The 144,179-nt window shown below is 33.7% G+C and overlaps 3 protein-coding genes across 5 annotated transcripts; 2 read left to right on the forward strand and 1 right to left on the reverse strand.

Annotated features, from left to right (window-relative positions):
* The first annotated feature begins 15,806 nt into the window (after positions 1–15,806).
* On the forward strand, positions 15,807–118,325 carry LOC132937050 (homeobox protein homothorax). Of its 3 annotated transcripts, none has more exons than XM_061003878.1 (13): positions 15,807–17,179; positions 22,698–23,206; positions 24,676–24,817; positions 33,145–33,195; positions 36,817–36,867; positions 37,483–37,737; positions 50,995–51,124; positions 61,222–61,281; positions 70,864–70,995; positions 76,787–76,938; positions 92,048–92,124; positions 114,037–114,095; positions 117,861–118,325. In XM_061003878.1, the coding sequence occupies exons 1-13, from the start codon at positions 17,153–17,155 to the stop codon at positions 118,034–118,036; spliced, it is 1,821 nt and encodes a 606-aa protein (XP_060859861.1). In that variant the 5' UTR covers positions 15,807–17,152; the 3' UTR covers positions 118,037–118,325. The 3 variants fall into 3 exon arrangements, with proteins under 3 accessions (XP_060859861.1, XP_060859862.1, XP_060859863.1); XM_061003879.1 differs by having other exon boundaries at positions 15,807–17,167; XM_061003880.1 differs by lacking the exon at positions 61,222–61,281 and having other exon boundaries at positions 15,808–17,179.
* Positions 83,189–86,317, forward strand: LOC132936926 (uncharacterized). The gene is made up of 2 exons (XM_061003736.1): positions 83,189–83,667; positions 85,284–86,317. The coding sequence occupies exons 1-2, from the start codon at positions 83,332–83,334 to the stop codon at positions 85,977–85,979; spliced, it is 1,032 nt and encodes a 343-aa protein (XP_060859719.1). The 5' UTR covers positions 83,189–83,331; the 3' UTR covers positions 85,980–86,317.
* Positions 83,675–87,126, reverse strand: LOC132936925 (uncharacterized). The gene is made up of 2 exons (XM_061003735.1): positions 86,385–87,126; positions 83,675–84,924 (listed from the first exon to the last, which is right to left on the reverse strand). Exons 1-2 carry the CDS (start codon positions 86,829–86,831, stop codon positions 84,112–84,114), a joined length of 1,260 nt encoding a protein of 419 aa, XP_060859718.1. The 5' UTR covers positions 86,832–87,126; the 3' UTR covers positions 83,675–84,111.
* Positions 118,326–144,179: the final 25,854 nt, after the last annotated feature.

Below are 144,179 nucleotides of genomic sequence, written 5' to 3' on the forward strand. Positions count from 1 at the left end.
TAATTATAACCTTAATTTAGAATTGTTGCAGACTTAGACTATGCGTAATATACTAATATGTCCTTATGTTTAAGTAGAATGTAAATATGTAATGTTAAAAATGCCATTTCAAAGTGGTTTTCGTAAGTTCAAAATTCAAATAATATATAAAACACGATGGAAGGTCGAAAATCTTACTAGTAAAAGCTTATACCAGCCTATTTTATCCTTATTTGAAAATATTATACTTAATCAAATTCAAACCACCCACAACTTATTCAGTAAAATAAAAAATATAGTACAACTGCAGATTTGAAAGAAAATACCATTAGTTTGTTACTTGAATAGTCAGTACCTATAGGTACATATTTTTTGTTTGATGATTAATGACCTTAAGGGCAACAACACATTTGATCACAATGATATACCTCTTTATAGGAAGCTTATCAAACAATTGCGAACATTACTGGAAATGTATCTCTTATTCTTCTTTAACTATATTGTTGGCAAAAAATAGATCATGCGGTAGGTAGAAATTACGATAACATGTTATAAATGTACAATATTTGTATGAATCCCGATGGGGGTTTTTATATTAAATGACCGAAACATGAATATCGGGAACTCTACAGGTAGTCTTGAGATTGTCAGAAATAATATATTATTCGCTTCCGTTTACAATCGACGACGACTAGCAAATGCCATTTACCTGCCTGAAAAGGTCGTTATTGTGTTGTTAGGGACATTCAACAGGGATTAAATCATAAGAATATCGTATATGGTGTGTTGGGTTAGGTTGTTTGAAAAATTGTATTCTGAATCTGTAAGTATTGTTATTATATATTGTCATATTGAGTCAATCTGGAGTCTGAAACCAGCTGTTTAATCCTGCAGTTGATTTTCCACTTATACCAACGCTTATTTAATGGCAATAATGCAATATATAGTACCTATTCATACAAACATGTCCTTTTCCAACACAAAGTAATTTAATTGTATTTTATTGAATTAAGTCCCCAGAACGTTTTAAACCATCCCCGGAAACTTCAAGTCTTTCTAGTACACTTGTGTAACATACGATTGTAGAAAATAATAGAAAAAAATTGTGAAAACATTATTTAGTAAGAATTTATTTTTATCAACATCTTATAAATGTACGTTTTTTTATCTATGATTAAGTTGGTATATAAGCCCGAGTTTAAGGCAGTGATATTTTTATGATACCATAAAACGTTCAAGTGCAGTCTAACTTGGTTAACTCGAACTTTGAGTTAATCAAGTCCAACTGTATTTATTATATACTGTTGTCCGTTGATGGCAATGCAAACCATTATTATTTCTATGTACAAAAAATAGGTTTATAGCAATGTAACATTCAAATAAAAAATTTAGTAGGTATCAATAATTTATTTATTTGTTTATTTTATTTTTGTTCTTATTATCTATATAATATAAATTTGATGCCTCAGCTAGAATAAAGTAGGAGTAGCCACTAAAACCACTCGCCACTAGCTAGTACTTAGTCGGTTGAAGGCGTTGAAGCGTCTGAAAATATATGTTCATGCTAATGGATAAGGTAAAAATATCAAGCACCCCTCCACAGATGTGACCAAATAGTGAGACATCATTATGATATTTGTCCTATGGACTTCAATCTACATATAGGTATTTCATAAATCGGTATTATAGGTACCTACCATTAAATAATATATTTTATTTATGTTATCATTATATTTTATTACAAATCTGAATGAAAAGTTTAATATAGAAATTATAGGTACATGTATATACGAGGTGGAAAAGCTTAAACTTTGAGCATTTTGGATAATTAATATTACTTTTGCACGTACAAGTAATAAAATTATATAATTAATTTTTGTTCTACTTCTAATTGTATAACGTTAATAATAAATATACATGTTTAGGTAAGCTGCAGCAATAGTAATATCGGTAGTTTTCGTTCATGCTCATGTTCTTAAAAATATTAACACGATCAATTAACTTATTATTTTATAAATATTTAAATGAAATGCTGATTAAAATTTAAATAATTTTTAAAAATAGTTGTTTTTAATGTGCTAATAATGTAATAAATTAAAGATTATTTAATAATAATAAATAAATAATAAGTAATAATAACATATTATATAACTAGATTATCTATAACACAATAAAATTAATTATAAAATGACAAACCCTTATGTAAACATCCAATATATTCACTGCAGCAGTACCCGGAGTACCTGCAACGTTTATTGAAATCAAAGCCAAATTAAGACATTCAATTAATATGAAATAAAATATAATGAATTTCCAATATAAATTATACAACATATATAAGTCTTAATATGTGCATAAAATAAACAATATATCTGCATTGAACACACAACGTATTTTGAAAATTGTGTAAACATTTAAAAAAATTCTTAAATATTGTTTGTAAAAAAGTGGGTACAATAACATGATGAAATTAAAAAAATTTTAAAGAGGAATTCCATTTGAACAATCTAAAAACTGTCAAAATATGAATTTTATTCACGTTTAAGTTCTAGGTATATTAGATATTATATGGTGAGTGACGTTCACTTGTCGTTTATAAAATATGCACTTAAACGCGTTCTTTTCAAACACAGAATTCATCGGTTTGTAGTCGCCAGTCTTGCACTATTGACTACTATTTGTGACTTTTGACTTTTTAGAAAAAAAGAAAACAGTTTTTAACACTAACTTGGTCCGCAAAATAAAAATAAAAAATTTTAAATATTAAAAATATAGTAGGAACCTGTGGTATTTTATTTTTTAACATAAAAAAAGTTCTTTCATAACTTATTATGGCTTAATATACAGGTTTATCTCATATTGGCTTATAATCAGGGCATGCGTTTGAAAAATTCCGTTTTATGTTATTTACTATTAAAACGTTACACAATTTTTGCGTTTATCGTTATTTAGAATTAAAACGTTATTCAACTTTAGCGTTTATCGTTATTCAGAATTAAAACGTTATCCAAGTTTTGCGTTTATCATTATACAGAATTAAAACGTTATACAAGTTTTGCGTTTATCGTTACAAAATAGTGTTAATACATATTCAATTTCAAAGTAATAACTAATGCGGGTAAGTAATGGCACGGATATGGAATATAATATAATAAATCTTAAATTGTTTGCATGAAATAAATGTTTCTAAGAAACCAATAATAGACCTTTTAAATAAATAGATTTTAAAATATTTTGTTTTGTGTTATTTTTCGTTCAATGATATTCTATAAATTACGTTTTGCGTTATGTTTTGTTTAATGATATATTATAATACATTTTGTTAATTGTTATGTTTTGTTTTGCAGTATTTAATTATTTTTTATTATCGCTTTCCGTTATAATTACGTTTACAAATTTCTATCTTTTTTGTGTCAAATATAACGTTATAATCATAACTTTATTATACATTTTGCAAGCTCTGCAGCTTATAATTTATATGAATCGGAGAATGAAAAGCAGTAAATACCTACTTAACTTTTTTGTTACAAAATAACCTATACTTACGTGAGACCTTGTTTTAAATTTTTATTTCTTAGCTTTATAGTTGAACATTTTACAAATGTTTAACTACAAAATCATTTTTTAAATTTGATCAATTTTGTCAAAATTCGAATTTAAATGCTTATAAAAAAAATTGTGGTATGAATTTTAAATATTTTTAACTGCTGTTGTAACAATATATCAGCCTTATATTCAATGTTCAGGCGTTTCGACCCAACAAATAAAAGTTTAATGACATTTATAGAAAAAAAAAAAACTAAAAAAATTGGAAACTAAAAATGTTCGTAAACAGTTCAAAACCGGTCAAAATATTTTATGGTGTATGAAAAATTCTAATATAAACATTCAGTGAAAATGTCATGTATCTACGGTCATTTTTTTTCGAGTTACACCCAATATCAAAATCAATTTAGTCATCAAAAACCAATTTTGTGTAAAATTTCGCATTTTCCTTTTTTTTTTTGTTTTACTTTAATGACTTAATGAATTTATGTAAATACCGTCTTCTTAGTTATTTTCAAATCTATACCTATTTTATATTAATATGGATTATAAATGAGAAAAAAATTAATTTTACTACGGAAATCGATAGGGAAATGAATCGGTAGAGACTGATAAATAAGTCGACACCAAACCTCGATTTTGACAAAAATGGAATTACGGTACCAATATAGTGAATTATGGCGGCAATATAATTAGGTGCTGTACCTATGTGTCGCTATATGTATCGATCGAAATCAAGTTTACAAAACTATTTCTATACCTGCTATAGCTTAAGTAAGTATAACTTATCGTAAATTAGTTATCAACGGTCTGGTTTAGGGAATGCGTTGTTTTCAATTTTCATCCTTCAATACATTTCAATAAAAACTTTTGTTTTTAAATCTCACTACCTTAAGGCGTGACGTTTATATGTGGCATTTCCCCGAGGACACATTTGCAATCTTTGCAACTATATAATACTAAATTATGTATGTAATATGTATACATAATACATATCACATATTATATCTGAAAGTAATTATTATAAAAAGTATTTTAAATATAAAAAAAAAAGCCCGTAGGTACTCATGTGTGCAATTTAAAATATTGTAATCAAAATAGTTCCAAATAATTTAAATTGATACATTGCAAAAATATCAATGAATAATCATTGCCCATCGGAAATTATTTTGATTGTTTATATTATAGTATAATAAAAACCCGTTTAAACATTACTTTTCACAGCATATTGTTGTATAGTACTTATATATACCTAATTAATTCCGTTAATGTTTCGTACAACTTCGGTTTTTTTAATCGTTATTTATTTATTCATTCGTGATTTCACTATACATATTTTGATCATTAATGTTTTACTTATAAAGTTATAACTCATTGCAGATCAGTTATCATAACACTAAAATATATATCAGTTATCAGCTGCCACATCACGCCAATAAATGCAAACGATATTATAAGGTTAAAATTGGCAGGTCATATTTTTATTAAACTGGGTCCAGTAGTGGTCCACGTAGTATAATAATATGTCACGTACTATACGTACATTAGTGATGCCAATATTTTTTTTCTCGTTTTGATTTATTATACCTAATGGCTAATCTGTACCTATGTCAGTTGTCATGGTGGCGTGACAACTATATAATATAATATTATGTAGCTACATACTTCATACCTAATAATATGCAGTACTTGTACCAGGTACCTATATATACCAATATTGCAAACCTTCAGATAAAGATATATGTAGAAAACGTATTTTAATGTAGGTTATACTACTAATGTCATGTGTGTGTGTTTGTATTTAATACAATTCAATTATAATTATTTTCGATTTAATTAAACAAAATTACATTGCTTGAAAAAAATTGTGTCGTTGACCGTTGTATATAATATTATTATCACATATAGGTACACTGTTAGACTTTTAATAATAACTAGGGCAGAGGATACTTGAAGCATTTACATATTTATTTTACACATTTACAAAAATATTTGAGTAAGAAACAAATACGTTTTATGTTAAGGCAAAGCTAGGTAGTTTTGTAATTTTATTTTGTATGGTATAAATGCATAATAAGAGGTAATAATAATAATAATAATATTTTTGATTTTAGGGCACTTTTCTTTCATTTTATACTTTTTGATACATATTTTAATTAATTAGGTATAATTAGGTAATAGTACAACCAAATCATACAAATAATAATAATCAATGTTTTTAATTTATTTTTCTTGGAGTTAAATTTATTTTAAATTGCCATAATTTTATGGTTGTTGACTGTTCGCGGAAATACAGGTTTCCTAGAAGCGTTAGAGGTTATGCACAAGGTTGGGCTTTCATAGTTACATGTAACTAAGTTATGTAAATTGGTTACTTTTGTAACTTGTAACAAGTTACTCATATACAATTTAACTTGTAACTTGTAACAAGTTACTCATTTACAATTTAACTTGTAACTTTTAACTTACAAATTTTCTTGCAACTAAATTTAAAAATTGATTTATTATTATTATTTATAAAATTACAATAAAATAACTAAAATCATTATAAATTTTTTTTAGTGCTTTTTACACCTATTGAGTTTTTAAGTGCATATAAGTGCTTTTAGTGATTTTTTAGAGCTACAATAAACCATCTTCTTTAAAAATAACCTATATTTAAAGTGTAAATATAGATAAGAAAAATGGCACTGTTCTTCAATGATAAAAGACGATGCCGTTGGAGGGGATTGCAATAGCCCAGATAGTTACACAATATATTATATTATGTCGTAGGCGGTAGGCATATAGCCAAATCAGGCATTTTACTAAATGCCTAGGCAAATATAGTCAAAGATTTTAATTTATATGCGATTTTTCTATTTACACTGACGTAAACTAAATGTCTATATTTCAAGTCATATGCAAATAATATAAATAAAACGTTTTTGTGATATTTAAAAAATGAATCTAATTTTCTTATTAAATATTAATTGGCTATTGATATTTGCTATTCTATATAAACATTATGTAATATTTTTTAATTCATGTCCTTCGGTATTATATTGTTTTAAAACTTAAATTATAAACAAATATAGGTAACTACTAATTATTAGGTACGGTAATACATTAGTACTAGTATAAAAAATGAATAAAAGAACTAAGAATAGTTATATTATAGATTCATTTTTAAAATAATACAAAAACGTTTTATTTTTATTACTAGCCTGACTTGAAATAGTCATTTATAATTGAACATCTGGGCATTTAACTAAATGTCTAGGCAGATGTAAAATTGCATACCAATTTAGTTCTTTGGCTATTTGGCTATAGACTTTTAGTAAAATAAGTAGGTAGGTACCTGTTTTGAATATATGCCTACGACATATACAGCTAAATTCAATAATAATTGCAGTAAGTGTCAACATTGGTCATCAAAATTACCTCATTTACATTTTATACAAATTTGCATAATATATTAATATGAAATAAATATACTATAAATAATAAACATCGTGTAGGGTGTAGCAGTATAGCCTGCGTATCTATATATTTATGTGTGATACCTGATTACACCTATATAAGTATATACATTTCCTCGATTGTTTATTCAATGGTAATAATAAAAATGCGTATTTTGTACCGTGGACTTATGAAATTATAAATAATGCATGTTTCATTTTCGTTTAACTATATCATATAACATAGACCTGCTGTGGACTGTTTATACATCATAACTCATTACTCAAAAAAAACAACAACAAAACATGATTTAAAATTGTAATTTGTATTTAACGTCTTAGCCCGTCTTTCGTGTTGCCATTGTTTAACTACGACCCTGTGCCTTCGAATGACTAATGAGCTATGTTTAGTTTTGGAGTGCACTTATAGTGTTACAGAAATATTAAGTAGTTAATATTCTAATTTTTGATTCTTAGAAGTTGTTCACTCTTCAATAAACGTATTTATTAATAGTTAATATACCTAACCTACGTTTAATAATATTATCTATATAGTTCAATAAGATACTCGTTAAAAAAGACCCGTGGTATCATACTGAAACGTCATTGTACAATAATAATTGTCAAGATTCAATTGATAGGTAATACGATCGTTTATATATTTTCTTGCATTGATTTTCGTAATGTCGAAACCATAATTAAAGCTGACAAATCTTATACGTACCACCCATATATATTATAATGTATGTAGCCGATACCTATAGGTTTGTTCAATTTTCAACCTGTTCAATGGCACATAGAGTACATATTATATACTATATATAGCGTACCTATATAAATATTGAATTATTATTTTTCAGATTTTTTAACACCAGACAGTATAAAAATCACATACATATTGCAGTATAAACCAATCAATTTCACGTTTCACTTTCGATTTAAAATAAAACAATTAAAAAAAATTTTAAGGAGGTTTTAATTAATTAAGTTGGTCGGACTTTGGTCTTAGATGAAATAGTGAATATGTACCTATATATAATATATAAAGTTATTAGTTATGTTTCGTATACATTTTCATCATGTGAACTGGGAACGGGAAGTTAAATATTTCTAATCCAAACGTATATGCCGTGGTACCTATTATATACCAAATACGAATACCTCTAATATATCGTATTAATTTCCATTATATTATGCTGTTTTACCAATTTCCCTGCTGGTAGCCACGAGGTTTCGATTTTTGTAACCGTAACGATATGACGTATATTGTACAATAGGCAATTTCTATTTTAACCATATTTTTTTGTGACAAAAGCTTATATAGGTATTAATGGCCACCCTTTTCTTCGGGTTGTCCCTGCATTAATATTTAATACCTGCATCAATTAACAAAACCTTCTCGCGGGACGTCGGTGGTCAGGGGGGGGGGGTGTTATAATGAACATTTTCTTTTATAGATTTTCATATTATCAAAGTTAGTCACACTTCTAAATCTTAACTTTATTATCAATTTCGTAAATAGTAGGTATATTATGATATTATGTAATGTGTAGATACGTTTTTCTTTCTTCTGAAAACTAAAATACAAACCAATACCGTATAGTTGGAAAAAAAAAGTTTTTTTGGATAAGCATATAGGTAGATATATATTTTATATATTATAATACCTATGTAAAGGTGCTGGCCTCCCGCGCGTTTAAAACCTCTATATTACATTATTATATAATATACCGAACGATGTTCTAACATTTTATTCTCAGGTATGCGCGTGTATCTGTAATATGTATATATTATATTAACATAATATATTATATTTATGTATTAAAATACGTTACTATTATTATTATTATTATTATTTAAAATATGTTCCGTGTAATGTATTACTACAGCAGTTATTATAATATGTATATATATTATACACACGAGGAGAAATATGAAAGAGAAGACAGTGATGAAAAAAAGAATAAATCTACGTATTGAAGACAAACGTATATATATAAAAAATATATAATATTATATATTAGAAAGGAACCGAGTCGGCGGCGGTGGCGGCGCGACGGTGGTAATAATATAATACGCGCGTCGTGTACACACACGTACGCGAGCGAGTATTTAATGTTTATATATATGATGGAAAAAAATATTTAAATGAGAGGATTTAAAAAAAAAACATACATATATATATGTATAATACCGTCGTGTATGCAAGTATATAGGAATATTATACATTCATATACATGCATATTACACACATACATTATACATACACACACACATATATATATATACACTATACTGTATATAGCGGCACTCAGCAGGATGTCTGTGCTGCCACGCAGTGACTCGCCGTGTGTGTAGGTATATATATATATATATATATATAAAAAACCTATCCCGTTCGGCTATCTCTCATAGAGCTGGAATCCTACTGCAGCCGCAGCCGCCGCCGCCGACCAGTAACACGACTGCGGCGGCTATATATACGAGCTATACCAGCCATACGAGCGGCGGCGGCGGTGGCGGAGGCGGTCGAACGGGGATTCCCGCTGTGAGCGCGCTGCAAAAGTCTGCCGGCACACCGCCGCGATACCGGCGGCGTCGGCGTCGCCGTCGTCCCGCGCGCTGATTTATCACACTAAACCGAAGCTGACGACTGTTGTTGTTGTTGTTGTTGTTGTTTCACTTATCCCCTTATTATATTATATATACGTAATATCATATTGTATAGGTGTAGGTACCCATATTATTGCCATCTCTGCGTGCGACCTTCTCCGCGCCTCACCGCATCGTCGACGCTCCGCATCAGCACCTCTTGACGAACGACGGACCGTGCGCGATGGATATCTGTACGAAATATCTCTTTAAAATACTATATCGTACATGTGGGGTATCTGTATACCTACATATATGAGATTTAATATTTATCGCAAAAGCGTTTTTAACTCCGTATTGCCGCCGCTGCAGTACCATCTATATATATATATACTGCATGCATATAATATATATGGTCGGTCAATCTATCGTCGGTTATCAGACGTACATATATATATATATATAAGCATTAAATTTAGTTGGGGCTGACAGTTCGGTTTTAGTGGTGTTTCTGTGTGTTCAGTGCCCGTTTATACTTCTCTCAAACAGTCAAACGGATCCCACGATATATAATATATTATACCTACATATACATATAGGTAGGTATAATGCTGCACATGTCTGAAAACCATTGTGCATTGGTGTACGCGTTAGGTTAGGTTGGTATATATATATATATGTATATGACATCAATGCTTATATAGCTGCAGGTATAAATGTATTATATATACTGCACGTTTTGTCCACTTCTACAGGTCATAATATTTCACAAAATTGTAACCTCAACGATATATATATAATACTGAATACATAGGTATACTGTGCGCATTATACACGGATACCTCAAAATATGTTTGTACGCAGTGCCTACCAATATAGAATATATGCTGCAGCTGATATTATTATATATTATATTCATAATATAATAGATTATATCTGTAGATTGTACCTACGATAGGTATTTGGAGCCCGGGAGTAATATAAAATTAGTGAAATGAAAAAACACCGCCCCTCCAAATCGAAATCATGTTTATCGTTTATGGGTAGTATTATAATACATATTAAGTATGATATATTCGTTCGAGATACAGACGTAAAGTAATGACTGCATTATAAAATAATATATAGGTAATAACGTTGAAAATTACGTATTATAATATGTATAACGTATATATTATTATTAAGTACGTAATTATGTATATTTTATTCATTTGAATTGTAATCTGTATATTATGTATACATATTATATATATATATATATATTATATATCGTAGGGGATTTTGAATGTTATGTTTTATATGTCTTTGGCTATCTTAATTATTCACTAGATCATCCGGTACACCGGATGGTATATAGGCTCTGTCATCGTGATGTGCTAAGCGAACGGCGCCCAGGGCAAGAGTCACCATTTGGCATTTGCCCCACAACGTATCCGGTGCTGCATGTCTTCGTGCATATAAATATTATGTGTATAAAATAAACTATAAAGCATGTATGTTGTATAATATAGAAGGGATGTACCGGATAAACTATTTTTAAATCGCTGAAAATTGTTTGACGTAAAGAAGTTTAGAACGTTTGAATGACTTTTGTTTTATACAGAGAATATATACAGAACAAAACTTTTATATAGGTACACTTTATACATTTTTTAGTGAATACGATAAGCTTTCCACAATTTAACTAATTTTAATAGTAATGCGGGTTAATACATCACCTGCTCATAATATGATAATATATATTTCCGTACATAGGTATGTAAACAATATTTATTATAAATTATTAATTATTAATAATAATTAATACAAAAGAGTAAACAAATAAATACTATAGTATAAATTACCTATGTGTTCAAGAAAATTACCTATATTTAAAATGTTAAATAACACCTATATAGATTATAGATATTATTAATTTAAAGTATAATAATATGTTTGCACATTTCTCGCATGCCTACATTTTAGATAAGGCTTCTATCTATAGATAATTTATTCATAGCTACCATAGCTTCATAGCTTTCGTATGATCCATAATACATTTTTTATACTTACCTAATTTAAAATAATTGTAATTAAACACTTATACTTGTGGTTATTATTTCACAATTATGACATGTAAATGAAATAGACAAATAACTTGCATGTAACTGGAATAATTTTTGTAATGTTTAATATAACATGACATCGACATTCGACGCATTGTCATTTAGAAATAGTGATATTGCATATATCATAGGTATACCTATATGAATAGGTACTATCTGTACATAATACTTTATAATAATTAATAACTATATTATATATAGTACTTGTTATAGTATTTTCGTAATAGTCTGAAGAATTCGTTATTACTAAGGCTTGGATTTTATAATATTTTTTGTCTGGGAGTATAGCAAAAGTATTATTCATTTATGTAATATAAATTAATTTCGTAATATACTGATTGTGATGAAGTAGGTATACTTTATTTAATTTATTTTACCTTTTCCATCTAAAGGTGATTTTTTTGTATATTTCCGTATTCTAAATGTACATTTTTTGAATAATTGTCACGTAAATATCATATTATATTAATCAGATTACCTGCCATATTATTATCGCCATAAACAGGTGACATTTTCATATATTGTCGTCGAAATTATTTCGTTTATCGAGATAATATTCAGGTTTATAGGTACTATAGTTAAATTTTTTTATTTGTATAAGATTACGCCAAACCGCTTTTGACACAGTTATAGACAATATATATACATAGTTATAACAGTAATAATAGCAAGGGTTAATGAAGTAAGAGAGACAAAACAAAAAACAATTTTACTAAGGCCAAAGATCAACATTATTATTATTAAAAGAACGCATGGATCTGACTATTTGCGGTCATTCATTAAAAAGTTGGACTTAGAAATGGAAAGGAAGAATATGGCTCTGAGGTATGTAATTTCATCAAAATTACCGTTTGGACTTTAGGCAAGGGAGCAATTAATTTAATTATTTTGTAAATACCTATCTAAGTTATTACTTAGGTACTATAATTAGTACTAATAACGCGCGAATAGGTACTTCAAACCAGGTACTGGAACCTTTTGAATGTATCGGTATCGGTTTATTGGTTCTCCAAAAATAAAATAACTGTTCCGTTTCAGTTCGTGTTTTGATAAAAAAAAAAAAATAAGGGTATTGGTTCCAAATAATTTCGGTACCGGTTCTAGATAATTTAGGTACCGAAAAGTATAGTAATTTCAAATACTTATCCGGAATGCGGGTTTTATATACCTATTAATAGTATGAGAAATATTAGAAAACTCATATGATCATATATATAGTTTAAACACAAAATAGTAATACCGTTAAATTATGATAAATAAACTTATTTTATTTTTGAACCTAAAAGAACCTATTTCATTTAAAAATTCCGGTTTGGTTCTGGTACTTTATTTATTAAAATAAAGGTTCCGGTTCTGGTTCTTAATATTTTAAAGGTTCCGGTTCCAGAACCGGTTCTTTTAGGTTCGGTTCCAGTCCCTACTAACTGAATAATTTTCTTTTTAGTTCCCAACCGTTAAGTTGGTTTGATAACAGTAAGTTCTTCGCAGTATTATAGGTACTTATCTATTTATACAGCTGTGCTGTAGTGCTGTGAACTACATATAACCATATAACTGTATGCATATTTTGTGCAGTAGTTTCCCGTTGCCTTCTGCTACATTCAATATAAATTTATATATCATATAGTAATTATGTTACATGTTATATATATATGTATAGTTTTATTGAGTATATATATTATTTGTTTCTATATTCATATAGATACAAATAATATTACCTACACCCTCAACTATATGGTATTGCATTTATTGTTAATATATGCGACTATTTATACCTATAATATACGATATATTATATTATATATTATATATACATATAGCCATATATCGTAAATATTAAATGGTATACCTATAGTGAGAAAAAAAAATCGTATCTAAATGGATATCGTACCTATATACCTGTAGGTGTAGAGATAAAGAGCAAAGATAGATCGGGCTGGAGGTCTTCACGAGTGAGCCAACCGGCAGCTACGGGTTGCACACGTATATAGTTCATGAGAGCAAGAGAGAGAGAACGAGAGAGTGATAGAGAAAGAGAGAGATAGAGAGAGAGAGAAAGAGTGAGAGGGAGTAATAGAGAGAGAGTGATAGAGAGAGAGGGTGAGTGAATGAAAGGGAGGCGATAACCAAAGGACGACAACGACGACGGTGGTGGTTTTAGAAGAGTAGAGAGTAGCGGCGGTGGCGAAAATCGATTGCCGCCGACGGGGTAGCCAGGTGTTTAGCAGTGGTGTGAACGCGCGCGCGTGTGTGTGCATGTGGCGTCGTCGTCATTGGCGTTAACGTCGGAGGTGGGATTAATATATTATTTCAATATATATATATATATTATATAATATGTGTGCGTATATGATGTGTATGTATATAAGTACTGCTTATAATAATCTATATATATATATATACTATACAGTATATACATAGCTAGGGCATTTATTATACTTGTATATTACGAACTGGTCTATATATTATATAGGTGTAAAAAATATCGCGTAAAACAGTACAAACATTCGAGGGGCTTGTCCCCGATCGTATACATAAATACGAATAGCTGAATAAGTGTACAAATATATTTATGGTATATACCTACCTACCTTCCTATATATCTACACATTAAGTACTTATTTCTAAATCAATTCTATGTATAATATGCTTTATAATACCTACCTATATAGGTTCCAATAAAAACACGCATAGACGACTGCTATATAGCAATATTATAGATACCTATATATAATATAATAATAATAATATGAATGTCACAGGTTTCATCAGACGAAATATAATACCTATAAATGATAAATCGAAGTCTATGTATAATATCTATATGCGAATTAAATTTAACGCGTGTGTATAAGTGTACCTATATGGTAATATATTAATATGTCGAACCATGTTCTGTTCGACCAGAATATGTCAACGTGTTAAAAAAATACAATAGTGACGGATAGATCTTTATCGATGCGCTTCGCTTCTTCGTCTCATTGTATATATTATACATTATGTGGTGTGCAGTAAAGTGTATATATTCGCAGAAATAAATAGATACCTACAACAATGTGTACCTATATTATATTATTATAACAGCATTTGAGACGGGGTTTTCGAGTGGTTCTTTCGAATAAACACGCTGAATAATATAATGGTCGGGTCGTTCTCGGGTACCTAAAATACATATTATAATAATATTATAATATCTGCGCGTAAGGTACAACGCTCGCATTATAAAACTACTGTGTACACAAATATAAATATAAAATCATATAAAATATGTATTTGCTGAGTAATCAGTATTAGATTAAATACAAAATAATATATAATTATTAATTATATTTATACAGATATGGTAGGTGCTAAGTCAATATCTGTTAAACATTGACGAGGATAATATTATACTATAATACACTATATACATCACGACGACGGCGTAATAGTATACTATATAATGTACGCGTAGGTAGTCGATTGATTTATAACAATTAAAACATAACGTGTTGTGCGGCAGTTTATTTTCGTTCGGTAAGTTTAGCGGCAGAACGGAAAAAAGCGCCGCCACCACGGTGGGTATTGACAAAAGAGCGTGTCGTGTTGATTTCCGCGGGCGGAGATAATAGACGGGTCCGGTTTGCGCTCGCGGCATGTACGTATAGCACACGACCGAAATCGAACTTTTCAACCGCCGCACAACAAAGCTCGGCGGCGGAAAGGTACGGTGTGTTGTCTGTCGGATGGGTCGTGAGGGGATGGTGAGTGGGGAAATAGGGGTGGGGCATGTCAGTTGTGCGTAGTTCGGGTGGCAGGCCATCGGGCGCGGGGCTCGGGCGGCGGCCACCGCTGCCGTCGCCGCGGCCGGTTAGGCCGTGCGGACGGACGGACGAACTGTGCGCGCGTAACGGACGGACGGACGGATGGACGGACGGTCGACGACGGGTGACGGCACGGGCGGCGGTGAGGCTCCATTTTTGTCACGTGACTGCCGCACGTTGGGCGGTCTTAAGCGGCGTCCGTCACGCCCACTCGGTGATGCCGAGCACATGCGTGCAAGGCCCCGTCCCGCCACCCCGACCTGTCCCACAGCGTCATCATCAGCACCGCCGCGCCGCAGCCGCATCCACCGCCACACCGAAAACCGTTCGCGCGCGCACTCTGTACGCCCGCCGCCGTCGTGAACACGGGCCCGCCGCCACTACGCGACACAGCCGGTCCGTCGTCCAGTTTAGTATTCGACTCGTCGTGTGTTGCGCGCGCTCGTTCGTTGCGATCTTCGCCCGTGTGGAAAAAATAATAATAATAATAACGCGCGCGCGTTTACGTGACTGTGTGTTTTCCGCGTGTGAGTACTACGTGTGTGTATGTGTGTGTTTTTTTTTCGGTCCCACCGCATTTAATATTATTGTATACGGTAGACGGAGCAGTCGTTTTACCTGCGGTCCGTCCGTCTTTCGTGTAAGACGCGCACGTCACACCGCGTACGTACGTGTGTGTGTGTGTGTTTGAGTGTGTGCGCGCGTGTGGTGTTTGCGCGTGCTGGTTAAAGTTTTTTCTCCCGGCCTGAGATCCAACGGGAAGACGAGATACATCAACCACCTACGATCGACACCGCAGCCACAACCGTCACTGGGGTACGACTAGCAACATAGTCATACCCGTATACACGAAGCCCACCACTGTACCGTAACTTCTGTACTGCTGCTGCGACGACCACGACAAGATACGCCGCATCGGACGGGGCACGTCGTACACTGCACGTTTTTGCGCGCCGAAATGCGACGTCCCGATCAGCTGACGTGCAGCAGCAGCAGCAGCACTATCAGCCGCAGCAGCAGCAACGTATCGAGCACAAGCAGTAGTGGCCACCGCCGTTATCGTACCGTCGTCGCCGCCGCCTCCACCGCCGCCGCCGTCGCCGTAGTAGTTAATACGCCGCTTTGCGAAAGATAATAACCGCCGCGCCGCCGCCGTCGCCACCGCCGCCGCTGTCGTCGTCGTCGTCGTCGATCATACTATTAATATTATCATTTTTCAATAAAAATATAGATTACCTCTATTACACCTATTTACGAGTGTGCCGCCGCTCGTTTTAAATGAATATTTTTTACAAAAAGTATATTTCTTTTTCCTGTTGAAATCCGTTTACGACAGCTGCAACTTCCTGTAAACGCATTGACAATTATACATCTGTATATTATACGGTATTAACGTTCACATACTGTACCTACTTGCAATGATTTTTGTATTTCTGTCGTTCTCGCCGTTTTGTTGTTGATACTGCAACGTATATACCTACCGAGCTAAAATTCATATATTTTCGAATAAGCTTAATTTTTATAAAATATTTTCAACATCGTGTTAACTGGTTGCAGTGGTTTACATACAGAGTAATAGTTTTAAACGGTCTACTGTTAGTATACAAAAGCAGCCACAACGGCGATAAACAACTACATCAATAACAGCAGCAGCAGCAGCAACAGCAGCAGCGACTCCTCCAGCAACATGGCTCAACCCAGGGTGAGTGTTTATGTATGTATTATTGTGCGTTTTTATATCTACTTAAGATTAAAATATTATATAGAAATATAATTATACCTATCTATAATAATTGTGTACGATATTATTAATATTAATATAGACTAAAAAATTATAATGATGAAGAAAACATAATACGTACCGGTCCGCGGTCTCAGTCCGGTATATTATATTTGTATACACGAATGGGTTATATGTTATTTTTATTCGTACTGAACAATATTATTTTGCAATAATAATAATCTAATTAAAAAGTCGCGTGTTCGGCATTGAGACTCGCGACGGCGGCGGCGTTAGTTTCATTTTCGTCTATGCGACATTCTTAGTTAATATGACGGCGATTATAATGTATTAAGCCCGCATAGTATGCGAAACGTTCGATCGACTATTAATAACGCGGTTGTGGTATAGGTACTTACTCCGTTGGGACGTTATCATCAATAACCTCGTCAATAAAACGTACCCATACCTCTATATTATTATTACAATAATAATAGGTATGTATTGGTCGTTTAATGATACTGTAAATCATAATAACTAATATAATATTATTATACGTCTCGGCGACAACTATATCGTGAACAATGTGTTTAGTGTTTTTTGTATATTGTGTACTCCGCGTACGTATAAAACGGTCTATACCACGACTATGTATTACATAACGCCACTATATAATACCACCCTTTGAAGTGCTAGCGTGTACGAACCGAGGCCATGTGGCTTTTGTTATTTTTATTCCTTCGTTTTGTCACTTTTGTCTTAACGCTGCCGCCGCCACCGCCCACCGCCGTCGTCACTTATACGTTAGGTATACTTGCGGGTTTTTTTTATAATACTCTGAATAATAGGTTTACCGTGTATGGTGCGTATTATGTTTTGCTCAGAATAATGTGTGTGTACAATTATTGTGGTTATTGTTATTAATATTGTTATTGTTATTACAATTTGTTCGCGTTTCATCTTAAACAATATATATTATTATAATTTATTATAAGAAATATAGTTACTGTGGTTAATTAAACATTTAAACTTAACAATATAATATGATAAGTCTGTACACATGTACCTAATTATATTATATTTGTATGAATATTACGGTTAATGTATAAATTTAAGAATTTAAATAAAAAAAAACATTGCTTGTTGTAAAATGTAATAAACTAATAATATTATGTATTAAAAAAACAACGACAACGTTTTGTGTTAAAAGAATTATTTGCTGTCATGGATCTTTTAACGCAACAACAATACGCACAACATATTATTTTCGACACTGATGTAATTTTGTTGTCACGTATTGTGTATACATATTAGTAATTATTATTAAGCCACCTATAAATAATAGGTATGATACGTTAATTTCTAATCCGTAATTTAGATATATAACTTTAGTTTATGTTTAGTTTTTACTACCTATAATAATACGTGCGCGCAATACTTGTTTTTCGAAGTTCGAAAACGACACCTCTTAAAATACATTTCGACATAAGATTTTACATCAGAAAATAGGTGTATAGAGTGAATAGCGATGCGTTAAATTATTTCAATAGCCGTTTAATACTTTTAATACTAAATAATAGGCGTTTTATTGTTTTTTAACATTCTAGATTTTAACTTTACCTACATTATTTCATAGAAGGTATATTTATTTTATATTATAATCGCGTATAAGCTATATAACGCATATATTTTGTAGTTTTATAGGAATTTATTGTTAATTTACACACACATTATTTCGATATAAAATATTTATTATGCTTAGTGTTAAGAATTAATAATAGAAGTTAAGAATAAGTTGGTAGGTGGGTAAGTAAGTTAAGGCATTCACATTATCGTCTTACATACAATTGTATGTTTGATAATAGTTTAAAATGTATGATTGTATGACGAGTGAATCATTAATATGATAAATTAAATTGATAATAATTCATTGCAAGTAGATTTTGAACCTATAACTTAAAAATATGCTTACTTCTAGATTTACAAAATGAGAAAATATAAATCCTTATCGGATCATAATTTATTGATATTCTAGTAACGTGTTAAAATAATTGATTTTATTATTGACGTCGGTGAATATTAAAGTGACATTTTCTGGATAGTAAATTTGTTTATTTGAAATATTCGTATGGACTAGTTTCTAGTTGAATACATATTGGTTATTGACTCTACTATTTTATAAAATAGTAAAATATTCCTCGGATTATAAGACATCAAAATGTGATATTATATTGACTTCAGATTTTTACATTAGATAAGAAGTTAGAACATTCCAATTTTTATCGATATCTTTTTTTAACAACCCATAATATCCTTATAACTTGATTATCAATAGGTCATTGACTTATAATTTTATACATACACAACAAAAATAACATCAATATTCAATAAAATTAATCAGGATTTTATATTTATCACGGTAAATAAATATTATTTACATATAAATTAATGTAGCTATTCATTAAATCTATACATATACCTATGTGGCAATGTACATTTTAATATCAAATTATAAAATAATAGGTACCTATATATTTATTATTTCGTGTAAAAAGCTTAAAAATACAATTCAAATTCTGTAAAATAAGTTTTGACGTGTTTTATAATAAAACATAATACTTGATCAGTTTTCTTTTTTAATTATGTATATTATATATAATTTTACATCATGTTTCAAATATTTATTAGGTACCATACAGTAAACAATTTTAATTCAAAACAACTAAAACGGTTATTGTGAGCGTAACAAATTGATATAAAATATAATCAAGCTTTTAACTATTGAAACTTAAAAATATTTATATTCTACCTACTAATAAATTATTCAAAAGTCCATCTATTCAAAACATATTTAATTTTTATCTAGGTTTCATGAAATCAATATTTTTTTATTGATGATTAATGATTAGATTAGATTAGATATTTACCTGAAACTGATATGAAGCATAATATTTTTCTTCTAATGTTATAACCTATTTGAATGTTATCAAACAATTTTCCAAATTAACTTATACTCTGATTTGTATTAGTAATAATCATTGGTCATTAATATTTAGAATATTTTTATTTATAGCAATAAAATGTTGTAAAATTGGTGATTCAAAGTAGGTATATATCAACATTTATATCTATATAATAGATATCAGTTGACCCATATAAAACGTTGATGAGCACACTTAAAATTAAATACAAATACATACTCATAAAACCAATAAAACCTTCACTTACCTACTAAATATAAATATTGGTTATTATAATTATTGTATTAATTATTATTATAATAACTATGGTTATCTCTTTAAAAAATTATATTTAGGTTTAGGTACCTATATCAGATATATTACCAAATAATTAATAATGATTACTCTGCATAATAGATCGATTATACTTAAGCGTGAAATAGTTTAGGTTACTCGGGTCATATACTAGGAAATTATTATTGTTATTAATTATAATTCATAATTAATAGCAACCGCGATGGCTAAAGCGAATAAAACCTTTGATGTAGTGAGCACGCCCGCTGCTGGCGCAATTACAACTTTTATACTATCGCCACGGCAGCCGCCTTTGGTATTCTTTTAATTCGTCGTCATCTAATTACTCATTATATTTATATAATATTACCTAATCATAATTTTACCGCTCTGATTCTACGAAATCGTTTAAATAATAATAAATCATTATAAATGTGGCCCCGGGTTATCATCAATCGATCAAAAATTTCGACGTTTTAATTGTAGGTAGGTATAATGTATTTCATGCAAATTTTTATTTCCATATAGATCATAAAAAAAAGTTCATACTTCAAACAGTTATTAAAATAATTATAAAACTCATTTTTTGCATTTAAATTATATTATAAAATGTAGTTAATTGGATTTCAATAACACTAATATTGAGGAAAATAATGTTATATTTCATATTGAACACTGATGTAATAATATTATGTACCTATGTGTAGAATTATTACTAAACAAAATAATAATAATCAATTGAATCTTGAAAAATGATAGGTATTACTTCTTTTATTTACTTGTTTTTATAAGCCATATGCTATCAGCTATGAAATTATAATATACAAATAAATCAGATTTATTTTATACTAATTTAGTGTAAACTTATACTATAATCCATATTCAAAGATTAAAGTTATTATTTTATATTTTGTAACATATTTTTTTATAAACAATCATTATGCAATATTCATTACAACATTTTACAACAAGTATTTTTATTTTAAAAAGTAATATTCTTATATAGGTATATTAAAATATTTATCTAAAACAAACATATTTTTTTATTTAGTAATACACATCACACATAATTAGCAAGTACCTAATTATTTGATCTGTGTGTAGATGTATGTACCAGATATACATGTTATTGCAGTATTTTTTTTATAATACAATTAGACAAATTGATTCTCATAATAAAGCATGAATAATATTTAAATGTATAATGTATCTACGACGATAAATTATAAAAACTTAACAAAATAACAAGATCCATAACAATATAAAGTTGCCATTATTATATTTATAGGTATATGTTTGTAAATTTTATAAATAATTTTGAGTGTCATACTTCAGTATTTTATAACGAACTCGAATATGATAGAAATCTGAAATATAATATCACATGTCTTGTAATTACTTTTATCTTTATTGTAATGCATACTTTTATTGTCAAATCATTATTAAAAAAGTGATTGTCATAATACCACTATGACATGATATTAAACATTTCCATGTATTATATCATAATATATTATATCGGGTGAGGCGTATACTTACAAGACATATGGTGTTTTGAAATATACAACTGTTATGTGATTTTTTCCTTCAAAACGTGTGAATATTTTATGAATTGTTACTTTACAATTATGCATGAACTCCTTGGGTTCACATAAAATAATAAATTAATTGCACCTACCTATAAATTAGAAAAAATTGAAATCAAAAATCACTAAACATGTTTTATTTTTAAAATCCACAAACTACTTTGCCATTTACATTAATTTGGTTTGGTACTTTTAATTATACGCCCCCTTGTATACACAATAATATATTATTTAATGTAATATTATAATTAATTAGTGTAATGAGTTTAGATTTTAAAGTAGCGTATAGGTGCCTTTCTGTGCATAAGTATATAAGGTAGCTTAAAACATTTGTTTATTCATTACGGGTATATCGATCATTGTTATTTTTTTTTAAGAGCTGACATTACAAAAATTATTTTTATATATTAAATCCAACGATTACATTTAAATTTATGTTGCAATGAATAATACTTAACAAACAATAAAAACAACAACAACTACAATAATAATAATAATGATTATCTATTGTAGCTCTGTACAATGTTATACACATTATTATTATTACTGCCCGTCGTTATACCTATAATACCTACCTACCTACCTATAATTATTATTATTATACCATCATTACCGTACCTTATTAAAACGTTTGTGTTGTTTGTGTGTGCGCGTTCCTTTTCGGTTTTGCAGTACGACGAACCGGGCATACACCAACAGCAACAACAGCAACAGTACATGGATGCGGTAGTCGGTGCGGCCGCCGCGGCCGCAGCCGGTAACGGCGTCGTGCCACCCGGCGTAGTGCCTGGTGGCGGAGTGCCTGGTGGACTTGGGCTCGCCGGCTCCGGCGGCATGTACGACCAACACCAACAGCAACAGCATCTCGCCCATCGGGGCCTCCAAAACATGGCCGCAGCGGCAGCAGCGGCTGCCGCGGCCGCAGCCGCACAGCACCACCACCACCATCAGCAACAGCAAGCAGCGCACCTCCAGCAACAGCAGCAGCAACAACAGCAGCAACAGCAACACCCTGTGTCGGCCATGTTCCATTCGGCGGCCGCGGCCGCAGCGGCCGCCACACCGCCGAACCATGTATCGCCGGCCGCCGGCGGTGGTACGCCCGCCAACAATCACACATCCGGTGGTGCGTCCGTGGTGGTGCCCGAAGCACAGAAACGTGACAAGGATTCGATTTACGGGTAAGTCACTGGTATAATGTGGTGGTAGCCATGTGTTGTGTGTGAAAAAGTTTTTCAGAAGTCCATAAAAGACGGAAGTCTGTAGAGTACTGCGTCGCGTAAATCACCGCGATACCGCCGTTAAGGTGCTATACCTGCTAACCATCGTGGTCCGTGCGTGTTACCATAATATAATATAGGTACCTACCTAACAGTTGAAAAAATTCAACTACTTCACCGCGTGATTATAGGCGGTTATTAATAATTACTCGCGAAATCGTTTTTATAATTTACAATTCTTGTCGAGTGAATAAAAAGAAAATTCTGTCGGACCACACGCGGCAGTTGTGGTATATAATAATATCACGTCTTGTACGAGTGATGGCATGTTTCCGTTTGGTTTTCGAAACGTTTGGAATCTCCTTGCGCAAACCACTCTTCTACCACGACCATGAGCATTTGATCATTTTCCCTCCAACACGCAGTCCAGTTCTTTTGTGAACACGATCGGGTTTTTCACTGGGTCTCGACGACTCGATAGTGCGCCGTAAATATATACTCGGAATAATAATGATAGTCTGTTTTTATTTTCCGTCTATCGTTTTTGATTACTGACTAATAAGTAATAACTCTTGTTCGCGTGTTTACGGATCGCGTACCTTATACATCGTAATAATAATATAATATTTTAATATTTCATAAGGTGTTTGAAAAACATCAACTCACCGCGCTGCGAGAATATATCCCGCTGGCCTGCTGCAGTTGTCTTCATAATAATATTGTTTTATTCCGTTTAAGTATTCTTTATATTTCACGACGCTTGTACGGTATAATAATAATCATTGTTATCGTCGTCGTACGGCAACCGACTGATTATGAATTATAATTATTATTATTATGATTTATTTTTCCAACGAATCCGCGCATAACATACTTTTTATTATTTCTTTGACGAGACAACGTGAAAAAAATTGGGACGTATATTAGGTAACAAATTAATAATAATAATATGATATACGCGCAATCTAAAATTGTTTTCTATATCCATTCGGTGTAAGTATATCGAATTCCGTTTCGTCGCTTCTACTATATTACTATTATGTATATATAGGTATTATTATACATGCTTTCTGGCTCGTAAGTCGTCGAAACGGTTTCCTTTTTTTACTTTTATATTTTTACATTGTCGTGATATTCGCGTGTTCAACGTTAATTTAAATCAAATATTTCGTGTTCGTTATATTATACGCACACACCGGGTACACCTTTATTGTTATTCTTGACCGCCTCCGTTTGTATATAAAATATATAGTGCGGCGATAATGCGACCGCGTAGGTACATTAAAGTGTACCTGCTGTATATTATTGGTATAATAATTAATATAACAACACACAATACCACCGCACTCACATTAATATTTTCTTATTTACCAAACATTAGCCATTGTGTATTAATTGTCGTGTGTTCTTTTTTACCGTCCCCTTTTTAGGCACCCGCTGTTCCCGCTCCTGGCATTAATATTTGAAAAATGCGAACTTGCCACGTGCACGCCCCGGGATCCAGGCGTAGCGGGCGGTGACGTGTGCTCGTCCGAGTCCTTCAACGAAGACATCGCCGTGTTTTCCAAACAGGTAATATTTTAATTCTATAATATTATTAGTGCGCGTGTAACATTTTAAGACTTTAAGCGCTCCTTGCGAGCCGCGTACACTGCAGCCGCAGGTGGTGTACACACCGCACCGCGGCCGTTTGTAAATAAAAGCCTAGCTGCAGTGTCTGCGGCATCGTTTTGTTTTCAAAATTATTTATTTCTATATTGGTAATAATACATAGAATCGGATACGCCGTGCTCGTCGGCCGTCGTTTTTCGAATAACGCTTCGCCTGCCTAGTATACCACAACAGTATTATATTTTTAAAATATTATATTGATTGATTGATTTCTCCCTATATATCCTCCCTTTTAGGTATACCTACCTACACCGCCTACGTGGCACACGATTTCGATTAACGCGGGGTCGTCCGAGTTCACGTGTCCCACACACCGCGCGATGCACTCTATTTACTATTAAACTATAATATATAGACCTAGGTATAGGTATATAGTATATTTGCGTCGTTCCAAAAAAAAAAAAAAAAACAAACAATTTACCGATACGTAGTCCATACGCGTTATCGGAACCCACCACCGCCGTTGTGTACTTATTATTTACAACCCTCGAAAAATAATTTGTATTGTATTTTTGAGGTGACGGAGGTGTTGTGTTATAGGAGGAGGTGATTAGAGGGAAGAACGTCTGGCCAAAATATAAATTGTGTGTGTTTGTGTGTGTAGCATGTATATAGTGCAGGACCCTTGGGCTATTTTGGCGTATATAGTAAATTGCACACGTTTTACGAGGCGCGCGCGTACCATTTAGTGAGAAGACTATGTTCTGACAAAAAAAAAAATGGGCCGGCCGCGTCGTTTAGCGGTAGTGATTGCCGTGTTACGTGATTGCGTATGACCATGTGTGTAATTTTATAGTAGGCCTATGTTCTATCGTACTATAGGCCGTATAATTATAGATATTACAAAAACACGACGACACACTCGCGTCGTTTAGGGCGGATACCCAGGAGTTAACGGTAGTGGGTATATATAGTGGCACGTGACGATATACCGCGAAAGTGGTGCGATGGAAGACAACCCCTAAATACAATATTATATTATACTTAACGTGGATAGGTGCGTTTGATTAATTTAATTTAATATTATTATTATGATTTCTACTTGATTAAAATAATGTTCGTAATATTTGTTTTAAAAGCGGATTTAAATACTGTTGTTTGTCTTTTGCGCATGCATGTTTTTACTTTTTTGTAATGATCGTAAAAGAAAACTGATTTAAAATTATTTCATTATGAATTAAAATTTGAACAATTTCTAATTTTTATAGTGTACCGTGTACAGTAAAAAAAATTAGACAAATAAAATAATAACAATATTAATAAAAATAATTTATATATAATAAAAAAAAAAACATATAGAGGTCCGACTGACGTTGTTGCTTGGAATGTTGTTTATATATTATACTTATATATTTTTTTATAATAATAACGATAATAATAATGTCGTTGGTGATTTTAAAAAGGAGATGACGTATAAACTTGTCTTAGCTGCTATTATTATTATTATTATTACTATTATTATTATCATTACTTACATAAATGTTTTTTTTTAAAAAATATTTTTATACGAGTACTTTAAACTGAGTATTACATTTATTCCCAAGAGCTGTCTATTTATTTACCGCGTCATAAACTTGAACTCAATACTTATACGTTCTAACAATCTCAGATTATGTGTTCTCTATAATACCCTGAAACAAATATCAAAATCTTCTCATAGCCCATATTATGTATAAAATACACTTTGATGGGAGAGGTATTAACAATGTTGTTTCTTCAAAATAGTTATTGGTGTTTAATCTATATTATTTAGTACCTTTATATATAGTACCTAAATATTACAGTTTTATAAATTATATTTACTCGGCTTCTCCAAAAAACCAATTGTGTTAAAAACGAATTTATAAATTGTTATACCTAATATACTAATATACATTATACGTATAAACAAATTCTAGTTGGTACTTATCAAAGTTATGCAACCTTTCATCAATGTTTATAAGACACATTATATAAGTGTATACATATATATACATATAAATACAATTATTTTTAGAACAACTCACGCAAGCGTATTTTAGTTTTAGTGGATGCATTCCAAAAATCAAAAGTTGATAATCAACTATACTATCTAACTGAATATGAGTATTTAGAATTAAAAATATTCGATTTTCTTTTAAACAACTGTTATAAAAACCTTTTGTTAGCGCAGTGTTCTTTTAGGTTTTTGATGGGTAATTTTAATCATCTTTATCATAATTATTATAATATGTTTATTATGCCAATAAAAATAAAAATTTATGACGCTTCAAAAAACGCAATCTTTTGAAATATTCGTTTTAAATACAGTAATATAATCTTAGTTTAAACATTCTTCTATATATCATTAGATAACCGTCAGCATGGTTGTAGAAGATACCTTGTTTAGTCTACCTCTACCCAGCCACTTACTTTGTAGAACGATTAACGATGTTATTTATTGCCGCCATATTCACCACTATCCACTGTTGTTTCTGTATGTAGTTTTCATTCATCTAACAAATTGTTTATGAAAATAACTTTTTTTCTTAATTGTATATAAAATATATCTTAACTTAATAGTGTGTATATAAAGTTTATTATAATAATATAATAGTATTTCGTTTATATTTGATTAATAGATAATCTGTATGATCGGTAGGTATTCAAATAAATAATAAAAATTCGTTTATTTTCTAAACAAATGTATTCCTTTAAAAATTTAAATAATTTTTTTTGTTTTCTAGTATTATAAATGAATAACTATTTAACTACTTGACAAATATTCTAAACTGCTGTTATTTATCTTTCATTTTTATTTAAAAAAAATATATATATTTTAACCTAAAATGTTGAATATTATTGTACTACCTATACAATAGTATTTCGATTCTTCTTCACGTTTTTCTGAGTATTCAGGTATGTTAAGGTGGCATACAAATTCTCGTTTTCTCTTTCCCTTTTTATGTATATATATATAATATAATGTTCTTTTTACCTTGTGGCTGGCTGATTGTTGTTGCCCGCTGTGCAGATGCATTCATGGTCTTTTCTTTTCACTACCCGGGTTTTAGGGTTGGGTCCATGAATTCTCTCCCTATGTTTAGTTCTTTTTTTTTTTTTTGCTTCTATCGTCTTTTTGGGAGGTCGACGTCGTTGTCGTACTCACACGAATGCTGAGTTAATCGGATTAGGTATACTGTGCGTGTCGAATATATATTATATATATTCAATATGTGACTTATTGTATACATTAAAAACACGTAGGGATGCGTCAGATTCTTTGACCTAAAAATAATAATGTACAGCACATTAGGTTTGGGGTTGTGTTGAAAAGAAAAAAAATGACTTCAGTTTAAATCGACTATACCGCTGTTTCCCACTTGCATAGGCTCATTTGTTTACAGAAATTATATCACACCAGTATTCTGTCTGTCTTCGGCGTGTACATAATATATATAAACATATTATTATCGAGTTTTAAATACAGTCGCGTGCGTATATTATAATTTATAACACAACGATCTCCTCTCCAAATCGTTTCTGTATAATATATATCGTACACATTGGTTTCAGTTATAGTCGAGTTTACCGCTTTAACCTTAACCTACATTTTTACGCAGTCGGTGCAGTGCGGCGGTGGTATAACTTATTCGTGTGATAGAGGTACTCTTCTCGTTTTAAAAACCAATTATTGGGATCTTCTTCGACTTATAGAATGTGTAAGCAATCGATCACGGTCAAATTTGGTGTATTAATATAATAATATCCTGCAATTTTGTATTTAGTTGTATACTTATACATATATTTCGCATCGTTTTAAACGGGAACCCATCGCACCAGTGTCCCGTAAAGCCGAATGGTCGGCTGCTGCAACAAATACACACACACACACACACATATATACATTAAATCATATGATAATTAAAGCGAGGCCACCACACTCATAGCTTGGCCGCCGCCGCTGCTACTCACTCGCTTATTTAGTACTTTTTTACGTGCTGCTACAGTCACGCGCGCGCACGCGTGCGTGTGTATTAGTGCGAGTGAAAATAGTTGTATGCGTTCACACCATAGTAGTAGTAGTAGTAGTAGTAGTAGTAGTAGTAGTAGTAGTAGTAATAGTAGTAGTAGTTGTAGTGGTAGGCAGTAATAGTCTGATCTGTGGCGGAGGCTGTTTTGTATGTAGGTATATACAGAAAACAGGACGTCACATTTAGTATAACATATAATAATGTAATAATATATTATGTTATCTAAAAAAATAATTTTTTTTTCTATTTCTGCTATTTCTATTGATCGACGGTTTTTTGTTTAAAAATCACGATGGCACGTTTGTCCGAATTATAATAGGGCGTTCACCGTTATCGTTGCTGCAGACAAAGCAGATATTAGAAATATATTAAAACTATCATATCACAAATGGGCGTTAATGTATGGGAAATTGTATTAATTATCTCATAACATTGTACAGCACATAAGATGAAATTAACATACAATTTTAACAAATTCGCGTAATAATAACGAATTACAACATAATATATTAGATGGGTATGCGACGTTACATTATTTAAAACGTGACAAAATAACACACCTATATAAAATACGATCGACTAAGTGATGTCGGTGAACTCAGCTTGCCACAATAAAATATAAAAATGTAATATTTTTATAGATATTACGTACGTAACGATATTATCATATATAATATTCCATTATTGTGTATTAATTTTTATTTATAATTAATTGCATAGAATGAACATCTACGATATTAATTAATACATTTATTTTGTATTTTTAACTCGTTCCTATTATAATCATTTTTTAAAAGCCATTAATGTAGTATAATATGTTTATATTAAACGTTCATTAATACCTGGGTTTATTGACCACTTAGTAAAAAATAATGAAACAGTTCGCGGATATTTTGTTCTATAAAACCCATTAATACGATTTTTTATAACTACTTAAATATCTTACACCAGGCAACAAAACCTTAATTCATTTTCTGTACATACCTATCTAATTATTTTTCGAAGAGTTATTACCTACCGAGTTCAAATAATCGTTCAGCATTTTCTACAATAAATTACATAGTCCAAATAATAATTTTAATATAGGTAACAATTCCGTAGTGGTAAAATTAAAGTTTTATAGGTAGTAAAAGTTAGTAATTACTAATTATTCGAATAGAGTACAGCGTACAAAACACTAAGTATAATAAAATAATATAACACTTATATAAGTTTCAAAACGATTAGGGTTTGTGATACTTTTCATAAAAAAACTAAAAAGTGCATTTGTGTAAAATGTGGTTTTAGTTGTACTTGTACATTAGAAACTGGTTATTACTAATAAAAAAATCAATATAACCCGTGTATTGCAGCTCTTCAGTAACTATATATTCTCAGTTATGAATTCGAGCCAAAGAACGATGAAAAAAAAAATCATACATCTCAACTAAATTATATTCGCATACGATGACGATTGTAAATACACGTATAAATACTATATATATATATAATAACGATATCGATAATCGTTATAATAAATTATATATTATATACTTTTTTTTTTTTTAGTATTAGTGATCATTGTTCATCGTCTATCCATATTTGTAGTATTCTGTTTTTGTTTTTTAATAAACATATTAAGGCGGCTTTAGACGTTTTGAATTTTTATTTACTGCCATACGTTTTTATAAACTGTTGTAAAATGAGCGGTGTTTAATATCTACTTTTATATTATGATATATTATTTAAAATATACATTTTATTTAAATTGTGAATGCAATTAGAATTGAATTAATTAGAATTTTTTTAGATTTTATAACTTTAATAGTTTTATTGTTATTAATATTAATATTTAAATTGAGCTTATCATGAAAAAAATTATATTTTTATAATATTGACTGTTATAATAATATGTATGCACATATTTCTATTGTGTATTTTAGTTTTCATCGTTTTCGCCAATAATACTATGTGTTTTTTTTTTATTACTTTACGTTGTTAATGCCGTATAGTTGTCGTATATCTTTGAGTTTTTTTAAGCTGTAGTAATATAATAAGATCCTGGGGATAAAAAAAAACCAAAGGTACATTGTGTGTACCGTATCAGAGAAAAAATCCATTAGACCACCTTAACATATTTCTTCACAACGTCCCACGGTCGTTGCGGGACAACAACAGTCGGTATTGAGAAAGAGTGTAATATAATATAATATATAATGTATTTATTGTACAATGTATTAAAATGTATTTAAAGGTTGGTTATATTATACAACGTTATAAAAATGATAATAATAATAACAACAACAAATTCTGTAAAAGTACTTGTAAGGTATTTTTTTATTCATATTTCTCAACATTTTCAGTTTTTACTTTTTAAAATTAAATTAGTCCGTGTACCGCGGTGTTATAGTATATGCTTTGACGCTTACAGGCGTAGGGCATACAACAATGAATTATTGTTTAAAAAAAGTAATTAAACGCAGCTTCAAGCGGTTAAAATTAAGTTATTTTTGTGTAAAAATAAATTTTGTATAGCGTTATTAGAATATTATTTGCAATTCATTGGCGTTATTAAAGAAACTATAGTAATTATATAATGATGGAAATAGCCCCAACTAAAGTGTCATAGATTTATTTTGTATTCGCGTCCTTCAAATTTACAGTGCTATTACGATATAATTTAAATATACATATTGTTAATCTTATTCAGTGTTAAACAACTTATTACTTTGTTTACTTGAGAGTTGAGGATGCTTGTTATAATTATAATTCATGTATATAATCTTCATATATTTAATAAAGCTTTTCAGATATTTTACTAGCATTGCTGAATGTAATAATAATTTATGAAGCAAAATAAAATATATATTTCAAATATAATTAAAAATCTATAGCATAATGTGATGCACCTGATCAATACATAAAAAAAGAAACTAATGTACATATTTTGTAGGCTAGAACGTTAGGTTATGCATTATAATTTAACAATTTACTAAATTTTCCAGATATTTTTGTATAACATTAATGAAATTGAATTCGTTTTATATACTTTAAAGAACATATTATTTTTATGGTAGATATTCGTCAAAAATTATCACATTAAATTATTATTCTAAAATTAATCTGTTGAAAAAAACATCGTTAATAAAAAAAAAGGACGTCTCACAGGTTCATTGCTATTGCGGTAGCCACGGCATTTAAATGTAAACGGCTCGTAAACGCGGCAGTCGCATGGTGCTATTTCTACCCCCATAGTGTTATTTTATTATTTTTATTGTTATTGCTACTTAAACACCCCGGTTTATACTTATACTTATTTCATTATTATTATTATTATAAGATTTATAGATCCATTTCATTAGCCTAATCACCATGCAGCAGTATATTATATGTAGTAATATAGTTTAGATCATTATATAGTAATATTACTACTGGTATATACCTATACAAATATATAATTCATAAACCGTAATTATTTTTAATATATTATTATGTTAATTAATTATTCAAGTTCATCCGCTGTCTGATTGAAATATGCAGTTAAAGAATTCTAAATACTCGCTTTTTATTATAATATAAAACAATAAAAAATATGACAAACATAATAAAATAAAATAAAAAACGAAGATTACGCATGTAAGCACTAAGCTGTCTATACGCACATCGGCGCGCGCACTCACACACGTAAATATTTTATATATTTTGTGGATGTGTGTGTGTACATATACGTATATACATATATATATATATATATATATATATATATATATATATGTATATTTATAGACAGACGCGAAAAATATGCGCGCGCGCCCCAACAACGGCCGCGGCCACGACGGGTTTAATTGCATCGTAAAACCACTGCCACCACGTCCCGCGCGCGCCCGCCGACCAACCGACCGGCTGGAAGGCTGACTACAAAATCGTATCCGCGCAGTTACATTGTTGTTGCTTATTGCTACGGCTAAATCGAAAAATGCGAGAAAAAAAAAATCATGAAATAAATTTGAAAAACGACTTACGGTCGAGCCTTATATTACCTGCTGTTCTTTTTAACAACCAATCCATAAAATAACCAATGTGTGACAGCGGCGGCACCGTTAACAATATATTACAATATAATATATTATATTCGAATACCACTTACTTATAGAAAAATTACTGCAAAAAAAAACGAATCATAATCTTAATATTATACGAATATATAAATTTTTTAATATGTGAAAATTAATCACATTTTATGGTATTGTGTTTTAGATACGTCAAGAGAAACCGTTCTATATGGCTGATGCTGAAGTTGACTCATTGGTAAGGACATAATAATATTATTATTTTTACGATTTTTTACGATTCAACTACATACATCGTTTTTAAAATGTATATTACCTGGACGCAGCTATAGGCATAGCACAGTTGTAAAAGGCCCCATACACAATCAATTTTATTGTATCAATTATCAACCGTCAGTAAATATCAAAATGATTATGACATTTTCAAATATTGAACACGCATTCAATACAATCAATACATAGGCATAGTATTTTATTGATACAATACAATTTACTGCGTATTGGCCCTTAAGATTTTTTAGAACATTTTATATTGGTTTGAGATCTGGTATACTTGTACCTAAAACCTACACATATAAGTGTGATTATTGGAATTATTAGTATATATATATATATATATTTATAGTTATGTACTTAAACCTATACTGGGCACTTCCACTATAATATTATTGTGTTTGTCCCTGCCGTCTCGTTTGCACGGTCAAGTGAACAATATATTAGAGTTAGTACAATGCATGTATATATATATATAACAAATACAGCTCGTTAGTGTTCGTCATCTCTGTCGGCTTACTGCGATTCAAGCAAGAGGGAAAACGCGTGTCGCGTTCACCACTATAATATAATATACAGACGTATAGTCTTATTACTATTATTTAATTTCACAAAAACCCCGTAGTGATCAATTTGGTGATGAAAAAATAAAGATCAATTGCAATGAGGCGTAACTATAAACTAGAAGGAAATTGAGTATTACCTGCACCGTCGACGCTGCCGTCAATGATTATAATATTACATAGCACATAAAAATAATGACGTTAAGGCGAGATGGAAGACATTATGGATGGTGTACCTATCCTATACGATGGTGCTAAAAATTAGGAAATTGTAGCGGCGTACACGGTATGTGTCTAAAACCGGCACAAAAACAGAAACCTAACTGACCAGAAACTATAACAATTACTGAAGGTGCCAATATATATAGAGAGTGGCACATCTATATAATTCATACTACGGGCCAGAGAACTGTTGGACCGTGATTATTGTGACATCGTGATCCGTGAAAATACTACTTAAACAGGATGTTGCGGCGGTATCGTTTACTCGTATCTCTGCAGTTACATAAAAAAAAGAACGGACAACGGCGATATTTCTCATACGACACAAAATTAAAAAAAAAAATAACGACGACGGCCAAAGACAACGTAACAAATAACGCGATATTAATATAATATAATATAATAATATATAAATATTTCTCCCGTGTGTAAACTTATATTATATATATATAATTATAATTAAATATATATATACACTAAATATCTTATACACATATATTATGTTTCTCTGCGGGGGACAACTACTTATATAAAAGCAGCACACAACATATGCGCCATCATCATCATCGCTATAGCACAACGCAGAAGAGTGGAAAATGGAATCCTGTTGACCTTATGTGTTGTTGGCCTCTCTGAGTTAGTGTGTGTGTCGCGCGCTCGTGTGTGTGTGTTTTTTTCTTCCACATTTTTACACATTCCAACACCATACGTCGTCCGCGTCGTCCGCGCCGTTGTCGTCGTCGTTGTCGTCGTCGTCGTCGCCGCCGACGAGGGTACGTATATTGTAACAGCTATAGTCGACGGACCGACCTGTAGTAGAGGGTGTGTCGAATTCGTGGAAGGTGTTCGCCGTCTCTCTTTCCGAGAAGCGAAAAAAAATGAAACGAAACGAAATAATATTATGTATATCCCTCCGGTGCACGATGCTCATAATATAAAATCACACACACACACACGCTACGGTTAGTAGTTGTATAGTGTATAGTTGTTGGCTACGGTTCGTTATTATAAATGTACCATCATCATTTTGTTGGCATTCGATCAATTAAACGTATTATTAATAGAGTTTTTAATTTTAGACCAACAGCGTCGTGTTGTACTTAATATACTTACTATATAATACTCATATATAATATCGTATAAGTACGTTATTATAGTTTTTCCGTCAATTTCTTTTTCCACTGCATTATTATGATTGCCCGCCGCCATTTTCACGTTTTTTAATACACTGTATAATATTAATAAATATAAAAATAAAATAAAATATGGTCTCCAACTCATGAGAGTCCCAAAGGGCAAAGCGGCGGCGGTGCTCACAAATAGCTTATAATTAAAAAATATGTGGCAGCGATTGTAAACCGGTTTACCTGGACAATGGGAGTCTGGTGAACATATATATATATATTAACTTATATACATACATATACATGTAATATATATATATGGGTTTCTTCTCTTGATTTTTCTCGCATTTGAATCGAAATGAGAATGACATAGGTACACGTTTTAATTATGATTATATTATTATTTATTATATTTTTTTCAATGAATAAATCATCTCGCATTAATAATTTAAATTCATTAACCATTGTTTGTATAATGTTGGTATAACCACACTAATGTTTGTTTTTGTTGTTCATTTGTTTATTATTGTAATAGTACTAATAGATCTGTATCGTTAAAGCTTGTTGGATCATTATATTTTTTAATTCCTCACAAATAGCGATTAACTACATTTTATTATCTAGTATTCTAAATTCTAGTAGTTGTTACAAATTCTAGTATAGCATATTTATACTATTTATATTATACAGGTGTATAGTATAATATATATTTCTATAGCATAACAAATAATAATACCCAATCAAAACTGTTTAATGCAGAAATGTTTTAATTGTTTGACCTCGTTCCCACTACTATATAGAGCTAAACTCTTATGTATCGTATAATTTTTATTATTTTCATAAAAAACTGTATAAATGGGTATATAATTTAATTACTGACAATACGCACACAAGCATCAGTCAACAGCGTTAAAAATCTTCAACACACGAGAATCGACGATCACGTTAATTAATTATAACTACCGACCGCCAAACCACGCGTCGATATAATCGCGGATTAAATAAAAAACGACCAACATGACGTACACTACATATAAATCAAAAATAACGTTTCAATTTGTAACAAGAGTAGTTAGGAGGAGGACGGCAACAGCGACGGCAATATGAATTATAGTCTCTTGGTGGTAGTGTGTGTGTGTGTATTACACCATACGGCAGGTCTTATATACCTATGAAGCCATGCTCGTCATCACTACCTATATACAGATAGTGATGGTTTAATATTTACAAAAAAATAAATAAAAAATTGTTAATTAATATTTAGTACCTATCGAATGAATATTATATATATATATATCCGTACAAATTAGTTGTATTATAATTTGTTATAATTTAGTAAAAACTAGTTATTCTTGTTATCGTGTTAAAATAGTTAAATAAGTTATAAAAATTAAGAAATTAATTTAAAATCGTCATCAAATTTTAAAACTATTTATTACACACTTATGTATTATTACTATGTTACTACAACTACTACTAGCTACTTACATTACCTCTATGTTATATATCTATATTCTACAGTCTACAACTTCTACTATTACGACTATTATAGGTACTATATTACTACTACTAACTACTACTATTACGTAACTAGTGTTACAACTGGGCGTGATTTATTATAAGTGTAAAAAAAAATGTTTAACGACTAATAAATCATTAAATATGTCTTTTTTACAGATGGTGCAAGCAATTCAGGTGTTACGGTTTCATCTATTGGAGTTAGAAAAAGTAAGTATTTAATTAGAATAAATATGAACATATAACGTACAATAAATTAGAGTAGGCGCAAGTATAATTTATGAGTGTTTAAAAAAATCTACTAGTTGGTACATCGTACATATGATTTCAGTTAAAAAAAAAAAAAAAAACGACAATGAATTCTATGATAAATATTTTTAAGGTTTTTGCACCGATAATGACGATAGTCAACTATTTTATTTTTTTTTGTACATACATGTAACGTATTCACTATACCTATTTATATATATTATTATAACATAATAATGTTACCCGTCTTGTATATGACGGTGTGGTCTAACCATGAAATGTGACCGATCTGCAACGGCCGTGGTAACACTACACCATCACACACATGTGTTTCTTATTTTATTTTTTTTTGGAAAATTCTTCATAATCCTCCGTAACTAACGGCCCTTCGTCACGTATACATATGTGTGCGTGTGTGTGCCTGGCCGCTGTCGCAATATCGTGCGAAATAATATTACGATAACGGTACACGTACTAGTGAATAATAATAATAATAATAAAAGATGTACGTATTTATATATTATACGAGTAGGTACCTATATATACGTTTAAAAATATAATTTTTTTTCCTTACAGGTTCATGAACTGTGTGACAACTTTTGTCATCGTTACATCAGTTGTTTGAAGGGAAAAATGCCAATTGATCTCGTAATCGACGAACGGGATTCGTCGTCGTCAGCGTCCGCAGCAGCAGCTGGTGGAGGTGGTGGAAAGTCCATGTCTGAACTTGGAGGCTTAGGTGGTCTAGGAGGCGCTACAAACGGCAACAACGACGGCCGTAGTAACGCAGATTCAACATCACACACAGACGGGGCGAGTACGCCAGACGTGGTGAGTACATAAATGGATAATTATTAGTTAATGATATCGTGTAATAGGTATGATATACGGTACTAATGTACCCGTTTTGAGAGAAAAAAGTATATCACTAATTTCGAAACCGCCATCATTGCATCAATTACTACGGGCCGCAATCGAATCTATAGAGATCCGTTTTTAGGATTTTTAGGACCTTGTTTATTAATGATTAGAAATATGAACACTTAACACGTATCACCTCGTTAGAATCGCTCAGAACGTTACTGTTTGCAAGAATATGCACTCGAATGCGGCATATACGTATATAAATAGTAAGACTGATTCGCCGCTTGTTTTCTTGTCGGTATTGGCTACAATGTTTAACGCGTATTAACACGTATACATAATATATGTAATAATATTATATGCAGCCGTCGCCTCTGCGTTCTCCTCGTGTCACTGCACGGTATATGTAGAACCGCCACATTTTCGTTGTTGGGAGGACCGATGTGTTACTATTACTATATATATATATATTCACGTATGTATAGGGGGACCACCGCGCTCACACATGCACACACACACATATACACGTATAGTCACTGGGTTATAACAAATACAATAATAGGCATATACACTTACACATGCACGCCAGAGGGTGGGTTAGGAGGGTGCAGGGTTGCGCGTGAAACGAAATAATAATAATAATATAAAAAAAAGTTGAGAATTTGCGCGCGTTTGAGAGCATTGTAACACCACCGGTGTATATGTATAATGTATATATACACACACCGGGTGCGGCCGTGGCTTCTGTATTATATACGCACTACGTGTATTATACCGGCCGAGGCCCCCGTCCCTGTCCCCCTTCCACTCGGGTGTATACGTTTATTTTTTTTTTTTGGGGTGCGAGCGAAAAACTCCTCGTCGTCAGTGGTGGCGCAGGAGATGGGTTTTTACTGCCGCTGCTGGTAATTGGTGTCAATTCGACGGGCGACCATCATTCACACCACCACCGCCGCCGTCACACCGTACATACGCGTATATATCTATCCCCTTCGCGCCCCTTCGCTCTTCGTCAAACCGACGAGGGTATACTACTGCTGCACTACTACAATAATAGTAATAATGACGACGTCGACAGGGGGAAATCGGTTTTTTTTTATTATTATTATTCGGCTTACACACGTGGTACATCATTGTGTTTTCTCTCTGCCGCCTCTCTGGTTCGCAATCGTCAGACTAGTTTACACGGGCATACAAAAACGCCGGCGTCGTGGGTAGGATCTCAATGTCGTAGGTATTATATTATTGTATATGGTGGGCTAACGAAATTGTTATTGAAAAGGGCTAGAGTTTTACCGTGACTGATCGACAGAGGTCTTTTGCAGTATTGACATGAAATCCGAGGATATTTTCGAATAGACAACAAATAATATTCGCTGCACCGAGTTTTAAATGTGCATTAATGTTAAACAGAAAATAACGTAAATTATAATAATAATATATAATACATATTATATCAGCTTATTAGAGATATTACCTATATTATAATTCATAAATCCCATTCTGTCGTAACTGGTTATATGAACTAGTGAACTGTTGTTTTTACGTGCTCAAGCATAATGTATAAAACCATTTTTTTTTTTCGAAAACATATTTTTACCATATTATTGTGTATATTTATTATGCATAGATATTATACTTTTTCTCATGGATATTAATTTTTTTTTCGAAAAATTATTCCGGATACTCGTACTAGTATAATATAGTATATATTTTTATAATTATATCACCAGCTGCATGATATTATATCATAGTGATGTGTGTACGAGTATATACACATTATTTTGCGCGCCTTGAGTATGAACCTACTCGCGTATGACTATAGTTAGTTTTTAGACAAAGACACACGGGACGCTATTTATATATTCATCCGTCGTACATGTGCGCGGGGTGGCGGCGGCGGCGGGACATGGCTATTTGGGTTTTTGAACCGCCAAATGAACGAACACAACCCATAGACACTACGGACTAGAGAGGAGATATTTCCGTGAAACCGAATGCCAACGAACGCTCCATACTAACACTGCGCGTGCTCGTGTGTTCCGAGATGAGCCACAATGTGACATCGTATATTTTCATCTCGCATTAATGTACAGATAAATCAGCGGCCCACCGCTGTATATATTATATAATATTATCTTATAATGCACATAAAATGTATAAGTGTGTGTGAGCAAGTGTGTGTGTGTGTACACGATGATAAACACGTACGCGGGTTATCGCGATCATCACGGTTTATTCAAGTAGTGTCTGTTACGGCACTTGACTGGGAGGCGGTTTGTTGACGAAATACGTCCGTTCAAGTATCGACGACGATGATACTATAACGTAGTAATGAATTCGACTGTATAAGTTTATTTTTTTACTTGTTATAAATATCGTCGACGAACGACGTCGTCCAGGCGCATGAACGTTGGAACTTTTAGAAGTTTTAACTGATTGCTCAAACCCGGTGTAGTGTCATAACGTGCAGAAGGTTTCAGTGGAACGTCGAGGAGAGTCTCGTAATCGAATCTGATTTTTGCTATAATGTAATATTATATTGCAGCGCGTACGGTAATTTTAGATTTGATTTAATAAAATCGTGTGGGGCATCCAGTTATTGATGGTTGCTGTACGTTTCATACTACTGCGGCGAAGACGAGCCGCGTGTTAACCAATGCGTTTTTAAGTATTTATAACTTAAAGGTAATGGCATGGAATTGTGTAATATGATAATCTCCGTGCCCCAACTTTGGACAATCTCTCGTAGGGTGGTTGTTATATTGGTGTAATTTCGTTATATGTGCGCCCTACTCGACGTGTGTCATTTTTTTTTCGTTTGAGTGACTGCGCGCTTTTGGCGCTTTTATTCGTCGTTGTCAGTGAATTATTTCATTATATCGCCATCACCACTAAATATAATTTTATTAATTTCAATTACTTTGACATCGCTGTCCCGCAAATTAAATTTTTAAGAAAAGCAGTCGAAGTGGTAAAAATATTGTAATGTCGTTATGTACTTATATAATATTATGTACTTGTACCTATTAAATACTCTACCCAAAGTTACAAATTAAATTAATTATAACACAACTAAATTAATATCATTAAAGTTCTACTGAATGTTCTTTTTTTTTGCTTCCCACTATCAAATAATATAGCTATCCAATTACCAGTCAAAAAAAATGATATAGAATTATTTTTTTGGTAAAAATATTAAACAAACAATTTTGTGTATATTTAAAAAAATAACTCAAAAATCTACTATTTACCAACTTTTGTGCTGCAGCACTTTTCATGAGTATAAATTAATATTTAAAAAATAACCAAATATTTAACTCGTTATACCTATAATTATTATACAGCGTAATATCCGGAGGTCGGTGTACACTGTACACTCGTTAATAAAACGTGCATACATTCGTGCTGAAATATTAATTACACTACGCGTATTTTTGGACCGATAAAACGTTCTCATTTCTTGGTGATAATAATACATATAACAATAATATTAAAATACCTACTATATAATATAGTACTACTATATATTATTACTATGATAATAATAATATACAGTTTCAAAAAGCTCTAGTGTAATATAATGCGGCGACGAACGTTGCACGGTCTGCAGTGTTACTATACCTAATTAGATAATGTACAACAATTCACAACGGGTCATGGGACGGGGAGGTATAGTGAAATAATAATAATAAATGCACACGTCTATCCACCCCGATACACACACACACACACACACACACACACACACATAATAGGATTTGTTGCCAGACGGTGGTGTTTTTCACTTTGCTCAATTGCTCGTCGTGCCGCCGCCGTTGCTGTAGATGTTGTCAATAGTTAATGATAAAAGGGAGCGCGACGCTTAGCGTATATTTTCCCCCGCGCGTAATTAGACGTGTATATCGCGTATATATCGTTGTGTTTCTCCCCGGTCACCATCGAATCCAACCCTGCCCGCACGCCCCGGCATGATGGACTGCAGGAGGCATACAAGCTGCAGCACGGCCGCCGTCCGGCCAGCCAGCCAGCCAGCTAGCCCGCCAGCCAGCACACCGACATGACACACGCACACTACATACCGCATGCACTGTCGCCGCCGCTGTAATCCGATTAGGTTAATCGCCATTGCCGGTCGATTAACTTAAAGTCAACCGAATGTGTTCGACGCGGACAACTAGGGTTTCGCTGTCGTGTTTTTATTATTATATTCCTTAATACGTCAACATTTTTTAACGACATATATTTTTTTATCACTACCTGTATACCAGCAGTGGCGCCGAGTCTTTTCAAAAAGATGATTTTATTCTAACTATAGTTAATATCTACTAATCTCATAAGACCAACCATATAATAATGAAATATTAATACATTTCATTTTTCTTTTCAATAAACTCTAGTTCAGTATCAATACTTAAATGCAGTACCAGTACCTACATAATATATTATTCCACATACCGATATTCGAATAACCAATTAAAATTGTTACTAGAAATTAATTAGTGTTATAAAGTTTGTTTTTAATATCATGCATTATTTATGAAATGTACTAATAGCAATATAAAATAAAATGTATACTAAAAGCATTCATTTTAATAGATAATATATTTCTATCCACACACAATCTATAAAAGACGTGTATGTATGTAGTTGAAATGCATCACTATAAAGTATGTACCTACTCGAACTACACTTTAATTTATCAGTTAAATTGTAGTTTTCTTGAAAACCACGTCGTCACTATTCATTTTACTATTTTACTATTTTAGTTATATAGTAATAATGGGAAATAAATTATCCGGATCCGTATCGTGTTTTCGTTTCATAATTTCATATATACATAGTGCAATGACACTATGTCGCCCGAATTCTAATTTTAATTCAGATAATAAGTTATGGGTATTATTTTTTTCTACTTTAGTTTGAACATGCATACACTTTGTGAGTTCAATCTTAGGAATGGAAAACATCAGTAAGTAATATGTAGGAAACATATGTGGTTAACAGCAGCCCTTGAGACGTACACTGATGCAATCGTCGTCGTGTGAAAATATATTATGTGAAAAATATATATAACACACATACGGTTTTAGGCCCCCAATAGTTAGTGAAAAGGGTGTGATGATGCCAAAAAAAGAACACCAAGTGAAGGCGAGACTTTGTATATACACTCTCTATACGCACACCGTATATAACGTATAGGACTGACATACACGCTATCTGGCCACAGTGATGTATATATTTTTAAAAATTCAACAGCTGCTAAATATGTCAACACTATGTATATGTGTACGCATATACACACGCGTTCATGCACTCACACACAATATAATAATTATAAAAAAATATTTAATCAAGGGTTGCGGTGAGATATTTCTATAGTGACGTTAAATTCAAATTCCGAAACGTTAATTGCAGCAGTATGACATTAAATATTATATTATGTGTGTGGATATTATAACTTACAAGACACTTGTATTGATTTTAGAAATGTAAGTCTGTTTTTTTTAACTATAATTTATTATTTTATTATATTGTATTATAGTTTTGGTATGATACAACCCGGTATATTCAGAGAGAGATAATAAGCTATAAAGTATATAAACGTAATGTAGCCTCATATTTTTTATCGTGTGCGTTCCAAATGTAAAATATACAATTTTCTCTCGATTATTTAATTAAGTACATAACCCGGTGCAAAATAGATAGTAATAAAGCGATAAACTGAGGTCGTCACGATATAATACCATCAACATAATAATATGTAGGAACATCGGCAGTAAAAAAACGTTTAAAGAGTCTACGCGCGCGCGTGTAATGTCTTTTTAACAGCAGCCAGGGCAGTCATCGTATACAAATAGTACACGAACACACTGTAATCTGCATTAAATTGTATACGTTCGGTTAAACGAATATAATCAATGCGCAGGCGGTAACGTGATAAATATGAAATTATATACTCATCATAATAATACCTGGTACCTTAACCTATACAGGCGTATAATATATTGTATATATTTTTTGAAAACAACAGTTCGGCCATTCTATTTTTGTTCTATATTATTATTCTTTAAAATATAGTAATAATATTTTCAGTTAACACTTTTCGTGACAATGCAAAGTTTTTAATTCAATTCACCGAAAGTTAGTTGTATATGTATAATATATATACGTAGGTACCTGCAGAGGTTTAAATATTTTATTACTCGGTATAGTGTATATATATGGTGTGTCCTGCCCCTCAAAACGATGACGATGGCGTGTCGGTCGTGCGGGGTTTACCCTAAATTATGCACCGCGTTCATACGGTTATTTCTTTTTTATTTTCGGTTTTTATTTATATTTTTTTTGGTGCCGCTGGTATATTGAAATCGGTCGTAGCGCCTATTTCTCTCCCCTAGCATGCACACGTATCAAACACACATATACACATACTAGAGTTTATTTATTATTTATCATTGTTGTTGGTTGTTGTTTTCGTTATTTTTGGACCAACAACAGCAGCGGAAAATCAAACATGCCATTGTTTAGTTTTTAAAAAACTTAAGTGTGTTAAATATAAGTAAGTGCCTCTACAGATTACAGGCGTATGATACATTTTTAAGCTAGTTTCTAAATCGTTATAATATTATAGTGCTTCTGTCGTCGGCGTCTTAGTCGTTAATCGATTTGGTAAGCGCGTATATTGTTAAAACCGTAATAATTGCAGTGTTAGGTAACGGATAGCGGCTACCACCAATCACCAGTACCCATATTATTATATTCGTGTGTAAAGTAGCGACGGTACGAGAGGAAAAAAATCCAATGTCACATCAATAAAATGAAGACGTGTAGTTGAGAATTGTTTCAGTTGTTTCGCCGGCAGTCGCACTTCTGCAAAATGTGGTACCATACCAAGTGAAAAAAATTTGTATGAAAAAAAATTCAACAGTTCGCGGACACCACTTACAAAAGAGAACAGTGTGTATAATAGTATGTGTATGTGCAGGTAGTAGACTGGGTCGTTGAAAAAATGCACAACGCATCGGCAGCAATTAAAAACAATGATGATTCGAAAAACGACGGCGCGCTATATAAGCATACAGCTGATGTATTTATATATATCGGTCCTGGTGATAGCTGGTCGCAATGCCGGCGGTGTGATCTATACAACAATGAAGAATGTACAGGAATGCGTTGCTGGCACTGCAGATGTTTGTATATACGGTCGAGATCAATCTCTTATTTGGCGTTTCCCATTATATCGCTCAACTGGTCGATATATATTTTATATGTGTGTGTATACTAATTGAACGATTAAAGAAAAAAATTAATGTATATATAACGCAACCGTGACGTGGCGCGGGTCAGGTGGTTGTGCGGTTTTAATCGATCTTGGATTTCGAACGATTCGAATGTACCTCGCGTACACGACCAACACGTGATTATGGCGTCTGTGCGCACATTATATAACGTAGAATACGACTGTATATACGAATCGACGATAAATAATATGCGTTGACAAACGAAAAGAGAAAAATACAAAGAACGATAATTATTATTGCTCGAATAGACAAATTTCAAAATTAATAACATAGTACACCCCGGTAAACAAACAACGATTCGTTATTTCAGATTTTTTTCACGTGTCACACCACTCACCAACCACGACTGTGTTAATATTATTTACGAGCGTTTAACACAACACTTGCGTGAGCGGCTGCGGTGGCGGAGGCAATGCCGTCGAAATATTAATCAACCGCCAGAACGACGCGCGTTATTTGTTCGCGCGCGCGCTCGCTTGCTCGGTCTGTATCTCCGTGTCAATATAGATTCCATCGCCGCAGCAGCTGTGCTAATAATAATACGATATTTGCCGTTGTCGCATCGCGCGCATGTAAACTGGTGCAACGAATACATTTAACGCGATGATATAATTCCTCTCTACCGCGACGCCGCTAATCCGTTAATATGGTGATTTTATTTTCATTTTTTGGAATTTTGAAAAACAATGCGAGTAGTTACCAATACGTTTAAGACCACTTGGCCGAGATCCCGATATTATTAGGTACTACACAGCTCTACGCCTCATTCTTATGTTGTATATTTCGTAGTCGGATGATGTAGATTTAGGGTTTATTCTTCAAATACACCACTATATTGAAATTGGGTCTTTATTCTTTTTCTTTCATCGTTCCCGTCGTCTCGAGTCTCGACTGCGGACAACGGCGTTGTATGTTGGTATTATTGTAACGTGGACATTTTCGCGGCCATTGACGAAGGGAGAAACCTGAGGTCACCGCCGCGGTATAGGACACGGCGGCGGTATTGCATTATGTTTAGGTACAACATTATTCTGGTGTCAGTCTTAGGGGTTTGTGTATGCGTTGGCACACACGCGGACACGTGGTGGTGAAACAAAACAATATACAGGGGAAAAAAACGAGAGAAAGCCCGCCCCACGCGTTTTGGACCACCGAAACAGACGCGTTTTGTTTTGTGCATATATATAATACGATATACATATATATTGGCCGTTTCGGCATTACACCGCGGCGGCACTATTATATATTTGTATATACGTGGTGCTTTTTTCACTCCGCACACGATATGCGTATATTTGTGTGTGTTTGTGCGAGTGAGCGAACGCGCGCGCGCGTGTGTGTGTGGGAAAACATTGCTCTTGCGGGGAGGCAGGAAGTAAGCATGTACGTGGCACGCGCGCGCGTGTAGCCAAAGAATTATTTGTATTATTATTTATTTCTGCCGTGGCTGCTGCGCGTCTGCAACGGACGTGTCTGCCTGTGCTCTGCGACTGACAGCGGTGACGGTGGACACGCGCCGGTCGGCCGGCCAACCCTCCGCCCATATACCGACTATAACTTTTGTTTATATATATATATATATATATTTATACTAGCGCTTGTCGAGGATTTTTATTTATTATTATTATTATTTTTCCCTGTTGTTTATGACACCGCGTGATATTATATTTCACTTGGTAATATTTAGGTTAATCGTGATTATTATTATTATTATAATTATTATTCATCCCCTGCAAACTATACAGAAATTATACTTATACCAAAATTTAATTTACTCGCATTTTCAATCATATTATTTATGTAATATATTTATGTATTCAGAGTGTTGGTTCTCCTGAAGTATATTATGTATAATATATTATATATGACGGTAAAAACTGCTTTGTCGCCGTCGAGAACGTATTGTGTTGTTTATTCAACGATATTAAAAGAAGAGAACGCGTGTAGATGATATTATAATTTATTTAGTTAAATCCCGGTGCACGAAGAATAAACAGTGAAAGACGGCAGGGTTGGGAACAGGAAAAGAAAAAAACAACAACATAGAGTTACGTGGCGAGTACATGACGTGTTTATCAAACTATTAGGCAGCACCCCTTCGGTTCTCTGTTTCGATTACGCATCACGGACTGAGTGAATTTTACAACTGCGGGCATTAAATAATTCATATACGTGGCACGGGAGATAGATATTGAAAAGCACTAGCTGCAAAAGAAACCGGAAAAAAGAAAAGAAGAAACGATAGCGGGTTGTACATACCTACTATATTATACGTACACACAACGCGCCGAGTGTCAATCATTAATTTGGCAAGAGCAAACGCCCGCCTTGGTGTAAAAAACAGAATACCGAACGACCATGAAAAATGTATACTGCAACTACGCGACCACGATGGATATATGTCTAGTTAGAAGCAAACGGCGCACAGCAGACCACCGAACTCATAAAATTTTCATAAGTAGCAGTTGCAATACCCGTGAGACCTGCGTATGTGTACGGCAGAATTGAGTTGTCAAAGTGTACAGATACGAAGGATAAAACAGGGTATAAGACGAGTGAAACATGATTGTGTTCTATAACACTGCCGTTTTTATTATTTTTTCATCTCGGTAATTTTGATAAGACGTGTCTGTGTACAAGAAAATACCATGGATTTTTTTGTTGACTCTGTACATCGTAATAATTGATGCTTGTATTCTTATAAAAAATATATTGGTAGGTTATTGTATATTTGAAATGAAATAGAAGATGAAATTCAATAAAAGTGGTAAAACAAATAATAAATGTTCTGTGCGCTCGAGTAAGGATAACCTCGACAAAATACTTGGCTGTTCCGAAGCTGTAGGTCTGTGGGTGGATAGGAGCTGAGTGACAATTTAGGGTCTAATATAGTAATACGGCAGATAAAAATAACCGATAATTGTCTCTTTCCAGCAAAATATGAGTGGCTAATATAATAGTGGTTTATGACTGCAGGAGTATGGCGCTATTCAATTATACTAGGTATTACAATTTTTTTGTGTTATTATCGTTTAATGAAAAGTATTGCAATTGTCACTAGACTCGTTTCGTCCATGCAATAAGAATTGGAACAATAATGCCTTCAATGGCACCGAACAATTCAGTACATTTGTGGGTCAATATTTTTGTATAATTTATGCTTTAACGTAATTTTCTTAGAGCTCTCTGTAAATACTAATTATTGACTTTTATGGAAATAAGAGCAATGGCAAAAAAACTTATATAAGTTGGTATATAGTATAATTTTTATGCAAACACAACATAACCGTAAAATGTGTTAAAAAATTAAAACACCATCAGTAATTTGCATATTCACATTAGCTTTGAAAGTACCTACTATAATAAAGTAAAGGAAATTTAATTTAAACATTTAAATGCTGTTTATTGGTTTGGGCCGTTGCTTATTTTAAACCGGTTGTCTCCTTATAAAGTACGAATTTCATACATTATAATAAAATTGCTGTGGTAGTTAGTCTAGCTCGGACAAAAGTGGTTTATGGAATAAAAAAAAAATATGGATACGAAAAAAACTAACAATGGTCTCAGTGAACCGACAACTCGCACAAAGACAATAGCATAGTATATAAAATGAAATATGTTTTTACAGTTCCTGTCGTCAATCGAAAATAAAATAATCCTGTGGTTTTTTCTTTTTAATATATCATATTATTTGCCTAAAGCGCGCATGTGTGGGAGGGTTTATGAAAAGACCGGAAGCAGAGTCTACACTGTTGGTACGGGATAGACCCTTTCGTTTTTCACAATCCTCTGCCGCCGTCATTCTATATGAAATGAAAAAATATAAACAATTCTCGTCGTTGGTACGCTGGTGGCAGTTATGGCAAATTCATTATTTCTACATAATAATACTTAAAATATGCCGGAAGTAAATACACACCTGGGAATTCGTTTAGTTTAACCCTTAAAAATGTCCGGTAAACTACTTGTGTGCGCGTGTGTGTGTGTGTGAGAGAGAGAATTTAGCAAGAAAAATGTATGTATGGTTCTCGTTATTTCTGAAAAAAATAAAACATGTATATATTTGGCAGAATGTAACGGAAACACATAGTCGGCGTTACAAGAAATTACTACGGTTCGTGGGTGTGCTGAACACCCCGCGTGTTAAAAATCTATCGACATGTGTGCACATTGCCGTTTCCGCCTTTACGGTATATCCTCATCCCTCCTCCTCTCTCCCCCATTCACAGTTTTTACTTCACGTCACACCACAAAGTGCCAAGAAGGACGCACGCAACCGTCGTAATTTCTATAATATACCGCTAGTATTGCCATCATGATATAACTACATAATTATATATACATGCGCTTATACTGATGGTGTTTAACTTCACTAACTGCAGACTAAAAAAAATCACTTGTAGTATTGTTGTGTATGTGCAAGTAATATTATTATTTATTATAAAGAGTGTATAAATGGACACGCTTATACGCCTTGGAGGCGACAATATGGTTTCAGCAAGCAAGCATAAAACAAACGTGTGGGTTATATTATGGTTTTATTATTGGTGTTTAGGTGTATAGACATTAAAATATTAATAATTATTATCATTAATGTAATGGGTTATTGATAAATAATATTCAAATCGTATTCTCTACGCATAATATATTATACATTATATTTAATGGCTATATAAATGAAATAATTGACTCAGCTCATGTAAAAGTGACAGCATTGTTTAGTTTTATAATAATCGTTGAAGCTAGCTGTTATTTTATTTTCATTCGCACCCACGTAACCTGGTACACCTAATATAACGACGCAGATCACGAGTACATGCAAAATCCATTATATGTTACTTAAAAACACTAACCGAAGAAAACCGGATTTCGTATAATTTTCCTAGATATACGTAGCTGAATCTACATACCGCTTATATTACCGGTATAATCCTTATAGAAAAATAAAATAAAATAAATATGTTGTCGTCATACCGAGTTATCAAAAAATAACATCATGACAGAAAAAAATGTAAAAAGTAAAAAAGGATATCCCTACAACATCAGTAGCAAGGTAAATGGATGGATTTTTGTTTTATCTGTGTACTCAGTAAATAATAATAAAAAAAAAAAAAAATCATTATTTATTTTATGACGATTGCTTTGGGTGTTATAATACCTTTTCCCCAACGTTCATTTATATAGTAGTCAGTCGTTAGTAAACAATAAACACTCATACATATTATAACAAATATTTGACTGCGATAAGATAATAAATTATGTTACAATGTGTACAGTAAAAAATATTATTTATTATAATTTAAATGCAATTACTATATTATATATTTTTTAATTTTTTTGGTTAAGAGGGGGAGAGAGGAAGTTAGTTCTAATTTAGTTCATTTTATAATTTGATATAGTCTTATATTATAATGACAGTAACGGTTATTAATATTTAATCAAATAATAATAATAATAATAATAAAAAATATGAAAAATTATTGACATTTTAGGGTCACTAGGACATCGTGCGTATGTAAGAGAGGGTAGGAGAATATTATCCCTTAGAGGATGGTATTCCCTACAACGATGAGGAAACATTACGAAATGTAGTAAGGGAAGCAGAAAAAGGTTACATTTGGGGCGGCAGTTGCAGCAGTAGTAGTACTATCATACGATTAAGTAGTAAAAGTATAGGAAGAAGGAAAGATCGTCGTATTTGATCCCATGGGAAACCGTGAAACTAAATATTATATTGCAACGGTGGCGGTTTTTGTATACATTTGTTAGTGGTTTTCTTCCACGAAAAACATATTACTCCATTACACGGTTAAAATTTATCTCGTATATACCTATTGATTATTTATATTTTTAAGAGAACTCACACATAGCACTACAATGACATGTTCTTTAATGCACACATTTAATTGTTTTATTTCAGAGACCACCTTCATCTTCATTATCGTACGGTGGACACGGGAACGATGACCGATCTCCCGGTTCGGGAGGCACGCCTGGGCCGATGTCACAGCAACCAGGCTCGCAGCAAAGTCTAGACCACGGCGATCCTGGTAAGTGACGAATGCTTAATTTGTATTATTATTTTTTTTTTTTCTATGGTTAGAAATATCACTTAACAGAAATACAAATAACATTTGAGGCGCCACTACAGCGTTGTTCTCGTCCCGTATCTAGGGAGTTTTTGAACCCCTACGAAACGTTATTGTATAGTAACATGTTTACCTACGCGTGTATGTCACTTGAGCCTGGACACATACGTTGTTCAAGTGCCATCATCTTGAGTGTTTGTCCTGCGTGTGTCCTTGTTGTTATTATATGGATGGGGACAATCCCTATAACCAGAATATTATCATACCATTATAACCGTTTATTTCGATAATCGTCTACGATATACAGTTTACACATATATGTTATTTTTCATGTCAGCCATCATCATGCATGTTGTTTCTGTGATATATATGAGGAGATTAACTAGAATAGATACGTTATCAATAAAGTGTCATAATTATGTTTTGAAATGTAGAATTTGTAGGACTGAATATTTTAAGTATAATTTTACTCAAATAAAACATTATTTTTTAATTAATTTAACTTCAGTTATATGACCAAGTAAATAATTAAATTTATAAACATTATATATTTATATGGGCACTATGCGGTTACACTGAATACAATTTAAAATATTTTCGTTCAATTTTTAAACCCCATTCTGTAAATAATGAAAACAAAATTATGAATAACTTATTTTAATCATTTAATTTAAAAATACTATTACCTAATAATTATTAATTAAAAATACTTAAACCAACCTACAACAATTTTTGTGATTAGATATACCTAGCTCTAAATAATATTTTTGATTTCTCATAATTTTAATTTAGGAAGTCAGATGTATAACAGAGAAAACAGATTGTCTTTATTACATAATGTATAAAAATAAATAATGTATTATACATTTGTGTTTTTAATTTAACAACATTTTTGTTCTTTGGACATCGAGTTCTTGGAAAAAAAAACAATAAATTAAAATAGCGATCGTATGATATTGTTTGATATTTAAATAAATTTCGTTTTATGTTAAGAAGTTGAGCATTCAGCCGTTTAATACGTTCCGACACATCACCGTTGAAATATCAACAATTCTAGTACTACTGTCTACCTAAAAGCAGAAAAGCGTAAAATAATTTCGATGTAATATTAAAGGTTTAACTTAAACTCATCTTAGTAGCTGTTTTCAACAGGGACAAGGGGTGGTTTTGAGAGTATTTCACATGTTGCTGCTTGATATTGGTATAAAAGGAGGAAGGTGGTGGAAACTTTTAGACGCCGCAGTGGGAAAACAAACTTTCCCATCTTCTTAAAAGGTTTTCTCTCTGCTCGCTTTGCAGTTCGGTTGCTGTCTTAATACTAGTACTGCTGCCAGTTTATGGCGACGATGGAAGCGGCAAGAGTGACGCCTTCATAATTTCAAGTTTTGTCTTCGTTGCGCATAAATATAGTACTTGGTGTAATACTGAAAAATCATTTTATCGCGACAAACTTTAATATTACAATTTTTTCTTCGTTTTTTCGATTTAAAATGTTATGTACTTGTATGCATATATAGTGGTATTCTAACAATGGAAATTGTCACTATATCTCTGCAGTTCTCGAACGTGGTTAAGTGCTTGGTAGTCGGTGTATAACATTAGTTATTTCTTTACATTAGTTGCGTCAATAAAATACATATATTATATTTTATTTTAACCCGGGTTCAAATATTTTTTTTTTTTTGACGGGTTGGTTTGTTAAAGTTTTATATATTTAATACTTATTAGTTATTACTGCTTTTTTTTTGCACAAAAAAAATATAGTAATAACAAAAAAAATAATGATATTCGTAGCAGCAGTAGGATGATGTTGGCCTTTTTTTTTCTTTATTTACTGATAAGTATTTTTAGTACGCAGCCACCCCTGTCACTTGTCTCCCGCGGGATTAAATGAGAATACTATGCAGAGGGAGTGGTGGTGGTGGTGGCTTGGCCACGTGAGATCAAGGATGGTGGGTGGGTGGAAAATAACCACCACGTTTTTCTTGAAATTTGTGATCTAATTACTTTCACCTCCCCCTGAAGTCACTAAGTCTTATCACACATTTTTTGCTTTCTAAAGGGGAAAAATAATGTTTCGCTTGAGCTTATTTCGTCGGTTTTTTTTTTCGTTTTATTATTGTCGTTTTATTCCTCCTCTATCAACATCTTTCCTTGCCGTCAAATGTTCCCCTTGGGATGCGATTTCAGAATGAAAAACAGCGGGGATATGACACCTTTTATTCTTTATACTGATTATAATATATTATAAGATGAAAACCTTCATAACACAACATTAAAACAAATATTAAACGATAATATGAATGAGTAGGTAGATCGATGTTCCTAAAATATAATATTTTTATAAATATTATAATATATAAATATTGTATATTGTATACAATTTAAAAGATATTCTACGTTGAAAAGTATAAAAACTACGTTTCTCTAAATGGAACTATATATTATATTGTACCTACCGGTTTGAATATTATATTATATTATTCTTAATGATATATAAGGCTATCTGACAATGCAATGGCTCCACTATTATATTATATTGTATGAAAAGAACATTTTTACCTAGTGGAGGAGACCCTATTGTTATGACGTGTATTCATTAGAAAGAGAAGCACATAACACACGCAGTACTCACTCACTCTCACACACACACACACACACACACACACTCGAATACTGCAGCACATACGACATAATATACAAGCATACACGAACATAAGGCGAAGGTATAGAGGTAGAGCTGCTTACTTACCTTTCGACAAAAATGTCTTGCCTTTTGTTATTATTTTGTATACCTGCCTCTGCACATTTTTAATACAATATATTATTTAATGCTATTATATACGACTATAATACTATTCCGGCGTTTTTCCCTATTTTTTTGAAGGTTTATATTAAAATCACTATAATACCTACCTAGTAAAATATTCTTGAATGTATGGGTTCTTGTTATAGTAACGTGATAGTAACTCATTTAATCATATCGAAATTCGTTAATAAATTAATTATTCACCAGTTTGTACTAAACAAGTTCTTATTTTATTTTTCTTATATACTTATACCTATTATAATAACGAAAACAAAAGGATTCAGTTGGTGCTTTTTATTTTATGCACTTAAAGTTTTACCCCTTTTTCTTTTCATTGTTCTTCATTTTATCACCGTTGTTTTTGTCAAACCAAAATAATGCATGTAAACAAAACATTAATCTAAAAACAAAGATAATCATCGTCATTATTTTTTTTATGGATGATTCTGTTAAAAGACGACCGTAAATAAGGCAAATACCTACCTATTATGTTATTTTTTAATAAGAAAAATATTTAATCATTATTTTTTATTCCAGCATTTGAATTTGCTATTAAATTGTTATCATTTTATTATGTGTAACAAATCTTAATTTAAAAAATAAAAAAAAAACCTAGTGTTTTTGTTTAGTTTATTTATTATAAGACCTACCTATAGGTACATATAATATATATACATTGATTGTACACCGTAAGCTTTACTATGGAATTTCAATCTTCTCATGCAGAATATTATTCAACAATAATAACTGCTCTGTGGTTAATGTTATACGTATATATATATTATATCCTTAAACACAATCGTGATGATGATGATGGGCGCTTAAATGATGATGCAGCAGCTACGACTATCTTGTGTGTGTGTTTGTGGAATGACCCCGAGGCGACGCGGCCATTTTTGTTATGTGGCTGGCTTGTGCGTGCGTATGTGTGTGTATGTGTGTGTGTATAAGCTTGTCGTGAGCACAGCTGGCTGGCTGTGAGATAATCTACCGCCTATTGTTTCTGATTATTATTAGTTTAATAAAATTAATAATTTTATTTCTCCGCTGTTTCTTGGTTTATTTTGGCTTGGACAAAAAAAAATAAACGGGAATGAATCGGTAATAATAATGATATAATGATAAATAATATTTGAATCTCGTGAAATTCATCCCTTGTATTGTAAATGTAATTTTTAGACGTATCAAATGTCGAGGGGGGAAAATAAACGATAAAATAAAAAAAAGGTAGTACCGTTGTTTGGCCAAAGAATTTATTTTTTGGTCGAATTACTTTTCAAACGGTCTTGCACCGAAAGAGAACTGCACGCCGAACAACGACTATATAGGGGACAAAAAGGTTTTTGTATGCGAGCGCGATGCTCACAACTCACACGCACGCACACGCACATGCAAACAACGAACGTTCCTCTATAGTTCTTTTTGTACAAGCGTCTCCAATACAACAAACGCGACCGTTTGGGACGATGCGAAGAAGAAATTCCAAAAAAAAATTGTTCCTACCACAACAATTACATTATATAGAAATAACCAGCAGTCATCTTCGTTGTGTGTCCGATACAAAGTATTTAGTGACGTATAAAAATGCACGGGTCGTGCGCCACAGAGTATTATAATAATAATAATAGTAATAATAATAATAAATGCGGCACTGCTGGTCTCTCTCTCTGCATGATGGCATATAGATACATGACGCGGTGCACGCCGGTGCTGGGGCCGGTGGTGTTCGTTGCCAAACTCAATGGGGGGCTCCAATAACATGAAACAGCGGGACGCACATGGGCACATAGCCGACCGATTAAACCGTTGGTTCGGGGAAAATATATATTATATTATATCTATCATCCATATATGTAGAGGTATATATGTTAAAAAAAAGTGTAAATAAACCACCCAGGTAGGCATGGCAGGCAGGCAGGTAGGAATAAGCGACGGTGGTTGTGGCTGATGCTGATCCTGGTGCAGCATCAGTGGGATACTTTAACAAAAGTCACGTCGTCTTCTTCTCCTTCTAAAATATAATAATAATAACAATAATGGTAATAATATTTATGCGACTACTATATATATATATATATATACATACGGCAGGGTCTTCGTCGGAAAAACGTCGTAAAAACGATTCACTTATAAATTTGATCGTCGCAGTGGTGTGTCTCGCGGGGCGAAGGGTGGCCACATTCACCACCGCCTTTTTAGAATTCAGCGTGCGCGCGACAAACTGTAATCTTACGGGTGTGCTCTTCGGGGATTATATTCGTTAACCCCGCCGGTGAACGTTGAAATTATTATACATAAATTGAAACGCTATTTAATAATTGTATACGCTCAAAGCCGCGTCGCTGCCATCGCCTCTGACTACATTGTTTTAAAGTTTCCGACACAGATTTTATACACAACATTTGCATGCGGAATTATACGCTAAAATGTATACTATTATAACATGTTCAATTTTATCTCGAACACTCGACTTATTAGTTGGTAATCAAAAATCATTATATTTTTTTCTTTGGACTGTATTATACAAAATTTGTATACGCTTAAATATATAATATTAAAATAATATGTATATGAATCTTTATTACGCGGAATCGGACGATATCAATTTTTTCGCTCTCCCTTTATATTATATTATAATATTATTATGTACGCGTTGTGCGCGCTGCCTGCGTAGTACATTACAGCTGTATTATTTCCTTTCATTCTTTTCGAGTATAGAATTTGCATAATCGTGGTCGCCATCAACAACACGAATTTCGGGACTATATAATATACACAATAGTAAACGGTTGTAATGCCATCTTCCCCTTCACCGCGGTGTTTATTTTTATTAAAACTACCATTGCATTGCATTACATGTTAAATGCTGTCGCCGCGCGTCGTCGTTAAATGAAGTTAGGGTAAACCGATAAATATTATTCGTTTTGCAGGCGATTGTCGTTGTACAATATATCCATCAAAGTAGTTAACATTGAATGCAATTATCTACATGATTATATTTTTAATATTCGGTATGATATTAATTGTTATATTATCACAATTGCTAAATTATTTTGGTATTTTATTAGACTATATACTCGTAATTAATGAATTATATATTAAATAAATCTGTTTCGAACCGCTGTAGTTCTAATTCTTATACTTTTTAAGAGTACTCTGTGGATTATAACGACCTATTGTAATGAAATTTCAATTTTCCAATCCATCAGTTGGACAAAACTGTAGTATGAGATAGAAATGTATTATAATATGGATAGTATCTATATAATATAGTATGCTCTACTGTATGAAAATTAAACGGAGAAAATAAAAATATGTATATTGTCGATTTAAATATATAATATTCGTCGTTTATAAAAAACGGGAAATATTTTTGCAAAAATAATAAAATTGATAACAACGTGTTATACGCGTTTATGATATAGAAACTATTATAATATGTACATGTGAATATTGAATATATAGTATATACATATATATATTTAAAGTATAATAATAATTCGTTACGCGACAGGTTTGGTTCGTAGTCCACATAAAAACGCAATCGCGCCAGTTTCGTCTTTAGATATCCTCACGCGTTCGGGCGCGCACGCACACATATGAGGGAAAGCAATGAGCAAAAAATAATAATAAAAAATAAATAAAAAAAATAGCTGTTAAATTTCTATAAAAAAAAACAGGAATCATAATAATAAGAATGAAAAAAGTCCTAGATAATAGAAAAAAATCGTGTACATGATGATGATGTGTATACGTGTATATATATATGTATAGAGGTACAGAATATTATATTATATTGTAGGTATATATATATTATAACGTGTGGTACGTATACAATGTTACACACATGATGGTCATTTCATGCATTCTTCGGAGGAAAACCGCGTTAAACCGTAGAATATTAAAAATCTTGCGTATTATTATATTTATATCAATAATAATGACGATAAAAATAATAAAAAATTATATGTGGAAAAAAAATATTATATTATAAATATGATTAGAAAATAAAAAGACATTTTACTTTTTATATACGCACTATAGCTGTTTGTAATATATTATGATTACTATAGACGACGATTTTCATTATTTTTATTATCATTAAATACGGACGGCAATGATCTATAATACATTTAAATTAAAAATCAAGCCTCGTGCCGGGTATTATGAGATGCTGAAATATGATATAGCGGCTTATATATTATTATCTTATATTTCTATACGCGAAAGGGAAGAGTATAACATTTCAAGAATAATAATTAACCAACAACGTGTTACTAGACCGTATATATATAATATAATCAATATAAATGAGTAAAAAACTAAAAAATACTTAAAGTTATATACGTTTGATTCGTCGGTGTTCTGTAAGTCATAATAATTTTACACTGTTGCCGCGACCTTGACTTTTATTTATTTTACCATAAACCCGGGGTCATTATGTTGTAAGAACTAATAAATTGACCACGTGTGTTTGTAAGTAGGACATGGTAAATACTTATATTACCGCATCTCATAATAATAATAATAATAACACTATTTTTTTATTGATGCGTATTCGTATTTTTAGTTATATCGGTAGTAGGTACATTTATACACCTATCTCAGATGAATATTTTTAGTTTGAAAAGATTTATAATTATTAACATGGAATGTAAATTAAATCATTTTTTTGACATTGTCGTCGTCGCAGTGTGATTGTGAGTTTATACTTAATATAAGTCATATAATATCGAGTTTAGTAAATAATACTTTTAATTTTGAGTTTAAATAAAAATATCCTATGGGAACCAACGGGCGTTCATTTGACATTCTTGAACAACAGCAAATCCAGGAATATATTAAAATCCGATTTATCATTGGACACACATTAACATAACTACTATACGCGAGACCCATTGTGTCTGTTGACGTGTGTTGTATGTATGTATATATGTATATACGTATGTATGTACGTATACATGTGTGTGTGTGCGAGAGTGTGTTTGGGTGTGTGAGTGAGTGAGTGAGCGTGTCTGTGTGTGCGCGTATGTGTGTGTGTGTGTGTGTGTGTGTATTAGGAGGGAACACCTGTCGTTTCGTAGACGTCTGGGGAACGACGTTTTAAAAACATAATATCAAATGGAATGAACAGGGAAAAAATATATATACATGGGTAAGAAGTATAAAAAAACGAAACGAATTAATTTTTTGAAATAAATTATATCGCATAACCGGTTGTACAGTGGAGGGATAGCCCGCGCCGAATAATCGCGTTCGCTGTACAATGTTTTTAGTTTTCCGTGTCCTCTCCCATAATTTTATTTATTTATATATATATAACTATACATAAATAAATACATGATAATATGTAGAGTATGTGTGTGTAAGAGGGGGTGGAGTGAGAAAGAAAGTAATATAATTTGTATAGTGGATGTAACGGTTGTTAGCATTTTTTTTGTACGCTCCTATATTGAACATTTTGTATATTGCAATGTTATTAGATTTAGGAATTTGGCATATTTTCTGCATAACACCAATGACTATCATAATACATACGCACATGACAGGTGGCATTTTCCAAAAACTCGCAAACAGAAGACAATATGTTTGAGACTGTACTATCATAATATAATATAGTATAACATACAATATGTGCACCGTAAAATAAAATATACCTATATATACACATTACACACGCACGTTTATCTGCTTAAAAAACGGCGGAGAAGTAGAGAGAAAAAACCGCAACTATATACATTTATACGCACACTCACATACATATATATAATATATAATATGCAAACAGTTGAATGTAAATGTGAGCGTATATATAAGAGACGACGACGACGACGACGACGACAACGAACATGAGACTTGTAAACTGGTTTTACAAATATTATACACACACACATACATTAGCTTTATTATAAGGTGTCGGACGAGTATGCAGAACTTGGTTTTCTATATATAGGAGAACGATTTTTATTGAGAGGTCCCGTTGTCTTTGTTATTCCACAATTTCTTCATTCCGTGTAAGAGACAAAACATATATTTTCGTTTAGTTTATTATTTTACTTGGTTTGTTTTGTAAAATGTGGGAGAAATTCTTTTTGAACTGACTCGAACGTTGTTGCATTCCTCTTATGTATATTAAATATATACGTTATACGATATATATATATTTATGCGTGAGTGTGTGTATATAGTCGTACAACAGTCGATGGGATGATGATAATAATTGTTAAACCAAACGTTATCTACATGACCCATCAACTCATCGCTAGAAAGAGAATACAAGAAGAAGAGAAGAGGAAACATACAACATCGAGAAAACGAAAGTATAACCTATGGGATTTAGAAAACGCGGCGGGATACTATAGCAGCACGGCTCAGCACAGTACTCTGTACGTTAACTGAAATAACATCTGGATCTGACAACATTCCTTTAGTCGTCGACTGTATGTTATTGAGTCGCCACGTATACATTTTTCCATCGGTTTTTTTGACCTTTTCGACTGAGAGTCTCCTCCTAATACGCCGCGCTGCGGCGAAACGGTCAATGGAAACGGTTGGGGCGGCGGTGCTGGCATGTCGATATTCCGACGTTGACAGGCGCTCTTCTCGCAGCACGATATAACCGTCCAACGCGGTGCAAGGGTCAAATTGTTGTTACATTTCTTCCGAAATACACACGCACACTTATATACGTGGATCTCAAGTTTTTAATTATATATACGCACGCGTTTTAGCCTGATTAGGTACTTCATAGGATTCAAGTTTCGATTGTGGTTGTTGTCGTTGTGTGCTTGTGCCCATGGGCCGTATTGCCGTACGCGATGACGATTTGCGTATAGAGCGACCGGCAACACAAACGCATTCGAATATCGGCTATATATACAATAATATAACGGTAATAATTATGTTATACCTATAGCGTTAAACAACAACGCCCATCATTATATAGACATAGAACAAAACGCGGTGGTCCTATGGTGGAAACAAGTGCGATTGTTATCTTACGTCATGGCCATAACCACGCCTACATTTCAACTACTTACGCTGTACATATAGTGTTGTAGACCTCATAATAATAATAAATATACCTACTGCTGGTGCTACTTTAGAGAAAAAAAAACCGAAAATGATTACCAATTTTTATTTTTTTTTTAAATTAAAATTGATTACTTTCGAATAATTTATTAATGATTATGAACCACGTAGCTATATCCAAAACAAATGTATTAATGAGATTTTTTTTCTTTTTCAGAATTGGGTAAGTGTACAAGTAAAGTCGGCAAACTCTTTTACAGTGATAATGCATTCCGCGGTAAGTAAACGACGTACTTTTTATTCTCCGTATGTCCGACACTTCAAAAAATAGCTGACCGTGTTTTTATTACACCATCTACATTATAATAATATAATACGACACCTGGGATTTTTTTTTCGATCGAAAATGAATATTTGCTCCTTGAGTCTTCCGTTGCACGCGCGCACCATCATCATCATCATATATATATATATATATATTGTACCAATAATATAGCCAGGGGTTTTATCGTCGACGGCGCAATGGAAAAGTTCCATTAAATCCGTCTTGACTGTTCAAGTCACGTTTCCTCCTCCTCTCGTAAACAGTACGGTTTTGCATTTTTTTTCTTTACCTCGCCTGCTGAATAAAATACTAAAAAAATCCACATGCATTCATTTTGTATACCTTCGCGTGTACTATCCGTAAAGGTATATATACACGTAATGTGTGGTTTTCCGCGTTGTGTGACTACACGCTGTGTGTTCCGTGGTTAAAAGAACAAAGCTGCGTTTAAGTCAATCAACTTGTGCGGCAGTCCCCCTTTTTGGTTTATTTCATTTTATTTTTTTCTGCAGCGGGATTGCTCGCACGCCCTTAAATTGATTGCAATACTCGTCATATACGCGTGCAACTTTCTTTCTGTATAGTATATTTTGTTGTTTATCGTTATTGACCAATCTGTTTTTATAGCTTATTTATCTCGACGAATTGACGTTTTTAAATCGTTTGTAATTTTTTTTTATGACTTACTTGATTCGATGCGCCTAAACGTATTACGACGTACCTACCCACACTTTAAATATATTCTCGACCTTATACATTATATTAAAAATAATATACATAAGTATTATTATTATATATGTATATAACATATTATGTATAAAATAGTATATTATAATTTAATATTTCTATTTTTTCGCGTAAAATCGACTTATTGTTTAAAGTCGACATCATTCATTTTTTAAGTTATGTTTGTTTTAAATCATTAATACTATCATTCATAAGACAAATTCAACTTCGTGTCTTAGATTTTACTTATAACGTTATATTTATGTATATAATATATTTATAGAGAATACAATAATATTAATGGATCCAAACGAATTACGCCCAAAACGACGTTGTATAGGCTTTTAGAAGTATAAAAAAAACACCGTCAGCGCCCTTTAATTTATTAAGCGAATGGATTGGATTATGTTTTTTCATTGTTCTTTTTCTAAGTGCTTTTGCCGGGGCAGCGGTGTCAGTAGTGGTAGTAGAGCAGGGGCCAGTCGATATTTTCACTTATCGAATTATATGTTTTCGTGACCGCCGTTGCGCCGTAGTCTTATATATATATATATATATATTATATTATATTATGTATATAGTGTATAGTGTTTTATATGTATATTGTTTATGTGTATATATATATATACATATAATATATATATGTATGCATGCGATGTACAATCATATTGTGTTTGTGTGTGTGAAGACGTTAGAGAAGGGATGATGGAAAGAAAAAAAGACCCATTTACGTGGTAGTAGTCTATATTATGTATACCATTATATTTCCCCGGGGCAAGGGGATTGTCGTGAGCTGAAATTAAAGTCTACACGCGGCAAATAATAAAAAGTAAAAAAAAAAACTTATTGAGGTGAAATATTTCTACGTCCTCGTTGTCTGAACGAATGTGGGCCGCGAGCTTGTTATTCGTTTCTTGCTTCTTTTCTATTTTGTCTTATAAAAAATGCGCGTTTGAGTAAGCGTAAGGTAATGCAACGAAAAATTCTTCATTATTATTCAGTATACTAAAAATAATAACGATTACGTTCCTGTTTTTTCTTCATACTTCCAATCGGTTACGTTATATTTTAATAATAATCTTATATATGCTATCCGAATATTTTTTTAAAAGAAAAGCCCATATTCTTTTGAATATTTAATTTAAAACATTGATTATTTTAATTCGTATTATTTTCATATATTATGTGGTATATATACGACGAATCAATTATAAAACGTAACATTAAAAAAGCGGACGCATCCTAGCAGTTCTTTTCACCAACAATATTAAAAACCACGCTGGTAAAAACATTATCGAGAGAACACGCCCACTATAACCGGAAAAATAACGCATCGTCGCTGCTTAATCATCATATTTTTACATGATACTCACTGTCGATAATTAAATTTTAATTAATTTTGAAATGAATATATTATAATCATAATTATTAGGCGTTGATACCATCTTATTCCGTATATTTTTTTTCTCGTAACACCAACAGTAGCGGCATAATATAATATAGTCTCTCACCAATATACTGCGGCTAGTTAACTCAATAAAAATATTGTACAACACCTATAAAAATATAAAATATATGGGTACGCACACGCGATGTATTGAACCAATATAATAATAAGTTCGTCGTCGTGAGCAAAAGGTTTGTTCAAAAGGAACAAAGGTAATGTAATATAACATTATTCGGGATTTCTGAAAATAGTATCGACTTTTTTTTCGTGTGACCAAGTCGCGTGACAAAAACCATTGGGTAACAACATAATAATATCACGACGTCTACACGGTATTGTTTACAAGTGGAAAAACTCGTGAGATCGCTTGTCGACGATGTGCTTCGCATATTATTATTATACAGCACAATATTATTACTAATAATAAATAATGATTATTATTTATATGAGCGGGGGGGGGGGGGGGGGGAGGGGGGCCCTTGATGGACAGAAACGACGACACGTCCCGAGTCACTGTGTTAACATTAGCAAACGGCTATTTCAATTACTATCACGATCGGTTTCGGTTTTATTGACAATGATTTTTTTCTTAATTAATATTTGATTATAAAACGATTGGTCTTAATTGCGATATACGCACGCTGCTCGCACAGCGGTGCGGCGACGTAGCACAATCACGAATTAATTTTACTTCCGTTATTATAATAATACATTATGTAAACGAACTGGTGGAGAATCCTTGTATTTTCTCTCTTCTGTTTTACTTCGATAATCCCCGATATATAATGCAAAAAACCTCATCATAATTTTATATTTATAGATTCGTTTTCAGTTTTCAATAATCAAAATGCATTGTACAATAAATTAAATGTACTGAACTTCTTCTACAATATTGTGGCAATTTGTCCAGCTCGGGGAGAGGGGGGGGGGGTATGGTATAATGTAAATTCAATATACATCTAACGTGGTTATAGAGGGCGTAGACGCAAGCTTACCAGCGAGTCTTTTTTTCGACGACACATTTCATTGTACCCTAAAATTACGATTGTAAAATAAACAATTACAGTTATTATGCCATTACTATATACCTATTATCACCGCATGTAATGGTAATTGGTGGTTTCACAATCACCGCCTACGTAATAAATGGCGTGACGTATTTTTGTCGAATCGCTGCCGTCAACAGGGAGTTGGTCGCTTTGCTCTGTGTTTCCGTCTATCCAGGCAGTCGTCATGTCAAAAGATTAATGTCATTACGGCATTATGATGAGGAGACGCACGTAATTACAGGATACGATACAACTGACCGAGCAATTGTACACCTCGCGATCACGCAACGATCATCATCGCTTTGTTAACCATTCCAATTATCATAATATAATTTTTCTTATTACTGTTTTTGTTGTTGTTATTTTTTTTTTTTTTTTTTTTTTTTTTTTTTTTATTGGGTAACCCGCGGCAACATAGGCCATTGGGTGTGGGGAGGGCACTGTAGGTTTTTATATTGGGTAGGTTTGGTAGGTTTTATATTGGGTAGGTTGGTACACGTGTGTGTTGTGTTTGGCAGAATTTCTAATGGGGCACCCGTAGGTTTCTGCCGTGCCCCGGGGTGGGGGGATGGCGACACTTGTTCTCCGGACACCGTGACTTGCACGGAGAAAAATGCCGCCCAGTGGTCGAGGATCGAACTCGGACCGGCTGTGCCGAATCCGTCGCGTTAGACCACTCGGCCACCTCGTCCCCCCTGTTGTTGTTATTATTATTATTATTTTTATTATTATTATTAATATTAATATCATTATTGTCAATTTTGGTGGTTAACCTTTCGTAAATTAATTTAGATGATTTCTTCATAATTGGAAAATCGTTGAGTTTTATGAAATACTTCATAATATATTACGATATCACGGAAATGTAACAATAAATGTTCTATAGAATCACCTAGTGATATACATATATTTTCTAGTTCGAATAATAGTTTCTTCAACTATTGTCTTATATAGTTGCGGTATATAGGTACCTAATTGATTCATTTCTTGTCTATTGTTTTCAAATACATTTACTTTTAGTTGGGGGTTATATTTTTCTATTAATAATATATATATACACGTTCTACAACAAAAATCCATCAACTGTAATTGAATTTGCGAGATCGTGTTAGTGGATTCTCAGCTGCGGCAAAAACAAGAAACATTAATATCCCTTATTAACGTCAGTATAGGCCAAACAAAGTACTTCAGTTTCAGTTTTATACAGGGACTACATTTTGAGATTAAACCTTCATTTTCTTATCTTTCTTGACAGTTTATTAAAAATATTTTTATTTATAGCATGAAATTATATCTTTTTCCATAAAGTTTTATGAATTAATAAAATAAAAACACAAGTATATATATTATATATATATACAACAAAATGAAAGAATTAAAAACATCATTTAATTTTTATATAATATAGTCTCGGAGATAACCGTAAAAAAATTAAGATTCAAAACATTGGCTGTTCTTACGTTTTTTTAGATAAGTAATAACTTTCCTCTAAACAGATTACGTATGTTACGTTTGTTTAAACCATGAGAGTAACGGTCAAATTTAATGAAAAACTTCATAAAAATCGCGTTATTGCAGTAACATGAAACTCTTTATAACATAAGGTTTCCTCGACAGTTTATATGCATATTAATATTGTAGGTACCCGAGAAAAATTATGCTTGTTAAATTTGTGCAAATTCCACCACCGTCCAACGTCAATATTGATATTTTTCTACGAGGACTGACTGCTGAAGTACAAGCCGTTTTTATCATAAATTTATTTTTGCGTCGCGCGTCGTCTTCGACGTGATATATACACGCATTGCTATGTAACCCCACCTCGACCGCGACCATAACAGAAAGAAAAAAATTGTATTAAAAACGCCGGAAGCTGTTAAAGTGTGTGTATACCCGCGATTATTCTACCACGACAATACAGGACACGACACGATGAGAAAAACTATAGAGAAAATCATCGTCGTCGTCGTGGCTGTATAGTGTATAGTAAATAGGTGGGTGTCTTCCGCCAACGGACACAATAAAAATGACACACACACACACATAATTCCCATGATTACCACCACGGACGAATTATTTTTATTTCTTTATAGAATTAAAGAAAACTCGTATATAAATGTATAAAGACTGCTGTGATGGCTCATTTAACTCGGCAGCGACGGTGGTTATCCGCGGTGTTGGTGCCGTAGTAACGCTTTGGCCGAATCTCGTATATAATACGAGTATACATGATATATAATATATAGAAGGGTATATATACCACGACCTATGTATTAAATGTAGATACTAATCGAACAAAGATATATTTGTAAGTAATAATATAAGTTTACAAACCGGATATATTATGATTATTGTCGGTAGGCCGTAGTAAGAATTAGGAAGAAATTGTGTGGAACGAAAACGATGAATGATGATAATATTATATATATAATAATAATATTTTCACATTGATACTACTGTGAACAAAAAGACATAAAATATTAATATAATAACGTGTCACGTCTTTATTTATATATTACCGGCGTGATGCAGTAGAGACGGTGCATTTCCGGATATAAAATATTATAATTGACAAATTTATTCTCGCGGTCGAACTTAATATTGATTATTCTATAAAATATGCTAACCAAACAAAAGTTAAAATTATCGCGGTACGCTGTTACGAATTAAAAATACACACATATGTAGTATATTAACGAGTCGCCGATGCGTATACATAATATATTTGCATATAATACGTAAAAAGAAAACGCGGTGCGTCTATACAACGTTTGTAAGGCTTCTATATACCTAACATTTTTATATTATTAATAATTATACGTAAAAACATCATACACACGATAGCCGCGTATAGTGTGTCACTCGTGCGAACAATATAATAGGTATATATTATATAGGTACGTCCTATAATAATATAGCGTTGTAATTATCGCCGTGTGTGAGATAATGTTATTCGTTAAAGTCTGTTTACGACGACAACGACAGCGACGGCGATTATTGTATGGTAATTTTTATAGGAGTCTATACTCTGCAGCTATACATATTATATGTACGCAAAAGAGAATGGAGACGGTTTTTCTTACCATATATAATATGCCGCGGTCGTGTTTTTCTTGCCTTCCATCTTTTATTTTTATTTTATCTTACATCTTATCTCTTTTGTTAGTTGCACAAGAAAAGAAAAATCGAAAAATCGCCTTTCGTCTCGTAATTGGCGACTTGTATACCGCGCGCGCGCGCTCGCGCTAGTTTTGTTTCATTGCGTCATCATATTATTATACTAGATATTGTGAATAACAATTTATTGTGTATACCTTAAGCGTTTTGTACGGAGAATATATTATGAATGCAGACAAACAAAAAAATAAAAATAAATATGTATTATGAGGATCGTACCTACGAAGAGACGACGACGATAGCCAAGTACAGTTTTCAAATGTCCAAAATTCGTGACCAGTCGCGTTCTCTATTCTTCTTAATGAAAACATTAAAATATATTATTCATGTACTGTTTTTTAAACGTATATTATATTGTACACACATATTATATTACATTTACGATTTACATTATACAGTGTGTCTGATAAGTTTGTGAACTTTGTTAACGTTGCTTAGTCTTGTCGAGGTCTCCGCACTCTTCGAACACACACTGTTGACATGTAGGATTATCATCGTGTACGCATACTGCAGGGCCATATATACTTTGTACGTATTATATACACTACGACCATACTATAATATATGTAATGCGTCGCGTGTAGAAATAATAGAACTCGTTTTAGAAAATGAATTTTAGTTCGTATTATTATTATTATTATTTTCGTTTCTTCTTCTTCTTCTTATATTATTATTATTATCATTATTATTTTTATTACCACCGCGCGCCGGCTACGGCCCCGTAACTTTACTACACCGTCATCTTTATAATGATCAACATCATCATCACCGCGTATAGTCGTCTCCGTCGTCGTGATCATGGTCGTCACGAGGGCGTCTATTTCGCGTGTGCACGTTGTCAGAACTTATTCCACTCCTCATCGCCTCCTCGAGCCGGTAGTATGAGTCTGACCTCTTGACTCCGTACTCTGTGCCTGGATTGGCGTGTGAGAGACGCATGGACGTATCGCCGTACGTCTTTCTCTTCGTTTCTCTCTCGGAAAAATAAAACACCTGTCAATCATTGTAACGTGCGCGCATTACAGTACCATTGGGATATAATAATAATATAATAATGATAATAATAATAACGATAATGATAACAATAATATTATTATTATTAAAATTATTTTAATACTTCTATCATCCGACTATACTATACACATAATATACTGTACACACACGCACACACATACACACTTTCTTTAGTCGACTGACGGCTTGGAGCGTTTTTGTTATTATTATTATTTTACTCGTTTCAAATCGACGGAGCCCCGCTGTAAAAATTTAACCGCACATAATGCGTATGTATACATATATTTTTGTATCCAAAAAATACTAAATTGATTTATGGGAATATATTTTTTAAAATATATAGAAGGTCGACACCGCGCAGTAGGATTACCTGCATGCAGTCTGAGAGGAGATCTAAGTGCGGTTGACTCGGCGGAGGTTGTTGTAACTGCCTAGAGGGAATTTTGACGTATATTATTTTGAAAAATGTTAATCCTAAAACGTTCAAAAAGTAATAATAATAATAACAATGATAAATATTAAATTACATCGTTATTTATAATGATTTAAATATTTCTTCGTTGAATTATTTTTCTCAATCAATATTACTTAGAACGTTTTTTCCGAACGTGAATTATTCCACGTGGAATGTTGTACGTTTCCATTCGATTCTTATAACAGCTATGATATATGTAGTATACTGTAGTACTACATATATACTACATATGCTACCTATATGGTTTATATACAAGTTTCTTCTTTCGTTGTGTGAACACAAATCCAATATGTTATTATTTTAATTTTAGGTAGGTAGTTGAGAACGAAACACTACATACAATGTTAAAAATATGTGGAGGTCAATTGTTTTTTGTTCTTATTGTGGATTTGAAATATTGCACGTACCGGCGTATCTCTTCGGACATCGTCGTACACAAAATATATAGGTATAGTCGTGTTCTATACGCTATCTATGATAAAATATTACAAAATAAACACATTCGGCCTTATTTGTTGTAGAATAATAAACGGCGTGTTGTTCACGCACGTGCATATAAAATTTGATGACGGGTGATGGCACATTTTGTATTCAGTGTACAACGAAATACACGACATCTGGCAATACAAAGTCATGACGTGACCGGATTTTTTTTTCTTTCTGAAAAGCATTTGCCGATCGTTCCGATTTAAATATTTTTCAATTAAAATGACGTGGAAACCGATCGTTTTTAGGTCTTATATCATGCTAATATATAATTATCGATTTTCGATACGCGTTTTATCGATGATACCCCTATATAATATATAATATTTTATGCAGAGATGACTTAAACCACTCGCCTCTCAGTAATCTATTACTATAATAATGTATATAAAATACGAATAGTATCAAATAGTATTATGTATATTGTTGTAGATGTGTATATATGTAATTATAATTGATGGTATTGATTCGGAACAAATAAATAATTATAGAAATTTCATATGTATATACATATATATTTTATGGCCCCGAAACATATACACATATACGGTACACACACACACACTAGTGCGAGCGCGCAATATATATATATATGTATATAAGTATATAAAAAATGGTATTTTCTTTATTATCACCGTAAGTATAAAATAATGTATACGATTGCAGTGGTTTTAATAGATTTTTTTCCAAACTCGTAATTATCGCTTTCGAAATCTCCTCCCATAAATACAAATAAATACCCCTTCGGACGACAGCTCGTAACAGTCGAAATGGACATGACAGATATTATTTTTTTTCAACGTTTTACGCGTTTAAAAATACCAGTTTTAAAATTATAGGTTGTCTTGTCCGACTTAATTCTTTCTTCACACAGGCACAAGCACATCTATATACTTATACATACCTATACGAATATATGTTACACACACATAAAGGTTATTAAAAATATTATTTAGTCAGATTAAGTGATATATTTTGTATTATTATTACAAATTTAGTTTTTTTTTAAATTATCATGTACCTATTAACCTATTAATTCAACGTTATTATTAGGTATATTCGATGCATATCTACATATATTTAGTTATTATATACAATGTTGCTTGTACTATATATCGTAAAATCAATGTTAACGTAATATTATTGTTCGTATTTTTCAGGTAAATGGTGTCAAAGGCGAGATTGGCCTCCACCACTAGACGCCCGAGCGGCATCAGCTGCGGAAGCGGCGAAACGCGGTCTTCTGTATCAATCTGTGTTCCTCGGCGGTAGCCCAAATGATTACAACTCGTGTAAGTACATATAAAATAAATATAATTTATATTTATCTCAAATTTAATAGGCAACTGTTTTTTATATACAACAGCGTTATAATATAGGTTAATTTATTCAAAGTCACGAAAAAATGTGTCCCTTGTTTTTCTCTATTAATGACGGTTTTTTTAATATATATATGGCCATGAGTTAAGGTATTTACTGACCGTCAATAAGGGTTTGCTGCAGGATCGCCACTAAAATGAGCATTTGACGTGTACGTTTAGGTTTGTTGTGCCCTTTATTAAATAAAAAAAAAATGGAAAACCCCTGTCAAAGAGTATCAGGGGTAATAGAGGATGTAAAGGAGAGAAGGAAGGGGTGAGCGGGTATGAGTGTGGAAACATTTCCCGGTTTGCCAATGTTCGTAGTCGTTGCCATGGAAAACCTGGACCGCGCGAGCGCCGTGCGCCGCGATGCAGTCAACCAGGCAGCCATCCATCTCTCTCTCTTGCGTATATATATTATATATATTTTTTTTTTATTTGGTTGTCGGCGGCGATATAATGTTCGTCTTGCCATTTTTACTCCGCATACATTTTGTAGAAAATATTTGCTAACTGTGGCACGTGTATATACGTGATATCAATTAAAATATCTTCTGATGTCTACATTTGATTCGGAATGAAATATGAAACCTATTATATAATATTATATATTTTGATACGATTAACTAGGTAATAAATAAACAATGAACTGTTATAATACGATACGTCAGATAAATGTATACTTAGGTATGTATAGGCACATCAAGTTCCTATATATTTAATGTTTATTATTTAACAATAAATATATTGGACTCGATGGAGTTACATTATTTTTGTAACTTTTGTTTTCTTACAGGGAGTATTGATAAAATATAAATCTAGTATGTTTTAGTTTGTATATTGCGATTGTCATACGTTGTTACTTAAGTAGTATTTCATGAAATATTTTATTTTTGTATAAATAGGTTTACCTATCACATTTAAAAGTTTATTTAAAATACGTGTGGGTTACATTATTATTTTTTATTTAAAACTGGATAAGATATCGCAATAATGGTGTAAAGATGGTTGTGGTGGTGGTGCCTATAAGAGATACACAGAATAACGATGATAATAATCCCCCTAAGGGATAACTATTTGCGGTAGTGGGGTCCAGCTGGTCTCGAAGGAGCCAATTACTGTTGTTGCATCATATATCCCGAAAGAGATTGATTGACCAATCAACATATAAGTAGAAACTTTGAACATGAACTTAGAGAAACATGAAACACTCATCTAAAAAAACACCATTATATAATATAGAGTTTGAAAATTCAGTGAAAATTATGATCGTTATTGAACCCGAGAATTTGTTGCTTTTTTAATAGAATAATTTTATTTTTACGGTTTGTTGTATAATATTATATAGTAATTTAAAATATCTAATATCTATGTATCGATAATAACTATAAGACAAACGTGATACCTATAATAATAATAAATAAAACATTTTCGAATGCGTGAAATGCCGTCGGAAAAACAAAAATGACCATTGTCGAATGTACCGTAGCTCATATAAATGTATATAGAAATATCCATTTGTTGAGATGTATGTATCATGTATATAATATGTAAAGGGCTAGAAAGAAGTGAAAATACGATTAGCGGTACTTGTAACCGCAACCGACGGAACTTTTTTTCATTTGTACTTATTTTCTCTTTATACTTGCTGCATGTGACAGCTACTACGTGGGTTGGAGCGCGCGTACCGTTTTCAGGCTGACAACGGCAACGACGACGATGATATCAAAAACAGCCCATAAAGTGAGGAGGTCTCAATTATAGTATACGTATAAATATATATATATATATATATATATTATACCATTCAATAAGGGTAGGAATAGGGTGATTGTGTGTGCGGAATGGAGGTGTAGTACGCGCACCGGACCACTGGTAAAATGGAGGTGTGTTGGTGACAGCCAGGAAATGAACGAACGCTGGTCACCCCCTTATTCTCGTTTCGGTTTGCGTTAACTATAATACTATATCAAATAATATTGTAGTTATCTTAAGTTGGAGAAAAAATATAAAATAAATTCAGCCATGGCTTATATTAAATTTATTTTCGAAAAAGGGGACATTTTTTCACACGGTTAGAGTTGTATAGAGTTAGGCCAATGTTTTGGGTTTACCCCTATAATATAGAGAGGATTTGTTATCATATTTAATTAAAAAACAGATGTAATTTTATTCGAAGTGTGGTTGTTCTCATGGGTTTTCTTAATTAATATTTTAGAAGTAATAGCATATTGCAACCATTATTTATTTATATGTATATAGGCTATATAACACTACGCTCAAATAAGATAATTATCATTTTTAATAAAATTTCTCTTAAATTTATTTTTAATTAGGATGCAAACATTGTAAATTATGACTATGATAATTTACAACTATATTCACCGTACATCCTTGATTTTTTTCTCTGAAAATGTAATAAATATTGTTCATTATTCTGATATTGAGTATTATTTACGATCAATTTAAAATCGAAAACATATTCATAGGTACCTTAAATTACGCATTTGGGGCATTTTTATTATCCGATATAGAACATTCAGAAGAAAAAAGTTCATTATAAATCAAACGTTTCCTCGTTCTATAATTTGCAGAACGGAAAAGTATAAAACAGTCGTACCTACATTTTAAACGATTGGCATTTTTGTTCCCGTCTAAACGGGCTTAACGGTAAAATTATTATCTATATTGTGCAATTGCAGTTGTTCAACAGATGTATTATTTTATTTTTTCAAATAGAAGTACTAGTATAACGTTGTCATAGACCATAGTTTGTTTTAGAGTAATATTCGTCAGTGTATTCATGTTTTTTTATTACTAGCTGTTGTATGATATATTTACATTTTAATAAACAATCGTTGCAAAGATCAAAGTTGAAAACATATTTTTTTCTGAAAATGTTACGCGATCATCGCCAATTCCGTTATTAAAAATGTATTGATTCATTTTATATCCATATATGATGTAGCGTACCTATATATAATACATTCTTTAATCTTTATTATAGCCATAGATGGTTTACATTAAATTATTAAACTCGCTGGTCGCACGTTTATAATATATTCCATTATAGTCGGGGTCGTTGTCGGTCTGCAGGCATTTTTTGACCTTAATCATATTATATAGTGTTGGTGGCCAGATTCTCTCTCTCTCTCTCTCTCTCATTCTGTTATTTTCGTTGTTGTTGTTTTTTTAACTTGTTTCATCTCGAAGGCACCGCCACCATCATCATCATCATCATCATCATCATCATCATCATCATTATCATCATATTTTTGTGGTTAATTCTCTCTCGACATTAACGTTGATGTATTACAATAATATTCCGTTTATAAGACTTTCGAGTAATTTTTAACGCTATTATTTTATTTTTTAGTATGGACCTCAGGGGTTGAGATTTTTTTCTTATGTTTCTTGTCGCTAAACCCCTTAGTAAATTCTTTTAAACCACGATTAAGATTATTATGATTATTATTATTTTACTATATTACATATATTATATTATAGCGTTTATATAATAAAATATCTTTATAACTTACAATCGTTATTATTCAACAATGTGTTTACGGATTCAGTGAGGATAACTATCTAGCTTATAATATTTTAAATTACATCTAACTATAGTACTATACCTTACCCATTAGTCATTGTGCGCAGCATTGATTGCACTGCCTACCTATACCTATTTACAAGTTAAACTCATTATAGTCAATCATTCTCATAAAGGTCGTAATGTAATATTTATATTAATATTTTATACGTTTACATGTATGTAATCTCAAGTTGTGCACTGAGTTCGATTTCATTACTTGTTATTTTCTTTTTTAGTTTTAATGGCTGCCTTGTTCAAAGTCGTTGTCCATAAACTCGTTTTCTCTTGTCTGTTTAATATGCCGCCGCCCATTTTCTTTGACCAATCCTCATAACATATAACATCAACATGTATAGGTTATGTATTCGTAAAAGAAATATTCCTATTTGATTATTTATTAATTTTTTTAATATCAGATGACTGATGATCTAATCGATATTTAATGAATGATGATTATTAACGTATTCGATTCAGAACAATTAAAAATATCTAATAACTACCTACCTATATAGATTATTATATATGGGAAGGTTGCAATCTTATAAATAAATTCGTTTTACTACAATCTTAATTTTATTGAAGTAGGTATATAATTTTAAGTTGGAATTCGGCAATAGAATACTTATAAAGAAAAAATTCGTTATGACCAAAATCCCGTGTTTAATTGACGTGCAACAAAAACACATTAGGAAGGGGACACGCATGGTACTGCAGCTTAACTTATAATAAATTACGAATTCAAAAGTTGAACTCTGACAATGATACGGGACGACGGGTCCGCCACAACGACGCGCGGTCGAGAGAGATAACCCTTCCTTCCTAATGTGTTTAGGGGGTCAGTCCCTCGGATATAATATTGTAATCCAATCAAATACAAACAAACACCTAAACCCATTAGATAAACAGTTTTTACTCCTCACCGCCACTATACCACTACTGTTGTTTATTTAGTGTGTATGAGTCATTACACACTCTATGCTATATTATATGCAGCCGTATAATATGTTTATGTCCCCAACCACTAACTATTTCTTATCTGGCGCAGTGTGCAGCGTGGCTGTTTTATCTACAGTCAACATTAAAACAACGCACTGAATGCGCATTCTGTTGTTGTTGTTGTTGTTTTTTTTGTTTATATATTTACGTATTTGAATAGTATTATATACGTTGGTGAATTTAAATAAAATTATTATCGTCGTGCAATAAAATGTCGCAAGTCTCGTCGTCATCATTGTTAAAATCGATTTAGATTTGTTTTTCTACGCAGCTTAATTATTAGAAGTTAGCTGGTTTTATTTGTTAGGTACTGTAAGAATATAATATACGTCCCAGCTGAAAAAATGTTCAGCTTTTTGTTGAAAAACGGTATTCGAATAAAATGGTCTCTTGGAAACGCGCTGCAGCATCCAGCTACGTATACACGTGGTGGTGGGGATAGTGGAGGTCCCTTATCGGTCGTGTATATAGTGTTATCCGCCGTCACCACGACGTGTGTGGAACGGTAAAAGGTATATATATACTATAAGGGAGAGCAGAGTATGGGCAGAGATATTGTTTTGATTGTGCGCGTGTGTGTTGGTATGTGTATAAGTATACGTATATATGTATATTGTATATATTTATACGATGTGTTCGTGTGCGTGTGTATTCTGGCTGGCAAAGTGGGTAGAAGGAGAAATGCAGAGGGATTGATGAAGGGGTGGGTAGCAGTGATTGATCACCTTCTGTAGTGAATCTGATAGCGACGGTGCACATTTACCCACCACCAGTGCCGCCGGCGTGGGTGAACGGCGGCGGCTACAAGCTCTACGACCCCTAACTTCCGTAAAATTACCAATTGCACGCGCAGACAGACGAATTTATAACCGTAGGCTCTTTTCATTTTTTTTTTAATTAAAAAAAAAAAATCAAAAAGTATGGTACTTTTGGTATTTTATATTCGATTATTTTTTTTAAATATATGCATTTTAAGTATGTCTTTTCTACGATGCTGATAAATATCATTTTCTATTAAAAAATGAAAGGGTAAATCCAGTAGGATAAAAAATTGCATTTTTGACGTTGATCACTTACGTATAATAGTAATTAAAATAAAATGAATCGTTATGTTATGTTTTGTTTTATACATAGGTGATGCGAGTAATGCCAGTGTCGGCAGTGGCGATGGTACGGGAGAGGATGACGATGATCCCAGCGGTGGAAAAAAGAACCAAAAGAAAAGAGGTATATTCCCAAAAGTGGCCACTAATATACTCCGAGCGTGGTTATTTCAGCATCTAACGGTAAGCCAATATATATTTCAATCGTTAAACTTATAATGAAATCCCATGATTTTCTCGAATATGTTTCAAATAAATATTAAACATACTACACGACTTACTAAAAGTGCTTGGTTGTTTACTTTTCATAATAATTATTATTTAATACATGGATTTTAATGCCCAGGCTCTAAATTATAGCTACATCGTACTTATAACTAACTAAGTATTGTTATTATTATTATTGTTTTTATTATTATTTATAAGTAAATATTTTCCACGGGTTTGGTTGTGTTTGCATGCACAGTGATTTATGACGTATATAAAGAAACGAATAAACTGTATTATAACGCGCTACCTATAAAATAGTAATTATTTTCAACGCACGTTTTCGAAATTATGTCAGTTCATAACGTTTAATTGGCAAATGTACAAACTAATGCGTAAAAACATATTATATATTATAGATATTACATGGAGTATAAATATATGTAACCGTATCATGCATATTGTTTTGCGTCCGATTTAAATTTATGTACGTTGGAAAACATCGTTGGATAACAAAATGTTGATTTTAAACGCAAGGAGCATTTACTGTGTTGTTAAAATTCCAGTATTAACTTCCATGGGACACGTGTTCTTCCAGTAGAATTGTCATTGTTTGGAATTCTTTGTTTTATTATGGCACGCGAGAGAATTTCTGAAATTTAATTTTGTTCGCCAAGGGAGAATAAACTAGCAGTGTAATTTATCCATTTGGATACGGATGTTTGTCGCAGAAAAGTTTCCTCCAGTGAAACATTTCACAGTCGGTACCAAGACCTAATTAAAAACGCCCGAGTTGTGTATAACTGGTGGCAGTGACGTACCTACCCTCCTTCGTGCACCAGCCGCGTTCAGTATACTTGTCGTAAAAAGGGGTAATTAAAGGGCCCTCTTGTGCAAAAGGTAAATTTTCGTTTGAAATTAAATTTTGCATAACAATTAGCCGTTCCTACCACCACCGCCGTCGCCGCCATGGCGCTTTCGTGGAGTACCAGGTGCTTGGAATGTATTCACGTCCTTCATCTTGTCCTGAGGGGTGGAGCGAAAACTCTGTCGAGCTTTTCTCTGGGTATTAAAATTCATTTTATACGAACTCAAGGGAAATTATTAAACCTTTATGCTTTTTTACATTTCTTCCATTTCGGTTGGTAAATGATAATTATAAGCGATGGAGTGAGATCAACTAGAGAGTGGAAGAGAGTCAACGTGAAACTAAAAACCGAGAGTTCTGTTGCAATTACGTAACAATAATTTTAGGTATACTTATTCTTATTTTAGTACAAAACTTTTTGTCGTTTAAGATTAATTCATATTTTTAAATTAACGGAATAGGTACCTACACTTGTAGGTTTGTGGTTTTTTTTATCATGTTTACATTTAGTATGTCTCGCTTTAAACTAGTTAACTTATATCTGACTTAACGTGATATTTTTCTATATAAAATAAACTTACTTTACTTTAAACGGCTCTCTTTCTCTCTCATAAACAAAAAAAATTGAATTAATTTTAATATATTACTTTTGTTAAAATAACCGATGTAATTTCAGTAAATATGTAAATGTAATTTTATCGAGTTCACGCGTAATGGATAACCATATTTTATTAGACCGTTGCTGTGTTGAATTCGTTGTTTTTTATTATTATATTTGAATTGCAATTTTGTATACGAGACCAAAAAGTAACATTTTATTATTTGATACATTTATTTTTTTGCAATTTTGATACTCGACTGCGTTTTCTTTTCGCTCTATATACACACTATAAAAACTTCGCTTAATTTATGCGTGGATATTACATATACACGTTTATATATTTATATATATATGTATGTATATATATGCGGAAGAACGGGATATAGAGAGATAGAGAGAGAAAGAGAGCTAGCGAGCGAGGATGTGGTTGTGGGGTTCAAATGGACATTTGGAATTAGTTATATTTTTATCCTTCTCTCATCATATATATATATACCCACCCCTTTTTTCCCGTACCGGTCGGCACCATTCCCCGTTGCTGTTGGTAACACTGTGGGTATGGGTCGCACCAGCGACGCTTGCCCCCTTAAGCCTGATCGTAATAATTAAAATTCCTCGTTGTCCCGGCAACCAACTAACCTCTCTCACTCTCTCTCTCACTATGTTTCTCTCTTTCCAACACCACCACCATTCCACCTCACTCGTAAATATATATTTATATATACATACACATATGTAGTTATTATTCGTATATATGATTTACCGCCATTACTTTTGTGTGTAGTCTAGTCGCTTTTATGTCTAGTGAAACCGCTTCATGTCGCGATCGTCGTCAAACGCGCATGCCGCGTGTAAAATAATATGAATTACATATTCGGTATTAACGTCGGCTGGTGTGTATGTGTGTGTGTGTGTGTGTGTGTGTGTGTGTGTGTGTGTGTGTGTGTGTGTGTGTGTGTGTGTGTGTGTGTGTGTGTGTGTATATGGTGGACATGTCGAAAAACACGTCGACAACATATTTTTTGATGGGAACGACATGAATGAACGCGGTTAATAGAATCGTCTGGACTTGTCTAATGAGTTCTCCTCCTTCCACGGTACGCGGCGAACTGCAGTCTGAAGTATCGGAGACTGATTGAATAACCGACAGAGTTAAGTGGTCTATATTGAAGATCGACAGTTATAACAAAATAAAATACGATATTATTCCGGATTTTTTTTTTCTTCTACTTATTCTTCTTCTTCGACTTCTTCTTCGTGTTTCTTGCCTCTCCGGCGAGATAAGAACTTTTTTTAATACGGTTTTTTAAAACCGTTGTTGCCATTATTGTTTGTCCGTACCGATACATAATATTATACTATACAGGTAACCGAGTTCGTTATTTATTATCGTTTCATGTTTCGTTGCTATACAGTACATAATTTGTTCGATGCGTTTATATTATATACGAATATACAAACCAGCAATGATTCCATTTCGGAATTCGTGCAACGCGTATACAACATATTATGATAAATAATATTTAATAAGTACGATAAACGATTTGTGACGTTCAACAAATGCAATTTTTTATCGTTCCTGCGGGAGATGCGTCTTCGGCGAGTGGCGGCTATTATATTATATATGTATTGGAAGGTGCATCCCAATATTACGTACCTATACGACCGTATAATTACGACAATTAAATACGCGTCAATCGTGATGCATTCGTAGTGTATCATCACTGCATTGTTTTAACGCGTGTTCAAGTGCATATGTCCATCAACCATTGTTAGCGTCTTTCATTTTTATAAATTAAATGAAATTGGACCCCCCAGACGGATATTATTGTCATTACTCCAATTCACGTCTCTCCGTATCAACTGCGTTAGCCGGCCCCGAGCGAGATGCGAGACGGTATAATATGTAAACATTATTTATTAATGGTAGGTGGTCCTTTAGTGGCAATTAAATCTATTGAAACCGTACGTTTCGTTTATTATTGACATTACACATTAGAGGCATACGATATAATATTATGTATAATATGTGTGTATGTGTATTTAAATATTATGTTGTAGGAATATAATGTGACGATTAAAAACTTTTCGCGTGGTTTTTTAGTTACGCATACGCATTAAACATTAATTCGTTATTGAAATATTCATTTTTTATTTTAATATTCTACAAAAATTTGTTAAGTTTCTCTGTTTATATTTTATTTTCAACGGGTTTTTAACCACTTTTCACGGAATTTATTATATTTTATTTTCATATCCCATTTATACACCTACTCTTTTACGAGCAATGAGCATGTTCTGATGGGGGACGTATTATCTTTTATGAGCGAAGATTTACCCAACAACATAAAATAAATAAACGAATAAAATAATCATAATTCGTGTATAATGATGACTAATTTCATAAAATTCGTACTTACTGCTTTCTATCGATTTCTTCTTCCAAACAATAATAAAAAATAATATATATTTACGCGTATACTATTTACCATACATAATTATGTTAACGATGATATAATAATATTAAGGATACCATAATAATAATAATAATAATAATAAATAATAACAATAATTTATTATTATTATAATCATTAAACACATCCATAATATATTTCGTATTAATTCATTACGTGTGTGTAGTATATATAATATACGTGTGTGGTGATTGGTAATTCAGTTTTTTTATGTGTCGTAAAATATTACGGGTTACATCAATGTTGGTTCCGATGCTTAATTTTATAACTAACCAGCCGTGTTATGCAAATTTGATCTAATGATAAATTACGGTTTGTCGATGTAATACGTGTGACCAGCGGTGGAGTTGTGATCAAAAACAGATAATTTCCGACATCATTGCTAATTGGTTAAAAGCGTGTTTGCGCATACTAATGTACGCGTATATACGCGTATATACAGACAAGTGTAGGTTTATGGTACACATTCACGATGTACTTTTTACGGTTAAAGTCTTACAATTTTCTGTGTTTCATTACCGCCGTATTGTAGTTCTGTGCATTTTTGTAAACCCAGTATGTGATGATAGGAAATTACATTTTGCTTAGGTATTGCGTAGTGGAATCATTTAATATTTCAGTTTAGGTTTTGAATTTTTTCTGCCCCAACGCATAATCGAATTATATTTTTAAGTTATCAATTTATTTTTCGAACTACCGTTTTGAATACCCACTTGGGATGTATATTCGTTTCGTTAAGCGAACAAAATTCACATTTAAATATGCTCTGGGTGTGTATATATTTATATTCTATGTATAATGCATATATATATATATCTGTATATATTCGGATAAATATATATATCTCCGTTGTGTGTATATATATACACGCTTTTATCCACGCGCATTCAATCTCGCTATCGAGGGTAGAGATAAAGAGAGGGGGTAACTTTAAAAAGAGCAGGGTAGTGATAGAGTGAAAGGGGAAAGAGGAAAGTAATTTATGGGTTTACATCAGTTGTTGGCTGCCAAGATTAATGGCTCACAGTTTCTCCACTCCTGGTCTTAAAGTTTTTCCTTTTTTTCCAGGGCTTTTTTTTTTTTATTCTTTTTCCGAACCATTTTCGCTGCTGCCCCCGACGAATCGTCGGCGTCCAATGCACTCGGGTTGAATTGAAATTCCTATCGAACCTTTCAATCCCCTTTTTGCCGGACAAATTTAACGGCTATACGCCTATGCTCTCCGTATACTCATTCCAATTTTCAATATACTCTGTTTCTTTCTTTAGTGGCGTTCTCATTGCCCTGCTATTTTCCCTTCCCGTCCACTGTAGTTGCTTGAAAACTGTTTTAACCGCGGTTATAGCGGCGTCGTCGTTCAACCGCTTCAGTGTTTCGCGTTTTGGCTAAAATCGTTTTATTTATACTGTAATAATTTATTTCCAGTACTAAGCAGCGATACAGTTTTATTTTTCATTCAATCGTTCGTAAAATCTGAAATAAAATCACTTTCCTGATGTAAATTTTGTTTCAAAATTTAATTTATCTACCAAAGACGAATTTTAATTCATGTATATTCTATGTAAGTAAGATACAACTATAAACAAAATATTAAAACTGAATATTTTTTGAACGAAATCGATAGTGAAATAAATACGTCAAAGTAATAGTTTATTCATCAGCGTTATATTATTATTAGTAGTTTCATAAAGGTGTGTAGTATCATGAAATTCAGATTTATTACCGATGTTCATCAAAAGTAATTGTATCCATTACATTATTATTCATATTTATATATCATGGTCATCTGTTTAGGGTTTTACAATGCATAATGCATTAGGTACCGACTGTGACATCATCAGATTGGTTAATAGTATTATAAGATTTTTTATTCGATGTGTAAAACTATTCTTCGCCGATAAATTTTTATTACATTGCATATTATTCAGGTATGCGCTGATTTTCTACCTGAAATAAAATCAAAGATGACCATTGTTTAAGCTTTGTTTCCAGTTTGCTGTTGACGCTATTCTAATTGGCTATTGTAGGACGTTTTCCGTTGTGATTGTTTTTAACAATGGCGCGGTAACCGCATTTCATTGTGATTACTCGTTATAACGTGTATGTTTAAAGGTGCGTTTACATTAGGCCGCGAACGCGAACGAACGCAAGCGAATGCTACCGAACGAACCAATGTAAACAGTTTGCCGAACACGAGCGAATGAGCGCCGAACGATTTGTTCGCGTTCGGGGACGCTCGCTTGGATGGCGGTACGATCAAAGAAAACGCTCGTTCAGTTCGAACGATATTCGGCCGTCATTTCTAATTCGGTCGTGCTCGAGACGGTTACCACGCGCACCGCCGTTTTTTTTAATTAATAATTATAATATTAAATTAGTTTTATTTTATTATTTTTTTATATTTATAATATTATATTATTAAAATAATGGATTGGACGGATGAAGAGTGTCTACTTCTTATTGATTTATTTAAAGCCAGACCAATTTTATGGGATCCAACTAATAGCCAATATAAGATGGCAAAAAAAAAAATCGACTATTGGTCTGAAATAGCTAAAGAAATGAATAGAAATGTCAATGAAGTGAGGAGGAAAATGGATAGCTTACAAGCATCATACAGAAGGGAACGTCGCATTGAAGGAAGCACAAGCCGTTCCGGCGCTGGAACCGATGAAGTGTTTCGTTCCAAATGGTATGCTTTTAAAGCGATGCAGTTTTTGAAAGACAAATTTTTGCCACGAGACACTAGAGATACCATTGCTGTAAGTACATTCAACTTTCAACTTCTACTTTCTACTTATAGTTTTTTTAGATTTTATGCGTAGCGAATAATGTATTAATTTTATGAAGATCTGTATTCATATTATCTACAATTTTCAAAATATGTCGTGTTAATTAAAATTACAAAAATATAAGAAAAGTCATATTCATGTCCGTATAAAGAAGTTTTTGATCTGAAACATGTATTCTATAAACGTAATATTTAACATTTTAAAATAACGTTTATTTAAAAAAAAAATGTTTTTGGTTTCCTGTTTACATGTACAATATAAACTATTTATATAACTTTTTTTCATTTAAGCTATGATAAATATAAATAGATTTAAGAACTAAAAGTTAAAAATAAATTATTGTACATAATTTGTACCTATTTATAAAGTTAACCTTTTTTTTTATAATTATATAATTTTAAATACAAATTAATGTTAAGCTAATTCTGTTTGCCACGAAACTGCACCATTTCCACAGAAATACTCTGCAAATTCATTTCTGTTTTCCTCTGCCAATCGTGAAGCTCTTCTTCCCACTCTTTCTAATGGACGTAAAGTATTATTGGTTTCTAGTCTCCAAGATCCAACAGTATTATGTCCTTCAACTTCACGATCAAAAAAATCTGGCGGTGAATATGCATCCCTCGATGATTTATTTTTTCGTAAATAATTGTGTAAGTAAACACATGTCGTGATTACAAGCTCTGCTTTGCTTGGTTCAAGTAGCATTGGTTTTCGAAGCACTCTGAACACTGCCGATAAAATGCCAAAAACGTTTTCCACAACTCTTCGGGCTCTAGACAATCGATAGTTGTATGTTCTTTTGATTGATCCTTTTTCATGACTTCCGGGATAGGGTTTAAGTATATTTACTGTTAAGGGGAAAGCTTCGTCGGCTACAAACACATATGGTACTGCTTTTTCTCTCCCATTTAAATTTTTTTCTGGTGGAAGTCTCAAATCATTTTCTTCGAGTTTTTTAAAAAACGACGTATTTCGGAAAACCCCTCCATCCGAAATTCTGCCCTGGCAACCGATATTTGCGTACAAAAAATTATAATCAGCATCAACGATCGCCATAAGAACGATACTAAATGTTGATTTATAATTAAAGTAATCACTACCACTTCCAATAGGTGCCTGCAATTGCACATGTTTTCCATCAATCGCACCAAGGCAATGTGGAAAGTTCCAAGTTGTTTCATATTTTCTGGCAACATCTAACCACTCTTTTTGGGTTGTTGGTAACTAGAATAGTTTAAAATAAATAAACAAATTTAATCTATTGTTATACGTATGTTTAATTAATTACTATACAATTTTAATTTTTTTTTATTGTTTTGTAATATTAATTGAATGAAATGGAACGAATACATTTTCTTAAAGTACACATACTGATACTATGATATACTATTATTAAATATTAATATAGGTACTTCCAGTGACGGATTTAGGGGCAAGCTAAAAGGCTTATAGCCTAGGACTACTTTTTTTTTAATTAAGGGCTATTATTAATTTATTATGTATCCAGAAAATTAACTTATAGTTTTAAAGTAATTAATTCACTTTTCATGTTTAAATTAAATTTTTTTTATTATAATTCACAGCCAGATCATAGTCAATTATTGGAAGATACAACTATAATCGATAATGAAACTACTATAGGTGAATGTATGGAGGAAACTGCAGGAGAATCACAACAACCACTGCAAGAGCAAAGAAAAACATTTGTTTCCCCCAAAAAAATAGCAAGTAAACGCAAAAATGCAAATGACAGTGACAAAATTATGATTCAAAATTTACAAAATATTATGCAAGATATTTCTGACAGAAGGCAGTCAAAAAAACAAAAGAATGATAACACTCTATTTGGAGAATTTATTGCGAGCAAATTGGAACAGTTTGACGATCGCACGAAAACAATATTACAACATCAAATAAGTACACTAATATTTAACGCTGAATTAAGCTATAAGTTCCAACCACCAACTAATCAGTCTCAAGAAACTAGCAGTTCACAAATTGCAACATCATTGCCACATCTTCATTCGATATACTCTATTCCACCACAGTCAACTGCAGAAACATACCAAGCTTCAACATCTTCGTCTTCTATGCAGTCACCGTATTCTGCTTTAACACCTTCACCAACTCATCATTCTACGTTTTTAACTCAACCACAGTCACTGGACACATACTTTTCGTCGTCGTCGTCTTCACCACCTCTTCATTCCATGCCCGCTGCTCTGTCTCAGTCACCACAGCCACAGTATATGCCCAACAACTTTACTGATAATTTGTAATAACAAAATACTTTTAAATAATAAATATTATTCACATGTAGGTATAAAATAACAAAAATTTTAAAGAATAAAATTAATTCGGTTAATAATTAAAATGTTTATGATAATGTTAGGGTTATATTTTTTTAAATGTTTGTGTTTATAAACATTTAAAAAATTTGTTATTAATTGTATCAAAAAGTTGTTTCTTTTTTTTTTTTAATTATTTAATTTAACAGTATTATCCAAGTGCAAGATTATGTAATGAAATATTATGTCTACTACATTTTATATCTGTTTTATAATAATAAATATTATTTGATGACTAAATTGAAAATTCCTACTTCATTATACATTATCATACATAAATATTAAGTATAAACTAATGTACTTATAAGCAAAAAATATACGTCAACAAATATTTACCTTAATATAATCTTGTAGTTCTTCAATTATTGCAGCGCATACTTCCGGAATTATGGACGAGATGGATGATTTTGATACTTTAAAGAGTAACGATAAACTTGCAAAAGAATCACCTGTGGCTAAGAATCTGAGAGTTAAAGCTAGCCTTTCATTTGCTGGTATAGATAGCCTAAACTGTGTATCTTCTTTTTTTATTTTGGGTTCAATAACACTGAGTAAATTGTTGAAAGTTTCAGGAGACATTCTACAGCAGTTTTTAAAATGGTCTCCGTCTTCATTTTTTAAGTCATTAAGTAACATACTACCACTATATAAATTTTTGTTCCGATACAGCGATCGCATCCACCAACGACGTCTTTTTCTTTGTTTTTTTTTCACCAATAATTTCGTGGTAATAGCACACGCACAAGCTAGTAATATATCATCGGCATCTTCACTTGACGACATTTTAAATAACAAAATATATTCACCAAATAATTTAAATAATTTAAAAAGCAACACACAGACAGTACACTAGTTCACTGGAGAGTAGTGTGCTCATCACTGAATATTTCAAACCAAATTAAAGGTTCAAAACGAATTCCAGAGAACAAGCCCGAGCGGTGGCGAACAGTTCCGAACACAGTAATGTAAACAGTTATGCCGAATTCGCGTACGAATGTGTTCGGTAGAAATCATTCGCGTTCGTTCGCGTTCGCGGCCTAATGTAAACGCACCTTAAGAATGCAATGACCTTTCTTGAAATTACTTACTTCAGTATCTCTTAAATCAATAAATTAACCACTTCGTTTTCCTTCATACAAATACATTTGTATACACCTATAATAAAATTATAATTCTTGGACTTAAAAGCAAAATAATAAAATTATTAGGTTAGGTTAGTAGATTATAGCGGGTAAAAAAAATCCTTTTTTTTATTTGCTCCGGAAATAATATTAGAATACATCTTATAAAACACACTATGTGTTTGTCCTTGCCTATCTTACGATGAGAGTTTCCTGATGTTTATATCATTGAGATCATTTTCGATTCGGTACATATTTGTACATTATCATTTTTATGGCACCCGACTGTAATAACTAATAACAAATAAGTATGATAATCGTTCGCAAAGGAGTATATTGTTAGTGTCAAAAACCGATTAAATATAAATGACAATATTCATACAGCAGTACATTTTACCTGTTTAAAAATATTTTAATATCTATATTAATAGTAATTCGTTGATAAAAATAAAGTTGCTTATTTTGTTTTGAAGTTGTGTAAAATATATCGAATTATTTTTATCGCAGGTGTATACATATAATGTATAGATGAGAGGGACATCGTACATAAGTCTCCGTTACGATATTCTTACGTTTAAAACCATAAATATTTATGAACGGTTTCGTTCTGAATATGATTGCATTTTAATAAGCATACTGCACATGCGAGTACATACTACATACGACTGGACTAAATATTATAATAATAAAATATACCTGCCTACGTAATTATATATAAATACGTCCCATATTATTTTTTATTAGGCATGCCTATAAATGGAAGTTAACGTTTGATTAGCTATCTAATTTCTGTTTATTTAAAGACGTATTATTATACACTTACATAACTAGTGCGTGTTTATACCGAGTCTATCACATTGAAGTGCATATAACGGGAAAGCTTGCTAACCCCGTCAAGATTTACGACCAGATGCAATATTAGTTTTATAGCGTCGTAAATTTAACTGGACAGAGAAGGGAAAAAACAAAGTACCGAGGGTTTTTCTCTTTATCGCGTTCACGCGTTAGGACACCAGAATTACAGTACCTGTTCTCACACGTTTCATTTATATATATATATATTATATATATTTTTAATAATATAGTTAGGTACAGTACCTGCCACCTATATTTTGTCAATTGTCGTATACAATGAAAACCCCCTATTGCATTTTATTGCGAACGGCACGATTGTTATATTAATTGATAACCCATAGTATGACGATAACTTCAGTTTCGTCAAGAATCGCGTACAATATATCTGATACAGTATACCTACACAATTGTAATCACGGTTTACTTATTGTAACGTGATAATTGCATACGGATCGACGACCCATAACCCTCTACAGTCTATACTATTGAAAATCTACAAAATTGCGAAAAACAAAATCAAAAAAGTTTCTACGTATAATAACAATCCCCTAATCGTTGTCTTTATAGTAGTCGTGGATTCGATGTTAAAACAGGGGTTGAATTTTATGGCGTATACATCCGCCTTGGATGGATTTTTCCGTATAGCCTGTATTGCATCTTGATGGGATTTTTACGATCCCAGCCTTTACCTTGATGTAATAACCCGTGTTTTGATCGGTGAGTTCCTGTTACACGGTCGTAACGACAATAAATTTACCAGATAAATAAAAAGTAATGGGTGAATAATCATTATTTACCTTCTAAATTGATAGTGCGTTACTGCCGTCGTAACACAATATAATCGAATCATGTTTTATATATTTTTATTTTTATACCTAAAGGAAACCCGTACACGTCTATATAATAATAATAATAACGTTATTATTATACAATTCTTTTTTCCTCTCATGTGCTGTGTAAAAACTCTACATACATTCATTTAGATTAAACCCGATATGGTATAATAATAAATAGCACGCATGTAAAGCACGCGAAAACGGGTTTCGTCCTATTTGTGCGCAAACTCCGGAATTATTATTATAACATGTGAAATGGTGATGAGGTGCGCATAATATGCGTATATATACGAGATAGCAATCCGGAGAGGGGTGCGGAAATTGCTTAGGAAAACTGCCTCGGCGAGGGCGATTCTATGAATATGTGAATGACTCAACGACGCATCAATGCGGCCGCTAAGAGTCGTCCCTCTAAACTGCCTTCTAGCAGCAGCATCGCATAGCCGCGCTATACTATTACATTGTAGTAAAAAAACCTTTTTTCCATTTCTGTGTCGTTTATCCGGAAAGGAAATAGTCACCACGACTCCCCGAAGACCCCTTTCTTTTCCGCCGATCCCTTGCTGTTGTTTGTTATATTGGCTGAACGAAGAACGGAATAGCCCATCTACGACGCGAGCTGCGGTTTATACTTCTCAGGAAATCTTCGTGTGTTATAGTTGTTAAAGGAAACGGCCTCTATATGCCATCATAAAATATATTTTGCCCTTTTCGTCGTTTGGATTTCTAAAAGCTATAATATATACGTTTCCCTAAACGGCTTCGATAGGTAGATAATAATATAATATATGTATGTATTTAAAATTATATACTGCATTTATGCCATTTAAGTTTTAATTAATTAAACATTATTATTATTATTATTATTATTATTATTATTACGATATTAATAATAATAATTCCGATTATTCAATCACATTTGAGTACGGTGGTTTTATACGCGCAATCAACCTGTCCTTTTCAACTTTGCCAGCGACGGGTTCCCGCGGGTATACGACGGAAAATGTTTATCTCGGTGCTTTCACTGTCGTGTCGTCTCTCTCACTTTCTCTGTATCTCTCTCTCTCTCTCACTTTGGTTTAAAGGGTCATGCAACTGGCATTCGTAATGGGTCCTAAAACGGCGGGGGGATACACACCCCCGGGGGCCCCTAGAGGCTTCAATCGGGCTCCATTAAACATTCAGCGACCGTCGTGGATATTTGGGATTCAGTTCAAAAACGGAACTACGTGCTCACAGGCCTATTTTTCGGAGTTTAATCTTCGTGCTTTATCAGCGGTTTCAAACGCACACACTTCTCCCCTTCCGTTTTTATTTTGGTAAATGACCCTCGGAATTAAATTTAGATGCACGCTTGTCGTATCAGTGTTTAAACAACAATTCGGTGCAGGTTAAGTTCGTATTCAAACATTATTGATGTATCGCTAGTTATTTATTCACCAGCACGAAAAATTGTATTTTAATTATATATCAAAATCTGATTAATAGCAAACATACTTAACTATAGCTGACTTCGTGATAGTTGAATTACATACATTTAGTTTAGTATTTTTTATAAAATAATTATTAAATTTAATAAATTTAATTTTTGAAATATAAATACCATACCATAATTAATACTATATAATATTAATTAAAAAAATAATTACATGTATTACGATAATATATATTTTGAAACATATAAAATCGTATTTTTTGTAATAAATCATTATTTTAACGTTAAGCCAAACTAAATTGAATAACATCTATAGCTTCTAACTGACGGCGTAAAATAACTACACAGTACACGTTTCGAATAACTCTAAATCTATATAATATTATTTTTGCTAGTGTGTTGTATAGGAAGTATGGGTACCTAGCTAGTATGTTATTACTGATCGGATATTTGAATCACATATTCGGGTTTTTGAGTTACACTATTATATACATAGAGCTGTCGCGTTGTAAAATATTCGTGCACATTCTTCCATCTATTTTTATACGCTTGTATATTATATATTTTCTTACCGATAGGGAAATATGTGAAAAGAGGGGAACCAATATTCCCATCGGTCTGTATAGGCAATGCTTTAATGCTTTTATTGCTTTTCCAACGAGCTACGGGGATAAAAAACCTCTTCCTCGATCGTTATTGGTCTCGTCTACCGACAAAAAGGGGGTATACATCACGTTATGAAAATGATAGAAAATTCCTTCCCGGCATAATATCATATCGTGATTTTATTGCGGAATACCTACCTTATATATATAAACGTACGCCCTTACGATACATAAAATATAATAACATCGTACGAGTTTCGGTTAGTTATTCGATATCAATTTCGGAATAAAAATGCGTTTGCTCCAATATCCCACCGGTCGTAGTGTTGCCATAATAATAGTAACAATAATAAAATATTAATAATTGTCTCGGCGGAGGAATCGACTGCGTATGCTCTCGTTATACATTTTTGTTCTAAAAATAATTTGCTCATAACTGTACACGCGTTACGTTTGATATATCGGATGTCACGTGCCGTTTGGGCGTTAATGGTGCTGTATACCATGGGATACGCCTACAAAGTTGAGAATAATTCTCGCGAACATCGATATGACGGTGCAACGGAAATGGCAACGCTATACATTTTACAAAGAGGCGTTGATATTACTGATTTTTCCCTTCCTATTATTGTACGTGATGTTTTCAAGAATAATGGAGATGTCGTATAGAGCACGCGACCTCGACAACGCATCATTATACAACAAATAACATATCCTCTACCTCGAAGTCACTTGTCAAAAGTGGGCGGCTTAGAACGCCTCCGGATCCAATTGCAAACCGTTTTTTTTTTTTTTTTTATATATAATTTGGTTCGAAACGTCATCGTGTCTGAGCTTATTTAAACACAGTTATAATACTATTATACTATATATATTATAAAAAAAGGTTTGACGACGTATCATTAAAAAATTACTATTGAACTCTTATTATACTCTACAAGTATAATATTAACTATATCGTTTTTAAAGAAATCGCACGCAAACACAAACCGATTTTTTAACAGTTTAGGCTAACTGTACACGGATATAATGTAGACGTAGGCACAGCGTTGATATGTGTACTATGTATGGGTATATGTCAGATGTTTCTATAAAAAGGATTTCATTATATATACCGTTATCGAATAACTTAATATTTTTTTTCCAGCATCCTTACCCATCGGAGGATCAGAAAAAACAACTTGCTCAAGACACCGGTCTGACTATACTTCAAGTCAACAATTGGTAAGTCGACATTATCTTTCAGATCGCCGTTAATATATATTAATGTGGCGTACTTCAAAAACCATTACGATACAATTTGTGTTTTGTTTTTATAACTTGATTTCGACGTTGTCTCATCATTGTCTATTTTACGTGCATACACGTGTGTATATTATATTATTATATTATATTATGTTACACACAGATAAGCCCGGTGTTCTCGCGTGCGCGTTTATGTGTATGTGTGTGAGTGTGTCCTTAATGGTTTTAAAACGCCAATCCACCATCAACCTGTAATTACGAGAGACCCTCTAATCTGAGTATGTATTAATAAAACGCTGAATCATCATTCACTTAAGAAAAAAAAGAACTTCTCTTCTATTCCGATTCCCTTGTCCGTATACTATATAATATAGTATATATAGGTATGTCAGATGTCTACGAGTATCAAAATGTATGTTAACGTGTATAGAGTTTAGTCATTTCGGACGCATACCTTCCACGTACATAATATTCGACACCATAACAAAAGAAACTCAGACGTTTTTAGTTTTTTACCCTGCACTTGCGCGTTACATTATAATACGTACAGAGAGAGGTTTAATAATCACTGTAAAATGCATATATTATTATAATAAAAATGTGTACCTATATACCGTCAGCCGGTACGAGTGGATATAATGATTGCAACTCTCTTTATTTTGATGGGCTTTCACTGCAGTGAGTACGAGGACGTGTTGTCGTACTGAAAACCATTAACCTAACGGCACAATTATTATGAAAATAATACCACATATCGTTTAATTTGATATACATATTTGTGTATATTGTTAATATTGTGATGGCTTGGTTAACAAACACGAATGATGAATTAACTCTATCTATATTGTATATTATAAAAACAATATCGTTTTGACAAAAGCCAATAATACTCTCTACCTAGTTATCGTTTTCTACATTCACTATTAACGGGCCGCGAACACAACATTATAAGTATGTAATAAGATATTATAATATTATATTATAATATTATATATTATTTACTATCAATTATATTGTCGGTCGGCGCTGGAATGCATTTTACATTGTTTCCGCGAATGTCCGGGGAAATAATTTTAATCCCTCGGCTCGGAGTTTCGTCACGGCAACTCAAGGATGATGTAGTTTCCGAAGTTTGGATTCCGGAACTTTTGGGATTATATCCAGTAACCCCGGGAACGGGTCCCCGTGTAATGTACGCCGCGCCGCGTACGTATACATATAAACACCGGCGGCGGTAAGACTGCTGCCGGGTGGGTTGTGGTGCTTCGGATAGGGTGGGCGGCACTATAGTGTATGGTACGCTGGCGAGGGGGTGCACAGAGTATATATACGCGAGAGTGTGTATTCGGCGAAATTAGAACGGGTCTGACTGTTATAATTACAAACATTCATCAGAGTGTTGGGACGACCCCCGACGTGAAATTCCGCTGGAACGGATGGAGAGTGAGTGAGTGGGACGGAGAAGTCGGAGGGAGCGGCGAGAGAGCGACTGCCGCGGCTTTTATGCGCACGTTGGCGGGCGTGCAGAGGGGTGGACGGCGCCATGTTGTTTCGGTGGTGCGTGCGCTTTTCTTCGCGTTTGGTTTTCTCCACCTCGCGCTACAGTTACATTTTGCGTGTGTCTGCACACACATAATATATAAATATATATGTATATTATATATACACGACGTATTCTACGCATATGTAATATATTTGGGAATGTCGAGTGCGACGAATTTTTACATTTTCACCCGAAACGAACGCTTTTAAAATATATATTGCGTGTATACATAATAGTAAACGCGGTACACTCTAATCGCTCACTCGCTATCGCAGGACATTTATAGCTACTATGTATATATTCTCAGTGTACGTTATAATAAATGATATACCGTGGCAGCATCATTATACATAGTTCGAGCGACCAGTTTAATAATTTAACGTTTATTTGTGTTATAAAATAAGCTAAACTAAAACTGTGCTTAGAATATACTAAATATCGCGTCATTATAATGTATGCTATTTTATTGTTGTATTATCGTTTCGCGTACGAAAATTGTAGGTATTATAGTTGGAACGAAATGGCGATTACAAAATATATTATGTTGGTTTTACCGCGTTTCGTGGTTGGACGTATATTATGACCGGCTTGGCGACCGTTGCAGCGGGCACTTGAAGCTTAGGTAATTTTTTCGCCGTCCGGTTGTAAATCAACGCTTAAGGTATACCTACCGTGGGCTAAATGTCTCAAACAGCCGATCCGGCAAATTGACTCTTGATTGAGATTTGATGGTGCGCAATAAAACGCGCGCGTGTTCGACGGGAACGCCGTGAAAATCCGAGGGACCCGAACCGTTACAGTAGGACATAAAAATCCAGCAAAGGCCAATAAAACGGTCGCCGGCGCAGTCCTGCAGTGCGACGATTGCGGTACTCGTACATATATACAATAAACTATATACATATGTATAGAAAATGGCCACCGTTGCCCGTATCCTATTTTCGACGTTGAAATCTGCGTAAAATATTCAACACTAAATTCAAAAGGTCGTTTCAACGTTTCCGTACCTACGGCAGTTAACGGCCCAAAAGTTGTATAAGACGAAAACATTTATTGATACATGCACGACGGTTTTTTCTCTATATATTTACATCGGTTGTACCTATGTATATCGCAATCGCCTGTAAACCCATACGGCGTGCACTCATTGATGTTATCTGGGAAATTAATGCTTGGCATTAACTAGGCACGGAAAATACATTATTGTTTTTTAAACTTACTTAGTTAAAGAATATATTGAAGCATCTTAGATTTTTCCAACTAATTATAAACATATTTATATTGCATTACTCTAATAATTTATAATTGTATAGTTAAAACTAATTATTAATTTTTTTTTTCACTGTATATTATATAATATATAATGATATAAAATACAAATAAACAGTTTAATATTCTTTGATTTAATACTTGTAATTGTCTTAACATTTGTGTTCAACCTTAGAGCTATAGTGTGTTGAAATAAGAAGGAATACATTCTTGGACTATACCTGCATTTTAAACAAAATATTTACAAAAATTTAAGTTGCACAATTTCTATAAGAAAGTAATTTAAAAAAATATTTTTACCTAGTTATTTATAATAATATTTTCCTTTATTATAACTTTAAACTTTTAAAGTTAAATATATTGCTTGTTGACTAATAACTTATAGCTTAACGTTACTAACTTCAGTAATTTTTTCATTTAATTTCCCACCTTTGAGAAAAATTATTATTATACTTGTTTTTAGACACGTTGCTTATGCTTCAATATAATAACATTATGATATAAAACACTTTAATAATGAAAAGAATTGTACCTATTTTCTGTCGTCACTATAATATTATTATTATATGGCCACATGCGTGGGGTGTAGTAACGAAATTTTTTACTTGGTTTAATATTATATTACGCGGGCGGGGGCTCACAGCAGGTCGGAACACCCTATCGAAAAAATTTTCACGTCCCGTTTGCATTGGGTCCCGTCGACCGGAGATTAAATGATTTACTATGGCCCCAAACAGAGAGGGCGCCGCAAAACGTTAATGACGGCGGTAAGCTTTTCTTTACGCTTGGCCGACCTCGGGGCTGAGAAAAAAATGTACCCACACACACCAACACATAGACACACACAAGCTCACGGACACACACAATACACATACACATACAAAATTTATATTATATACATTTTTATACACAGATCCTCATGGGAAAATGTACAACGGTTTCTTTTCCTATATACATATATATGATGCGTGTGTGTGTATGTGTATAGGAAATATATATATAAAAAATACAACGACAACTTTTAGTTATTACGCGACAACCGCGTTATACTGTACGGCGTATATATAGGAACTGCGGCGTGCGAATCGGAGGAAAAATAACACTGTCAGACCCAGGGTCGGTGCTGTTGTAAGCTGGAGTGGTGGTGGTGTGGAGAGAGAAAAAAGTATAGTGTAGCACGCGTATAATTTCACGACTGGAATTCTTCCGTCCCGTGGGCCTTACGGTGCGCGTACTACACCTACCCCGCGCCGCCGCCGCCGCCGCACACGAGCTCGCGCCCGCGTAAATGATGATGACAATCCATTTTTTACAGAAAGTGATAAAAACCACCCTGGCAATTCCCCGAAGGCTAACGAGGGGACACGGACGATAACGCCGCCCGCACCACCGTTACCGCTGCAGCAGTGTATACTTCTAGAAACTGCTAAAAATGAACTGGCTCTCCGCGTGCGCATATATAGTGAGAGAGAGAAACCCTAACTGCTGCTGCAGGTCGATCTATCGGTTTTTAAAATGCCAGGTCATCAACACGAAGACAGATGCAGACCCGTAATATACGTTATAATATATTATATAGACATTTTTCGAGCTCGTTTCCACTTTCACTTTTCGTTACATACTATTATTATTGTTATTGCGAGCGTATAAAATAACGCGGTCATCGCTATCGCGTCTGTCGATGTATTGAGTAAACGTTGTTTCAATTAATACGCACGGAATAACTATGAAAAAGTACATACAATTTCGAATTTGTAATGCTATACATAATATTATACATTACATACCATTGGTTTTAATATGATAAATTGTTTTGAGTATATATGACGTTCTCGACAGTAGCACCAAACAGTGTGATTAATAGGTACTTTAATTTTTCGTCGTTTAATTAAAAAGAGATATTGTATATACATAGCTACCTATGTAATATATATGTATCATGTACAGAAGACACAGTATAAGAAATTTAAATTTTGGAATCATGAGAGATAACGGTTCTATTCTGGAGAGTGGACTTAGAGAATAATAATGCATTGTATTTTGCGAACTTAAAGATTTTTTCCGCGATACGCACAACTTAAACGACTTGCTCTTAATTACGTTTCAGGAATCGGGATGCGCTACAATGTGATAGTAGTAGTATAGTGGTAGTGGAGGTTTGGGGAGTTGGATTGGAAAAATAAATAAGAGATAGCGGCACCGAGAGATCGAGTTTAGAGAGTGGGTTTTTTGAAGGCAACACATTAAGTCATAAATTACAAAACGCAATTCCGCGCGACGCTTGGCAAAAGCAAGCGAAAAAGTTTTTCTCATTCAATGCCCCCCTTCCTTTCTGCTGGAGAGGGTAGATGAAAACAGATATTATTATAATATAAGAGAACGAAAAGACGACTCACAAAAAAAAAGGAAGAAAAAGTAGAAGATATATATATATATTTATGCACGCGTGAGTAATAAATAAAAATAATAGGAATAAAACGAATTCTCATTAAATATTAATAAGAAACGAAATAAAAACAGAGTTATCTCGAATACACTGCGGGAGGAAGGGAGTGTGCTATATATGTATAGGAAATCTAAAGTTGAGAAAAATGAAAATAACGAAATAAGAATAACTGTGTGTACTCAACAGGTGAAGTGAGGTAGGAAGTTTGTGACGACAATTGCATAGGGGCCGCCGTGGAAAAACAACCGGTAAATTTAAAACGTGAGAAAGTTTATATCAGGAAAAGGAGACGACGAACATTTGATAATAAAAGTTTAAAAGTAATAGGCGGAATGGGAATTACGTGCCGTAGGGGATGGGGCGCGAAGTGAAATGAGGTTGAAAATCACCTGAGAAAGATGAGAACTTATGTGATAAGACGACGGAAGAAGCGTAACGAGAATTTGCTATTGCGACGCGCGCCGTTACTTGTTTGAAATAAACGAAAAATGAATCCTGGGGGTTGATGCAGCTCCTTTTTTTTCAAGCATTCATATGGGAGGGTGTATCCTTCGGTAAATCGGCAGTGAGCGAAAATATACGCGCTAGAATGGAGAAAATGTTGAATGACCCGGAAAATATTCATACACAGTAGAGTTATGACGGAGGACAAATTCGTTTCTTTATGGATGCTTCCTCTTTCTTTTGTTCTCTCTTTTTTTTCACATTATAATGGTGCATGTATGCGAAATCAGCGTATAAAAAAAATGAGTGCGACAATAATATACATATACTACGAAAATTCCAATTAAATATGCATCGGCGATTTTGGAACCTTGTCAAAAAGTTACTTACACGAATGTTATTCGAAGAAAAAAAATTATTGTCTGTAGCAGCATTAACTTTTTTCATAAACTCTTAAATTCTGCATTGAATAAATATAATTCATATATTTACATTAATTTTAATTGATCATTATAGAGGTGGGTGTTGTGTAATCTCGTGTGCAATATAATTGTGAAATAAAAATGTTTTTTTTTTCCATCAGGGTGGGATAATATATAACTGCAGCACACCTACGCGGCTACGCGTATTCTTGTCAAAGTTTTTTCAATTTCAACGTTTTTTCTTTTTTAATATTTTAACTTCGCTATTTTGTTTGAGATAAAAACACGGAAACGTCTAAACTGAAAAGTTGAAGGGAGTATGGCGGTTGTTTCCCTGGGGCAAAATAACCGACAATTGTTTAGTATTGCGTCCTATATAGAGGGAATCTGTTGCGCGTGTACGAGATATACATAAAACTCGTTTAGAGGACCTCTCATTGGCTAATTGTTTTTAACGGTAATTACCCGGCGACGGCAACGGCAGCATTAGCTTCCCACCCCATCCCTTTAAGAGAAAATGACCGCATTTCCAAGACATAATCGCTAGTGTATTCCTTCCGTCGGCCAATGTAAGGAAATGCAATTGAATTTCGCTTTTCCCGACGGATGTCACCAATTAATGTTTCCGCTTTTATAGGTTTCCCATTAGCATAATTAATACTATATATATATACATATATCATGTATACTTGCATAATACGTTTAGTATTTTGTACTTTTTAAAATTAAAGAACTTTCAAAAACAATTAACATATTAATAGATAGAATAATCAAACTTAACTGATTATTACAATCAGTAATACACTAATGTTTTATACATTATAAAACACTCGATTTTGTTTAATTGTTTAAAATATACAGTTTAATGTTAATATTCTATAGTTAACATATATATATATATATACATTAGTATATACGTAAATGTATTGCCAATTATGCGTTTGGTAATGTCAATAGAACTTTTGTCCCGATATCCCCTAATACGTTTGTCGGAGGGCTAGCTATTACAAACGTTAGAAATAAATCATTATTTGTAGGATTTGCTGCAAACAAATAATACCGTCAAGAAAACCCGGAGATTTGGCATGAAACAGGGAGCAAAAGGGAAACAATTTCGAATCGGATATAAGAGGCTACTTAGACCCGTAACAGGGGCTATGTTATTTTAGAAGGGACGGTAGCGTCGACCCTTTAGGTCATGTTCAAGGAAATTGTATTTTTATTAAAACTATGACTATTTTATAAAATAAATCGAATCCGTCTCAAATAGGTGCATGTTTTGAAACTCATTGTAAAATTCAAACTCAAAATAATAAAAGGGTTTAAAATTGTCTTTTATTAGAAAAATATTTTTTAAAAAAATTAACGCAGCTGCAATAAATGTAGCTACATCTATGAAACTTATCATTCTATTAAATATTTATTATGTTTATATACTATACGATGGTCGTTACAATATAACATCATAACTAATAAAGGTTTCAAAATATAGTTTCTATATATTTTTATTTTTCTAAGGTCGTAAGTTGTAATTCGTATGTAATTGATAGTAAAGGAAAGGTTATTTTAGAGGGATTTACTGTTCTTAGTATTATATGAGAAAGTTTGTCTTGACAGAAACTCCACAATGGTAGTGGTAACATTTCGCTAGTCATGAGGTGTATATATATATATAGGACATAGTAGAAGCATTGCACACAACGACTCCCGGTGGAGTAATATAGGAGCCCTAATAGTCTTCCAAACACCTTTTTAATGAACTACCCCCCGGGTCCACCACCAGCCAACACTACACTACTTCACCCTATCGTACCCCTCTTCTCTCCTCCATGCGCTTTCTTACTTCTCTTTTCTCTGTGTCGGCCAAGATGATCCGTCTTGTCTCCCTTTTCTCTGGTTACAACCCTGTATTCAACGGGGATCTGTCTATATCCTCCTTATTGCCTTTTTCCCCAACTCATCGTCGTCGCAATAAATAAGAATTCCGATTTTTTGCGCCGGGATTTTATTATTACCTTCACGAGCTTATTGGAATGTATTATCCTACTATATTATTATTTTATAAAATTCCACACGCACATAATATATTTCTGGTATATATATTGTACTATACATATACAGTATATTTTGGTCGGCCCTATTACACACTGCGTACTTTCGTCCGTAACAAGGTTTTACATTTGATTTAACTAATATTATTGTAAATTATAATTTTTTAAGCACTTATTATATTCTTACATTTAATAACAGGATATAAATAAAGTTAATATGCCTCATTTTAAACTATAACCGTATGGTCGTATACCATACCTAAATATAGTATTTCAACATCACGACTCTGCAGTAGTATCGAATACAATTATTAAAATGCGAATTTAATGATATAATGTATTAAATATTTCTATAAATTAAATTAGGTAAGTACTAAAAAATATCAATAGTAAAATAATATATTTTTTTTAAATTCATGTGCGATAATATTATAATAGAAAACAGTTAAGGTATAATGTCTTTATATGTGTTTGTGTCTAAAAAAAAAATTGTGGAATTAATCAAACTCATACGGTGACAAAATAAGAGTAGCAGTATAGAACTTACAATAGAATCCTGGGGATGATAGAATTGTACGAGAATTGGCTGTCTGTGCATACGGTGTGGAAAATGAGGAAATGTATAGAAGAGGGGGAGAAACAGAGAGGGAATCGAGCAACATAGTCGGGAAAAGGGAAGAGAAGGGAGAAAGTATGCCGAGTATGGAAATGTAAGGGTATATATCATTCTGGTCTGACAGTGTAATTTCTCTTATCAGTCCGACATAGCGCAAATGTTACAAAACTACAGATGCTGCAGTTTTCTCTCGTTCTTCGCCCAACCTTCATCCCCTTCGTGTCCCCGCAACAAGCATCCACCGTTGCCGACCGGCTTTCATCAGAAACCGTGAATAAACGGAAGTGCTCCGTTGTACACAATTTCCCACCGTCTCTCTTAGAGCGTCTACCGCTATTCTAATTTCATATTTCTATTAACGCGAAGAAAAAAATAAGAAATACTCGGCAAAAACAAAAAATAAAATATATTTTAATACCATGGAATTCATGCGTGTAGCATGTTGTTATACTATAGTAACCGGCGGTGACGTATATAATGATATATCGAAATTGCGTATTTTATAATTCCGAATGTGATTTTAAAGCGTGTTGCGGAAGCGGCCAAAAATAATGAGAGAAACCGTGCCGGATCATTAGTCTCTTCGGTATAGTGCAGTTTTTGTATGAACGAAAGGGATGTACGAAGTTCCCCTTTTGTCCCGTGTATTCCGGTCGGTCGTTGTGAGTTAGTGATAACAACGGCAGCAGTGATCGGACACAAGGGAGGCCGCCGTCCTTTCCGCTCTGTGACTGTATCTTTACAAACTTAATGGTCTGGATTAAATACGGCCAGAGTTCTGAAATATTTTTGTCCCGTATTTATTTTATCTATACATATATATATACATTATTATATACGCTTTCCCCTAACATGACCGATACACATTTCACAAACTCCTAGATATAATATATATTTATTTTTTCGTCTCGCAGTGTTTGTTTTTGTTGTTTTTGAGAACAGACGAGAACAGTTAACGGCGCCGAGTATACGAGCTGAAGAGGCGAACTGTTATTTTAAAAATTAAACAAATAGAATAAAAATATAAAAATATACGCGTTATCACAAACATTGTATGTAATATGTAGGACTCTATACTATGTACGTATGAATGCAGCTTCAGAACGATGATCATAATCGTGTCAATTGATGTAAACTGTTTATATCCGTTTGTCGCACTTGCATGATACTCGCATAAAAACGTCTACGAGGGGATTGTTCGTCTCAATCAGACGCCGCCGGCCGCGGCGTAAACGCATATAACTCCGTAGGACAAGTACCACCGTCCGTATATCTCTATATCTGTGTGTACTATTTAATACTACTATAATCATAACGCGTTATGATGGACTATAGGTATGGCTTGTAATCCTGTATAATACGAATGTCCGACAATTATATACGAATTTGACGACGATAACCTACTTGTGAGTGCGACTAAACGTCGACGTGTTCCGTACCTATTGTTCAACTCGTTTTCTGTTAATTGAAAAGCAACAAATCGACGTCTTCTAATTCGTTCACGTTTTCCGCCTGATTCCGGGCTGTCACACATTTTATCGGTATCTAAACCGTATAGTTTCAATATGAGAGATGTGTAAAATATTTTTACTTGCATATTACATTTACTTTCGAGCTATCGCGTGAATGCTCTTTTCGTGGATACTAGTAAATATGTGCTGCGGAAAAGCTCACAGAGATTCCCTTTATTTATAGGCTTTACGCACACGCACACATGAGAACGCTCTTCGCTATACTCGTGTATGTGTGTGTGTGTGTGTGTGTGTGTGCATGCCTCTTCGTCTTTGGAAGTCCTATCACACAGTTTTTCATCACGTCGTCCTTTGGGAACCTGCAGCAGCATCAACCCCTTGTTATTTATGGATCTCGGGCGTTATTTTCACGCTCCAGCGGCCCGTTCCTCTTCTTCGTCGTTTTATTTATTTTTTTTTTACGGCGTAGGGAAAAATAAATCCTACTCTATATTCTCTACATGTCAATAATAACTAAATTAAAAAAAAAATAATAATAAAACTATTTTTTCTTATATTATAATATATAATATTACCTACCTACATATGATTTTTATATTATTATAATATAAATTAAGTTTAGAATTAACATACAATATATTATATTCCTTTCAACGCGAGATTTTGTCATAAAATATGTTTTCACAAGAATAATTGATAAAATAAAACTATAGATGGTCATATATTTTAGTCTATACCCGTGGTTCCATAAAGAATATACCTATTACCCATATATAATATTATTTACGTATAGCTTTATAATCACAACAATTTTTTTCGTGGTTTTAATCTAAAGTATACAATAACGAATATGTGTGCCATTCTAATATATATATACTTTTAAATGAAATTAGTATCGAAGAATACGCGGGGTGGGTCTTTTATTTTACCGTTGTATATAATATAATATACACACACACACGCAGATAATATATGTATACATAACAAGAATTCCATTGGGATTGTAGCATTGTGTAACTCGGGTAATTGGTTACACTCGGTTGCCAGGATGGATATTATACATAGATGTGTATATTATTATAGATGTATTATACACTCACACAAGCGCTGCAGACCTCCAAACACACACATATATAACACGGCGCTCTCACATTAACGCGCTAAGCCCCTTCGGTTCATTATGCAAGATGCGCGAGTAATTTGATTTTGATATAAAACCGTAAGCGAGATAATTTAATATACACGCACGCGGGCCGGTCGTGGGGAGGTGTGGGAGGTATCCCTTTTCTCCTTATCCGCGCGGCAGAAACGAGTTTGTTGAAATTCGAGTACTTTTCAAATTCAAATCGCCTAATGCACTATATTGCGACGGACGCCATGTACTGTATAATATAGCGCACACGCTATATATTACTATGCACGCGTAATTGACGCGGAATTAATACTCACGGGCGTCGCGGTGATATCGCTGCGACATGACTATACATAGATTATACGACGACGATATACATCATAATATTATAATCATTATAATAATATGCGTGGTATATATTATGACATTATGTATATTATAATATAAAAGTTTAACCACAACGATATACACGACATAGAATCGCAGCTGCGACGGAATAAAATGATAAAACGTCAAGATTTCGATTCGATAAAAATTAGACGTTTGCTTTGTTTTGATTTTATTAAAGCGCAGAAATATGATAATTTGAAAAAAAAAAACGATTCTGATTGTAACTATTGTGGAAAATTCAATATTAAAATACGGTAAATGATATTTCAAATAATTCAAAATAATTAAATACACATTGATCAACGCACAATAACCCTTGAATTTAAATCGCTATTATAATGTTCAAGCATTGTTCTTAAATTATAACGAAAACACAGAAAAAATGAATTTGTTAGTAAAGCCGTAAGTTGCTGTGTTGCCGTGATTTTTCGGCAACTCTATTATTTAATGATATCGCGGGAAAACCAAATAACGACCCTCCTCGTAAAGTACGATATTCACGACGTGATCGTCCAACTCGCTACCGGAAACACGGTAAGCGCGGATGATGATCGGATCATTCTTCGTATACCAAAAAAACATAAAAAATGATTACGGACATAAAACAATAAATAATATCAACTACGGCATCGCGTTAGTCGTACCCGCATGCGTGTTGTCTCCGTCTTACTAACGCATAATATATATCAACATGTTCGTCCAGCAGTTCCAATTTTCTGTTGTTGGCTTAAATATTAGAGTTAATTGACCTATTAACAATCTTAAATGTAAGAACATTAACTATGTTCTCTTGATGGTTTTTTTATGAACTTTTAATTTTTAAGCGAGTTTTGAGTATATAATATATTATAATTTTAAAACGCTTTTAATTCACTTACCAACTATAATATATGCTAACAACACAAAATTAAAACTGCTGGACGTTGTATTTTGGTATATTATGCGTTATTACTGCGTTAGTAAGACTGAGACCACATATATTTGCGGGTACGGCGTCCTCGTAAAAAAAATACCATAATATCAGAATCGTCAAATACATACGTCACGCGGGAATTGGAAATCATATTATATTACCTACCTATATACGTTATTATTATTATGGTAGGTGAGATTCGACTCGAAGAATGTCCGGCTACGAATAAATACACTAGCGCGCGAGTACCTACACGCAGACGCACAAACACGCGCGCACAGACGAATCTCGTTTTGCGGTCGTTTTATGCGACTGCATCTATACACACACATGCACACACACACACATACACGTATTCGCGCGTTTAATAATATAATATGTAAGTTTGTGCGCTCGTGTGTGTGTGTGTGTGTGTGCGCGCAAATCCTCTTAAACAATGCAAAACCGCTTTTGTGCGTGCCAACTATAATATTATTATAAGGGAGACGCACGGGCGAGTGTATTACGTTATTGCGGACACAGCGGGTCGCGCCGGCAATGGGACATGAACGATCGTTATCGTTTAATCGTCTGAAATATTCACTCCGTGGCCCCAAGGACAAATGCGGCGACGACGACGACGACTGCGACGACCGCGACGTCGACGTCGACGTGCCATTATATTATAGTACACATTATTATATATAATATATATAGGTATATATTATTATGTATAGAGGGAGTGAGAGAGACAGAGTGAGTGAGAGACACACACACAAATCGGCTCGGGCAACCAGCCCGACGTGTAAACCGGTTCACTCGACGTCGCGTTATGGACGGATATGCGAGAGTATATTATTATTATTATTATAAGAGATAATATATATTATACGATGTAATATTATTATATTATAATATTATGTCGATCGTACACGATAGATCGGTAAAAGAACTGTGCGTTTGGATTGAGATGAATACTTTTCGCGCATTTTTTTTCCACCGCCGTCAATCGGACCTCTAGGACTTCGATCAACATTATGCACACTCGTACACGGACATTATAAGTACTTAACGTTTTCGACATCTCCTCCGCGTCGACGGGACGTCCGCGGCACCTAAGCAGCAGCAGCGCCTAACCCGTTATATCCGTACGGGTATCGTGTGAAAACTTCGGGCGGATATCGCGACAATTATATCATTATTATAATATATGCGTGCGATCGTTGCACAATATATTTCCACTCGGCTCTTCGAATTATAATAATAATCGATCGATGCACTCTCATCCGGCACGCCGTCGCGCTGCAAAACCTAATAATTGCATTAGTGGCGCACAATGGACCGGCATGACAACAACACTAGGAGCGAGGTGGGAGGCGCACACACACGAGCGCGGGTGTATAAATGTGCGCGTGGAATGATGCAACTCGGGGCTAATTTCATCAATATTAGTGTGGAACACCGCGTCACCACCCCCGTCGCTCGGCCCGCTGCAGAATCCGCTGTCGCGGGCTGGCGTCATCATCGCTATATGGAACGGCGTGCACTATACTATATTATCGCTCTTTCCTCGTCTTTTCTCTCACTCTATCTCTCTCACGTCCTCTCCCGCACCCTCACCCCCGTCGTGTAGTCTCGTCATCATCGTATAGTCGTAGTCATCGTCGTCGTCGTAGTCGTCGCCATCGACCACATGGCCCATAATCCATAATGGACCATTTCCATTAGCATACATTGTCACCTCTTGTCATCCGTCTGCGGCAACGGTAACGGCGTCGGTGGCGGCGGGCAGACACCACCACTCGTGTTATACGCCATTATCACCGCCACTCTGTGAGAGCGTCCCATAAAAATAATAATAATAATAATAAACCTTTTTTTTCAGCCACCGCGACGTCATAACTACCATTTATTTTTACGCTCTATACCTAGTATCTACGTGTATAATATTATATTATTTATATTCGATTTAAAATTCTCAAACTCGTTTCCTTTTTTTTAAATAAACCAGCAATCTTACGTACTTATGTAATACATATGTATATAAATATATATATATATATAGATATACCGGTTTTACAAACTATCGATTTAATATATTATATATATAGAGGTACCTATACAATATTATTGTTGGTATTTTTTATTTTTCCATAATAAATATTTATCGTGACCCTCCGCTGCGTCGTACGCATACGCATTACAAGAAACGCGCCAGGCTTTGTGTACCGCTAAATCGAATACGCGTTTTACGAACGCAATTGTTTTATTAATAATGTTTTTTAATTAAAAAGACACGCGTTAATTATTATTCGCCCCTTGGTTGCCATAATAATAGTAATAATAATAATAATAATATCACCATTCGTCGTTGAACGCAACAAAAACAATCACTGCGCGAACGCAAGGAAAAAGATTTGTTAACATAAAACGAAGCGTCTGTAAAGGGTTGAACAAAAAAGGGGTACATTTTCTATCGCCTATTCAATTAACTCCATTGAATTTAAAAAACCGCGTACGATATTTCAATACTTAAGTTTCCGCACAATCAACCTACGCTATACATGTATTACATTCAAATATTATACACTCACCTATATGTGTCTGCAGTTGTGTGTATTTACTTATTCAAACTTTGTTACCACGTAAAAAACTTACGGAGTGCTAGAGAGCAATATATACATATATATACACTATATATTTTATGTACCTTCTCTTGTATACATAAGATATTATACTGCACGGATACACGGTTCGAAAATGCAACGACTCGTGCATATCGTACCTACCTGCTTACAACTTTTCGTCTTCAAAACCGATTGAATTTATTTCTTTTGATTAATTTCGAACATAAATTTAACTATCTTGGCGCGACATCGCGCGACACACCCATACGCATGTGTACACATATTTTATATATACACATATTGGTTTACGTATACCGGTACGTAACGGGCATATAATAATATTATGTATCGTGTATATAATGCGACGAGGGGCATCATAATACGCATAATATAATATATATATAATATCATACGAATTGAAAACCACAAAGTAATTTTCGTTCGGCTTGCATGCCTCCTTTTCCTTCTCCTCCTCAACTTCATAACCTTAAATATCGGCGTCTTCCCGCGTGCGGCTCTGCTGCAGCAGTGTGTATATTATACGACCACGGAAGTAAAATGTTTCCGGAGCTGCAGCGTTTAATGACCATAGTTTCTATGCGAGTCGCGCGCGCGTGTATACCTATACCGCGCGTAGTTTCGGCTTTGGCGTCGGCAAATAACTTTTCTCACCCGGAAAATAGATGGCCAGTCCTCCACCGGATTGGGGGGAAACGGTATACATAGGTATACATGCCGCATATATGTGCACCGCGTTTTTTCCTATTTCGTTCCCGGCGGGAATATTTATCTGTTACGGTCTCGAATTTAGATTGGTTTGTTTGCAGCGCGGACGCTGCTCCATGCATATAGCTACCACGCGGGCGGGCACGCCAAGGGTCAAAAATCGGGATTTGGCTCGCCCTTTTCCCCCTGCAGCGCCGCGTATAAACCGTTACTATTTTTCCCGGCACGTTGCGGCGGCTACGTGTCCCGGCGTGTATATCACCTGATTAGGAGAGAGACGCGTTATATTATTATTATATATATATATCTAAAGCTCTTGCGCGCGGTTTCCGATCAAAAAAATATCCTTCATAATTCTTAATATTCCACGCGGGACCGACGATTTACCGGACGCGCCCGGCTTTCGTATATAATAATATTATCTAAATTGCGCGACGGTTCGCCATTTCCGCCGTGGGTAGAATTCGACCTACGGGCAAGCACTCACGCGCACACATCGTCGTCATCCCGACTGCAATTCAACGAAAAAATGGAAATACTCATCGCGTATGTTATAATATGTTATCGTATTGCATTTTTTTATTTTATATTATACTTTCATTAACGGATTACACTTAATCGATTATCGCAGGCGCTCGCTTATATATAATAATATATAATAATATACGTCGTAGTGTGTGTGTGTGTGTGTGTGTGTGTGTGTGTGTGTGTGTGTGTGTGTGTGTGTGTGTGCGCGCGCGCGCGTATAAATAAATGACAGTGATTAACGGAAAGTCGTGTTCTGTCACGGTGAACGAGTACGAGCGACGGCGGCGGGATTAGGGTCGGCCGACCGTGAATGTTTCCCGGGCGCGCGTATATATGTACAGAAAGGGTTATCGGGTCCCGTGCGTATTCCCTTTGCGTCGCACGCATGCACACACGCAAGCCGCGCGTATTATATACACACATACACTGTGCGATGTTTGTGCGCTCGAAACACAACAATGATCTTTGCTAATGATCACAAAACCGTGTGTTACTAGCCGACGAATGCCGCCGTGCACCGCGCCGCACATATAGCAAGGGTTGTGTGATGCTTGTATTCTTTCTCCCCCTGCAGCGCCAGATCACGCGGCCGCGGTCCCTAATTTTGTTCTGCGCGAAATTGCTTTCGGAAAACTCAAGAGGGTGTCCAGATGTAATTGTCGTAAATTAACTTTTTTCAAGATCCCCTTGTTCGCCACCGCCGTCCGCCGCCACCCTTGTGTAATACGCGCGCACCAGCCACTTGAAACACATGCGTGCTCCCCGCGAACACAGGACTTTGGGATAAGTCCCTCAAGGGCATTCAGTAGTGGCCACAATATTAGAATAATTATAACATAAAAGGTTATTATTATATGACTTTCTATATGCGTGTAACAAGTAAAATTGCGTCACACACATATATTACCACGATATTTATGTTTATATATTCAAACGAAAAGCGAATCAAAACGATTCGGCCGTTGCTGGTATTATATCGTGTATGGTATATAATCGCTTTTGTGCTGCACCGTCGCAGGGTGGTGTAATATGCATTATTATTACACTCACCACGCCGCCGCAGCGCATAAATATTATATTTATGTGTGTTTATACCGGTGTCGACATAATAATAACAATAACAATAATAATAATATGACTTGACACGATTTTGGAATTTCTAATAAAAATATTATTATCCAATATCGGCGTACGCTGTGCCCCCGCGGTGTGATATCATAAGAAACCGAGCTCAATCCGCGCGCTGGAGATTATAAATTGCGGAAAACCACCATACTGCTGCACTGCTGCAGCTGCAGACCGAACGATATTAACCACATTTTTCATTCTCGTTGAACGGCGGTGATATTGTTCCGGGGGAGTAAAGAATGAGCTATTTCGCCCTCCGCACACACACACACACTTGTATATAACGCAACTGAGTAAAACCGGGACACGAGGTATATGCGTATATTGTATATATCTATATATAATATATATATACGAGGTCGGAGGAGATATGGGAACATTCCTGGACACATTGCGGCCGAGATAGAATCTTTCTCTACAATAACAACGGAACGGTGGAAAAAGGGCCGCCGGAGGTGGCGGCGGCGGCGGTGGACGGCGGTCAAGCTTTTGTGTGTGATGGGTTCGCATAAAAGGCTCACCGCGGGCGCGGAGACCAATTCACCACGCCGCGCCGCACTACCCCCGCACCACCGAAAAGACCATTCTTGGTTGTTTGAATGGCCGTAAAATTTGTCCACCCGGATAAACGAGGGCCGGCAGTGTGGGCTGTGGGGAAAGGGGGGGTGGTTGAAGGGTGGTATATGGTCGTTTCGGACGGGGGACTACGGCGGCGGTGGCCTAGGTCGGCGGTAGAGAGGGATGTCGTTTTCCATATCTGGCCGGTCGGAGTCGAGTTGAGACCCGGAGATTACCCTCTTGTTTATGGCTGGATTTATTTTCCAATTTCTGTCTAAGATATACCGAGGCCTAAACGCTAATCTGGTATATATATATATATAAGTATACAACCGACAATGCGTTCGAGACGCGCCCGCGGTCGTGTATAGTGTGCGTGCGAGCGCGAGTATAATATGCGTGCGACGAGCGCTATCGCGTACATATTATGTGTATATACTTCTCGTGTGAAAGGTACACATTATAATATATTTAATATTATATATTTCACACATTCTCGATTTCCGACAACCGCCCATCTGTAATAATACGACATTAGTCAAATATACACATGATATATACGCCGTACAACGCGGCTGTGCCAGTTATCAACGCGTGCATAATTATACCCATACGTATACAATATTATTATGTATAATATATAAGTATCTGTGTATAGTGTTTATATATATATATATGCACGCGCGTTGTCGAGTATTCAATTTCGCGTTTTCATTAGCTGTATGCGTATTATTACACGCGTGTATATAATATAATATATAGGACCAAACGTTCAAACTAAACTGCACGAAAAAAAAAAAACATCAGGTACCTACGTTGGTTTTTCGTTTTTAAATTATTACGTTATAATTTCGTGAATACGGCAACCAATTAAAATGCGCGTACCTGCGGCAGAATCCATATGTATATATATAATTTACAAAATATACATGTGTACTAATGAGGAGGTACTGCGATATTTTATACTCGAGACCTTAAATAATTGTACATTACACACGAATAAAATAAACGATGTGCGCGAGACTATAGGACGAAAATTATGATCGTATCAAAAATAATATTCCTACCCGTACGTGTATATTTGTATGTATGTATAGTTACTGTGAGAATCATTAATCAAATACATGACCCGCTGTTGTCGTTAGTATATTACAATATAATACCTGTATATACACGTCGAGTTAACCATATTACAGAAATCGCGTGTGGCACGAAATCAATTTTTCCTTCTTGTATTATACACACACACACATCCACCCATACACTCACTTTTTCAAACCAACTATTGATTACGTGAGAAAATGGGCTTAAAAACTATTCCCATATTGTCTATTCACGTTATTTATTATTTACCTATATAAGTAGGTACGTATCGACGCGTAAAAAATTTTTTCTCTATAAAATATTTCTGAAGACCTGCAGCGTGTTGTTAAAAAAAATGTGTGTGTGTTTAATATCTATACGGCAGTAGTATATTATTATCATTATTAATACAGTTTACTATTGCTATTAATTTTCTATTTACTATGTAATTATTGTTGGTTTTTTTTATATAAACACTATAATTATATCGCGAATTGTGTTTTTAACCATAGACAACCGCTTTTACTTGAGTTGCTTAAAATTATTTATCCACGTAAAATAATAAAATATATACATTATTATTACTGTACACATATATATAAATTGTGGAAATTAATTCATCAATTCGTTCGTGTAACCCAACTAATGTAATTAAAATGTAAATATTGTAATTTAAAAACAGCGATTAGGATAGCGCTTACGTCGATTTCTCAATGACAATGATCATTAATAATTGTAGGTACAGTAATCGCCCGAGACACGCTTTAAATAACTTATTCAAAACAAAAAAAAACAACCAAATATATATGGTGTAAAATCGCGTAGAATTAATTTAGCGTCTCTGCGGGAAAATATACTTTTGAGAAAAGTGTTTGAGTATAATTTGATTTGATTGTATTTACTAATATTGTATTGTATCTATACAATTCGTACATTACTCTGACGTTAGACACAACTTTTGAACATTCTAAATGAATGATAATCAAGTAGCCAACACTCAACATTTTACCTACAATAGAGTTGACGATTTAGGTAATTGTATATATTTGTATAAAAAGCCGCAATGGCGTTCTGTTCATTTTTAAAACGAGAGTATATGAGTGGCGCTTTTTGTGAGGAATAGGCTTGCACTTCCGAGATTATTTTATTTATATTTTTTTAATCTGATAAGAGAACCAAATAAGAGGGAGGGGAGACTATTGATTTTGCAATTAATGCAAAACGCGTGATAATGGAGTTGGACGAATACTTTTGCCCTGCTAATGACAAAGTTTTTTTTCAACACCCTTAATGCGAGGCTATATATATTGTGAGACAGGAGAGCGAATAGCTAGTGCTCCTGCAGCGACGTAGGGCGTCGTGGGCGAGGATTAAAAAGACATCGACTTGTCCGACGAATTAACACGATAAGAGGACGATCGGATTTCTCTCGCATCTATATATATTATATGTCTGTATATTATATATATACCCAACACCGGTATAGAATTCGCGTCCTGGAGATTTATGCGCGTTTCCCTGCTTAAGCTCGCGCGCTGAATAACGACGAGCCGATCGCGTCGCAGGACTTCATCTCCTCAGTCGCCCTCGCCAATTGTTTCAATATATTATATTAATAAGACTCTCTCTTGCCTATAAACGTGCCGCTCGCCCATGAGTTACTCTGCAGGTTGTGTTGCGCGCAGTTGAGCCCTCGAATGATTCTCTTTTTCGTTATTATACACTGTACTATATATATATATATTATATACGCGAATCGAAATATTAAAGAAATAAAAAGGGCCGGAAAATTAGGCGTCAAGCGAACAGCTGTTACGAGCGCGTTGATGGGGGTCGGGTCATATGTCAGGTCGGGGTTGTTAGGTCAGAACTATCGAGTTATGTGCACCGGGTGTTTGTAACGACTTCTCCTACTGGTGCACACCCCCACCTCTCTCCCACCCTCAAATGCTATTTACAACGTCTCTAATCGGCAAAAATACATTTAAACGCATATTATTTCGACCCTTATTTTCGGGTTTTCTTTCGCGGAGGCGGCTGCGCAGCGTAGGTATGAGGTGCACATATACATGCAGGCTCGCGCTTTCTAAATTTAATAACCGACGCGCAAGCATTAAACAAAAAGCAATTCATCGGTTCAGAATAATAATATACGAAATCGTGTATTATGTATAGGCTCGTAACTCGAGACAAACAACGACGAGTTATCGACCGAACTACGCGCGTACACAATATTTTCGTGTATTGAATTACGCCTCCGCGCGGTGTGTTTTCCGATGGCGGTAATCGATATTGGAAGTCTACAAAAGATCGTAAACCATATAATATACGAATATCTACGAACGATTAAAACCGTATTGATATCACTGAGACGTAATATTTTTGCGCTTTGAAAACTACCGATAAACGCTGTTCGTTGCTATGATATTGTAATCCCAACCAATACACCTAATATTATATTATTTATTGTGTATTATATTATTTATTGTATATTATATATATATATATATATATATTTATTAAATATGTATCTAATGCGATTGTTTTTTTGTTTGTTTCTACAGGTTTATAAATGCTCGACGGAGAATAGTACAACCTATGATCGATCAGTCTAACCGTGCCGGTAAGTCTCGAAACATTAATATAATAATATATACTTAGATATTATTACGATAGATGTACCTATATATCTCACACCCATTTATTATAATATTATTATCATCGTGTCATATATAATAATGTCGTTTGCGGCGCCGCGCAAAAACGTCGTAATTGTTATCCCGCAAAAGTTTTTGTTGGGATTTTTTTTTGTTTTCCCCCGTCGCGATATAGTCGTATAGTCGTCGTCGTCGTTGTTGTTCACAAGATACGCGGTAAATCGTTGGAATCAGGTGGCAGTGAGGCCGTGTATATGTATATACATATATATATATATAGGAAGACCGTCGTCGTCGTAAAGCAGAACGACTATTCGCGGGGGGTCGTAAACGCGCGGCGGTGGCGGCAAATTGTAATGTTTTCCGCGATGCACCTCAGGTCCAATTACGCGAATTTTCCAGCCCAGGTTTTTTTTCCTCTCTCTCGCGTGCACTTTCTCTCTCCCCCGTGCCTTATACCCCCCATTTTCAGTAGGTTTTTACGGCTATTCCGAGACGGTGGCACACAACTTTTGACTGGCAATTTCGAGGGGTTTTATGGCGCGATAAACTTGTTACGACATGCTTGATTTTCGTGCACCCTCTCTCGCGCGCCGAGCCGGTTACCGTTTTATTCCCGTTTAATGGAAATTTTATTTTTACTGCAAGTCATCTAGACCCTTTTTTTGATGATTGTCGTCTCCTCTCACCACGGCGCGCACGATCGTTTTAATTTTATTAGCAGCAAATTGCCTTTATACGACACTTTTGTTTTTATTTGCCCCCGTATAGCTGCACTCGGTGGTCTCCGTCCCCGTGCGGGTATGTATGTATACGTGAATGTGCAGCGCGCAACCACCGGGAAACAGTTACGGTCAAACAAACTATAAACCGACCACTCGCGCGTCCGTTATTATACTATAGCACTATATATTATATCTGTTTTAATCCTGAATCATTGACGTTAAATCGCGGCAGAGAAAAGGGTCGTTCCGTGACATGTAGGTACCTTAACTATCATATATATATATATATATATACACGACTGTCATCGTGAGACTTTATGTGGCACGCTTTTACATATAATATAATATGTATAGTTATAGGTATTATATATGATATAATATTGTATACGCGTCGTCCCCTATATTATGCGTGTTTTTTTTCTTTGGCCTACGAACGGATTTCTAAAGTTACTCGATGTGTGCAGAATATATTGTAAATAAGAATGAGTAGTTTTTTACACAAATATATAATGTATATTATAATGCGTATAACTTGTATACTCGAGCGTTACGTCGAAGTCGATCATAGTATAAAAATTATAATATACAGCTCTGACCCCTTAGCTGTGTACTGCGCTCAGTATAAAAGGGCCTCGATTCTATATTTCCGGTAGTATTCGAAAAAGAAATCTCCCGAAAGCTTTAACAAGACAAGTCTCGTTGGTCCGACCTCCCGTCCAAGTTTTTCCACCCCTCATATATATAATATATATATTACGACCGACATTATTTTATACGTTTTACGAAGAAAAGAAATAAATGCGTACCGGATATAAAAACCACCAAACAGTGCTGTTCCGCCTCATCAACTTTGCTAGCGTATATATAGTCGTTCACTCCCGACACGATAACATTTCCTCGGACGTTTTGAAAATGCTTCGACCCCTTTTATTTCGGTACATAGCTCACAAACTCTTTTCGCGTAATTTGGACGCATCATCATCATCATCATATATATATATATATTTAGAACATTTTTTGTCGTGCCACATCTCGCGAAAAAAAACGTTCTTGAAACTTTTCGAAAGCTTTAACCGAGTACCGAACGTACGCATCATTTGGTACATAATAATTTTACGATATACGATCTAATATAATATATATATTAAATTATATATAATACGAAAGTGAATATAATCTAAACGCGACCGAGGGTGGTAACAGCAGCGGTGGTAATAGGAGAAGTCGTATATAATATACGGTTAAATATAGCATAGAAGTCGAAAAGAATATTAGGCAGCGATATCTATAATAGTATATATGAGGGATGGCGAGGATTGAGGGACAATGCTGTGCTGCAGCGCGGGTGTGCAAGGACATCTTGGATATATCTGCAGTGGGGTGGTGTTAAGAGTAATCTCTGTTAATATCCATTACCGTGTTTGCGCACGGGGTGCTTCGTGAAAGCGAAGGGGAAACTTTTACTCGCTGGTTTATAACCGCGACGACTATTTAGAACCGTTCGTTTTGGCGATGATATTTCCGCGTCGTCAGGGCCCGCATGCAACCACCGTCGACGCACGATACGAGAGGCCATCACGGAGGAAAATGACATTATTATAATACTGACTTTTATACTGATTATATCGTCATCATCTCCGTTATTATTATTATTATTACTATATTATTATCATTATTATGATGATGGCGATGCACCGACGTTGATTTCGTGCCCGGTCGTGGTCCGTATATATAGCGGGCCAATTAAATTGCAATTCAAAAAAATCAGTCGCCGGGGGATTACATGGCTTTCCACTTTTCCGCCGTCGAGGTCCTAATCATTTCTATTCCCAAGAGCATTTCGCGCCCCGTCACTCGGCGGTGGCGTCGGTGGCGATGCTCTCGTGTGTGAAACGTTGTGTTGTGTACATGTCGCTTTCTGGTTTTTGTTCGGTTATATATTGTAGTATATATACGATTGCAGTACTATGAGTATAAATGTATAATATTATATGCGTGTGTATAACGTCTCGTGAAATATATATTATATATATTATTATTATTTTATTATTATTATTATTATTATACAGTGGACAAAACGGAGGACAGACGACACAAAAGCTTTTAGTGTCTCGTCCTCGGTGCAACGCCGTTTTTTATTATTAATAATATATTCCCGGGCTGTTGTTTTTCGTTTCGTTTAACGCTGTTAACATGACGTCGTGTCGTACGCTTTTAGCTGTATACATCTACCTTTTAAATTGACGTTTTTAACAACGACAGCAAAGAATTGCAACTGCAGCAGCAATCATCGTGGTCGCGCATATACGCGTATTCGTATATTATTATGCAGTTATATATTCCATAAAATATTCTGCTACCGCAATAGCGATTTACACGGGAATTTCTCCGGTGAGGCGAACGACCGCGTCCACACATGTCACACACAAATAGGATATATGCCATATATATAATCACGGGAATTGGGAAGTACGGTAATGGCAGTGGTGTGGACAAGAAATAAATATATATATAAGGTATCTGGTATACTTATATGTATAGGGACAACAATATATCTTGTCGCTAGAGGTGGTCCCTTCTCGTGTTTGGGGACAAGAAAAATGGACCTCGACCCCGAAGGGTCTGTGCGACTGCAATCCGTCAATCCCCGGCAGTATCTGATAAGGAAAAAAAAGTGCTCGCTCTGGGACAGACCAAGTTTTCACCTCTTCCGCTGCCTGTAGTATAGTAATAGTTGTAATAGTAATGGTATAGTGGTAGTGTTTCCTTTAAGCGGCTATAAATTACTATTTCGTCCGTCCAAAGTCGTTTTTGCAGCGCGAAACGATCGCGGGGCGGTTTCTTTGCCATATCCTCGCCATCATATCGTCGTACCATATATCGTATTATTATAAAATAATATTATGTTATACGTAAAGAACACAATCGGGATATAAAAACCGATTCGTGACTTATTTGTATATATCGACGTGGTTGTTACTATTATTATTTTCTTTTTTGTTCCAGTATTCTCACCGCACGCCGGCCCCAGTGGAGCGTACAGCCCCGAGGCAGCCGGTCTCGGATACATGATGGACGGACAGTCTCAGATGCTCGCAGCGGCAGGTCACAGACCCCCGGGCGACCCGGCCTATCACAACGAATATCATCATTACCCGGCCCAATACTACGGTCATTTGTAGTACCGTAAATTACAATCTGAATTCTAGTACTCGTGTTTCATTACAATGATTGATAACAATCTGGTTGACTGATGTATATTTTTTTCACTGGTCGCTATTATTATTTTATTTTATTTTATTTATTATTATTATTATTATTATTACTATTTTTTTTTTGATTTTTTTTTTTGAATTATGTATAATATAAGACTATACGGATTATTTTTTTCCTTTTTAATAACGATTAATTCGCCGGTGTCGTAATTAAAACATTATTATTGTCAATAATTATTTACAAACGAAAACATTCGATTTAAACAAAATAATATTATTATGCCGCGCGTCTCGTCGATCCATTTCGCGTCATGTATTATAATAGTGCACGACAATACAATATTGTAATATGTGTGTACACGCATAATATTATTGATTACGATGTAATGCGGTTATTGTCTAGCTGTAATTTAGACCTATTTTTTTTATGTTTAGTTGACGTAAACACGTTAGTCGTGTATAGTAGTACGTAAGTATTATATACATGTATAACAATGTAATAATGTGTCCCCGCGTAGGACTATATTAAATGCACTCGCGTGTTATGTATATATAGGTAGGTACCATGCATTACGATGGCTATCCAATATATTATGATGGTAAAGCACATTAATGTGTGTACGCGCGCTTGATGAACGCATATTACCCGTCAGCTCGAAATACGATATTATTGTAAACGACATTTTGAATCTTACATAATATTAATATAGATCACGAGAGAAAATTCGGGCGTTGCGTCATTTCGAATTGTAATCAGCTGTAGGTACAATACAAAAATGTACAGAGCACACTTTAGCCAGACGAGCTATATTATATGATTACCTACAATACCTGTACGGCTGTATGATATTACACACACATATATATATATATAGTTGCAGCATTGCCTATATTATATTGTCGACTTTCTTTGTTGTATCATTATTCGTTTATCGGCGGCTATAGGTACACGGCATTTGACCGTTTTCGATTTTTATGACTTTGTTTTCGACTAGACCTTTGGAGCCATGGTCTCCAGCATCAGCGGAAGCTCGACGTTGCTACGCAGTAATTTATATTTAGGTGTTCCATTTTTGACTTTGCTACGTAAAACGTAATAAGAATAATATAATATGTCGACATTTTGAAACCTAAACTTGCCGTCATCACAAAATGACAAAATGACACATGTTGAGTATATATTGTACTTTCTCGGATCTTTTTTTTTTATCAAAAAAAAAAAAAAGAAATATATATAATATTATATTTCGCGTACTTTATAACTACTAGTCATGTTTTATATTTTATATTACCATATAAATATTAAAATGATAATTACGATTATTCTTATAATAGCCTCGTAACAATGTCTATATTGACTTGTATAATAACTATATGAATCCGGGAGAAAAATTATTTATTACCTATATATAGAACAAATATATATATAGCGTATGATTTCGTGATTATTTCGATATTAATCTGTACAATGTCTAGAAAAAGTTGAAATTTATTTCGTTTGTTATTGTTTACATATTTTTTTTAGTTACCAAAAATTGTAATGGTGAATTATATTTCCGAACATCGTGTCTCGCGGACAAACAACTTAAAAAATAACTAAAACGTCCGGCCGGTATACGGAAATTGACGGATTTTCATTTTGATTTGAAAATAAAAATATATTTACAAAGAAACGCTGCAGTGTATAATATATTATGTATACAAAATAATAGGTTGTTGTTTTGTTTTCACATATGAAATATTATTATTGTTATTCGTTATTTTCTATTATATTACGTCCCATCTCGATTCATGATCACATTTCACCTATTTTTTTTTTACTTTTAATACTTTTTATTATCGCGATAATGTTTGATTGTTATATTTACGTAGTGTAATAGGTAATTTTTTTATTATGTTTTTGAAAATCAACATCGACAACAATAACGTGGTATACGCACATCGACAAAATACGATGATGTCTGGATTACATTTTTTTTTGTTCTCTTTTTATGTATATGTATATACATAATATATATATATATATATTATAAATACGTGCTAGACATTGCTTTTTTGTGCCAGTAATACACTTGATGTTTTTATCTATTTAAGTATAATATTATTACGTATACCTATAAAATGTAAATATTGTAATAAAAAGTCTTTTACTATAATTTTAGCTATACATTTAATATTAATAATAATAAACATTTATGTACATATTACGATGATAAACGTGTATATATTATACAGTAGGTATATGCATAGACATTGTCTGATATACAAATATATGTGTGTGTATATCCATATATGTGTATGTGTTTGTATATATATATGTGTGTGTCTATGTATATGCATGTTGTATAATATGTTTTTTTTTTGTATGTTCTATACATAATATATATAGTTGGTTAAGTCGATTTACATGTTTGATGGAAGAAAAATGCGTGCAGCAAGCAACTTGTACATATAGATCGTAATACGTTTATAGTTGTGTATAATTTTTACAATGTGATATAATATAATAATGATAATTAAAAATAATTAATAATATTAATAATGATGATTATAATATTATATTATAATATAATCACATCATAAGCATAATAATTAATGATTAATAATATAATAATAATAATAATTATAATATAATATATATATTAATTATAATAATAATTACGAGAAAAATGTTTAGTATTTTCTTTCTTATATATATATTATTACATATTATTATAATATAGGTATATCTTATAAGGAACGTGTACAAAATCGCTATATATATACATATGCAAATAAAATATGTTTTATGCAATTCGATTTATTATATATTATACGAAAACTACCTATCCAATCTTATCACTGCGTACTCATACATGTATACAACAGGTATCTGGTATCATACACCTGCAGCACGTATACGCATTTGTGTACATCGTATATTCGAATCCTAACCTAACACAATACCGGGGACGATGCGACAGATCGCACGTATATCAGCCATCACCGGTGACGTGTGCCATTTACCCGACGTTATTCCTAATTCCGGACGCGATCCGGTGACCGGCGTGTGAGCGTGCAGTGTCGTTCGCGCCTGTGCGGGACGCGCGGTGACACATAACACGTAACACGTAGTCGCCGTCCGTCCGGATCACATATCACACGTCGCCGTGGCCGCGCGAGAGAAGTTTAACGTTGTAATCCTCGGAAACCGGTTACGCGCGCACACGAAAACCACGTCCGTTCATTTTTATTAGGTACATTATATTATTATTGTTGCACCGATGGTTATAATAATATATAATATTATTGCAATATTAATATTATAATATCGATTAATACGTGCACCGTGGCCGACGAGTACGTATAGAAAAACAAAAAATCGTGCCTGGGTTTATCGGTAGAATATATAGGAGATGGAAAAAAAAGCGGTGAAAATTCGCTCCGTCTTCGGGCGCGCGCGACCTCTCCTCGCTCCGGCGGCGACCTCTCCGCCGCCGCGCCGTCGCGATATATACGACGACGTTTAGGGGCGGTATAGCCTCCGCCGCCGCACAAAGCGAAAACGTGAGCGCGCGCGCACTGCACGCTCGGTCGGTCGTCCGCGTGCGTGTGTGCGCGCGCGTTGGCGGCGTGACGGAGTGGAATCGACGTGTACAGCGGCGGCGGCGGCAGAGACGACCGCCGCCGCCGCGCGCGCGTATCCATGGCGACGCGGCCGGGCGGCACGGGGCGTGTACCCGTGTCGTGGACGTTGACAAATGATGGACGTCCTGAGCCGGAGCCGTCGTCCGCCCGCCACCGCCGCCTCGTCCGCGCGCGCCGCGTCCTGGCGCCGTGAAATCCCGACTCTGCCCCGCTCCGCCGTCGACGGCTGTACGCGGGCGCACGCACACACACTTACACACACACTCGTGCACACACACATACATAATATATATACTGCTCGACGCCGCCGCTGTTACCATTCATCCACCACCCGTTTACGTGTGTGTGTGTGTATATATATAGTTCGCATAAAATGGCAACAGACACACACACACACACACACAGACTAAAAGTGGTAAAATAAAAGTTCGTGCGCTTCGTTTGTACGTGTGTGTGGGTGTGTGGTTGTATGTGTGCGCCCGCGATTCGTGAGCATACGATATATATAAGCTCACTGCCGAAAACTACGGTCGTCCCCCTTCTCCCCCCGCATCGCGTTATATATATATACGTGGCCCCCAAAACTCTCATTTGTCTTGCAGCTTGCCCTCCACGCGCGGCGCACAAAGAATTTTCGCATCGCCTCAGCGGCGGCGGCGCACTCTTTTCCCCGCCGGTTCGGGGTCCGTATATATATATATGTATTCCCCAGCCGCGTACCCCGTAGACGAGCGGGCGGGCGGGCCAGCTGCAAGGGGGCAGGGAGGGGGTCTGTACGTTGGAGCTTGCGCGCGCACCGTATTTTATATATATATACATATATATATATTATATAGTCTCCGCACATCTCGCGCTCGTGTACATATAATATATATATATATATGTGCTCGCCAAGGCAAAAGTTAATGGAGAAAAATGTATTTCGCTAAATAATATATATATATATACGCGCGGCTACTCTAAACACACATATCGCTGCTCGGTTTGTAATATCGCGTATGTACTCGCGGGCAGAGGTCGTCGGTCGGTATTATAGGTGCATAATATAATATTGTATATACACGCTCGCGACTCGACGTGAGGAAGATATTATTATAACAAAAATATGTCAAAGCGGAGGAAAAAAATTTCGGTTAGATTCGCATAGAGCGATGGTGATAGGAGTGCCCAGAGAGAGCGATAACCGATATATTATTATAATAATTTATAGGTACGCCGCTGCATCAGAGAGGGCGGCGGCGGCAAACAGTGTGCCTACATATTATATAATATATAATAATATATAGAATATTATATGGGGAAACGGAGCGGCCGGCGGACGTTATGCGTGTAGGCCTTGGCGGAGGGTTGGCGGCCGCCGTGGAGGGTAGGCGGCGGCGGCAGTGGGACGAACCGCGGCGGCGGCGACACGTCGATAAATGGTGCACCGCCGCATTCACACGTATATTATTATATATTATGAAAAACGAAAAAAAAAATTAGACACGCGCCAAACCGTTTTAACGGACGTCGTCCGCACATATTACATAATATTATATCTATAATATGATATTATTGTGCACACATATATGCGCTCGGCATCACAATAACAATATTCATAATATCACGCTGCAGTTATTGTAATATACGCGTGTGGGTGCTTCGTGCAGTGCGGAGAAGGATTATGACGGCGCCGCGCGCGCGTTCGGGGGTCAATAATTGTTATTATTATTATTATTATTCGCGATTTCCGATATCGAAATATAATAATGATGACGCGAACGTCACCGAAGCCGCGGCAGACCGCGCGTCGCGTCGATCGACCGGCCGACGGTCGGACGGACGACGTGCAGCACTAATAATAATAATAATAATAATTATCATTATTATAATACACTGCCGACGCGCACACACACGACTCTGCAGGGCCGCCGACGATGACACGTTATCCGCCTGCTGCTGCTCTAACCCCTACGGCGCGACGTCGGCGCCCCGGACAGGTGCTCCCTCTACCTATATATAATATTATATTATTATCGTATGTGCTGCGCGTGGTTTTCTCCCCCGTCGTTCGTCTCCGTTTTTTTATTTTATTTTTTTATTAATATCGAAATACGACGTGCACAACACGTGCATAATATATTTTATAATACCATATGTGTATTTATTATTGGTATGCGGTATATATATATATAGGTTATAGGTGGTATACATATTTTATTAGACAGACACGCGCGCTTATAATATTATTACGGCGTGCGTGTACCTATACATATATGTGTATGTATAACCGATGTGTAAGAATTGGTGTTTTCCGAGAGGGGTTTATTTTTTTTCACTGCTTTTTTCACGTCTGCCGCCGCCTCCCCTAACACTATATTATATACCTATAACCAATATACGATATATGAGACGAACAGAACGTGATACGTTTTAATATATTATTATTATGCGCCGCGCACGTTAATCGACCGATTATACCTGTTATATAATATGATTAGGATGTAACGATGCGCGGTGACTGCACCACATCGAGCCCCGAGGTGCACTGCAGCAGCACGTCATCGTTACAACGACAACGACGCTTAGAAACGCGATGGAAGATCACTTCGGAGCAGTTGTGGTGACTTTTCCTCGTTTTAGTCGAACCGGCACAGTCGTCGCGGTCTATCATCGTTGTTTTATATACCTAATTATACTATGTATATAAAAAAAACCATGACAAGAAGAAGACGATAACCAATATCATTATGACTTTGATTATACATATATCCCTGTCCACCAAGCGAATATGATAACATCAAATATAGTGTCAGTACTACCATGCCGAACGCGAGCGTACGACGTGCCGGCGGCGGAGACGGAGAGCTTTGTGTGCATAATAATATATAGTACCATATATATGGCTAGGGGGCTTTATCCCCCCGCTCTCTACGCTCACCCACACAACAACCATGTGAAGCCCCCGTGACAATTATTTTATTTTATGGTTGCTGTGGCAATTATATATATTATATCTTGGAAAACAAAATATACAAAACTTTTTTATATATAATATCGAAGAAATGTGTAAGCTAAAGAGAACGAAAAAAAATATGTGACTCGACACGTTTCACCCCCACGCCGTGACGCCGGGCGCCGCACGTGGTGCAGCGTCAGTGTACGGGGGGTAGGGCAAGCGAAAGGAACGGCGGCAGCGAAACCATCCCGCAAATGAAAACGATATATATACATAATATATATAGTATAGTGTGTGGGTGAGTGTGGGTGTATACGCAATACGGCGGCGACGGGACTCCGAGTCTCGGGACTTCGGACTGCTCTCGGACCGGGCGAACCGGATTTCGAAGACCATATATTATCCGGAGAGGACTCGGCCGCCGCGCGTCGGAGGAGGCGTCCGTATATATATATATATATATTTGTGTGTGCATACACACACTTGAGCGGCCATCGGGCTGAAGGGGTGCAGTGGGGAAGACCCCTTGAAATGTTTATCGACACACACACAGACTCACACCCACACTAGCGCGACTGCGCGTACGGACGCACACGCTAAGCACACGAGCGCGAGCGGCGCGACGACCAAAGGTCCGAGTCCCGGAAACCCGGCGTTGGACATAATTTCCGTTCTGCCGCCGCCACTGCCGGCGCTCCCGCACACATCCGGGTCCCGGGGAATCGGCGGCGCGCACTGTATACATATACAACGTCATATAATATAATATATAATCGGCTGTGTTTGCGTATATACATCATATACACAACTAAATATAGGACGCCGTACTCGCGCAAAGGCCCCTATATATATTATAATATATACCTACACACACACACAAATATGGTGTATGTTTGTTTTTTTGTTTGTGTGTGTCAAAGTACATATACGAATAGCACGTGTCCTATATACATACATAATATACCCTGCACACATACACGTATATGGTATATATAAATGTGCACATTAAATAGATATTTACCTACTATATACACAATAATATATATGTATGTATACCTTGTGCAGTATACCGTTTCTGCAGCGCTCGGGTTGTACTTTTTAATTTTTTTTTACAACGTGTGCGCCACCCTACTGATATACCACGTGCACACACAAGTCTTGTCGTGGCCAAACCCGTCGCTTAAATATATAATATTATTTAGAGGTACCTCTCTACCTATTTATAAATATATATTATACACATAATCTAAGCCCTATTTGATATAGATGGACCCAAATGATGGCCAAATCGGGCGGTAGGAAATTGCATCCGACTTATAAATAGATATATTATACATCACGAACATATGCAATGGTGGTGGGAAAGTTGCAGGATCACAATATAATCATGCATCATATACGAATTGGTTTTCAAACCTGCGTTTCAACGTTCTCGTAGTATGCAGGGCCGTAGACACGAGGGTTAAAATACCCCACCCCCACCCTTTACAACATGGAAAGTATATAAATGTATTTATAAACATTGAAAACTAGTAACATATTTTTAAGTTTTAACCAACCCCACCAAATTAAATTCCTGTATGCGGCACTGCAGTATGTTATACGAGGGGTGGCCAGCGACAGAAGAGTCGCGAGCCGCACAGTTCTACACTTCTACAGTGTTTAATGAAAAATATGTAAAAACCCGAGATCAGAATAAAAAGGTTTTCAAAAATTCAAAGAACGAAGGAACGAGTTCCAGAAGGAACGAATTCCAAAAGGAACGGATTCTTGGAATGAATTACTAAAAGAACGAGAAAATAAACGAGTTCTTTTTTTCAAGGAAAAATAACATAATTTTTCGTTCCTTTCCAGTTCCAATAATTTACACAGATATGTAAATAATTGAAAATAAGATATATATTTTTTTTAATTGTGTATAATGTATATTGCCAATTAGTGATCGTTATCGAGTATCGACGTTAATCGTTACTCATTAGTCATTAGTCAGTTTATTACTATTTCTCATTAATTATAAGTTATAATTTATATAGAAATTAGTAGGTATACTTATATACAATATTATTATTTATAACAATAAACGATAAGACAGTCGACATACGTCGGCTAACAATTTAATTTTGAAGAAAATCTCAAAATAGAATTATAAAATATGTACCTACTTGTAGGTAAATATTATAATTAAAAATTAAAGAAGTATGCATATGAAAAAAAAAGTATTTATGATTAATGATTATATAAGAATTTGTATTTTATTTTGGAACTTAAAATGGAACTCGTTCATTTCCTAAAGGAACGAATTCTTTTTTTTAGGAACAAGGAACGGACCGAATTTTTTTTTTTTAAATAAAAACTTGGAACGGAACGAATTCTTTTTTTAAACTTGCCAAACACTGTAAAAATTAAAGGATATAAAATGTGTAGAACACGAAACAATATAATAATTAATAACGTACAATAATGTCAGATAACATTTTCTATGGGATAATATTTTTGTCTTCATATAGGTACCTTCCTATTATTATATTGGTAAAAATGTATCTTTTGTATCTTACGATAAGACGTGATAGTCGCGGTCTGGCCACCCCTGTGACATACCGCGTCATGCGTACACGTATAAAAGATGCGCTCTGACATGCGAGAACGACAAATGTTCGTTGAAGTTAATTTATCACCACCGCTTCGGTCATGTAATAATATATTATTATATTACATTATATTTATATGAGGCCGCCGTCGTAAGTATCGGCGGACATCGCGACGAGATGTCTACATAATCCCCGACGGACAGATGTCCGACATAATCGACGACATGCTCGCGAGAACTGCAACGATAACAGTGTAACGGATGTGAGGCTATATCAGATAATGTGTGCCTACATCGACGACCCATCACGCCTGCACCTATTATGCAACCCTTTTATCCAAGAACGAAAAGTAAATGGAGCTGTGCGAGTTGTATTATACTCGCATAGAGACTATATCGTTGCGTGGATCACAATAATTCTTGTTGGATTGTTGTTATTGTGCGACGTGTATAGGCGATCGGCACCGCGTTTTTTTTAAACGAATAATATATTATATTATCCAATAATACCGAATCGCGAGAGAGCCATAAGGTTACGAGTTGAGCGACTTTTAGTATATTATTATATTGTATATCAAGCGTACAGGTACCTATTGTACGAGCGTGTATAGGAACATAATATAAAGAAACAATAACGATTGTCGGGGACCATGCAATGTACGTGGGTGTGTCGTATATATAGAGTCTTAACCGGGGTGAATACGTTTGGGTGCATTTCCCCGCAAAACACAACACTTTAAGGCGTAGATCCATATAGGTACAACTTTGGGCGTAACACTTAACTATATCTACCTACATATAATACCTATTGAGCATATTATTTTTCAAAAGTACGTCTGGTCGCATACCACTTAGCAGTCTGAGCCTTTATCTAGAAGACACCCCATCATCGATTTTCCAAAATTTTGTACTTTTTTTAGGACCTACTTTTAGAAGACTTTATTATTCGTATTTGTGAGCTGAAATTATCTTAGATATGATCTTCAGAGTCTTGAACCTATTAGTAATATTACTTAATTAATTGTATATGATAAATTTATTATATATTTTTTATGCCACAATATACTATTTGTTTTTATATAATTCATTGTATTTTTCTTCAATTCAATAGTAATTATTAAAATGAAAAAGAATTAAAGGAAAATTGTTTTCCCGACACTTCCGTACAAACTTTAATTTTAATGCAGTTTTTTTCTTAATTTATTTGTTATTTTTCTTACAGCGCTATTTATTTTTAAATTGTTACACTTTTTTTGCTCATAACATGTTTTCATAAATGCCTCCCAAATCATGTGATTACAATATCTTTATGTACATATTTGATAAGTTGATGCCCAAACGAGTTATATACGCCGCCGTCTTAACCACGAAACTTTACGATCGCGCGCGATGCTTTGCAGCCCTCGAATTGGTATTATTGAAATGAAATCGTCGACGATAATATTTTATGATTATGCTGCAAAAATAACACGGGCACGTAAAAGGCATGCGAAAAAACCTGCGATGAATATAATAATATAGTTATAGGCGCGCGTGACTCGAGGAAAAGCGTCTGGCCGCAGACGTGCGTCAATTTGACGCCGGACGTGCCTAAAAACAACAAAACGGGCCTTTGTAGTGCCGCTGTTTACCGCCCGTGTACACCCAACGCACGCGGTTTATATTGTATATACACCATACCGCGAAGGTGCGAAGTACATCCGGGTGGATATAACATTCACGAAATATACATTTCCGGCCGTGACGTAGAACGCGCGTCGGGTGAAGAAAAAATAAAAACGGACGTCGAATTTGAGTGCCACCGTATATATATATATATATATATATATATATATATATAGGCGCACATTAATAATGTATATAACATCAGTAACGACGAACGAAAAACGAAAGCAGTGCAACTTTTGAAGAGCTCTTGCCGTATGTATAATATATTATAGAACACTTCGGTAAAACACATAATGTACACACCACTTCGTTTTGCCGGCGTGAAAAAAATTAAACTTTAGTGCTACAGCATATTATTACTATATGAATACCACAGACGAACCATTTACAGTAAAATAATTTTTTCAAAAACTATTGATATTTTTAATATATTTTTTATGATTATTTATTATAATATAAAGCTTTTACTTTTTATAATTGACAAATGACAACGCATTTTCTTAATATAATATTCCTCTATAAGAAAAATATTATTCGAAGTAATTTGATGTATAACAATCCAATTTAGGACGAGTAATTATATTTAGTTACAACTAGCTCTGAAATTTTAGAATGTTATGCACTAAAATCTCAAAAATAACCTAGAAAATATGCGTTATGCCATAAAAATTAGTATGATGCACTTGATTTTAGATTATGAGTGGGGTGATGAATGTATTGGCTTAACAATGATATGTATTTTTTCCGTTTGTCATTACCTCTGGAGCAGTAAAAATGCTTTGATTTTTACTTGAGTATCTTTTCTTGCAGGAAATTACATCTAGTTATTATGTTGGGAAGTTAAAAGTAAAAAATTCTCAATAATTTTCAAGAAAATTCAAAAAAAAAAATTAAGAATTTGTCCACAAAACCAGTTTACGACAAAATCGTTTTTGTTTTTTTTAATAACTCAAATAAAAATAATCGTAGATACTTTTAATTTTCACTAAATGAGGCATTGAGTTATTTGAAAGCATGAAAAATTTTCGATTTTTTTTCTTTAGTTTAAGAATTGTCGATAAATAGTTTTTTTACCAAGTCAAATATTTGAAAATGTAATACAAGTTTCCCCAGAAGTTTTTAAATTTGACCGTCAATTCTCAATTTTTTCTAACTAAAGGTAGAGTTTTGACAAATATCATCGAAATCATAAAAATCTGCAAATTATTTTATAGTTAAAAAATTATAAAATATTCTATTTGTAAAGCTAAGGATTGAAATTGAAAATAAGGTTGATCTTAAATAGTTCATACTGTATTCAAAAAATCTAAAAGAAAAAGAAAATATTCATAGATATTTTAAATTCGGACGAAATTAGATATTTAAACGAAGAATAACAATTTTAATTATGTTGTTGGAATTAAATATATTATTCGTGACACGTGGGTACTTGAAACTTTTACAGTACCTATACTATTATATATTTTATACACACAATGATATTCTAAAATTCAATGTTTTCGATGTATACGTATTACTGATATGTAAAATAAATTACTCTAACATTTATAATATTATCATACAACAACAATATATTTGATAGAATATAGGCTCACACACCGTTTTTGTTCACAATCGTTTTTGTGGGTATACAATGATTATATTATCCCATTTGATCACATGATTTAGATTTAATACAGTTATGATCCAAAAAACATTTTTATTAAATTAAAAAAGTTTTGCAAGACTGCACAATTTTGAGTCTTGAGAATTTTGAGAAAAAAATAATTATTCTCATTTCATTTTTCTTTGCCACTCGTCATTTTGATTTTTATATCGTACAGAAAAATTACGATTAATATAATATTTTATTAAGTGAAAACCTTGTTGGCACGTTTAAAAGTTACTTTTTAAAATAAAAATCAGGGATTGAAAACGATTTAATCGATTTTCTGAACAACCGGTTATAACCGTGGTTTTTTATATTCGAACACCGTAACCGGAACCGAAACTAATAGCTTTAAAATACCGGTTAAAAACCGTAACTGAAACCGGAAATCTTAAGAAAAAACCGGTTACCAAACCCAAACCGAAAACATGGAAATGAAAAACCGTTTTTAAAACCGATTAAAATTTAAAACACATCGGTTTCTTCAAATGCTATAAAGTTAATTACCTGTATTATTTATAATTCTAGGTAAAACGAGTATTTTTATGCGAAGACAATATTATGTTTGAAACCCGATGGTATTACTGAGTATTACGAAATATTAATAGGTAATACGAATATTATTCTATTTTTATTACAATAGTCGATCTCCGGTAAAACCGCTGAATTCGGCCAGCAAAATCAGTGGGTTCGCGTAATCGAAGTGTAATCAACTATTGTACTACGGGCCCTAATTGATTCAAAATTAAAATAGAAATATCACAATAATTTATGGTTTTTTTGCTTGCCCCTATGCGGCTATGCACGTGTGTATTGTTGTTATTTGAAGTATTTGTGTATATTATTATTTATTAACGTTATTACAGTCGTCAACGTCGCCATCAATCGCTTCTGCCATTATCATCAGTCTCCTCAGTGTGTCCCCTGAATTATAAATGTGTGTACCAGATCTTATAACGTGTATTTGAATCTTAACAATAAACCTTTTTAAATAACAATATTTTCAATGGTCCAATATACTTTTTTAGCATACATTTAAATTAATATTTTGTTCAAATATGAAATATCATAAGCATTAATCAAATAACAAGAGATTTATAATACTGTAATACAGTGTGATGTCATTGTAAATTACAATTAAATATTAAAAGTAATCGAATAATGATCTCAAACATTTGTTGTATGCAAAAAAAGGTACAACACAATATTAAAGTTAACAACACAAAATTAGTTCTGCTGAACGTAAATTTGCTATATTGTATGTACCTACACTAATTATACATATCGGACGTATTTAAGAGCTTTAAGCTCAGTCCTTAATAGTTAATAGATAATAAAAATCGGGTCTACAATCACAAATTTTCAAAAACAGTTCTTGTTACCGATAAATTTGAAAAACATATCTTAAAACTTAAAACAAAACCAGAAAATGTAGAAAACCGTTCTCAGAAACCGAAACCGTAACAGTCCAAATTTGAAACGGTTTCAATCCCTGGTCAAAAATCTTAAAATAACATTTAAAATCGGATTTAAGTGCTGACAATCTTAAAGCCCCTAAAATATTCTAAAAACCGAAAAAATTACCTTAAACAGAAATTGAAAATTGTCAAAAAATGCAAAATAAAAACTGCTTATTCTAAACAGATAAGACATGAAATGTGTATATTATAAAACGAGCATCGCGGGTATAGCTAGCTTTGGAAAACAATGCAAAATGCATTGTAATCCCAGTCCTGGTTATAACTCAGAAGAGTTTAAAGTTTAGATAAGCGGAGTAGTGGATCAACATTTTTAGAGGTACCCATTATGTACCACATGACACCGCTCATCTTAACTTTAGATACTTATAAGTTCTATCTCATAAACTACCTACTCGTCCAAAATTCAATTTTTGTTCATCGCAGTACTGCAAAAATATTCTGTTTCGAAATAAGGAACTAAAAATGTATGACATCATTAAAAAAAGTAAAAAACTGAAACATTTATAACGATAGAAATAGTAAAAATAGGATTTTTCAAAATATTGTTTTGTATTTTGAGTTAACATTTTGTACTTATATAAAACTATAAACAAATATTAAAACTATTAAGAAGTTTTTGAAATGATTAGTGTTCTGCTTTGATATCAGACACTTTCTGTAGGTATATAAATCACCATTTGTGAACACCTACATATTATAACGAAGGCGTTTTCGCAGAATACCTATATATTATTATATCTGTATATAATATATTATATTATAGCGGATAAGTCAGGCGCGAGTCTATCGATTTTTTTAAAAGTATAATTTAAATTAAATTTACTCCACGATGAAAAAAATGTGACAACGCTTAAAGGGCCGCATTTTATAGAAACGAATGGAATTTTAATAAATTGGTAAAGTTTAATGAATCGTGTTCGACGAAAAAATCTAACGAAATTAAAAGTTGGCTGCTCATTTTTAACGCGAAAAATTCTTAAAAGGAACGTTAACGTGTTTAAAAATCGGCTGATGTATTCGCGAATTCACAGCTAGGTATATAATATTATAATGTATATTTGTATGCGAGCGTACATTTAATTTTACTTTAGTGGGGGGAGGGGGGGGGCAAGAATACGTTATTTAGTTATAATAATATATACCTATACCGAACTTTCTGCTGGCTCGACATTATCTGCCATAGTCGGACGGTTTTTGGCTGCGGAGCTGTTCTGCAGGAGATACGGCGGAACACGCACACGATATATTGTAATTAAATTGGCCGCGCAGCAGCCGCATTATAATACACGTACCTACGAGACGTATATATTATATGTATACATAAACATACATAAACATATATATATACATAAACATATACATATATATATATATATGCCCGTATGACGGGATTTAAAAACGACATACGGTTATCGCTGCACGCGCGGCAAAGGATTTATGTGGCGTATATAGTCTAACCTATATATACAGTTGAGCACCTGTACAGGAGCGGATAAGAGAGGGGGCTATACGGAGACCGAAGACTCCCCCCCAGCCCTTACATACTATAGTATATGTATACAGTGTGTTTCCTTTTAAAGATATCACACGAAATATTTCTGTCCAGTGACATCGGATTGAAATGGGGTTTTGGGTATACGATAGCTATGCATAGGGAATACTGAAATACAATTTGTGTTGATGATTTCCAAATGTGTTTAGCCCTTTCATCGTGTGCATGCATGATATGACTTACATTTTTTAAATGGCTGCATATAGTTTCGACATCTGGATCGGATTGGAGTTTTTAAGTAATTTTAACATTTTAACGACCATTGCTCTACAAACAGAGGCACAACTAAAATTACATTTTTCTGGAGAGGCTAAAATTTTATCAGCAGCACAAACCGATAATTAATATTTTAAACTAAAATATGATGAAAAACTGGAGGGCATAGTCCCCCCCTAATTGCGCTTATGTCTACAAACAAAAAATAAACTGAATTACAATGAGATAAATTTAGGTCTACTGCAAAATTATGGTAAATTATAGAATGTTTGTTGAAAGTTTCAATAATCTGGTCATTTAAACAGAAACATTAACTTAAACAATTTGAAAATCATCAAAGAAAAAATAAGTATTTCAGTATTCCTTATATATAGCTCTTCCCGAAAACCCCATTTCATGCAATCCTTGCGGTCACTGGCTAGAAATATTTCGTGTTACTTTTAAAAGAAAACACACGCTGTATAGTTATAAAGATAATAATATATTACAAAAAAATATATCGTTCCCGTTTATTATAGTTAATTTATAAAAATGCGTAAAATGCATGTCTCTAATAACGTTTTATATACATTTTCCGTTTTATACCTTCTTCACTTTTGAAAATTACTTGATACAATATAATATGTTATTTTATATGACATATATAGGTTCATATTTTTTGCCTAGCCATTGCAGTAAAATATTGCTAGTATTATATAATGTATATAATATTATATATATAGACAACAGTATCATGGGCGTTCTCGCGAAGCGGATATGGCGATATATCTCCCGGTGGCCTTTTTTTTTAATAACTCCAAATAACAGCTGCAGGTATTCCTACTTTTAATATCGAAATGTTTTTCATACACGTAATGCGCTGTAATATAGTAGGTAACAATAATAATACTATATTGTATTTTGTGATAATTGATAAATAATTTTTGTTCATATTTATTTTTTATCGTGCCTTTTGGCCATTTGAAAAACGTGTTACATATTTTTATCTCTATTCAGACATTCAAACTATTTATGCTTGCTGAACTAAGAATGTATATAGCTGGTAAAATGCAAGCAAATCGTACATTTCTAAAATATGCAACTATAGCAAATGCATTACTGCATTAGATACCTACGTTTATGTAGTCATACAATAGGTATAGGTACTATAATTATTTAAAATAGCATGCACCATACGTCCATACTCCATACCAGTATCTTCGTCGACTCCTGTTGTAGAGAGTACATTTTCATGTATGAAAAGAATGAAAACCTATGTTTAATGTAACAATGTAAACACAATGATGATTTATAGGTAACGTAACTATAAATAAAGTAGGCAAAGTATCTTATCGACTATTATGATATTTTTAAATAGTCTCAATGAGTTAGTCATCCACGAAAAAGTGGTTAATCCCAAAGAGATTTTTGATGACATCAAGTTTGGCTTAAAAATCAAGAAATTTATATACTTTTATATTATAATAACTATACTTTTTTTTAAATATGGGTAGGTACAGTCAAAATATTGGGGGGGGGGGGGGGGTGAGGCTAAGACCCCATGGCTAACTTCATAGTTAACTTCTATTCTCCTCCATTAAAAATCCTGAGAGCCGCACTGAATTACTGAATAGCATAATAATGTGTCAGTGTGTCACCCAAATATAGGTTGGTGGAGTCGTGGAGACAATTAATAAAGTCGATGCAGGTATACCGTGAAGAAAATGAACGAAATGTTGGTATTTCTACAGTGGTGAGTACGGTTATTACGTCTTATTATGATAGGTAAAACGAGGTCCAAAATACGGAGCTCAGTCTGTACTTTATGGGCACGTGTGAAATACATATAACGCCACATATAGTGAAGTAATAATAACATAATATGCGTCCAGAAGCATTGGTGGCGAATCCGAACTTTGACCGTTCCTCGAAAAGAAACCACACGCCAAGTATACCTACATGGAAACTATATATTGTGTATTCTAATCTCCGGTAAATAATTGAATAAAATCGGCTAAAACCCACGCCCCGACCTATGGCTTACAGGCCCTTAGCCAGTCATAACTCGTCCAGCTTGCATAGTTAAACCCGGCCTGTCTGCAGTACTATTTATAATATATTTTATGCATGGTATGCATATCGCGTATACGTATATAGTGTGACGTCCAGCTGCACGTCCGTGTAGACTGTAGGCGAATAACAATTTGGGTCGAGATTTCGAGTACGCATATATATATGTACGGGTGTGTGTGTGTGTGTGTGTGTGTGTAATAATAATAATAATATAACGCGCGAGTGTGGCGCAGATGGAGGGTGCGAGGACGAGGGTGTATATATATATACGCACGATTTGACGGAGAAAACGATCGTAAGCACGAGCTTGCAGCTTGTACGAGGGCGTATGATATATTACATGTATACATGCAGTATAGTATATATACAATATTATATACATTATACACGATATAACCAGCAGCTAACCCGCGTGCGCGAATTATTTAATTGAAAAAAATCTCGGGCTGTATATAATGTATATACATATATAATGTGCAATCCTGCAGTAATGTTCACTCTAAATCGTTCACGTTTTTTGCGATGTTGCTGCAGCGTATATACAAATATATTTTTCAAGTATATATAACCAAAACACTGTCGACATGGGTTTTCCGTACCGGAAATCGAAGGATTTGGTCAGGTTCTCACCCGACCATTCCCGTCTTATATCGAAAATGATAATATTTAAAAATATTATCATTATTATTATCTATTGAAGTGATAATATGATTCACGAAGGTACGGTTCAAAAATTCATATTTTTATTTAATATTATAAAGACAGAAATAATTGCAAAATAAAATAATGCGATTAGTGAATTATTACTGCACTCCTAAGCCAAAAGACAAAATTTGAAAAATGAGTTTTTTTTTTTTTTAATTCATTTATTACGGCTTCGACATTATAGTCATTAGCCGGGAACAAAAACATAATTACATGTTATTTACAATCATCATAATATTTAAATAAAGGTAATACAGTACAACGGAAATGGTAATAATAGTGTAAGTAATAATAGAACATATTTTTAGTAACTATTTAAATTCTATTGTATAGATTGGTTATTTTATTATAACCAAATGAGTTTATTATTATTAAAATATTCGTTATTTTACGGCACATTTTTTGATTCCTTAGCAAAAGTACCGTATATGTAATATAGATTTCACAATAAATGTGGTTAAACACTTATTTATAAATGGATGGCACGCGGGTAAAAGGGAATAAGTCAATTTTTATAAATAAAAATATATTTTTTGTTTTGTAGGTAATTTTACGCTAGTTTGACTGGTGACACTGCAATTTGGCTATCTTTCTTTATAATGTTGTTAAGAATGAGATATCCAAATTTCAGTGTAACCAGTCGACTCAGCGTAAAATTACCTACAAAACAAAACAAAATATTTTTATTTATAAAAATTGACTTATTCCCTTTTACCCGCGCACCGTCCAAATAATATATTAATAAACTCAGCAAAAAGCAGTATCAAACATAATAATATGCTGAGTAAAAGAGCAATAACTGACCATGTTATACGATAACTTTGCTTAATATTGGCTCACACGTGGTATTTTCGTTTAGTATTGACAATAATTTTACAGTCGTATCCACGATGTAGATATTTTATCAACATCGTGGCCGTATCATACGATGTGTTTTTTAATTGATACATTCTTCTCTGGTCTGCAAAATCCTGCTATTTGTGAATCTATGGAGTAGAAATAAACTCATTTTTCATAATCAGTATACGTTTTTATCATTTATGTTTAATGATCAGACAATGCACATTGTATACATATTTCTCAGACTACATTTTCCCTCTGTAAACAACGTCTCTGTCTAAGATCCTAAGCTAAGCTGTACAGTGGACGTATACGTGTTTTGAGGTATTAAAATGTATCTTAGAGTTTATCCATGAGTGTTATTGGTTTCTACAGAAAAAGTTATTTAAGAATTATTTGTTTATTGTTTTATTTTGATAGTGTGATAAAAATAAGAAGAGGATTTTGAAAAAGTTATTTTTTCAAAACTATACTAAGTTGATTACTGACTTTTGGCTTAGGAGAGTATACCTATGCTGAAAAATAGCGATTTATTGAATGTAGAGCGGGGAGTGTAGACTTTGGATACATTTTATAATGTACATCAATCGCATTTGGTTTATTATATTTCTATGTAACATGCTATCTGTTAGAGATTGCTTTTACTCTAATATAGCTATTTATAGTGTGGTGCATTCATATGTTAGGAGTGGAACAACTGAACAAGTACAATAAATGTGATGAAGGAATAGAGATACATTGATCAGAAAAGCATCCCGGATAGTCAGATATCGAATATAATTGATTAAGACATTTACATATGACATATATTATACATAAATAAAATAAATATTGGAGTTTATTTATCTGGCCTCAAAGAGTTTTAGTTGGAATTTAATTTTCAGAATAATTCCTGCAACCCTACATTTATTCCTTTGATTCTTACTAAAAATCATTTTATTTATGACATGGTTATAGAAAGGTAGGTATACTTATATGCCCGATTTATCTAATAGAACGCTTTTGTATTTTGATATTTACTGCTGGTAAAAATATACAAGTTGAATTAAGTTCGTATAATATAATATAGGAACTATAAACTATAAACGTTGGTAAAATGCAAATGTGAAAGTTCGTTTATAATTAAACGTGTTTATAAATTCCCACTCGGTAATAAAATGATCATAGCCGGCTATATATAGATAATAATATAAGAACCCGAACCCTTTCTTGAAACTAATGATTTTGAATTCAGTAACCCCCGGTCGTTACTTGTTATTCGGGTTGACGTCATAATGGAAATCGGTAGAAGTTAAAACTCTTTGAGACAAATGCGCGTATAATAGATTTTATACGGAAAATAAGTATTAAGTTGCAAAAAGTAAAAACAAAATTTCGTAAATTTGAAATAAGAAAATTAAAATTTAGATAAATAGGTAGTGAAAGTGTTAAAACTTATAAGATACTAAATTAGGCAAATAACCTCAGATTCTTAAGCCTTATTCACTCATTAAAAAAAAAAAAATAAAGTACCTATCAAATTGTATGGGTTATTGGGTCCTATCATAGGTACCTAGAATTATGATTTTATAATATTGCCGATGGCAATGTCATATCATATTATTGGATCAACAAATACATTTTATTCACACCAGTTTCAATTTTATTCAATTCTACGTTTGAATGTGCAGATTGATGGTAAGTAATTTATTTTAAATATTAAAATCACTGCTATAATATAATATAACTACCATTATACACAATTAAATATTATACATGTATTATGGAAACTTACACGAAATATTGTTTAACTGCTATTGCAATATAGTACACAATATATATTATTATAAACTTATATGTGCCCGAAATTGAATCAATTCTAAAAACAGGTCAACAGTATCAGCCGCTGGCTGACGCGTATATATGTTATACTTATCGATTATTCAATTGATACGTAATTCTTAACGTATTTTATAACTATTCAATTATTGTACATCAATTATTTATAATTTGTAATACTGCAGTATATATTTACAAACGTCAAAATATGTTAACACATAGAATATTATAGGCATATTATATTGAATAAGTGGCACCCGGTTTGCCTGAAATCCATCAACCAAAAATTGAAGTGGACCTGAATGTCGATAGTTTTGAATAGTTAATCCCTAATTTCTAAGTTTTAATAATAAATAGGTAGGTACCTACTCTAACAATACTTAACCACAACTACGCACGCAGTAAATACCACAGGTAACACCCAACAACCCACCCCGTATTAAAAGAGCTGTGATCGCTTTTATCACATTTATATATAGCGTATATTCAGAAAATATATATCGAATCACTGTATATTATGTACATTTAATTATCATGCAAACAATTTTCAATGAAAAATAATATTATAAATCATTTATTTGCATATTTTGAATGAAAAAATTAAAATACATAGAATAAATATGCAATTTTCAATTGCATAATAATATATACGTTTAAATCAACATAATGCGATTATGAAGTTCTTTATTTACTTACTTAAAAATTACCTAAAGAATTTATAGTTTTATAAAAATACACGCAGGTAGTCCCAAAAGTCCTATAGGCCAAACTAAAATTTAGATTTCCAAACGCCAACGAAAGATTGATACATTGTTACATACAATTTAAAACAAAATAAGTTCTGAAATTAAAAGCTGAAAAAAAAGAAAGCTCTGTAAAAAACACATAAGATAATTTTTTCTATAAATTAAGATTTTAGGTAAATATAATTATAAAAAAACTAACAGCAAATAATACAGCAATATAAAAAAATTAAAATTATTTAAACCTATGCGATAAAAGTACAACCGTAAAATGTCCCCCTGACCCCTATAGATATAAAATTTCATATAAATCTTGAGGTATCAAAATCAAAAAAATAAAATACAATTTCAACTATATTTTAAAACAAGTTAGGAAAGCCCACTCTGCGAGTCACTCTAAATTTTCGGCTTCTAAACACTGATAAATAAATAAATTAAATCAAAAAAAATCTAATAAATTATGATTACAAAAACAATGTATGTAAAGTTACTACGGAAATAACTAATAAATACCTTAATATCAACAATCGTACTATGTACTGGTAACTAACGAACGGATAGATGGCAGGGGCGGACTGACTAGGGTGGCAGGTGGGTGAACCACAATTGGGCTTGGTGATAATTTGGCCTAATAACTTATAAATATTTTATTATTAGCCTAAAATTGGGCTGAATTTTTATTTTCCAGTTCATCCCTGATGGATGAACACAACGTGTATATTATAATGTGTTCTAAACAAAAATAAAAATTAGCACGCTACTCGATATTTTTCTACAGGGAAAATCTATGAATCATAAATATGTTATTGTTAATATGTAACCATAACAACGAAAACATTGCACAAATTCTGTCAGAAAATCCAAAAACCATTATCCAGCCCTAAAACATATTATTTATGTTAAAAAAATCATAAGTGTGCGAATTTCATACATAGACGCCTCTAAATCAGAAAGAAGTGTAAAATTACAATTATTCACAAAAACCTTATAACCAGATATAAAATCCTTGAAAATTTTTCCATTTAAACAGCAGAAGCCACAGCAATTCTCAAAACAGTAAATAACAAACTACCAAGGAAATAATCACAAGAATAACTGCACTATCCTCAAAGGGTATACACACTGAAAAGTTTAAAACTCGAAACGTAGGAGTAAACATAACATTTATTTGGATACTGGGTCACAATATAGAAGGGAACGAAAAAGCGGACCAAGAGGCAATTGAACTAATAAATACACCACTCCTATACAGATAACAACTTATACAGACATATAACATTGTATTAAAAACAAAATTGAAGTTACACATACTGAGGAAAAAATAAATCTAAACTAAGTGAAATCAAAAACACAATACATGAATGGCAAAATCCTGAATTGAAAAGGAAAGATAAAACAATACTCTGAATAGGGGGGATGGAGTGGCCGAGCGGACTAAGGCGTCAGCTGCGACGCAGCCGACCCGAGTTCGATACCTCGGCCGTGGGCGGCATTTTTCTTCGGGCAATTCACGGTGTCTGGAGAACAAGTGCCACCATCCCCCCCGGGGCACGGCAGAAACCTACGGGTGCCCCATTAGATATTCTTCCAAAACACAACACACACGTGTACCAACCTACCCAATTTCAAAACCTACAGTGCCCTCCCCCACACCCAATGGCCTATGTTGCCGCGGGTTACCCAATAAAAAAAAAAAAATACTCTGAATAGTTAAAGAAACGGACACACCTGAATAATAAACTGTTTTTTTAATGGCAAGAGAAGATCTAGCAGTGTATGAAAACTGTAAAACCTGTACAGTATACCAACAAAATGTCGCAAATATTCACAGGAACTGAAGAAAAATGTAAAATACCTAACACCTGAGATGAGTGCATGGGATACTAGATCCAAAAAACAACCAGAACATTTTAATATTATAAAAAAAAACCTAAATTATTATCCGTCGTAATCTATAAAAAAAAATTTAAATAAGAAGTTAAAACTGGAAAAGACCAATGACCTACAAAGCCAAATTTTTATTATTAAAAAAAAATTTATTATGTTTAATTTTAAATTTATTGTAGTACCTGTATATTATAAAAATATTAATTTTTTTAAACGTAACTCTTAAATTATATTACTTCCATGTTCCCATTGCAGCAACAATATAAAATAGCCATGAGTCACGACAATATAGATGATCCTGAAATAGTAAACAAATAATAATACCGACAAATGAACATTTATGTGTAGTATATATACCTATATAATAAACGATTTGTAACTGACGATTTATCGTGCCGTTAAGAATATAAATATAAAATCGAAATGCGGTGGGAATAAGTGGTTTTGTTTTTAATTTGTTTATTCTTAAACAATAAATATTATTATGTATTTTTCTCATATAAATATATGAAATAAATGGTTTAAAGGTAATACAAACGGACGTACATATTATTATCATACACATTTTTTTTAGTGCATATTTGTTGCACATTTTCTTTTTTTCTGCACAATATTTTATGGCATATTTTGGTACTTTTTATTGCATAAATAAATCCATGCTTTGGTTATACGAATGCATGAAATATGCATGCCATTGATTTATACATAATATTAATATATATAGCAATATTATTTTAACATATTGTGTTGGATACCATACTATAATATTTATTATTAATCAAATTATAACTTTAAAAGGCAGTAAACGTATCTCAACTATGCACAAAAAATAATTAAAATCCATAAAACGAATTTATTATAATTTATAATACCGGCTACCTACTTTGAATTTTCACCTACTTACAATATAAAGCATAGGCGTGACCAGTCTCCAGACAACTCATGCTGGTAAGTACATACTTACTACTCGGTGCACTTTATTTTATTGCCCGCCACGGATGATCGCATATTCGCATAGAAGATAATAATGGAAACATCATAATATAATATATATATATTTTTAAATATTTTTAAAAACTTATAAATAATAATAATATTATAAATTGTCATACAAAAACGTACGTCATAAAAGATGTATTGAAATTTTACAAAAATTGCACCGATGAAACCCCGCTGCAATGGTATATGCAGGCAAAAAACCTTTTAATTGGACTGCAAAATAGTGCACTGGACTATATAGGTACCCTGAACACGTCTAATGTATATTATTATATGGATACTTAACAATCGTAATTTTATTGCGAACACGATGATGACGTCGAGAGCACAATATTGCATATATTGCGCGTATAATAACATATAATATTATTATCTCAATCTCATAAATGTTTATTATAATCATAATCGAACTCATGGAACTACGTTTGATAATGATATCCATAAATCTGTGATATGCTTATTGGCGCAAAACAGCAAAACACAAAAGGTCTATTAACGTTTACAGACGATTAGCTACAGACGCGGTCAGGGACGGGGATTTAGCAAACTGTACACGGGATGCCGTAAAAATTCCCCGTGGGACGCTGCTGCCATTTTTTTCCAGCCAACACTTTTTAGGGTGGTAAAAGTTTCATACCTATATTATTGACCCTCTATAATCTCTGAAAAGTAGACACTAATAATATATCAGAAAGACCGTTTTTTTTCCATACCATTTGTAAATTGGTATAAGAACAATATGAAAACAATTTTTGAACAATAATCTTTAGGCTACATTGTTCACTCTATATAGGTACCAGCTACCTACACAAAAATTGAAAAATATTAATAGATCATGTTGATTTGTTCGATAAGTTAATTCATACTACTTAGTTAAATTGGATGATTTTATTATACATGTATTAAAAGAATATTTTGAAACTATTTTTACACTAAAAACTCGAAAATTGTATATATATAATATAAATAGGAACTATAAAAATTAATAGAATTACCTTAAACGTCCCTGATTCAAGTACCAGTTACATGAATTGAATCATGTACCTACTCGGAATGCATTGTTCCAAAGCACTAAAAAAGTGCACTTTGCATTGAAATCCATGCACTATACTTATCAATAATTAATTTTGGAAATTGGAAGTTTTAATTGTTCTATAAATGACAAAAGTTTAGTAGGTACCTACCAATTTGTTCACATAACTTTACGTTCAGTAATATTAGTACTTTTATTTTAATTTGCATATAGTATTATAGGTAGTTCTAAATTCAGGGACTGGAACCTTTTGAATTTATCAGTATCAGTTCCGGTACTGGTTCTCCAAAAAAAGAAAATAATTTTTCCAGTTTGG

This window comes from Metopolophium dirhodum, chromosome 1 (genome assembly GCF_019925205.1).
Source record: "Metopolophium dirhodum isolate CAU chromosome 1, ASM1992520v1, whole genome shotgun sequence".
In the NCBI taxonomy this organism is placed as follows: Eukaryota; Metazoa; Arthropoda; class Insecta; order Hemiptera; family Aphididae; genus Metopolophium; species Metopolophium dirhodum.

What these genes read in the sequence shown, in the direction of transcription:
- LOC132936925 (XM_061003735.1), bottom strand. Translation starts at nt 86,831, where the DNA reads ATGTCGTCAAGTGAAGATGCCGATGATATATTACTAGCTTGTGCGTGT. An exon ending in AACTACAAGATTATATTAAG is followed by an intron (nt 84,925 to 86,384) that starts GTAAATATTTGT and finishes AAACTATTCTAG; the next exon opens with TTACCAACAACCCAAAAAGA.
- LOC132936926 (XM_061003736.1), top strand. Translation starts at nt 83,332, where the DNA reads ATGGATTGGACGGATGAAGAGTGTCTACTTCTTATTGATTTATTTAAA. An exon ending in ACACTAGAGATACCATTGCT is followed by an intron (nt 83,668 to 85,283) that starts GTAAGTACATTC and finishes TATAATTCACAG; the next exon opens with CCAGATCATAGTCAATTATT.
- LOC132937050 (XM_061003878.1), top strand. Translation starts at nt 17,153, where the DNA reads ATGGCTCAACCCAGGGTGAGTGTTTAT. An exon ending in ATCTATTGGAGTTAGAAAAA is followed by an intron (nt 36,868 to 37,482) that starts GTAAGTATTTAA and finishes TTTTCCTTACAG; the next exon opens with GTTCATGAACTGTGTGACAA. An exon ending in CAGTGATAATGCATTCCGCG is followed by an intron (nt 61,282 to 70,863) that starts GTAAGTAAACGA and finishes CGTATTTTTCAG; the next exon opens with GTAAATGGTGTCAAAGGCGA.